The 137,990-nt window shown below is 41.6% G+C and overlaps 1 protein-coding gene across 1 annotated transcript; it reads left to right on the top strand.

Moving 5' to 3' along the window:
* Positions 1 to 16,672: 16,672 nt before the first annotated feature.
* Positions 16,673 to 86,058, top strand: LOC140212010 (secretory carrier-associated membrane protein 5). The gene is made up of 7 exons (XM_072282366.1): positions 16,673 to 16,850; positions 35,907 to 35,965; positions 38,411 to 38,530; positions 58,260 to 58,416; positions 60,663 to 60,764; positions 72,563 to 72,680; positions 80,818 to 86,058. The coding sequence occupies exons 2-7, from the start codon at positions 35,959 to 35,961 to the stop codon at positions 81,013 to 81,015; spliced, it is 702 nt and encodes a 233-aa protein (XP_072138467.1). The 5' UTR covers positions 16,673 to 16,850; positions 35,907 to 35,958; the 3' UTR covers positions 81,016 to 86,058.
* The last annotated feature ends 51,932 nt before the right edge of the window (positions 86,059 to 137,990 follow it).

Raw genomic sequence — 137,990 nt, 5'->3', positions numbered from 1 at the left:
GGAGGAGGAGGACGCATGGGAGTCGTAAGAGGGCTCCATGAGTACGGTGCAGTCATCAGTAGAAGCCCCTTGTGGTGAAGTGACTGGAGCCAGCTTCACTCGGGAAGTAGTAAAGGGGGTCACCGCAGGAGAGGTTCCTCCATGTGAAGGGACTAGCAGAGAGGGCCCGTCCCTGAAGGGACAGACTGCACAACGGCTTGTGGGAGGCGAGATGTGTATTATAACTGTGGGGAAGAGGGACACTTCAGGCAGGAATGTAAACGGCAGGGGGCCCCTCAGAGAGCGAGTCCACGGGTGTCCCAGCAGGGAGAGGGGTCGGGAAACCTAGAGAAGACCCAGTGAGGGAAAAGCCTGGAGTCTCTGGGAAAGTGCGTTCCCAGCAATGTGCCACGGGACCCCCAGGAGGCAAAGACCCTATCCCAGAAGGATTGGTGGGACCCCGATCCAGCGTGTCGATTCGGATAGAGGGAATATATGCAAAAGCCATACTCGACACTGGCTCGCAGGTCACGTTACTGTACCATTCATTCTACGATCAGTATTTGCAGCATTTACCTTTGACAACCTTTAGTGCACTGGAAATTTGGGGTATCAGCTCTGGTGATTACCGTACGACGGTTATTTGTCAGTGAAGCTGGAGTTCTCGGAGGCTGAGGTGGGAGTGTCTGCAGTTCATGAGGCCTTGGTGCTGGTTTGCCTGGACCCAGTTGAGACTGGGGGTATGTCCATTCTGGTGAGACCAACACCCCTATTGTACGGAGGCTCCTGGGGGCCTGCAAGGAGCAGGCAGATGAGCACTTTTTGGAGAACCTGTCGGTGCACCCAGTGTTTCAAGCTGCTTTTAAGGAAGTGTGTCGCTGCACTGGGCTGGACATGGAACTTAAAAGAGGAATGGTGTGGTGTGCCCAGTCGAAGCCCAGGGTGGTACAACCCGGGGAAGTAGCGAGAATGATGGGGACCCCAGATTCCCCGGGGTGAAGCCCTTTTAGTGGATGCCCCGGAAGATCTCGAGGGGGAATTGAGATTTCAGGCTGGAGTGCTGGGTGCTACAGGCACACAGGATGGTGGTAATCGTCAGGAACACTACGGAAAGGGAGGTCACCTTTAAACGAGGTATGCCCTTGGCACATTTGAACCTGGTAACAGTGATGCATGGTGCCCCAGTGAGGCTCGCTGGGGGAGAGCTATTGGAAAACAGGGATAAGTTGACTGCTGAGGCTTTTAACTTTGGGGCCTCACCTGTGCCAGAGTGTTGGAAGCAGAGGCTGGTGGAGAAGATGTTGACGCTGAAAGATGTTTTCTTCCTTGACGAGTTTGATGTGGGTTGTTCCAGGAACACTTGCCACACCATCCAGGTGATTAAGGACACCCCGTTTCAAGAGAGGTCGCGCTGACTGGCCCCTGCCAACGTGGAAGACGTGCGGCAGCATTTGTGTAAGTTGAAAGAAGCCCAAAGGAGTCCCAAAGCCCTTATGCGTCCCCAATAGTGGTGGCCCTGGAAAAAAATGGAAAGATTCGTATGTGTCTGGATTACAGGACCCTGAACAGGCACACCGTCCCTGACCAGTATACGGTCCCAAAGTGTTGAAGACGCGCTGGCCTGTCTAAGTGGGGCGAAGTGGTTCAGCGTACTGGACCTGAGGAGTGGATATTGCCAGATCCTGATGAGTGAGGCCGATAAAGAGAAGATGGCAGTCATATGCCATCTGGGATTTTTCCAGATCGAAAAGATGCCTCAGGGCATATCAGGAGCCCCTGCCATCTTTCAGAGGGTCATGGAGAAGACAGTGGGGGATATGAATTTGCTCGAAGTGCTGGTATACTTGGATGACCTGACACTAGAATACTACAGCACAGTACAGGCCCTTTGGCCCTTGATGTTGTGCCGACCCACATATTCCTTAAAAAAAAGTACTAAACCCACACTACCCCGTAACCCTCTATTTTCCTTTCATCCATGTGCCTGTCCAAGAGGCTCTTAAATACCCCTAATGTTTTAGCCTCCACCACCATCCCTGGCAAGTTATTCCAGGCACTCACAACCCTCTGTATAAAAAACTTACCCCTGATGTCTCCCTTAAACTTCCCTCCCTTAATTTTGTACATATGCCCTCTGGTGTTTTCCATTCATGCCCTGGGAAACAGGTACTGACTATCCACCCTATCTATGCCTCTCATAATCTTGTAGACCTCTATCAAGTACCCTCTCATCCTTCTAAACTCTAAAGAGAAAAGTACCAGCTCTGCTAAGCTTGCCTCATAAGACTTGTTTTTCAATCCAGGCAACATCCTGGTAAATCTCCTCTGCACCCTCTCCATAGTTTCCACATCCTTCCTATAATGAGGTGACCAGAACTGAACACAATACTCTAAGTGTGGTCTCACCAGAGATTTGTAGAGTTGCAACATGACCTCTCTACTTTTGAACTCAATCCCCCTATTAATGAAGCCTAGCATCCCATAGGCCTTAACTATCCTATCAACCTGTACAGAGACCTTGAGGGATGTATGGATTTGAACCCCAAGGTCCCTCTGTTCATCCATACTCTTAAGTAACTGACCATTAACCCTGTACTCAGCCTTCTGGTTTGTCCTTCCAAAATGCATCACCTCATACATATCCGGATTGAACTCCATCTGCCACTTTTCTGCCCAACTCTGCATCCTGTCTATATCCTCTTGTAACCTTTGACAACCTACAGGTCCATCCACAACTCCTCCAATCGTCTGCAAACTTACTCACCCATCCTTCCGCCTCTTCATCTAGGTCATTTATAAAAATCACAAACAAGCAGGGGTCCCAGGACAGATCTTTGCCGCACTCCACTAGTCACTGACCTCCAAGCGGAATAGTTTTCTTCCACTACTACCCTCTGTTTTCTTCCTTTAAGCCAATTTTTATCCAAATAGGCAAGGTTCCACTGATGCCATGCCTCAAGACTTTCTGGATGAGTCTCTCGTGGGGGACCTTGTCAAATGCCTTGCTAAAATCCACGTAGACCACATCTACCGCCCTACCTTCATCAATTTCTTTTGTTACCTCTTCAAGAAACTCAATTAGGCTCGTGAGGCACGACCTTCCCTTCACAAAGCCATGTTGACTATCCTTGAGTAGACTGTATTTCTCTAAGTGCTCGTAGATCTTATTCTTAAGAATCCTTTCCAATAGTTTGCAGACCACTGACGTAAAACTCACCGGTCTATAGTTCCTAGGAATCTCCCTATTACCTTTTTTAAACAAGGGAACTACATTTGTCATTCTCCAATCCTCTGGCACCTCCCCTGCAGCCAAAGAGGATTCAAAGATCATAGCTACTGCTCCACCAATCTCTACTCTCACTTCCCACAGCAACCTGGGGTATATCACGTCCGGCCCTGGGGACTTATCAATCTCGATGTTTTTAAGAAGATCCAACACTTCTTCTTCCTTAATCTCCACATTGTCCAGCACACAGGCCTGTTCTATTTCCACCTCACCCTGATCAAGGTCCTTTTCACTTGTGAATACTGAAGCAAAGTATTCATTTAGGACCTCCCCAACCTCTTCTGCCTCCAGGCACATGTGGCCTTCTTTATCCTTTAGCGGCCCCACCTTCATTCTTGTCATCCTTCTGTTCTTCACATACACATAGAACGCCTTGGGGTTCTCCTTAATCTTTCTCATGCCCCCTTCGAGCTCTCCTAAATCCTTTCTTAAGCTCCTTCCTGGCTATCCTATATTTCTCATGAGCCCCTCATGCTTCCTGCTTCTTATATCTAACATATGCTTCTTTCTTCCTCTTGACGAGTTGCCTCACGTGTTTCGTCAGCCACGGTTCCCTTTTCCTACCATTTTTTCCTTGTCTCAGTGGGACAAACCTATCCTGAACCCAGCACAAGTGGTCCCTAAACTTCCTCCACATTACTTCTGTGCTTTCACCCTTGAACATCTGTTTCCAATTCACTCTTGCTAGTTCCTGCCTCATCCCTTCATAGTTAGCCCTTCCCCAGTTAAGCACTTTCCTATTTTGTCTGTTTTTATCCTTTTCCATAGCTATGCTGAAGCTAAGGGAGTTGTGGTCACTCTCACCAAAATGCTCCCCCACCAAGAACTCCGCCACCTGACCAGGTTCATTACCCAGAACTAGATCCAGTATGGCCTCTCCTCTCGTCGGCCAGTCCACATACTGTGTCAGGAATCCTTCTTGAACACACTTGACAAATTCAGCCCCATCTATCCCCCTTGCAGTCAGGAGCTGCCAGTCGCCCATAACTACAACACTGTATTTCCTGCACCATTCTAAAATCTGCCTGCTTATCTGCTCCTCGGTGTCCCGAGGGCTATTTGGGGGCCTATAGACTACTCCCAGCACAGTGATTGATCCCTTTCTATTTCTGACTTCCACCCACACTGACTCAGTGGACACTCCCTCTGCAGTGTCCTCCCTTTCTAGAGCCGTGATACTATCCCTGACCAATAATGCTATCCTCCCATCCTATTCCTTTTAAAACACCTAAACCCCGGTACCTGCATCTGATCGTATACCTGATAGTATCAATACCTGACAGTATTTGGATTCACCTTGGAAGAACATGAAGCGAGGTTAACGAAGGTGCTGAACTGACTGAAGGATGAAGGATTAAAACTTTCTTTGGACAAATGTCAGTTCTGCCAGATGTCTGCTAGCTATGTTGGACGCATAATTTCGCAGATTGGAGGAGTGACTGACCCGGCTAATATAGAAGCAGTGACCACTTGGCTGAGGCCCAGACTGTGAATGCTCTGCGCTCGTTCTTGGGGTTCTGTGGATACTACCGGAGATTCGTGAAGGGCTACGCCAAGGTGAGTCACCCCTTGAACCAGCTTCTGCGTGGCTACCCTCCCCTAGGACAGCAAGGGAAAGGGAGGACAGGACAGGAGGTTGAAGAATATCTGAACCCGTCAGAGCCCTTCGGACAGAGGTGGGATGACAACTGTGAGGAGACTTTTCAGTTGCTGAAAGAGATGCTAACTCAGGCTCCAGTGCTGGCTTTCTCGGACCCCCAATTGCCCTATGTGCTACACACCGATGCCAGCCGTGAGGGATTAAGGGCCATTCTATATCAGGATCAGGGCTCCGGGCTGAAAGCAGTAGCACTTGTCAGCCAGAGTTTGTCGCCCTTGGAGAGAAACTATCCCGCCCACAAGTTGGAGTTCCTGGCGTTGAAATGGGCGGTGGCGGATAAGCTGAGTGACTATCTCTACGGGGCCAAGTTTAAGGTGAGGACAGACAACAACCCACTCACCTACATCCTGACCTTGGCAAAACTGGATGGTACAGGCTATTGGTGGCTGGCAGCCTTGTCTGTACATGATTTTAGCCTGAAGTACCGGCCAGGGAGCTGGAATGTCGATGTGGATGCTCTGTCCCGATGGAGGCATGAGGAACTGGAGAGGGACGAGGAGTGGGAGGGTGTTCCTGCATCCGGGGTGAAGGCCATGTGTCAGTTTGCTATCACCGTGCAGGCCGAGAAAAAGGAGAGGCCAGATCACGCAGTGGACCCATTGGGGGCTTCTGATGATGCCCTACCGCTAGTTTACTGTGCCCTGACTGCTCTGAAGACCACACAGCTGCCGGAGTTAAGCCCTGGGGAAATGGCCACTGCTCAGCGAGATGACCCGGGCATTGGCCCTGTCTGGCACGCAGTTGAAGAGGGGGAAAAGGCAAAACACGTTTCAGTGTCTCTGTTACTGACAGAATGGCTTCGGTTGAGGTTGAAGAACCAAATTTTATACCAGGTAATATCACCCCCCGGACTGACCTTGGTGTTGGAAGCCGGTCCTGCCTGAGAAGTATCAGAAGGTTGTGTTAAAGTCACTCCATGATGACTCTGGACACCTGGGGGTGGAAAAGACCTATGGATTGCTCAAGGACCGGTTTTACTGGCCCCAAATGAGGACGGAGGTCATAGAGTACTACAAGTCTTGCATTTGTTGCATACGCCGAAAGACGCTGCCTGAGCAGGCTGCTCCTTTGTCACACTTGCAGAGTGCGGGGCCTTTGGACCTGGTGTGTATGGATTACCTGGCCATAGAACCCGATGCCAGCAACACAGTGAATGTCTTAGTCATCACGGAACACTACACCAGGTATGCTCAAGCTTTTCCTACCAAGGATAAGAGGGCGACTACAGTGGCGAAAGTGCTATGGGAGAAGTACTTTGTGTATTATGGCCTTCCTTGGCGGATAAGTGACCAGGGACGGGACTTTGAGAGTAAGCTCATCCATGAGTTACTGGGCACGCTGGGGATTGAGAAATTGAGGACCACGCTCCATCATCCGCAGGGCGATCCCCAGCCGGAGAGGTTTAATCGGATGCTGCTAGACATGCTCGGGACTCTGGAGATCAGCAAAAAGAACAGATGTAGTCGACATATTGGGCATCTGGTTCATTGTTACAATTGTACACGCAACGAAGCTACTGGATACTCGCTCTATTATCTTATGTTTGGGCGCGAGGCAAGGTTGCCCATTGACCTCTGTTTTGGGACTGATGCGGGTGAGGTATCGCCGAAGCTTTACTTGAAGTATGTGTCTGATATGAGCAAAGAGCTGAAAAGGGCTTATGAGTTGGCTGGCGAGGCAGCCACCAGGCAGAATCAGGGAAATAAGAGGAGGTATGACCAGAAAGTAAAGTTCTCTCAACTCCAACCAGGAGACCGAGTCCTCATAAGGAATCTGGGATTACCCGGAAAGCACAAGTTAGCTGATCACTGGGCAGCCATGCCCTATGTGGTGGAGAGTCAGATGCCAAACTTACCAGTCTTCCAGGCGCGGCCCGAGGATGGAAAGGGGCCTGTCAAGATTCTCCATCCCAATCACCTGTTGCCCATGGGGCAAGATGTACAGGTAGAGCGGGAGCCTGACGCGGCGGCTGCACCTAGTACAAGGACTTTGCGTACCCGCGGAGCGACAGAAAAGCTCACCCCAGAACAGACAGGCCTGGGCCCCCCCCCGCAGGGGATACTGATTCAGATGATGATGATTTGGACGATTGGTACCCGCTGCCGTTCGCTGATGCCCCCGTGATGGAGGAAGAGACTCTTGGCCCTTCCCCCACTGGATTAGACGGGGTAAAGGGGGTTAGTGATGGGCAGTCAGTGGTACCACAGGGCGCTGAAGGAGAGGATGTGGGGCCTGAATGAGAGCCAGATGGTTCCGGGGTGCAGAGGGGCTTGAGTGACAACTCGCGGGAGGGTTCGCCACGTTGCTCCCAAGGGTCCCCTGTATTGTCTGAGGTGGAAGAGTTAGAAGAGGAGGTACGCAGGTCTCAGAGAAGTAGAAACTCCCCAGAGAGGTTGGCCTATGTAGCACCTGGGGAACAGGGTGTGGTCTCCACTGTTTTGGGGAGCTATGTCACTGCTTTCCGCACTTGGATTGGGCTTTGTGTCTTGCAGGAAGGAACGGCAAATTATTTGAACGTCATGAGGGCATGACTAAATTCGGTGGGGGGAGAATGTAGGGTTCTCAGTAATACTCATTGTAATGTTAATTGTTAAGGCTGACAAATGGCTTCTCTGTACTGTTAACTGCTGAGTAAGGGGTTCACTGTAGCAGCATGTTTGGGTTAAAATTAGTGATAACGGGGATTGTATTCATTTGCTAGCCAATGGAAGTCATGTTATTCTATCTGTATGTGCAGGAACCGAGGGAGAAGTGCAGGCTTTTGGTGGAGGAGAAGAGAAGAGGTCGGATGTGAATCGAGCGCTCTGGTAGATCACCAGGAGTGATCCCAGCTGAGAGTCGATGGAGTTCGAAGGAGATCGAGGAGAGGAATGGATACCAAATTTTGTGAGCTCCAATGAATTATTTGTGCACAGAACTGAAAAAATTTATTGATTTGGCGCCTTTATTTTATTTGTTTCTACTAACCCATCACCGAGAATGAATTATAAAGTGTAATCATTTACCTGCCTATTGTGTACCATCTGATATTTTATGTCGCGGGCTTGTACCTGGGTGCAATCACACAGTATCCACACCAATGCGATTACAGAGTTGGCGGGGTCAATGACAGTTTACCCTAGATGAACGGGAGTCAAGTGGGGCATAGTCACTATATTAGCATATGATAGACATGTTTTTACACTATGGGGGTGATGGAAAGTATATTGTGCTGAAAAGAGGTGTAGGCAAGTATTTTGGGGGGCGTTGGCAAATACGAAAGTGCTTTAGGGGGGTATTGGGCTAAAAAAAGGTAGGGAAACACTGACATATATGATCCAACTAGACAGTATTTAGTTATTGCTTTAGGGTGTGGTCACAATTGCTTTTGTGTCTTATATGTGTCCTATGCACTCTGGGGAGGGAACCTACTCATAATCATTCATTTAGGTTTGTCACTACTGTGAGGTAGGGTGAGTGAGTTTCTAATACCTGTAAAATGGTACCTCAGTAGCTTCAGGAGAAATGGGTATGAAAGTGTGGCAATAAAACTTTAGAGAATTCATGGACCCAACTTTGCTAAGAAATAGAGCAAGTTTTGTGAGCTACTTACACTTATCCTAAATATGAGTCTCCTAAATGTGCAAGTACTGAATGTATTAGTGTTCCCCTGACTCAAACTACAGTTGGATTCTATATGAAACACAACTCACGAGACTCTGTGGTATTTACATTCTCCAGAACCAGTGTTAGGTAACTCATTGTATTTGAATGATCCTTAAGACTTAATATTTTTATTTGAAATGCTGATATCCTTTGAAAGATGGGCGAGTTGAGGGTATAATTATGGCATACTTCAACAGTTTTCTTTATGAGGCATGTTCTAGTCTGTATGCACATGTGACCAAACTGCATTGTATGGGGCTTTGATACTATGTTGGGACTTGCTGAACAAACTTGGATACTTCTGTCCCGCAATTTCATCCTTCAGCATACAGATCAGGGTATAGATAGTGATAAATTTTCTGTAACTTTTAAGTCATTTAGTTTAGATTATGGCTCATCCCCTCCACCTTGTGATTATGGTTTGTAACTACATCCACGTACTCTGATATTAAAATGATCTGCTTTTGAAAATCAAATAAAATGCAGATGCTGGAAATTTGAAATAAAAATATAAATGAAACAGCGTCTGCTGAAAGAGAACCAAAGTTTACATTTCAGGTCAAAGTTCCTTTGTCAGATCTAGGTGAAACAAAAGTTGGGAATAGCTCCAACTTCAACAGAGAGTTCAATGTTTAGCAGATCACTGTGGAAGTCTCTGGGCTTTTAATTGATCTTGGTCTTTAACCTATACTCTGAGGTGGCTTATAATGGCAACAAATGGCATTGACCATTTGATTGGAGAAATGCTAAAATGATTTCACATTTTCTTCTTAGGATATTAAGGACAATTGACATTGACTATTGCCTGAAGACATTAAGGCAGAAAGGAGAATCTTATCCATCTGGCAAAACTCAGGTGTGGGGTGATGTAAGTTGTCGATGTTGGGTCCAGTTGGGTTTCTTGTTGGCTAGTTTGGTAAGACTCAACTGTTTTGGAGAGGGAAACAGCTAAGACCTCAACATGTTGTTCGCACAACTGCCATTGAGAAGGGGTAAAGGAGCCTTGGGTCCCACACCACCAGGGACAGTCATTGCCCTTCAACTGTCAGGCTCCTGAACCAGCATGGATAACTTCACGCACCACAACACTGAACTGATTCCACAACTGATGGAAACAACAGGAATTCTGCAGATGCTGGAAATTCAGGCAACACACAAAAAAGTTGCTGGTGAACGCAGCAGGCCAGGCAGCACCTCTAAGAAGAGGTGCAGTCGACGTTTCAGGCCGAGACCCTTCGTCAGGACTAACTGAAGGAAGAGTGAGTAAGGGATTTGAAAGTTGGAGGGGGAGGGGGAGATCCAAAATGTTAGGAGAAGACAGGAGGGGGAGGGATGGAGCCAAGAGCTGGACAGGTGATAGGCAAAAGGGATACGAGAGGATCGTGGGACAGGAGGTCCAGGAAGAAAGACAAGGGGGGGGGATCCAGAGTATGGGCAAGGGGTATATTCAGAGGGACAGAGAGAGAAAAAGGAGCGTGAGAGAAAGAATGTGTGTATAAAAATAAGTAACAGATGGGGTACGAGGGGGAGGTGGGACATTAGCGGAAGTTAGAGAAGTCGATGTTCATGCCATCAGGTTGGAGGCTACCCAGATGGAATATAAGGTGTTGTTCCTCCAACCTGAGTGTGGCTTCATCTTTACAGTAGAGGAGGCCGTGGATAGACATGTCAGAATGGGAATGGGATGTGGAATTAAAATGTGTGGCCACTGGGAGATCCTGCTTTCTCTGGCGGACAGAGCGTAGGTGTTCAGCAAAGCGGTCTCCCAGTCTGCGTCGGGTCTCGCCAATATATAAAAGGCCACATGGGGAGCACCGGACGCAGTATATCACCCCAGCCAACTCACAGGTGAAGTGTTGCCTCACCTGGAAGAACTGTTTGGGGCCCTGAATGGTGGTAAGGGAGGAAGTGTAAGGGCATGTGTAGCACTTGTTCCACTTACATGGATAAGTGCCAGGAGGGAGATCAGTTGGGAGGGATGGGGGGGACGAATGGACAAGGGAGTCGCGTAGGGAGCGATCCCTGCGGAATCGTAGACTCCAGAACAGAGTAGGCTTGGAGTGGGGTGAGGAGTCGACGAAGCCCAGGGGAAAACGTTGAAGGACCAATGGAAGGGAAACTGTGAGATCCAACAATGTGCACATTAGACTGTTTCCTTCAATCATTTGGTTCGTCAAAAAACCAGCACAATCCCTAATCGTTATTATTTAGCAACAATATGATCACATTGATCAATTTACAGTAAATAGGCTTTTATAATTTTCTTGTAAAACTTGTGTATATGTTTAATTTGTGATTGTGTTGTAAATGCTACTTATGAGATGCTATGTGTCTGTGATGCTGCTGCAACTAAGTTTCTCATTGCCCCTGTGCATACTTGTACAGCTGCATATGACAATAAACTTGACTTTGACTGTTATTCTGTCTGTTGATCAGAAACGTTTAGAAGAAAGAAAAACATTTATATTTTTCTAATTGAGAAATATTGATAAAATATAAGACTTTCTGTAATTTACTTCCTTTGTTTCATGCATTGTTCAGGATCTGGACCTCACTGGTGAGGAAAACGTTTATTATTCAGGCCTAATTACTCATGACCCATGTTCTTGAACCACTACAGTCTTTCTGGAGAAGGTGCTCCCATATTTCTGTTGAAAGGGAGTTTCTGGATTTAGATGCAATAACAATGAAGAACTGGGGCTATAGTTCCAAATTGGGGTAGTGTGTGAAATGGGGAGAAACTGCAGGGGACTAAAGTTCTCCTTATCTTTCTTGGTGACAGATCATGAGTTTATGAGGTGATGTCAAAGTAACCAAGGCAAGTAACTGCAGTGAATTTTGTTTAAGGTGCACAGTTCAACCACATGTTTTGGGTGAGGGAGTTGTATTGTAGTGAACTGGAGGAGAAGATGGCAGCGCGACGCAGCCGTTCTGAATGATATCGTATGTGTTAACTAGGGGGCCGTACACAATCCTGATTTGATGGAGACAGCCGTGAGAAGCACGGAGGAACATCTGAAGAAACTTCTGAAATGCCCGCTTCGCTGCCGCTGTTACTGTGCAATCGAGAATCTCCAGAGGGAAAGACCCCAAATCCTCGGCTTTGCCTATTGCCCGTTGCCGGGGCTGGGGTCCAAGCGCTCGGCAGAGATGGTGCTCGGTGCTCAGTGTCGGAGAGCTGGTCGGAGGCTTGGAGTTTTTCGGATGGACTCGGAGTCGGACTGTGGTCGGATGCTTCCAGGATGCTGCATCGGCAAGTTTGTGGCACTGGAGGTTCACAGTCTGCGTGAGATGATGGGACTTTCAAAAGACTTTGAGACTTTTTACCGTGCCCATGGTCTGTCTTTATCAAATTACGGTATTGCTTTGCACTGTTGTAACTATATGTTATAATTATGTGGTTTTTGTCAGTTTTTCAGTCAGTTTGTCATGTGTTTCTGTGATATCACTCTGGAGAAACATTGTATCATTTCTTAATGCATGCATTATTAAATGACAATAAAAGAGGACTGTGTGTCCTCATACTCTAATCTAATCTAATCTAATCTAACTGACTGCTGATCAAATGGCCTTTTTTAGTTTTGAGTGGTGCTGAGCTTCTTGAGAGTTGGTAGATTTGCATTCATCCAGGTAAGAGGAAAATATCCCATCACATTCCTAACTTCTACCTTGTAGGTGGCTGAATGTCTTTGGAATGTCAAGGCATGAGTCACCTGCCACATATCCAGCTTGGTCTTTCAGCTGTGCTATTTATATGGTTAGTAAATAAGTTCCTGGTCAAAGTATGTAGATGGTGGAGAAATTAGAAATAGTAAATTTAATGTTGAGGGTGCGTCATTAGATTCTTCCTTGCTATAGATGTTCATTGCCTGTCACTTCTTTGCCGTGAATGAAGTTGTGAATGAAATTGAACATTGTACATTTTAATTTTATAATGGAAGGAAAGTCAGTGATGAAGCAGTTAAAGACTAGGACACTGCACTTTCTGTGGTGAAGTCCTAAGGATGGAATGATTGTGCAAGGAATGAATCTAGCCATTGACCTGTTTTATACTGGATGCTCACTGACTTAAACTACATGAACTCTTTCATCTCACACTTGGTCCAATGTTGCTTTAATGTCAAAGGTATGTTCATTTCCCAGCAGGCAGTTTATTTACACATTTCATACCACCTTCATTCTATGTACCTGCACAAAAGAGCACACCTGGTGGAGTGTGATGAGTCATGGAGAGAGGTTGGACAAGTCAGGACTTGGTTGGTGTGTAGAAGACTGAGGGGCAGCAAACAGAGAGGAGGTAGAGTAGTTTGTAAAGTGGGGCAAGCGCAACAACTTGAGTCTCAACCTGGACAAGAGTAAAGAGACGATTGGGGACTTAAGAGATGAAAGCTAACTCACTCCTCTCACTGTACATTAATTGCTCCTCTATGGAGAGAGCTGGAGCACCAAATATCTGGGTGTGCATGTAACAGCCAATCTCACCTGGTCCCTCAACACCAGTTAAGAAAGCACAGCAGCATCTCCACCTCCTGAGAAAATTGAGGCAAGCAGGGCTCCACCCCCTTAACACCATTCTAACCCATTTTTACGGAAGCACTAATGAGAGTGTCCTAATGTCCTGATCCACTGCATCACCATCTGGTACAGGAATTGCAAGGTATCCAACCACAAGTCCCTACAAAGGGGGAAACACTGGGGTCTCGCTTCTGCCCATCTGAGATATTTATCAGGAGTGCTGCATACATGGGGCCCTTAGCATTGTCAAGAATCCCTCCTGTCCACCCCACAATCTCTTTGACTTATTACCAAAAGGCAGCGCACACTGTAGCATTAGGAAAAGGATGGGAAGCAGCTTCTTCCCCCAGGCCATAAGATGACTAAACTACCATCACCCAGGTTTCATCATTTATAAAGTGCCAAAACTGTTATAGTGTTTACTTTTTAAATTTGAGTCATAAATGCACTGATGCTAAATGTTATTACTTATTAATTTTTTTGCTGTAACATTACTGTATGTGTTGTGCATGAGTCATATGTACTGTGTTTTGCACCTTGGTCTAGAGAAATGTTATTTCATTTGGCTGTACACATGTTGAACAGCAATAAACATGAACTTGAATTTATTGAGGTGTATAAAATCATGAGAGATTTAAATAGAATGAATACACACATGATTTTTATCCCCCTGGGAAAATGGAATTAAAACCTGGAGGACACAAGTTTAATGTGAGAAGGGACCTGAGAGGTAACTCCATACAGAGGGTGGTGCATTCCTAATGAATAGACCTCAGATAGTCAGGATGTACAATCACTCCTCCCTCCACATCATCTTTAACACAGGTGTCCCCACAGGACTGCGTGCTGAGCCAATTGCTGTACACGCTGCTCACACATGGCTGCATGGCCAAACACCTGAGCAATCACATCATCAAGTTTGCCAATGACATGACAGTGGTGGGAGTCATCACCAACAACAATGAAACGGCCTACAGAGAGGAGATGGAAGAGCTCAAAACCTGGTGCCAGGCAAATAGCCTCTTCCACAATGTCAACAAGATAAAGGAGGTGGTTTTTGACTTCAAGAGAACTCGCACAACTCACATCCCTCTTTATATCGGTGACACAGCCAATGGAAACTGCAAGTAGTTTCAAACTCCTGGGAGTGCACACCACACAAAACATCTCATAGTCCCAGAACACATCCTACATGATCAGGTAAGCTCACAGATATCTCTATTTTTTTGAGGAGGATGAAGAGAGCTGGACTTTACTCAACTATAGAACATAGAATAGTACAGCACAGTACAGGCCATTCAGCCCACAATGTTGTGCCGACCCTCAAACCCTGCCTCCCATAAAATACTCACAGCATTCTGCAGATGTGCAGTAGACAGCATCCTAACAAGCTGCATCACTGCTTGGTAAGGAAACTGCACTGCAGCGGATAGGAAATCTCTACAATGAGCAGCCAAAACTACCCAATGGATCACTGGCACCAGTCTACCCACCATCAAAGATATATTGTGTTGAAAAAAGAACCAGTAACATCATGAAGGATCCCACCCACCTTGCTGATGGACTGTTTGTCTCACTCCCACTAGGCTGTGTAGCATCCATACCAAAACTACCAAACTCAAAAACTGTTACCTTCCCCAAGCAGTAAGGCTGCTTAACATGTCTACCCACTAACTCCACCACTACTTTATTATTTCCTATCAGTTACCTCATGTACAGCCTACTGTCAACTTTGTGGACGTACAATCAATCTATCTTATTATTTATATTTATTTTGTTTTATTGTTATTGTGTTCTTTATCATTTATGCTTCTTTTGTGTTGCATCAGGTTGGAAGTAACAATTAGTCTGTTCTGCTTTACACTTGCAGACATCCCACCTCTCCTGGAAGTTCCGGGAGTCTCCTGCATCTCAGTAGTGGCTCCCTGACGCCCGGAAATTATATACAATATCCCGCAAATAGATTTTTTTTTGAGAAAGAGAGGGAGAGGGAGAGCAAACATCCTGATTTGGTCTGTCTTCGTGCTAAGAGTGGTCCCCAACCATCGGGCTACGAGAAAACGATATGATTTGGCGATGTGAGTCAGCTGCACCTTTCCTCATTCCCTATCACGCACTGTTGAGCTTGAACGCACGCGAAGTCATTACGCACGCGTCATCTATGTCAACATGGGAAGAAGATTAACTCCTCGAGCTTGCAAATGACAGTGAGCTGAGAAGTATGTTTGACATAACAATTCTGCCGGCATTCTGGATCAAAGTCAAGGCTAAATATCCTGAGATAGCCATGAAAGCACTGAAAACGTTGCTTCCATTTCCAACATGTCTCTGCAATGAAAACTAAATTGCGGAATAATCTGGACATAAGGAACCCCCTTCGAGTATCGCTGTCTCCCATCACCCTTCGATGGCATCGTCTTGTTGCAGGGAAACAAGCCCAGGGTTCCCCACTGATTCAGCGATATTGGTGTGTGTTGCAATGATTTTACATGTTCATACGGTGAAAGTATGCGCTGTGTGTTTAATAACCAAATGTTACTCAAAACGTTATGATGCAATTGACATCACCTATATTCCGGTCGTGATTAACACCCCCGCCCCCAGTCGACCGGTCCGCAAGAATATTGTCAATATTAAACCGGTCTGCGTTGCAAAAAATGTTGGGGACCCCTTCCAAGTAGACCTTTCAGTTTTCTCTGTGGGCGGGCTTTACAGTCGACTCAAAAATAATGACAGTGCTGCTCGCTGCACTGTTTGCAATGGTGACTTTTCTATTGCCCATGGTGGGTTAAAATGTAAAAGACATATTGAGGTGAGTTTAGCAGGTGTCATTCGTTCATTATCGTAGCTAACGTTATTTAAACTAGCTGGCTGGCTGCTAAGGAGCTACGCTATTGATGTCCTACGTGATGAGACCAAACTCCACGTAGACTTACTTAAAATTGTAATAGAATAAACATGATAATATAAGTACATATTTTAATGTCACATTTTTGGCATATACCCAACTTGGTTTACAGATTAGACAAAATCACTAAACAAAGTATTACATACACCCTTGGAGGTCGACGGGGGGGGCGGGGGTGCTACCACCCTGAAATGAGTTTTTGCAGGGTGGGATGTCTGCACTTGTGTTCAGGAAATTAAGTTAAACTATTTTGAATCTTGAATATATGGATATAGCTGTCAGACAAGAGGTTGAGGCAGATACAATAACAAAATTAAAGAGGCAAGGGGTGGGTACATGGATGGGAAAGGTTTAGAGTGATATGGCTAAATGGGAGTAGCTTAGAGGGGCATATTGGTTGGTATGGTAACCCTGACTTGCCTCATACTTTTCCCCAGCTGCACATTTCTCAAAGGGGGCAACTTTATAAGTTTCCTTGTTGGCTTGACTGGTATGGGCAACGTGCGACAGCCTCCTTAGAGTTCAGAGATGCCTTCCTACCTGGCCAAGTGATTATCCCGGTGGAGAGAGCTGCGGTTACCACGGTGACCGATGAGTGACTGGTACTGATGCTGGCAGATCTCGCGGGAGGAGTAGGGAAGGTGCCTTTGTTCTCGCGAGAGTTGCCGGCCGGAAAAGGGGCCGCCGCTGGAAAAGACGCCTCCGTACAAGTCGGGCGCCGAGTGAGGCAGCGGGGCGGCCCGCGGTAGAAGAGACCGGATTAATAAGGAAGGTTAGGATGAAATAGCACAGCTCGGGGGCTGCGTTTCTTTTTCGCTTCCGCCTCTCCCGAAACACCTACAAGCAGCAGCTTTACGGTAAGGTGGAGCCCCGTGATTGGGTCTGGCTAGCAACCGGCCTAGCAACCGGCACTGCAGGGAAGGTGCAGAAGTCCTATTGAGGGAAAGGACGTTATGCAATGCTGGCAAGCTGTATAGGACGACCAGGATAACCTTGCATTAACGCAGATTCGTATCACCGATACGCACTAGGAGAGATTGAAATCAGATTTTTAAAAAAAAATCACAGCATTTAATGGTTGATGTGCACGAGTACAGATGTCAATCAATTTTATGCAATGTAGTTGAGGCCCAGTAGTTTTATTTCATTTAAAATAAATTAGAAGGTAAATATTATTGCAAATCAACAATGTGCTGTATAGTGGTTGGAACTGTGGGGATTTATTGTATTGGAAATCACAACACTGGAGAGTAAATTCAGTAGATTTTACATTAATATGGGTAGAAGCCACATTAGCTTAAAGCAGATGACTGATAAGTGATAAATTATGAAATATAAAGCATTTCCTTGAAAGTTATTACTATCAATGTGGGTGCAGATTAATTATATACAATATACAAGATTGGAATATGTAAATATACTGAGAATTAACATTGCATTTGAGTATACAAAAATATTGGGTTATACCAGGGATTTATTTTAATGGTAGCTTCGCTTGGTTTCAGTCTTAACAGAAGAAGGCATTGATAGAGCATTCATTCACATTTTGGTGTTGTAAATTGTCATATAACTGCATATATTTTTTCAGATGCAAAATTGCATATTTTAACTAAGGTCAAGCTGGCATTTAAATCTGAGGTGCTTGGAGCCCTGTGAAGCTCTAACATCATGATGTCATCTCAATCAGATGATTGATTTTTTTTTAACTGTAGCCTGTTATTCAGTGCTAGCTAGACTAACTGTTTTCTCCAGCTGATCTTGGTAAAATGTATTGACAATTCATAGCAGTTCATGCAAAGCACCTAAAGAAAGCAAAAGTTAGTAGTTATTGATTAATGCTACTTTTCTCTCTGCAAAGTGGCTGACCTATATTTTTTCCAGTAGCTTCTTCAATAAAGAGATGTAGTTAAAATTTTTGCTGAATAGGATAACATCGAATATGATCAGAATATTTTTGCGTTGTGATTTCCTAGTTGTATATTTCAAGTATATTGACTGCAATTTCTACAGCTTCAGTTCTCAGCTTGCTGAATTGGGAGAGTGGGATTGGTCATTAATGTACAACTGTGGCTCATCAGAGTGCCATTAGAATTCTGTAGGTTTTCCAGCTTGCTGGTTGCCTTTTGTTTCTTGTGCCTGAGTTGCAAGCAGGAAAAGCTTTTTTTTGTGTTAAAACTATGCACAGCATCCCTTGTTCTGCAGCAGCAATCTCTCTTTCTGATCAATTAGCAGTGCAATGTATAGGAACGCAAATTTCATGCTTGAAGTTAAAATGTATCTTTGGTTTCATGCTGCATGCTGGAGCAAATCATTACTGGTGCAGTTTGTACTTGCAGTGTTAACATGAGAATATGTCCATAAATAGCTAACCTGATAACTATAATACAGCCAACTACTTTGTGAATTATTAATTTGTTGCATGTAATGCAGGCTATTTAATTCCCAAATAATCTCTAGCGTTGTCCATGCTGAATGAAAAGAAGTACTTGTCATAGACAATACAGGGTTTGTCCACTATGATGTGGAGGAAGGGTGCAATTAGAAATTCTTTGTCTTGAATTTGTTTTGGTTGTAAGCTAAAGAAATGTTTGCTTTCTTCACAAATGTCATCAACAGGTAACAGCATGGAATGGCTTTGTTCAGTGCAGTTACTTTTGTCCACTGCACTTTTTTCTCTCTTCCCCTCCCCCCAGAAATAATTTGCCAAACATTCAATTTATCTTTTTAGAATTTAGCTTTACAGTCTGACCTTGTGAGTTGACTGGATTGATCCCACAATTCTAATGGACTTGCTTTTCAAGGGAGTCCATTTAGTACTTAATTATTATTACTATTATTTGTTTTTGTATTTGCAGAGTTTGTCTTTTGCACACTGGTTATTTGTCCATCTTTGCAATTCTTCTTTGATTCTGTTGTGTTTCTTTGTATCTACTGTGAATGCCTGCAGGAAAATTAATCTCAGGGTAGTATATGGTGACATGTACGTTCTTTGATAATAAATTTACTTTAAGCTTGATGAATGATCCTTGTATTGCTTCTGTTCACTGTGATAAGTACAGTAAATTACATTGAAAGCCACTGTTTGTACACACAGACCCTCATGAATTGAATTTTATTTTTCATTTTATCCTAAGCAACGATAGGGTCATGTATTGGACTGAACTGCAACTTATAAAACTTATGAATGGGGAAAGCATCAGAAGCAGCTCATATGAAATATGAAGTCATAATACTGATGTTTTAATATTAGTCATAACAGAAATAAGTTATCTCCCCCCTCTTTTTCCATTCCCCGTTCTGGTTCCTCTCTTCTCACCCACCCATCACTTCCTTAAGGTGCCCTTCCGCCTTCCCTTTCTTCCATATCCACTGTCCTTGCCTATTGGATTCCTTCTTTCACCTATCACCTCCCAGCTTCTCACTTCATGCTCCCCTCCATTTCCCCCTATCTGGCTTCACCTATCAGCTTGTACTCCTCCTCCTCCCCACCCACCACCTTATTCTAGCTTCTGCCCCTTTGTTTTCTAGTCCTGATGAAGGGTCTCGGCACAAAACATTAAGTATTTATTCCGTTCCATGGATGCTGCTTGACTTTTGACTTCTTCAGCATTTTGTCCATGGCTCAAGATTTCTAGCATCTGCAGAATCTCTTGAATTTTAAATGTTCTTTTGACAATGATTTGGTGAATCTGGAAAGCATTTGCCTGCTTTTGTCCAAGCTTTTCTTCATAAAGGTAGTCTGATTCTTTGGATATCTGAGAATTACAATATGGGGCACTGCTTCTGCAAAGTTTTTTCAGCACCTCTGAATGATCCATATTAGTTTTCATTTCAAGGTCATTCTGCAGTTAAGTGGATGTAGTTACCACTGGCACAAGGGACTTTTTGACTTATAACATCTACTTGATATGTTTGTGAGTGGCTTCTGAAGCAAATTACATTTAATACTAAAATGAAAACAGAAAATTCTGGGAAAACACAGCAGGTCAGGCCCCATCTGTGAGAAGTGTAAGAGTTGATGCCTAAGGTCGAAGGCACTTCACTGATTTTAATTCTTTTGATCATTGCTATATTTATTTTGAGTGTTGTGTTGTGCTTGATTACAGTTGAATCAGCCAATCCCTGGATTTGGTAAATCTGAGTGCAGGTTTGGATGTGCTGCCATCTTGCCTGCATTTTATCTCTGACTTCTGCATATCTGTGTGTGTTCAGAAAGACGAGCTGACCCACAAGAAGGATTTTGTCAGTAGCTCCCTACAAAACTGCTGGCTAGGGATAAATAAGAGGTTTGGGGTCCATAAAATGACAATCATTTCTAGATTTTAACTTTGAACTTGGTGAATGTGCTTAACCAACCCACCCTGCCAATATCCCCTCCGCATTATTGCTTATGGGCATTCCAAGAGCTCAAGAAGCAACCAATTACAAATTCTGTAATTCTTTTTGATGTGCAGCATCTAATTATATACAAAATAGCTGTGTTTTTGGCCGCATTGTGTTGACCATCTGCTCATTGTAACTGCCTGATTCTTGCAGCCACAGGCCCAGGCTGTTCTCTGGAACACAAGCTCTGGTAGCACGTCAAGAGCCAGCATGTCGTGTGGAATTTTTAATTTTCTCAAAACAGACAAAATATTTCTTATCTTTCATAACACCAGTCAAACGCATGATTATGTTCTAACTTTTCGTACTAGAGCATAAGAATGATATTAAATCAACCCAAGCCTGCGTTTTTGCCGGATTTTTTTGTGCTGGACTTCAGTTGTACCATTATTATCTGATTTTTATTCCCTCCTGAATCATATTTGCTCTTTGCAGGTGGTTCTGATATCAGTCCATCACTATTTAGTATTTACTTTATCTGAGTATTTAATGATTTGTATCAACCAGTGCATTTGAGTTGGGTTGGGGCATGTGACTTGCTGCAAATTGTTTATTATACTGGAAACATGCATCTAAAGAAGAGGGGAAACAGAAACACCAACAATTTCATGTGATATTTGTAGTGTAATTTCTCAGGAATACTGAAATCCAACTTAGCCATTTACAATGATATGGTCAACAGACTTTCAGTGTATGTGGCTTTCAATATATTTAGTGATTCAGATCAAGTGGAATCCTATTTTCTGCAGAACTCGTACAGCACAAAGTGAGCATTGAAGTGTATAGTAGAAAATATTGCATCGTGGCCGTTGACTGGGTAAGTCTATTGTCTCAATTGGGTTTATCACTGAAATATCGTATGTCATCAAATTACTTGTTTTGTGGTGGCAGTACAGTGCAAGATACTGGGCACGTGGCCAATTGCTTAAGGCATTCGACTAGCAACCTGAAGGTCGTGAGTTCGAGCCCCAGTCGAGGCGGCATGTTGTGTCCTTGAGCAAGGCACTTAACCATACAGTGCTCTGCGACGACACTGGTGCCAAGCTGTATCGGCCCTTGCCCTTCCCTTGGACAACATCGGTGTCATGGAGAGGGGAGACTCACAGCATGGGCAACTGCCGGTCTTCCATACAACCTTGCCCAGGCCTGCACCCTGGAGACTGAAGACTTTCCAGGTGCAGATCCATGGTCTTGCAACACTAACAGATGCCTTAACAGTGCAAGACATTAAAAAGTAACTAGTAAATTACAAAAAAACAAATGTACCTGACTTTTCCTTTAATGTTCATGGACTGTACAGAAATCTGATCGCAGAGACCAAGAAACTAAAATTTTGAGTGTGCATCTTTAGGCTCTTGTACCTCCTCCCCAATGGTAGTAAAGGGAAGAGGACATGTCCTAGAAGGTGATGGTCCTTAATGATTGGTGCTGCCTTCTTGGTGCACTGCCTTTTGAAAATGTTCTTGATGGTGGGAAGGCTGTGTCCGTAATGGAGTTGGCTGAGTCTACAACTTTCTGCAGTGTCTTTCAATCCTGTGCTTTAGAACCACCATACCAGGTGTGATGTAACCAATCAGAATGCTATCCATGGTATAGCTGTAGAAATGTGTTAGTCTTTGTTGACGTACCAAATCTTAAACTCTAAATGAAGTATCATATTTTAGAATATTTAATCACTTCCCAAGGGAGAATGTTTTAATATTTGCTCTGTCAACCCATTGTTCAGAATGCCCATGTTATTAGACCCACATCTATACCTCCTTCCCTCAACTTTGTATTTTCTATGTAATCTTTGCAGAATGTCACATTATTGATAATGTTTGAAGGTGAAATTCTGCCACATCTCAGCGCTTTTAAAATTAATTGTTTAGCATTTTAGATACTGTTTACATCTCCACAACCTATAAATTAAATTTTCCAGGATTGTTGTGAATGTAAACTTTAAATACAGATGTTCTGTTGTAAGGTGTTTTCTGGGCTCACCAACAACACACACACAACTTGGGGATATCTTCAGGTTATCACCATGGTGCTATTATCTATTCTAAAACTGTGATATAAAATTACCTACTTAGTGACCAAAGGATTTGGCAAGATTATCAGTCAGCAATTACTTAATTTTCTAATTTGCAGATGTAAATTTAAAAATAATTTAGTGCAAGTTAAAAACTTGCAGTCATGCCAACACGTAAGTAACGTTTGTGTGAAGCTAAGCATATGAATATAACCAAAAATACGCTTTACGAATTTTCAAAATCTAAGTACAAAAAATATAAAATTAATTTGGTAATTATGTATAATGTTATTCAAAATCAATTATAAATAGAATTCCTGTAATCACTAGTTCATGTTCTCTGCACAACCCAATAGGACAGATTTTCAAAGCAATGCACATAAAATGCTGGAGGAACTCAGTCAGACAGCATCTATGGAAATGAATAAACAGTTGACATTTCGGGTAAGGTCTCTTCATCAGCACTGGAAAGGTGGGGGGGAAGATGCTAGAACAAAAGGTAAGGGGGTTGAAGGAGAACAAGCTAGAAGGTGATGGGTGAATCTGGGTGGGTGGGGGAGAGGATGAAGTAAGAAGCTAGGAGGTGAGGTGGAAAAGATGAGGGTTGGAGAAGGAATCTTGATAGGAGAGGGGACCATTGGAGAAAGGGAGGGCAGCAAGGGGGAAATGATAGGCAGGTGAGGAGAAGAGGTAAGAGGCCAGAATTGGGAATTGAAGAAGGGGAAAGGTGGGGGAAATAATTACCAGAGGTTGTGGAAATTGATGTTCATGCCATCAGATTGAAGACTATCTTGACAGAACATGAGGTATTGCTCCTCCAACCTGAGTGGCCTCCTTGTGACAGAAGAGGAGGCCATGGACCAGGGTAGGAATTAAAATGGTTGGCTAGCAGGAAGTCCTTTTTACGGATGGAGCGGAGGTGCTCAACGAAGTGGATAGATTTCCATATGTTCATTTAAATTGTATTTTCTTGTATAAATACACGTTTCATCTTGCTGTGGTAACTAAAAGCAAAGTTTAATTTAGGTGCTTTGAGATGCATGTGTTTACAGTTTGCATAAAGTACTTTGAGGTAATAGATTTTCAATATTACCTACTGCTGCAGTGGTTTATTTAATTGTGAAATCTTGACTTTGTCTTTACACCAATGACTGATCATCACACTTTATTAATCTATTCTTTTAGAGGCTCCTACTTTTTCTTTAGGATTATGATCTAAACCTTCCCCTCAGATTAGAGCTATCCCAATGTGGTTATTTAGATTTCTAATGACATATAGTGGTCATTACTACACATAGGCTAGTCTTAACTATCTGCATTTTGTTTTGTTTTCTTTTACAAAAGATTCTTTTCACTTGGGTGCCCATGAAGTGGCTTTGTTTTAAATACGTAGCATAAGGTCTGTCCCAGTCCAAAAGAACTATTAAAGTCAATATTTTTGGCTCTTGGTCCATGGCCTTCAGGATTGTAGTATATCAAGTGTTCATGTAGGTACCTTTAAAAATGTGATGCTACTTTTGCTCTGCCTCCACCCTTTAAAATGCTGAACTATATATTAACGTCACCAGTCCAACTAACTTTCTCATCGCCATTCTAATCCTTTTATCTATCCTTCTATCCATCTTTTCCAGTAATTTTCTTGTGACCTATGTTAGGCACACTGGCCTGTAGTTGTTTGTTTTATTCTTTAACACACAAAGAATCAAGCACCATGTTGTAGCTAGTGAGTATTGAAAAAGACCACTTCATGAATTCTTGACCTCTTAATTAAGTTCTCACCTACAGTTGCAACAAAAAGATTGTGAACCCTCTGTCAATAACTGGTTTTCTACATTAATTACTCTTTAAAATTTGGTCTGATCTTCATGTAAGTCACTATAATAGACAAACACAATCAGCCTAAACTAATAATACAAACAATTGTATGTTTCATGTCTTTATTGAACACATTGTTTAATCATTCACAGTCCAGACTGGAAAAAGTATGTGACTCCTTGTATTTAATAACTGGTAGAACCTCCTTTAGCAGCAGTAACCTCCACCAAACGTTTCCTGTAGCTGCTGATCAGACTTGCACAATGGTGAAGAGGAATTTTAGATCATTCCTCCATAGAAAACTACTTCAGTTCCTCAATATTTCTGGGGTACCTTGCATGAACAGCCCTCTTCAGGTCATGCCACAGCATCTCAATCGCGTTAAGGCCTGAACTCTGACTTGGACATTCCATAACATTTTTTTAAACCATTCTGTTGATTTACTCTTGTGTTTCAGATCCTTGCCTTGTTGCATCATCCAACTCTATTAAGCTTCAGGTGACAGACCGCTACCGACATTCTCCTGTAAAATGGCTCGATACAATTTTGAATTTATTGTTACCTCAATGATTGCAAGTTGCCCTGGCTCTGAGGCAGCAAAGCAGCCCCAAACCATGATGCTCCTTCCACCACGCTTCACAGTTGGGATGAGGTTTTGGTGGAGCTGTGCAATGCCCTTTTTCCTCTAAGCATAGTGGTGTGCATTTCTACCAAAAAGTTCAACTTTTGTTTCACCTGTCCGCAGAACAATGTCCCAGATGGATTGTGGAACATTCAGGTGGTCTTTTTTAAACTTGAGACATGCAGCACTGTTATGTGTTTTTTTTTGGAGAGCAGTGGTATCCTTCCACGAACACCATTCTTGTTCTGTGTTTTTCTTAAAGTAGACACACGAACAGAAACTTTAGCAAGTTGTAGATTTCTGCAGGTCTTTTGCTGTCACCTTTGGGTTCTTTTTCACCACCTTCAACATTGCATCTGAGATGAGCTCGGGCCCAGAGAACTCACCGGCGTTTCTGCATAGAATTGATGTATGGCTTCCTTCTTGCGTAATACAGTTTCAAGTTGCATTTCTGGATGCAGCGACGGACTGTGTTGAGTGGACAGTGGTTTTTCGAAGCACTCCTGAGCCCAGGTGGCTATAATTGTCACAGTAGCATGATGGTTTCTTAGGCAGTGCCGCCTGAGGGCTTGAAGATCACACGCATTCAACAGTGGTTTCCAACCTTGCCCTTTACGCACTGAGATGTGTCTGAATTCTCTGAATCTTTTCACAATATTATGTACTGTAATGTTGAAAGATGTAAATTCTCTGCAATCTTGCGTTGAGAAATGTTCCTTTTGAACTGACTAACAATTCTCTCACAAATTTTGGCACAACGGGGTGAGCCATGACCCATCCTTGCTTGCAAAGACTGAGCCTTTGATGGATGCTACTTTTATACCCAGTCATGATACCTCACCTGCTACCAGATAGCCTGCTTAATGTGGAGCCTTCCAAACCGGTGTTACTTGAATACTCTGTGCACTTTTCAATCTTATTTTAACTCTGTCCCAACTTTTGTTGAGTGTGTTGCAGCCATCAAATTTTAAATTTGTGTATATTTACAAAATACAATTAAGTCGGTCAGTAGAACTATTGAAAATCTTTTCTTTGTACTTTTGTCAGTTAAGTAAAGGTTCATGTGAATTAACATATCACAGATTTGTGTTTTTATTGCATTTTGTAAAATATCCCAACTTTTCTGGAAATGGGTTTGTACTTTGTCCAGGTCTTTCTTTGTGCTGTTTGAAATTGGCCCTAACCACCCCCCCCACCCCCCACCGTTGAAGACCTTAACTCTACAACTAACCTTGTCTTTTTCCATTGACTACCTTGAACCTTACTGAACTAGTCACTTTTTCCAAACAGTTCCTCAACAGATACCTCTACGACTTGCCCATCTTCCTCCCGAAGATGAAGTAGAGTGCAGTTCCTTCTCTAATAGGACTCTACTTACAAGAGAAAATCTGCAAATGCTGGAAATCAAAGTAATATACACAAAATGCTGAAGGAGCTCAGCAGGCCAGGCAGTATCTGTGATAAAGAGAAGACAGTCGATATTTCGGGCCCAGACCCTTCACTAGCGAAATTGGATGTACGACAACTCTGACAGGGTTTGCGAGACATTACTTCCTACAAAGTGAAACCCAATAGCATGAATGGGAGCGATGCTTCACTACCAGATGAACTCAACGCCTTCTATGCCTGCTTTGAAAGGGCTAATATAACTACAGCTGTGAAGATACCTGCTGCACTTGGTGACCCTGTGATCTCTCTCTCAGACCTTTAAAGAGGGTGAACCCTCGCAGGGCGAAAGGTCCCAATGGAGTACCTGGTAAGGCTGTGAAAACTTGTGCCAACCAACTGGTGGGAGTATTCAAGGACATTTTCAACCTCACTGCTACGGGTGGAAGTTCCCACTTGCTTCAAAAAGGCAACAATTATATCAATGCCTAAGAAGAATAATGTGAGCTGCCTTGATGACTATTGCCTGGTAGCACTTACATGTACAGTGATGAAAAGCTTTGAAAGGTTGGTCATGACTAGACTGAACTCTTGACTTAGCAAGGACTTGGACCCATTGCAATTTGCCTATTGCCACAATAGGTCAGTGGCAGATGCAATCTCAATGGCTCTTCGCTTGGCCTTAGACCACCTGGACAATATGAACATCTGTGTCAGGATGCTGTTCACTGACTATAGCTCAGCATTTAACACCTATAATTGTGATTTGAGAAGTTACAGAACCTGGGCCTCTGTACCTCCCTCTGCAATTGGATCTTTGACTTCCTAACCGGAAGACCACAATCTGTGCAGATTGGTGATAATACCTTTTCCTCACTGACGATCAACACTGGTGCACCTCGGGTGTGTGCATGGCCCACTGCTCTGCTCCGTTATATACCCATGACTGTGTGGCTAGGCATAGCTCAACTACCATGTTGATGATGCAACAATTGTTGGTAGAGTCTCAGATGGTGATGAGAGGGCGTACAGGAGCAAGATACGCCACTAGTGGAGTGGTGTTGCAACAACACCCTTGCACTCATTGTCAGTGAGACGAAAGAGCTGATTGTGGACTTCAGGAAGAGTAAGATAAAGGAACACACCAATCCTCAGGGATCAGAAGTGGGGAGAGTGAGTAGTTTCAAGTTCTTGGATGTCAAGATCTCTCAGGACTTAACCTGGTCCAACATATTAATGCAGTTATAAAGAAGGCAAGGCAGTGATTATACTTCATCAGGAGTTTGAAGAGATTTGGTATGTCAACAAAAACACTCAGTTTTCTGTAGATGTACTGTGGAGAGCATTCTGACAGGCTGCATCATTGTCTGGTATGGGGTCGGGGGTGACTACTGCACAGGACCGAAAGAAGCTGCAGAGGGTTGTAAATTTAGTTGGCTCCATCTTGGGTACTAGCCTACAAAGTACCCAGGGCATCTTCAAGGAGCAGTGTCTCAGAGAGATAACGTCCATTATTAAGGACCTCCAGCACCCAGGGCATGTCCTTTTCTCACTGTTCCCATCAGGTGGGAAGTACAGAAACCTGCATCTTCTTCCCCACTGCCTTCTGATTCCTAAATGGACATTGAACAGGTGAAAACTACCTCACTTTTTTAGTATACATTATTTCTGGTATTTTGCACAATTTTAATCTATTCAATATATGCATACTGTAAATTGATTTACTTATATTTTTTCTTCTATACATAATATTGAACTGCTGCTGCTGTTAACAAATTTTACAACACATGCAGCGGTAATAAATCTGATTTTGATTATCTAAACCCCTTGCATTAAGATAATATCTATAAGCATTAGGGAAGTTAAAATTCCACAATACTGTGTTTTACTTCTTGCTGTGAATTGCCTCCATGTCTATTCGTCTAAATCACTATTGGAGAGCTTATAATATAATATCATTAAAGTGATTACTACTTTCTTATTTCTAAGTTCTACCCATATAACTTTAACTGATCCCTTCCAGACTTCCTCCCTGACTATGAATTAATGCTCACCCTGATCAACAGTGCAATGACTCCTCCCTTTTTGCACCTTCCTCCAGCACACCTGAAACTTTCATATGCTTGAGCTGTCAGACCTGCCCTTCCCTCAGTTGACATGTTGCGAGCATAGAGTTGGATTAGTCCTGCTTATTGTGGAGGGGTTGAAGCCAAGTTTGGATGCAGTACATACTTGATGAATGATGAATGGGCTTTAGACAAGGTAGGATTTTTTTTCCCGTGGGGTCTTCACGGTAGGAGTGAAGCAGAAATTTGAGGTTTGCAAAGCACTCATTGGACGATTGTTATCTGTAACAGAACTCCATTTATGTTTTGATTAAAGTATGAACTTATTGAAATATTTAGAAAATATTTCAAAAACCATTATTTTAAATTTGTTTTACATTAAATATTTCAACGTGGAACAGGAAGTACATATTCCTGCATTGGCATACGTATTCGCATAGCTCTTCAATGTGATGTTGTTTCATATATGTTTTGGAAAATACATTGTGTAGATTTGTTCTTGGTTACATTTATTCAATTTACTATTTGTCTACTAATCCACATACCAATGCAATCCTATTTTTTTCTTCTATCTGCACCTTAAAAAAAACCTGAAAATCATGACTGTTTCGTGGAATTTGCATTGCAGCTACTCAAATGAAAATAAGAGAAGGAAGCTGCACAAGTGGGGAAATTTAAATTATAAGGAAATGATGGAAATCCGCAGCATCTTTGGAAAGAGACAAATTTAACATTTTCAGGTGGAAGATCTCTTCCCCCCCACCTCCCCACTTCTACCCTGCCCTATGTCAAAACTCAAGATATAGTACATAAGATGTTGCTTTGCAATGTTAGGGACCCTTTATGAAGATCAAATTTAGTTCAATTCGAGTTTAATTGTCATTCAACCATACATGAACTCAGCCGAACAAGAAAATGTTACTCTGGGGCCAAGGTGCAAAACACAATCACACACAGCACAAAACACACATTACACGTATTGATGGTAAGAAAAAGGCACGCAATATCAAATCCAAACTCGAGCCATTCAACGCCACTTATCTGCAGATGACCACAATAGAGCTTGTCTTCTGCCAAGCAAACACGGGGCGGGGGGTGGTGGCAGGGGGAAGCCCAGATGTTGCACCAAGCTTCCCCCACCTCCCCAACTGGGTGGAGCACACTGGCCCCAATGCCTCTCTACTGCAGGTTATAAACAGGCAACACCAGAGCATAAACACAAAATCTGCAGATGCTGGGGTCAAAGCAACACTCACTACAAGCTGGAGGAACTCAGCAGGTTGGGCAGCATCCATGGAAACGATCAGTCAATGTTTCGGGCTGGAACCCTTTGTCAGGACTGAAGAGGGAAGGGGCAGAGGCCCTATAAAGAAGTGGGAGCAGGGTGGGAAGGAGAAGGCTGGAAGGTTCCAGGTGAAAAACCAGTAAGGGGAAAGATCAAGGGGTGGGGGAGTGGAAGCAGGGAAGGCATAGGCAGGAAAGGTGAAGAAGGAATAGGGGCAAGCACACTGGGTATTAGAAGGAGGTGGAACCATGAGGGAGGTGATAGGCAGCTGGAGGAGGGGGCAGAGTGAAACTGGGATGGGGGAAGAGAGGGGGAAGAAATTACCGGAAGTTGGGAAATTCAATGTTCATACCAAGTGGCTGGAGACTACCCAGATGGTATATGAGATGTTGCTCCTCCAACCTGAGTGTAGCCTCATCATAGCAGTAGAGGAGGCCATGTATGGACATAGCCGAATGGGAATGTGAAGCAGAGTTGAAGTGAGGCCCTGAGTCCATTGAATGCCGCAGAAATCTGGAGTTAGTTGCATTTAACCAATTTCCCCCAGGATCAATAAAGTATGATTATGACTACTATTGCTGTTCCTACTGTGAGGAAAATGGAAAGTCCTGAGCTGTGTATTTCATGTTAAGAATGGCAGATTTTCATAGTAACTGCCCCATGTTTGCTCATTTCTCTGCAGACATTTGTCAGCCCTAAAACAACTCTGCTTCACAGATCAGCTGCAGTGAAAAAGTGAGGGAAAAATACATTGGGTAATGCTATTGTATGTCTGTTCAGGTAGCTTCAGTGTGAAATTTGCAGCCTTGTGACCTCACAGCTTGAATGTGGGCCAATCATTGAAGTAGAGTTTAAGCTTAATGTGTGATGCACAAAATAAAAAAGCTTCAGATATTTTGACTATGGTGTGAATTCAATTGTAGGATGAAACCACTGAGATTGGAATTGATACCCTTAAATAGCTCTTCGTGGATTTCAGTATATCGTGCTCCTCATTTTATTCAAGAATATACACAATGGCCACTCTATTAAGTAAAGGAACGGAGCTCAGTGTGGTCTTCTGCTGTATCCTATTCGCTTCAAGATTCAACGTTATGTGTTCATAGATGCTCTTCAGCCAACCACTGTCGTAACACATGGTTACTTGAGTTACTGTTGCCTTCCTGTCAGTTTGAATCAATCTTCCCATTCTCTCTGACCTCATTAACAAGATACTTTCTCACACAGAACTGATGCTCACTGGATGTTGGTTGTTTTTCACACCATTCTCTGTAAATCAAAGAGACTGTTGTACATAGAAATGTTCTGAGATAAACTACCCTTTTTTTTGGCACCAATAATCAATCCACAGTCAAATTCACTTCGATCAATTTCTTCCTCATTCTGATATTTGGTCTGAACTGCAACGGAACCTCTTGACAACGTCTGTGCGCTTTGATGCATTGAGTTGCTGCTACATAATTGGCTGATTAGATCTTTGCATAAATAAGTTTGTGTACCTAATAAAATCTGTCTTTCTAATCATTTTGGAACACCAGTTTCAAGCATGAGGGAATCAAAAATGTTAAGCCAACAATGTCATTTCATATGCAGTGCCTTGAAAAAATGTTCAGCCCCTAACCCTTTGTTTACATAAATAAGGATTACATCCAGGGAATTTGATCAATTTAACTGAATTTTTATTTGTGAATCAGATGTTCCTTTTTCTCCCCCCCCCCACAGTAGAACCCAAAAACAGAGGAAAATGTAAAGCATGAAAAACTAAAAATTCAAGAACTGAAATGTCAGCAGTTCAAAAGTATTCACCGCCCTTTGATCAGTACTTAGTTGAACCACCTTTTACACAGCTAGTAGTCTTTTTGGATAAGACTCTATTAGATTTGCACCACCTGATGGAGCAAGATTTGCCCATTCCTCCTTGCAAAATGGCTTAAGCTATGCCAGGTTAGTTGGGAAGCAGCAGTGGACAACAATCTTCAGGACTTGATAGAGATGTTCGATTGGGTTAAGGTCAGGACTTAGACTGGGCCACTCAAGAACATCAATTTTCTTCGTTTGAAGCCAGTCCATTATTGTTCCGGCAGTGTGCTTTGAGTCACTGTCCTGCTGAAATACTAACTACCTCCCCAGTTTAAGCTTTCTGGCAGAGGGTAGAAGGTTTTTATCCAGGATCTCTATGTATTTAGCAGCATCCATCTTCTCATCAATCCTGGCCTGATTTCCAGTCACTGCTGCTGAAAAGCATTCCCATAGCATGATGCTACCTCTACCATACTTTGATAGGAATGGTATCACCTAGTTAATGCACAGTATTAGATTTATGCCACATGTTGAGGCCAGAAAGTTCTACTTTAGTCTCATCTGACCACAAGACCAACTTCCACATCTTTACAGCATCTTCTAAGTGAAACTTTGCAAAGTCTTTTTGAGCAAAGATATGCTTTTTGTGGCACGTGTAGAGATGAATATTTTCAGACTGCTGACATTTCAGTTTTTGAATGTTTAGTTTTTAATGCTTTACTATTTTCCTTGTCTTTTTTGGACACTCGTGAAAAGAAGAGCATGTGATTCACAAATAAAAATTCTCAGTTAAATTGATCATAATCCCTGGTTTTATGCCAACAAGGTGTTTGGGATGAATACTGTTACAAGGCACTGTATATATCTGTTGCATTATCAACTTCGGGCAGGGTCAGTTAATTCTTTGTCAACAAATGCTTTAAAAAGTGGTGCTTCAATTGATTTAATTTCTTGGTGCATTTTTTTTTTAGTAAGATCCCTTGATGTTGTTATTTCCTTGCCATTGCCTGTCTGGTACAATCATTCATGTTTATGAATGAAATGGGTTAAATCAGTACAACTGTTTTTGTTCACAGGGACAGCAACCCTCTTTTCAAAGAAAACTCTCGCCAAATAGTGTGCTTGATAATCAGACTAAGAATTATTTTCAAGGACTTTATTACACACAGATCAAGTTGCTTTGCCCCGCCCATAGAATCTACTAAGTAGGATAATCATGTTTTGCTAATTGTGACATGTTAGTACAAAGCCGTTGGGGTCTGTAAGTACTTATAAATGCTCACAAATGAGCAGATGGTAAATATAACCAGATTAATTGTATTTTGTGGTTTTGATTATTAACTACTATGCTTTTTTAAAAATCATGTATAGAATTGCATAGCAAGAAATCTTAATTCAGAAATAGATAAATAGCAGTATTTAAAGAGATTAGGATTAAGATTTAAACACAAGAAATTCTGCAGATGCTGGAAATCCAGAATAACACACAAAATAGGAACTCAACAGGTTAGGCAGCATCTCTGGAAAAGAATACAGTTGATGTTTTGGGACAAAACCTTTAACGTGGATGGGAAGGGATGGGGGAAGGAACCAGAATAAGGTGGGGAGAAGGGAAGGAGTAAAGCTTAGGTAGTGGATAAAGCCAGGTAAGGATGGGTGGGGGAGGGTGGAGTGAAGTGAGAAGCTAGGAGGTGATTGGTGCAAAAGGTAAAGTGCTAAAGAAATAGGAATCTGATTGGAGAGGAGGATTAAATCTGCTTTTATGCTTTGTTTTTTTTGCCAGTAGCAGAAGCAGGCTGCAAGGAAGGATTCTGAGGATGGAACAGAGGAAGTGATAGAGTGAAAGGCTGGGCAAGTGTAATTAGGGTTCAGGTCTTAATGGAAGTAACTGCTGATAGACTATGCCAAATACATTAAAACTGCAGTACAATAATCTGCTGTCTTTCCATTTGGAAATCCTAATTGTTGGGTGTTTGACTTGCCAGGAATTGTATGCCATTCTCCTTACAGAGTTACCAAGACCTTGGTTCCAGTGCTTCTTTTACGCTTGCCAGTTTCACTAGGAGTTTTACTGTTAAATCATAAATACAAAAAAACAACCGTGAGCTTCAGTGGCCACTAAACTGTCACCAACAAAGTTGATTGGGCTGGATTATTGGGAATTGTACAGTATTTTTTTTTGAAACATAGAATGTTCAGCACAAACGAGCTGTTTGGCCCATCTGGTCTGTTCCAGTATTTATAATGTGTCAACCAAAAATACCTGAGTATCAGTATGGTCATACCACTGTATTTTGCAAAGAAGCAAGAAGTGTAGATACAGGCCTTTTGTGCCTGCTACACTAATATACTTGTCTTCTAGAATTGTTATAAAGACACAGACTTGCAGTACCCCAAAGATTACTCATTCATCCGGTAATTCGACGTACCACAGGCTCGCTGTTTCTCCCTAATAAGGGAAAAAGAGGCGTCCCCATTTCACAGTGAGAGGGGAGACATAATAAACAACTTGCTGATATACAATGTTAAATGCCTACTGTGTCACTTTTTCCGAGCTCTATGCCCAGTGAGTGGCCCCAGAAAGGCTCTGGTCTCTGGACACACAGCCCACAGCAGCTAACCCGCTGCTTCTGATGTTCCGTGTTCTCCCACGATGCCTCAGTCAGGGGCACTGGCCTAGAATCAGCCCATCCCCAGAGCCACGAAAACCCGGCACCCTGAAGGCACGCTAGTCTTCCAGGACACGTCCTTGGGATATCAAAAAGTGGCTGGTCGTGAGGCCCTGAGAGCTGGTCCCATTCCCGCAAAGAACCAAAGGAGTAGATGTTCATGCCATCAGATTGGAGGTCATGGATAGACATATGAAAAATATGAAGTGGAATTAAAATGGGTGGCTACTGGGATTGGGAGATCCTGCTGCTTCTGGCAGACAGAGTGTAGGTGCCTGGCGAAGTTGTCTCCCAATCTTTGTCTGGTCTCTCTGATGTATAGAGGCCACACCAGGAGCACCAGACACAGTATATGACCCCAACAGATTCACTTGTGAAGTGTCACCTCACTTAGATGGACTATTTGGGGCCCTGAATGGTGGTGAGGGAGGAGGTATAGGGGCCATTTCCTACATCGCCCTCCCCTTTTTTGATCTCTGTCTCTATCTCTGGAGACAGCTTATCCATTGATGTCTATTATAAACCCACAGACTCTCTCAACTACCTGGACTATACCTCTTCCCTTGTGAAAACGCCATCCCCTTCTCTCAATTCCGCTGTCTCTGCCACATCTGCTCTCAGGGTGAGGCTTTTCATTCCAGAATGAAGGAGATGTCCTCCTCCTCCAAAGAAAGGGGTTTCCCTTCCTCCACCATCAATGCTGCCCCAACCACTTCTCTTCCATTTCACGCATGTCTGCTCCCACCTCATCCTCCTGCTACCCTACCAGGGGTAGGTTTCTTCGTCTTCACCTACCACTCCACCAGTCTCTGCATCCAGCACATAATTATCCATAACTTTTGCTATCTTCAACGGGATCCCACCACCAAGCACGTCTCGTCCCCCACCCCCCACGACTTTCTACTTTCCACTTTCCACAAGCATAGCTCCCTGCTTGACTCTCAAACAGTCCTTCCAGGTGAGGCGACACTTCACCTGTGAGTCTGTTTGGGTCATATACCGTGTCCGGTGCTCCTGGTGTGGCCTCCTGTACATTGGTGAGACTTGACGTAGATTGGAAGAGACTGCTTCCCAGAGCATCTATGTTCCGTCCACCAGAAGAAGCAGAATCTCTCAGTAGCCACCCATTTTAATTCCACTTCCTGTTTCCTTCCAATATGTCTATCTGTGGTCTCCTCTACTTGTCACAATGAGGCCACACTCAGGTTGGAGGAACAACACCTCGTATTCCATCTGGGTAGCCGCCAACCTGATGGCATGAACATCGATTTCTCGAACTTCTGATAATACTCCCCCTTCACCATTTCCCCATCCCCTTTTCCCTCTCTCACCTTATCTTCTTGCTTGCCCCTCGCCTTCCTCTGGTGCTTCTCCCACCCCCTTTTCTTTCTTCCATAGCCTGTCCTCTCCTATTAGATTTCCCCCTTCTCCAGTCCTGTATCTCTTTCGCCAATCAATTTCCCAGCTCTTTACTTCACCCCTGCCCCTCCCAGTTTCACCTATCACCTTGTTTCTCTCTCCTCTCCGCCCACCTTTTAACTCTACCCTTCATCTTTTTTTCTTCAGTCCTGCTGAAGGGTCTCAGCCTGAAATGTTGACTGTACTTTTTTTTTGTCCCCTGTAGATGTCGCCTGCCCTGTTGAGTTCTTCCAGCATTTTGTGTGTGTGTTGCTTGGATTTCCAGCATCTGCAGATTTTCTCTTGTTTGTAATTGTATTTTGGTACTGATTTGCAATAGTGAAATTTGAGTTAGAATGTTCATTTAACTAACTGTCATTTGCAGTGAAATGATTTGTGATAGTTAAATTTTATAATTCAACTGGAATTCTGATTTGGGACTTGTATTTTATAGCCCTTTTTTTTTGTTTTACAGGTTGGAACGTATAACCTACTTCAAAAGGCAAAGCACAGATACTATTTAAAGTATGGCAGGTATGGGTATATATTGTAAGTCATGTTCAAGTTGCTGAAAATAATCTACATTTCCTGGAAGCACAAAGGACTAAGTCATCATAAAGTAACATTTGATATAACTTGCATCTCACATTAAGTGCAAATTCTACACTCAGTGGCCACTTTATTAGGCACACCTCGTTAATGTGCTATTAATGTGATAGCAATTCGCTGCATAAAAGCATGTAGACATGGTCAAGAGGTTCAGCTGATGTTCAGACCAAACATCAGAATGGAGGAAGAAATGTGATCTAAGTGACTTTTGATTGTGGAATGACTGCTGCTGCCAGATGGGGTGGTTTGAGTGTATCAGAAACTGCTGATCTCCCGGGATTTTCACACTAGTCCCTAGAGTTTACTGAGAATACTAAATAAAAGCCATTGAGCAGTGGCTCTAAAGGAGAAAATGCCTTGTTAGAGAGAGGAGTTGGAGCAGAATGACCAGAGTGGTTCAAGCTGACAGGAAGACAACAGTAACTCAAATAACCACACATTACAACAGTAGTATGCAGAAGAGCATCTCTGAACACACAACACATCAAACCTTGAAGTGGATGAGCTACAGCAGCAGAAGACCACAGTGGGTTCCACTCCTGTACCTAATAAAGTGGCCACTGAGTTCATGTCGAATACTTCCTGTGAAGCTTAAACAAGTTTTTTTAAAAATCTATTTTCTCCTAGTTACTTGTTTCCTAAGCATAATTGAAATGTTTGTAAATTGTACTGCTTGTATTCAGTTGCAATCATGTGAGACCTTTGAACATTTCAATCTAATTTGCTCTTCTTTTTCCTGAACTACTGCTATCCCCAAGAGCCAGAAATTATGTTGATTACCCAGAGGGGAGTTGACTTTTAAATTGGTGACAGCACTTATTCTTTTGTTGCATTTTTTCTACATAGAATGAGCACTTCAAACAAAGCATTTCCTGGGAGTTTCCAGTTCTTCAGTGCTTAGTCAACAGAACTTGTCACTTAACTACATTGTACAAAACTCTTATCTATGTTTATTCATACAAAAGTATACTTAAAGTTTTTGGTTTAAAAACAAACCACATGAGATGCCGTGTGGTAACTTCTCTCCAGTGATCCCCTGTGTAAAAATATTCCTTTATATATTTTGGAATTAATTATCTACAGTACTGTACATTTGATTTCATTTTTAAAATGCTGAATGTGCTTAGTATATCATGCCAAGTAAGACTGGAATCAATATCCTGCATTCTTATTCCATGTTCACAATTGTATTTCTGCTTATGGACAATGCAGCACTAACCACAACTGCACTAAGGTCATGTAAGTTTGATGATATCCCACTTTTATCATTTGACCAGTTTTGAAAACATGTTGAAAGCAGCTTTGCAGGAAATGCTCTGTTCCTAGTGTGGCCAATAAACTTATGAACTCAAGTTATGTCATTGCTGTTCTAATTAATTTTATTTTCATCACTGTTCACCAATTGTACCACATATCTTATTTTCTGATATTTCTTCAGCTCTTCAAGGTACTGACAAAAATTTGATTTTCATTCTATTTTCAGTGTTCTGAAACATAATTATCAGTGCTTCTGCTCTATATCCCTGGCAAATGACATACTAAACACAAAAAATAACACATTGATTCCTTTAATTCAATTTATCTCACTACCCCTTCAGTGCTTCTTGTGTCAGCTTGAGGACCTGTCAAAAATATCTTGGTTCTCGATCTCGCAGAGTGTCAAACTTTATAGAATTGCAATATAGAAAAGTGACATCATACTTTCCTTGGGCTTGCTCACCTAATGATACTTGGTGTCCTCAAACAAATGATTTGCTGGGACTAATCTAATGATTTTGAGAGCCATTAGCAGATCTGATATATCCTTGTGCAGAGATGGCCCTTCTAATCAATGATTTTCCATGTTTTGTTCCTGTCATAATTCAGAGCAGTTGCACCATGATGTATATATTTAGTGGATGAATTAAAATAGTTGCTGGATAGTTGGATAGAGGAGGCACAAGACAAAACAGCTGAGATGAGCAAACAAGAAATTTCTCGGTTCATTTGAAATCACTGGAGCGGGGGGGCGGGGGTTAAAAGTGATATTAAAGATGAAATGAAGATTCTTCAACAGGGCTGAAAGAGAAAGGAAAATGGGACTAGCTCAGTTGGGCACATTACTTGGCATGGACAAGTTGGTGCAAAATGCTTGTTTCCATTCTTTATGCCTCAGAAAATATAATCCTATAAGAGTATGTATGATTGAGGAAATTCCCATGAAATCTTGATAGGACATGAAACATAATTTGAATGAGTAATAACCTGTTCTAAATGTGTTTTAACAGCTCAGCATAAGATCTACCTGATTATTAATGAATATCAAATATTTGAATTATTTTAGCCATATTTAATGTGATATTGAGATGAACTATGTTTTCTGTTTTCCAGAGAACAATTTTCCCCCTCTCCCAAAGTTCATTCCATTGAAGCCATGTTTTTACCAGGATTTTAATGAGATTCCAGATCAACATCGTGTCCTGGCAAAACGCATATATTATCTGTGGATGTGTGAGTACAGAAGCTATATCCCAGTTGAATTGAATGCACTCTAGATGTGCCGTGCACCTTGGTAACGTATCTCTAAACTTCCAAACATTGTTACAACTCCTTTAGTTCCACATGCATACTTGAAGTGGCATTGCTATTGGCTTTTGATATTTCAAAACTTATCAAATATCTTCACATAATTGATTCTAAATTATTTTTAGGTCTTTCAGTGTTAACTTTTACTGTTCTATGTTGAAGTTAAAATATACCTAACAGGCCATTTGGCTCAGTAGCATGTACTGAACCTTTTCAAATTCAAATCCAACAGATATAGAAGGAATCTAAATCTCTATATGGATTTGAATTTTCCTAGTCTAGGGAGTGCTTTTGGCTTCTGACTCAAAATAAGTGAGTTCCCAATTTAAAAAAAAAACTCCACACTCTAGTTAACATTGGTATTTATGAAAAAACATGGTAAGATCTGTGCATGTTTGGCAAATTATGTAATTAAGAGAATTGCTTTTGTGAAGTTCCCTCAACATCAAAATTGGAAGAGTTGATGCTAGCTACATGGGGAAACTGGAAACATTATTCTAATTGCTAGCTAGGTGTTTATAATTTCATTCAATACAATGTCTAATATATTCTGCAAAAAAAAAATCAATGAAGCTTTTCAGAGCATAATGTTAACAAGGGCTTTAAGTGTGATTTCATGGGATTTTTGAATACTGTCATATGTTGCCTGGACACCTTTGATGTGTGTTCACTAAGGAGGAGGATTTTGTAATAAGAAAATTCAGAGATGAGGATGACATTGTCTACTCATAGTGGTCACATCTAGGGTTTCTGGAAATTAGCAAATGGATAAATGGCCTGTTCACTAGTCTCATGGGTAGGATGTAAACTCTTGGCAGTGAGTTGCAATGGAAACGTTTCTGAGACCTCTGTCACATCACAGATTACCCATCCTTACTACTTGCCCAAAAATAAAATATTTAATTTCAGTCCAGTCATTTGCACACATACCTAATAAAGTAGCCAATATCTGTACAGTTGCTCATGAATGCAAGTATCTAGTCAACATGTCAAGTGGCAGCAACTCGATGCATGATAGCATGCAGACAACCCCAAGAGGTTCAGATGTGGTTCAGTCCAAATGTCAGAATGGGGTAGAAATGTAATCTAGGAGCCTTCGACAGTGGCGTGATTGTTGATGCCAGGCGGAGTGGTTTGAGTATCTCAGAAACTGCTGATCTCCTGGGATTTTCATGCACTACAGTCTCTAGAGTTTAAAGAGACTCCGGAACCTGGACCTTAGCACTCAGATCTGCAGCTGGATCTTCAACTTCCTCACAGACAGGACCCAGGCTGTAAAAATAGGGGACAAGCTCTCCTCTACAACCACTCTGAGCATCAGTGCCCCACAAGGCCGTGTACTCAGCCCCCTGCTGTACTCACTGTACACCCATGATTGTGTAGCCTAGTTTCTGTCAAACTCAAATATATAAGTTTGCTGATGACACAACAATTGTAGGCCGTATCTTGGGTAATGATGAATTTGAGTGCAGCGAGGAAATTAAGAACCTGGTGGCATGGTGCGAAGACAATAACCTATCACTCAACGTCAGCAAGACGAAGGAATTGGTTGTTGACTTTAGAAGGAGTAGCGGACCACACGATCCAATTTACATCGGTGGTGCACAATGGAACAGGTCAAAAGCTTTAAGTTCCTTGGGGTCAATATCACAAATGACCTGACTTGGTCCAACCAAGCAGAGTTCACTGCCAAGAAGGCCCACCAGCGCCTTTACTTCCTGAGAAAACTAAAGAAATTTGGCCTGGCCCCTAAAACCCTCACTAATTTTTATAGATGCACCGTAGAAAGCATTCTTCTAGGGTGCATCACAACCTGGTATGGAAGTTGTCCTGTCCAAGACCAAAAGAAGCTGCAGAAGATCGTGATCACGGCGCAGCAAGTCACACAAATCAATCTTCTGTCCTTGGACTCACTTTACACCGCACGCTGTCGGAGCAGTGCTGCCAGAATAATCAAGGACACGACCCAACCAGCCAACACACTTTTCATCCCTCTTCCCTCCGGGAGAAGTCTCAGGAGCTTGAAGACTTGTACGGCCAGATTTGGGAACAACTTCTTTCCAACTGTGATAAGACTGCTGAACGGATCCTGACTTGGATCTTGGCCATACCCTCCAAATATCCAGACCTGCCTCTTAGTTTTTTTGCACTACCTTACTTTCCATTTTTCAATTTTCTATTTATGATTTATAATTTAAATTTTTAATATTTACTAATTTTTTCTATTTTTAATATTTGTAATCCAGGGAGTGGGAAGAGAATCAAATATCGCTGTGATGATTGTACGTTCTAGTATCAATTGTTTGGCGACAATAATGTATAAGTATAAGAGAATGGTGTGAAAAACAAAAAAGTATTCACTGAGGGCAATTCTGTGGGTGAAAATGCCTTGGTAATGAGAGAACACAAAATATTCTGCAGATGCTGGGGTCAAAGCAACACTCACTACAAGCTGGAGGAACTCAGCAGGTCAGGCAGCATCTGCTTTCCCCTATTCCTTCTTCACCTTTCCTGCCTATCCCCTCCCTGCTTCCCCTCCCCCACCCCTTGATCTTTCCCCTTACTGGTTTTTCACCTGGAACCTTCCAACCTTCTCCTTCCCACCCTCCCCCCACCACCTTTATAGGGCCTCTGCCCCTTCCCTCTTCAGTCCTGATGAAGGGTTCCGGCCCGAAATATTGACTGATCGTTTCCACAGATGCTGCCTTCAGCTGAGTTCCTCCAGCTTGTGGTGAGTGTTGGTAATGAGAGAGGGTAGAGGAAAATGGCCTGACTGGTTCAAGCAGATAGGAAGAAGACAGTAACTCAAGTGACCATGCATTACAACAATGGTTTGCAGAAGAGCATTTCTGACCACACATCAAACCTTGAAGTGGATAGGCTATAGCAGCAGAAGACCAAACATGCACTAAGTGGCCACTTTATTGGGTACAGAAAGTACCTAATAAAGTGGCTATTCCATGTAAGTATAGCCCAAATTCTCTCTTATCTGTGTGTTTGGTGTTAGCCCCTCGAAGATCAATGGAAAATTTGTGTGTGTTCATTAAAGACAATCAAATAATCTGACAGCTGTAAGAGCCTGAATGCAAGATATTCTGCAGATGCTAGAAATCCAAAGCAACACATATGCAATGCTGGAGAAACTCAGCAGGTCCAACAGCATCTATGGACAAGAATAAACAGTCATTTTGGGTTGAGACCCTTCATCAGAACATGTTGAACGAAGGGTGTCAGCCCAAAATGTCAAGTGTTTATTCATCTCCGTAGATAATGCCTGACCTTTTTTGAGTTCCTCTGGCATTTTCTGTGAGGTAAAGAGCCTGGACAAGTTTCTCCTTTGCTTTAATGCCTAGTGTGTTTATAAGTTTTATATTTTTCTTAAAGTGGACAGGCATGCATTAATTTCATCATTTCTAGATGAACGAAAATTTATCATTTGTTTTACGAAGATTGTTTCCACAGAGCCTTTTTAGGGTGAACATGTTTTGTTTTAAATAAATTTACTGTGAGCAAATGTAAACACAGTGCATTTCAGTAATTCAGTGCAATATAATTTAGTAAACAGCCATAGAGATACCAAATAAAATAATCTAAACAGGAACTACAGTTTAATGTGCTGTCAGTCTGTACTTCCAGTTGTCTTTCTGCACGTGAGTTAAATCGGTGAATCAAATAACATTGTGGATTTTCTATGAAGCATCGAAATATGAAGCACAGGAGGAAGATGTTGATCCCATTGTAGTAATGTTAGCCAGAATCATCCCAATCCTCATTACCAGCCTCCAGTCAACAGCCCTGCTGGTCAAGCACCACTGGAATGTACCACTTCTACCATTCTTCCAGGTAGAGGTGCCTTGACTATTTCAACAACAGCATGGAAATGTATAACATTATTAGGTTAAAACCTTTATACATAGTAGCAGTGATGCATGTAAAATATTGCTTGTTCACTGGTTGATCCATGTTAAATTGACAATTTTCTCCAGTGAGCTCATGGGAGCTTGAATAATGAATGTGCATTTATGAATTTGATAGTTACTTCTCCAGGAAAACCAGGAAGCATATTTGTTGTAGCAAAGAATACAAACAGCAACACTGTCAATAATGAAGTATTCTGGTACAAGTGATAGGGATTGAGAAGGAAACTTTTGGCTAGGGAGCAAGGTGAACTGTGCTGCTCTTTTTGCAGGGACACTTGGTAGTTCATATCCATTTGGGAGTATTGGCTGAAATTTAGCAACTTCAACAATGCTCTCCACTACATGGACGTGCGCCCAAGTTTTGTGCAAAAAAAAAAAAATCAGAATCCAGTTTATCAATGACATACATCGTTGATTTTTTTTGTAGTACAGTGCCGTATCTCGGAATGCATAACCAGCATTGTTGTGGCAAGCTATGGCAGAATGTGAAATACTTCTAAGTTCATTATTCCATTTGATGTCTTGCTTTACCTACATTAATTTGTTAGGATTGTGTGACTGCTAATTATGGTTTGACTGATGCAAGCAAAATAAACTTCTGGTTTCAGCATTATTATTCAGGTGCATTCCAGTCATTTTATCTCTGGATTCAAAAGTCAAAATATGACCCAAATCATTAAGTTCACATTTGTTTGTTAGTTATATATACTCAAAAAAGGTGCTGGGGGAACTCAGTGGGTCAGACAGCATCTGTAGAGGAAAATAGATATTTAACAATTTGGGTCAAGTCCAGGCGAAGGGTCTTGATGTCCATTTCAATCCACTGACACTGAGTTCCTCCAGCACCTCTTTCATGTTGCCTCAGATCCCAGCATCTGCAGACTCTTGTGTCTCTAGTTATATAGCATCTTAGTTAATGTAATAATTATGCTACGTTTGTTTTAAAATGGGATATAGCATGCAAAAGAGGGAAAGAATATGGAATAGTTATTCTAAACAAATTGGTCAATTACAATATTCTTTTCTATTAACTTGCCCATTAAATTTCTGATCCCTTTTAATTTCACGAGTCAAATTTCTGTTGGTTGGATTTAAAATGATAAGGGATTAATATAGATGGGTATTTGATGATTGACATGAACTGGCAAAGCTAAAGAGCCTGGTGTAAGTCTGTATCATAATAGAGAGAGAAGATTAATGAAAGCAATATATTATCTTTCAAAACATTAGATATTAAATATGGTTTATAGATGAGTTTTGATATTTGCCTTGAAGATCATAACTATGCTTACTACAAAATTTTGTTTTTAAATCAAGATTTTGCACTTTTTTTCACATCTCTCCCCTATCCTGACTGTTCAGTTTTTCCTTTTGTTGTCTAAATTAAGCTAATAAATTTTGCAGTTTTGCTTTCCTTTAGTGCTCTGTTGTGGAAAGAGAGCCACAGGCACAAAGCACTATTACATAAGATGTAATAAGAAATTGTCTTAATATTGCAAGGAGCTAGTGGGAGGGTTTGATTGGGAACTAGGTGTCTGGGGGAGAGGAAGGCGCCCTTAATAGAAATATTTTGATGGTGCTAATAATGCCGCAGTGGTTATCTTGTAGAAACAATCCTTAAAAATAGCAATAGACTGGTAAATTATCCTAAAGTTTAACCTGGTATTAGTGTCTGGGTATGCAATTACTGCTAATTACACAAACAGAAAATACCTGGGAGCTTCTGCCTTTTGTATCTTCCAGGTTTCAGTTCACTACCAACTAGAGAAGAATTAGATCTTCTATTCTTACAATCTAATGATTAATAAATATGATATAAAATACAGTACAGTTTAGAGTAGCAAGTATAAGCCAACTAATCTCGTCAGTATGTTGGGAAGTGGTCATTATGAATAATTATTAAATGATCAGGTAATTTCAAATAGTAAAAGCATGACCCAATTTGTTCTCAAATGATTTTCAAATGTTTCTGATGGATAGTAATTTTACTGTAAGAGTGATTAATGGAACAATTTACTTCTAATTTTCAACTGGTGTATTGCTTCTTTGTTAATGCATTCGTTGTCATTGTTAATTAACCGGGGAACATTCAGGATGTAAAATTGACCCTACAGCAGTAAAATGTTAAATTATGTGGACATTACCATCAATAATTAGAACAATTGAATGCAACTTATGAACATACTTCCAAAGATATTAAAACATTTATTAATACCATTAGTTTTGAACATTATGTCAAAGTACTTGCCTGTTAAAATATTATTTAAAATGCTTTTGTGCATGATTAAATTCTTTTTAGGCAGTCTTTCTCTGAATTATAACATGTTTTCAAAAAAAAAGATAATATTCACCTCTTGGTAACCCCTTCCTAGCCGACTTCATTTTGTATCACTGGCATCAAAAGAGATACTATTTTCCTTGTGAGAACTTATGCATGTTTTTTTTCTACATCACAATGTCAAAACATGCCAACATGAAATGTAATTCTGAAAGTATAATAAATTCACAAGTTTTACCAAATTTTAAAAATAGGAACCTTTAGTTAAATGGTGATACAATCGAGAAGGAATAGTTACATTGAATCACTGAGTCTGGGAGGAAAATTGAGAAGCTTTTATCAAAAGTTATAATGGGCAGAGACCATGTGGGAAGTTGGAGAATCACAAAATAACAGCTACTTAGTCCAAAATGTCCATGCTTGTTCTTTGAAAATTAGTTCCTCTCTGCCTTTCCTCAGACCTATATTAATTTTCCCTTTCATTATTTAACTAATTCCCTTAAGGTCTTTTTTTTTCTCTGTAGGATCTGTTTTATAACACCTTTCAGATTATGACAGGCTATGTTTTGAAAATAAATATCCTGATCTAGTTCTTCTGCAAGTTCAGAATCAGGTTTAATAAGACAGGCATATGTCATGAAATTTGTTGTTATGCGGCAGCAGTATGTGTCAATACATAATAAAAACTTAAGTTGCAGTAAAAAATGTATATATTAAAAATTAAGTAGTGCAAAAAGAGGGGAAAAAGTAGTGAGGTAGTGTTCATTCAGGAGTCTGATGGCAGAGATGAAAAACCTATTCCTGAATCGTTGAGTATTGGCCTTCAGGTTCCTTTACCTTGCCTTTGATGGTAGCAATGAGAAGAGGGCATGTCCTTTGTGATGGGGGTCCTTAATGATAGATGCCGTCTTTTTAACGCATTGATCCTGAAGATGATGATGCTAGGGAGGTTACTGCCCATGATGGAGCTAACTGAGTTTACAACTTTCTGCAGCTTATTTTGATCCTGTGCATTGCCCTACCCTCACCCCCTCTATACTAGACAGTAATGTAGCCAGTTAAAATGCTCTTCACAGTATATCTTAGAAATTTGTGAGTGCCTCTGGTGACATACCAAATCTCCTCAAGCTCCTAATGAAATATGGCAGCCGCTGTTGTACCACCTTTGTTACTGCATCGATATGGTTGGACCCAGGATAGATCCTCAAAGACGAACTTGAAATTGCTTACTTTTTCCACTTCTGATCCCTCTGAGAATTGGTGTGTGTTCTCTTGTCTTACTCTTTCTGAAGTCCACAATTGATTCTTCAATCTTGAGTGCAAGATTGTTACTGCAACACCACTCAACCAACTGATCTATCTCACTCCTGTATGCCTTCTCGACACCATCTGAAATTCAGCCAACAGTAGTTGTTTTGTCAGCAAATTCATAGTTGCCATTTGAGCTGTGTGTAGCCACACAGTCATGGGTGTAGAGAAAGTAGAGCAGTGGGCTAAGCACAGATCTTTGAGATGTGTCAGTGTTGATTAGCAGCGAGGTAGAGATGTTGTTTCCAATCTGCACAGACAGTGGTCTTCTGGTGAGGAAGTCAAGGATCCAGTTGCAGAAGTAAGTACAGAGACAAAAGTTTTGGAGCTTTTTGATCAGAGCTGTAGGAATGATAGTGTTAAACAATGCACTGTTGTCAATAAGCAGCAGCCTGATGCTTATTAGTATTGTCCAGGTGATCCAGAGCTGTGTGAAGAGCCAATGACCTATTGCAGCAATAGGCAAAATGCAGTGGTTCCATGTCCTTGCTTAGGCAGGAGTTAATTCTAGCCATGACCAACCTATCAAAGCACTTCACTGTAGATGTGAGTGTTACTGGACGATGGTTGTTAAGGCAGCTCGCCCTGCTGTTGGGCACTGGTATGATTGTTGCCCTTTTGAAGCATTTTTTATCATACTAACTACATATTGAAACACAAATCTTTGGAACAAGAATTTTGAAGTGTTGCTTTGGGGGGAAAATCAGGCAAAATTCTTTTCAGTTTTTTTTAAGAGCATTGTCTGGTTTGAAAATAGGGTGGCTGAGAATGAAAATATTGCCCTTCTGACAGAAAACTTGCCAATTGTAGAAACAGTGAAGAAGCCAATTCGCGATGAGGGTAATGTGCACAAAATAGTGGAGGAACTCAGCAGGTCTGGCAGCATTGAAGGTGAAGAATAATGGGCTAATGTTCTGAACTGAGATTCTTCAGGATTGGAAAGATAGGGGGAAGAACCAGAATAAAAAGGTGGGGAGATGGGAAGGAGTACAAGCTAGCAGGTGATAGGTGAAAATCTTTTTTTGTATTCACCATTCCAGTTCCCCTCTCACCACTTCGCTTCCCCTTACCTACCCATCCCCTCCCTCTGGTTTCCCCTTCGTCCTTTTCTTCATTAGTCCACTCTTATCTGCTGTCAGGTTCCTTCAGCCCTTCACTCTTCTGCCTATCACTTCCCAGCTTCTCACTTTATCCTCCCTCTCCCTACCCATCTGCCTGCCCCTATCCTGTCTTCACCTATCACTGTCTAGCCTGTACTCCTTCTCCTCCCCCTAAATTCTTAATCTGGCTTACTTCCCCTTTCATTTTCAGTTCCGATGATCTGAAATGTCAGCTCTTTATTCCTCTCCATAAATGCTACCCGACCTGCTGAGTTCCTCCAGCATTGTCTGTGTTGTTCTGGATTTCCAGAATTTCAGAATCTCTAGTGCTATCAATGAGGATGCTGGATTTTATTTGTTATTGCAACCAAAGAAGGCCAAGTTGGCTTGTGCGCTATAAGATTAAGTGATTTCTCGAAGGAATGTGCTTCGGTATTCTTCTTGCCACCTTTACTCATAATGAGCCTGAAGAGAATTTCGATAAACAGACCAGGCTTCATGAACTGAAAAGCCTTTTTGTATTCTCCGTGGAACACAGCTGTGCACAAATTAGCTGCCAAGGTTCCCTATGTCACGATAGTTCAAAATTGCTATACGGTCTTGTATAAATGCAAGTTCATATATTCATGCTTAACTGTCACAGTTATGCACATAAAAATTTACGAGGATGTTGCCAGAACTTGAAGATCTGAGTTATAAGGAAAGACTATAGGTTAGGACTTTATTCCCTGAAACATAGGTGAGTGAGGTGAGATTTGATAAAGGTATACAAAGTGGTATCATGAGGGGTGAGCGTATCATACCAGGCATTCAGCCATTCTTGTCTGGCACTTGGTGTCGGGATTAACCGGGTCACGTTATGAATATTCTTGACTCGACCTTTGTATTTTTTTTTACAAGGCCGAGTGGCTAGCTCGACACTCGACCCGGCACAGATGGAAAGCGTGCTCGGGGGTGGCCCGACCTGGATTCGAACTCGGGAACCTTCGCTCCGGAGTCCGGCACTGAAGGGATCTCACTGCACCACCCGCCAGCCATGAGGGGTATAAACAGGGTTAATGCAGCAGGCTTTTTCCACCGAGGTTGGGTGAGAACAGAGCTAGAGTTTGTCGGTTAAGGGTGAAAGGTGAAATATTTAAGGAGTACCTGAGGGGGATCATCATCACCTAGAGGGTGGTGCAGGTATGGAATGAGCTACCAGCAGAAGTGGTGGATGCGGGTTTGATTGCAACATTTAAGAGAAACTTGGATAAGTGCCTAAATGGGAAGGGTATGGAGGGCTATGCAGGTTGATGGGACTAAACAGAATAATAGTTGGGCGTAGACTAGATGAACTGGAGGGCCTGTTTCTGTGCTGTAGTGTAGAAGAAAATTTGTTATAGTGAAATATATGAAAAAGCCTTTTAAGCTATTGTAGAATTTTGTTTTATAAAGGAAACCCCAAAAAGAAAATAAACAAGATGCAAGAGAACTTTGTGGAACGATTGCTATGCTTTATAATCAAAATGACTAATTTTGGAAAACTGGTATGTTTTTCCATATAACTGACCCCTTTGGAAAATATTAAGCTACCCTTTATGTATGAGTCTTTTTGGATGTGAACTGCTGTACATAAGCTATAAGTCCTATTAAATACCTTGAACCAAAATAAGTCTAATAGTCAAAAGTATTGCAGTTTATACCACAGATGTCTTTAAAGTAAACTCATTTCTTCTGGAGTGATGAAGTGTTAATAATCTTGTCCTCTTTTAAGCAAGAGGATAATAACTTGTAAATGCTGCTGCTTCCCATCAACACAGTTTGCTAACTTGTATGCCTGATGTAAAATGGAATTTTGATCTTTTGCTGTTAATTAAAGTATAGAAATTAACATTTTAAACACCCTATAGTCATGGAGTTCTACTGTATCCTGATGTTTTCAACATTGATTGAAGTACATCAGAAAGCAACTCTCCTTTTTCATTGCTTGCCTAGCTCTTTTGTATTGAGAAAGAAAATAATGCTTCCTAGTCATAGGTTGCACAGTGAAGAAACAGGTCCTTCAGCCCACTATGCCCATGTTGGGCTTTTGCACATCTCTATTAATGCTATTTATGTGTTTTTTTATATAGAAATATAGCACAGTAACAGGCCCTTCTGGCCCAGTGAGCCCAGCCCACCCAATTGCACCCATATGGCCAATTAACCTACTAACCTGCCCATCTTTGGAATGTGTGAAGAAATTGGAGCATTGGGAGGAAACAAAACAGAGTCGTGGGGAGAACATACAAATGCCTTACAGACAGCAGTGGGAATTGAATGTGGAAGCTGGTGCTGTAATGAGCATTGTGCTGTCATGCTACCATGCTGCTCTCATTTGCATGAAAGTCATATCCTTCTGTGCCTTGCCAACTTAAAAGTATCTCTTAAAGATGATATTTTTTTTCTGTCTGATTCCAATGCCACTTCTGGCAACATGTTCCAGATATCAACCACTAATTCTAAAAATATATTCCCCGCAGAGCCCCTTTAAATTTATACCCTCCCACTATAACAAACACAAAATCTGCAGATGCTGAAGTTCAAAGCAACATGCACCTAATGCTGGAGGAACTCAGCAATCCAGGTAGCATCTATGGAAAAGAGCAAACAGTCGAGTTTTCATGCCTAGACCCTTTATCAGGTCTTGAAAAAGATTATTGGTTGGAAACATGACTGTTTGTTCATTTTCATGGATGCTGCCCAGACTGCTGAATTCCTTCAGCATTTTGTGTGTGTGTTGCTTCCCTTTCCATTATTACACTTGCAGAAAATAACTGTGCTAGATTTTAGACTATTCACAACAAAATGTTGGAAAATGTGTCCCCATGTACTTTCAGGAGTATGAGCTAAAGCATTTGCACTGAACATCACATTGCTAATGTACTGCAAAATTAAAAGATGCTTGAGATTTTTTTAAGTTTTCAGAGAATGCGTGATGGTAAATAGCCCATCAATGCAATCTAGAAGTTGAATTTTCTTCAATTGAATGTAGCCTCAGTGTTATAATATTTCAGCTTGGGAATATTAGCTATGTTGCTGAAAAGTTAGAAACAGATTTTGAAGAAGGCTAGATTCCTCTTGCTGCCTTAATTTACCTGGAGGATGTTCCATTTTAAGTGGCTTTTTATTCATAATATTTAAGTCCTTTTGAAAGAATACAGGATGTCAGGATATTCCGTCTGGGTAGCCTCCAACCTGATGGCATGATCATTGACTTCTCAAACTTCCGCTAATGCCCCACCTTCCCCTCGTTCCCCATCCGTTATTTATTTATATACACACATTCTTTTTCTCTCTCTCCTTTTTCTCCCTCTGTCCCTCTCACTATACCCCTTGCCCATCCTCTGGGCTTCCTCCCCTCCCCCTTTTCTTTCTCCCTAGACCTCCTGTCCCATGATCCTCTCATTATCCCTTTTGCCAATCAACTGTCCAGCTCTTGGCTCCATCCCTCCCCCTCCTGTCTTCTCCTATCATTTCTGACCTCCCTTTCCCCCTCCCACTTTCAAATCTCTTACTAGCTCTTCTTTCAGTTAGTCCTGACGAAGGGTCTCGGCCGGAAACGTGGACTGTACCTCTTCCTAGAGATGCTGCCTGGCCTGCTGTGTTCACCGACAACTTTTATGTGTGTTGCTAGGATGTCTTTGTGTATATTACCACTAGATGGCAGCATTTCAACATTTTCAGGAGCACTGCAAACCACTATCCATGGTTTGCAATAGCTGTGTTATTTTATTTATTTAGTGATGCAGTGCAGAGTAGGTCCTTCCAGCCTTTTCAGCTATGCCGCCCCAGCAAACCCCAAAAAACCTGACTTAACCCAAGACAATTTGCAATGACCAATTAACCTACCCGATTTGTCTTTGGACTGTGGGAGGAATCTGGAGGACCCAGAGGAAACCCACACATTCCACAGAGAGGACATACAAACTACCTGCAGATCTCTGAACTTTGGAACTTGTCAAGCTGTAATAGCATCACGCCAACTGATTCAAGTCAAAACTCTGCTTTAAATATCAATACCTTGATTTTCAGCTGTCTTAACTGTCAATATTACTTCTAATTTTATAAATGTTGTTTAAACTATAATTTATTATAAACAGTATATACTGTACCTTGAAAAAGTATTCAACCCACAACTCTTTGTTCACAAGTATTACAACTAGGGATTTTGATCAATTTAACTGAGAATTTAACTTGTGAATCACATGCTCCTTTTTCACAGTAGAACCCAAAAAACAGGGAAAATTGTAAAGCATGAAAACTGAAAATTCAGTAACTAAATGTCAGTTCAAAAGCATTCACCCCCCCACCCCCCTTTCCTCAGTACTTAGTTGAACCACCTCTCACAGCTATTACAGGCAGTAGTCTTTTTAGATAAGTCTCTATTAGCTTTGAAGTAAGATTCACCTATTCCCCCTTGAAAAATTGTTCAAGCTGTGCCAGGTTAGTTGGGCAGTGGCAGTGGACAGCAGTTTTAATCTTGCAAGAGATGTTCAGTCGGGTTAAGGTCAGGACTCTCACTGGGCCATTCAAGGACATCAGTTTTCTTCATTTAAAGCCACTCCATGGTGGTTCTGGCATTGTGCTTTGGGACATTGCCTTTCTAAAAGACGAACTCCGTCCCCAGTTTAAGCTTTCTGACAGAGGCTAGCAGGTTTTTAATCCAGGATCTCTCTTTTATTTAGCAGCATTCGTCTTCCCAATAATCCTGGCCTGATTTTCAATCCCTGTTGCTGAAAAGCATCCCTATAACATGATGTTACCACCACCATACTTTACATTAGGGATGCTGTTTCCTGGCTGATTGCATGGTATTAGATTTGCACTACATGTACCATTTAGTGTTGAGACCAAAAAGTTCCACTTTAGTTTTATCTGACCACATGACCTTTTACATCTTTATAGTATCTTCTAATGCTTTGCAGAGTCTTTATGAGCAGGGCTTCTTCTTTGCCACTCTTCCATAAATGCTGTTTGTGCAAAGTCTTGGAGATTGTGGAGCCATGAGCTTCATCCCCAGTTGCAGCCACTGATTTCTGCAGCTCACTCAGAATGACTGTTGGTGTCACAGTAGCCTCTCTTACAAGTGCCATTGTTCACGACTAAGTTTAGAGGGGCAACCTGATCTGGGCAGTGTGGCTGTGCTTTCATATTTTTTTCCACTTTTTCCTGATAGATTGCACTGAGCTGAGGTACATTCTGAGCTTTTGAGATGTACTTGTACCCTTCCCTATATTTGTGCTTTTCTATTATTTCTCTGACTTGACCTGAATGTTCTTTTGCCTTCATTTTGGTTTTGCCTGATGAAAATCTACTATACTGTTGGAACTTGGGGGGTATTTACAGTATTCTTATGAATTCATTGAGAGTAAGCGATCCTCCAATTTTCTACATCAACAAATTGGGTGAGTTGGTAAGGTAAGGTAATATACTACTTCTGAGGAAACCTAGCATAGTAATTAAAAGGGGATAAATACTCTTTCAGCCTCAGGATTTTGTTTTTTTAATTTTTAGTAAATTGTTGACAGGTTTTGGATTTTTTCTTTTCATTTGATATGATGCACAATGTTTTGTATATTAGCTAAAAAAAATCTTACTTCGATATATATTAAACTTAGAAAGTGAGACAGTGAAATGTGGAAATAGTTGTGGGGGCTGAATACTTTTTCAAGGCATTATATATTATAAACATTAATTTAATAAACAATATTTATTGCAGCCAAAGCATACCTTTTACCTTCTCCAACTAATCTTGCTGGCCTCATGTTCAGCCCCTGTCCTTTTCATTCCTTTTATTGCTGGTTTTGCCCTGAGCAGTTCAATCCCTACTGCCTTGAATTCTTGTGTAGGTTCCCTCCTCCACTCTTCCTCTCCACCACACATCCACTGCCACCTCCCAGTTAGAGCAAAACAAGGCTCAGGCTCAGAGTTCGTTATGCTGGCGATTTAAAATACAGCACAGCGGAGGCTAAATAATTGGAAGTATCTAGAGCAGCCTGCAAGTGGCAGTGTTGGATAGTTGAGTGGTTGAAAGGTATTGTATGCATCTGCACATACCAGTTAGTTTGAGATCAAAAGAGTGGTGAATACAGGATTATAAAAGCAGCAAGATTATGATGCAGATAGCTTAGATTTTGTCTACTTTCATGTCCTGAACAATGCACCGAGTGAATACAAATCCAGGCCCTTTGTGATGCACTGCATGGTTAGCCATCAACCTAAGGAAGCTGCTCATTTAATGTTGGCATTGATGTATTACTGATTTAATTAATTTCTCAGATCTTAGTGTATGTGTGGAGCTTAATTTAAGTGGGAGTGCAAAATTCATACTCTTCTCATGAGCCAATAAATAGGGATGATTATACATACTCTTTTCATAATTGCTTTCCCCCATCACTTGGTCGATTACTTGGTAATCTACAATCTACACAAATTACTGATATTTCTGTGCAAAATAATATTTAATATGGTTATTGAACAAACATTTCATGGGGATTAGATATTTCAGATTAATAATATGGAATTCATTGAATAGACTGTTATGAAGTATTGGACTGATTAAATGCAAAATTTATAAAAATGTTTTCACAAGCATATTTCTAATGATTCCTTTAAGGGTGTTGTAACAATGTTTACTGTGTTGTTGTGCCTGATGTGTTTAATCATACCGACTTGCTAACAAATAGTGTTACTGTTATGCATGGAGGTCAGCTGTTAAATCCTGCTTATTGTTTCAAATAATTCCAAGGAATTAATATTACCAGTGTAATTCCTTGAATTTTATTATAAGGAAATGGAACGGAAGTTCATCAGCTGACCCATGGAGCCAGTGTAATTTCTTGGGTGCAATCCCATTATTCCCAATCCTCCTTTTTCTTATTATATTATATCGCTCCTCTCTCACATACTCAGGGGCCCCACTTTGATTTTCAATAGAACAAAGTGATTCATCATTGCTCTGGTGAATGCCCTCTGCAGCATCCATGCTGGGTTTCTGTGACCTACAATGTGATATGCTTGGCCTCAGCAAGTTTCCAGGCTGATGATCCCAAGGGTTTCCTACAAGGCAGTTTCAATTGGAACTCTCACAAGGTTGACAGGGCATCTGATCCCTTGAACTAGTGAGTCCTCATTGTTGAGTCCATTACCAGAGGATGCAAGTTTAAAGTCAACACAATGGGAAGAATGGAGAGTTTGGGGAGTTGCTTTAAAGAATGCAATCATGATGACCTGTTGGTGAAAAGAAAACTCAGAGAATTTAAAATGAAAGTGTATTAATATTTTGGAGAAGAAAAATGTTTAAAAAGATATAACTTCGTTGTGAGTTCTTTCAAAGTTAACAATGGGTACAAAAAACACACAACTTTTGGTTCTGTGACATCTTGGGAAACTGATAAGCCACATTTCCAACAGGGTTGAGCACACCACTTGTAAACACCAACTTTACAAAATATCAGGCTAGTTTTTATTCTCTTGGGTAGAAATGCATGTGTTTTTTTTTAAAGAATTTCAACAAAGACCTCTAAACTGCAACACTATTCTTTAGTATGAAATCACTGTCATTCATAAAAGTGACTGGAAAAGTGTTGATATTCACAGCACGTGGGAAAACCACTGGCTTAAGAAATACACATAGCAGTTATGCCCTGCTAGAGTTGGGCATTTTAACATAATTTAAATCCTTAAAGTATCAATACGCTTTACCTGTATTCTTAACTATGCACTCTTCATTTCTTCAAGTGCAAGCTTCATTCAATGCTGTAAGTCTTATAAATGAGGATGAATAGGTAAATAAAATATATCATGGAAGCTGTGTTCTGGTTCTTGATCCCTGTGTGCCTGTGCTGAGTTTATAGTTTTTTTTACAATGACTGCTAGCTTTTTAAATAATCTCAATAATTATTTTAAATAACACAGGAAGGGATTGAGGTGGTTCGATTGGTAGGAATGAGCAACTCCTTCAAGAGCTTTAAATGCTGTTACAGATGTGTGCTTAATATTTACTAAAGTCCTAATGTGCCTAAAAGTTAAAATCACAGATTAGTAGTTTAACACCTGCTTTGTGGGTTGCTTAAAAATTGAATAATGTTATTTCATGAATTGCTTAAGCCATTATACATTGCATGGTTAGATACTTCACAAACAAAAGTTTGTATACATAGTCATAAAGTCATACAGTACTACAACAGGGGGAAAGGCCTCTCGGCCCATCTAATCTGTGCCAAACTATTATTCTGCCAAATCCCATCAACCTGCTCCCATAGCCCCCGATAACTTTTCCAATAACATACCCAAATTTCTTATGAGCTGTTGAGATCGAACCCACATCCACCGCTTCTGCTGGGTTCATTCCACACTCTCACCATCCTTTGAGTGAAGAACTTTCCTTTCATATTCGCCTTAAATTATTTCACCTTTCACCCTTAACCCATTACCTCTAGTTCTAGTCTCACCCAACCTCAGCGGAAGAGTCTTGGGCTGAAACATCAATTGTTTATTCATTTCCATAGAGACCGCCTGACCTGCTGGGTTCTTCTAGCATTTGTGTGTGTTACTCAATGGAAAAAACCTCCTTCCATCTACCCTATCGATCATTCACTCGTTATGTGCGTATGATGTGGGCCTATCATATACAAAATTATATAAAATCTCCCCTCATTCTCCTGCATTCTAGGGAATAGAGTCCTGATCTATTCAACCTTTCCATTTAACTCAAGGTTCTCAAGACCAGTCAACAGCCTTGTAAATGTTCTCTGTACTCTTTCAATCTTATTGATATCTGCCAAAACTGCACAAAATAATCCAAATTAGGCCTCGCTAGCATCTTGTACAACATCAACATAACATTCCAGCTCCTGTACTCATTAGTTTGATTTATGGAGACCAATATGCCAAAAGCTCTCTTTTATGACCCTTTCTGCCTGTGCAAAAATATCTCTTGCATTTATGTGGATTAAAGAGTGTGTTCCTTGTGGTATTTGTTCAGTACAAATAGCAATTTGAACTCTCTCATTGCATGTGGGCATCACTGGCAAGGCCAGAATTTAATACCAAACTGCAATCAGGGAAAACAACAATTGATATTATGGTGATAGACCAGTAGATGGCAGTCTACCAATATCTTCACAATCTGTACCAGGTAATCTGTGTCAAAATGATATTCCTAAATAAGATGGCATAGCTCCACTCTTACAATATTCACTGAGAAAAAGGAAGTAATTTCTCCACACTATTGTAGGAGTGTAGCCTAGCTTCCATCAGGGAAACCACATCCTGAATATGTAACCTACATTTAGTAATTTTAAATTCAAATAGACCTGCCTCCTCATTTATGTCTATGTTTGCCTCTCTTGATTTGGTGATAGAATTATAGAAGTTTACATCATAGAAAGGGACCTTTCACCCATCATGTTCATGCTATTTTGGCAGGGCTGGCTTCGTGACTCTCATCTTCAGGATGTGTCCCTTGGCTCCAGAGAGGTCTTTCACCTCTTTTAAGGGTCTTTGTTTTCTGCACCAGAACTCTTCTCTGATATAATGCTATAGTGTGTCCACAACTCTTTTAATGTAAAGCAAATTATCTGGGGAGCAATATCTATAGCTTTTGATACCATAGCTGCCCTTGGTATCACTCCTCTAGGATCTGTAGCATCTGTAGCATCGTTTCACTTGTAGGTATTAATAAGGAAGCATTGTACGATCGCTGCAGCAACTAATAAGTCAAACAATAAGAAGCTGTCAGACTTTCCATCTACATTTTAAGGAACATATTACACTTGAACAACAACGTTTCTGGAGACCATAAACTTGGGCACTGATCATTTGGACTCTTTGCCCTATTGTATTGTAAGGCTGACATAATTTCTAGTGTTCAAACGACAAATTGGCTTTACCCTGGGGATCCTTCTCTGTGTCTGGGCTATCTCCTATCTTGTGTCAATGACTTCCTAGTTATTGTTGGAGACAGCGTTCCACTGATTTAATATCAATTATAATGCTTGTGGCCATCTGGTACATTGTTTCTATGAACGTATTGTTACGTCGAAAGAATTGAGCAGTGTACCATAATCATGCAGAAAGTTGTAGGATGATCTGATTGGTCCACTTGTAGGTTCCTATGTTGCAATCATATTGCTGTTTCCATGGTCACTACACTTTTCCTTACTGTGATAAAGCCCAAAGTCAAGTTAAAGCATTGTTCTATGATCTTAGATTTCATATGGAGAAATCTTCAAATAATCAAAGTGCCACTCTCCAGGTTAACTTCATTGTGTGATTGCTTTTAAGCCATCATGTCATGATCAGCTAATGTTCTGGTTGATATACTGTAATATCTTGATACTCCTGTTCTCATATGTCAAATGGCAATTTGTCTCTCACAGAGATGCAGTAGTGAGACTGTAGTGTGTGAAAGGAGTTGTCACTTTTATGGAAGAGGTAGAGGGACTTGTTTAGTTGGCATAGTGTCAGCAATGGGTACAGTGGTGGAGATCCTAGGACCTTGAGTTGGTAAATGCAGTAGATGTTGTGCTCAACGTGTTGCCATATGTAGGTATCTTGTTTCATTTTAGAGAGGCAGCACAGTAACAGGAGCTTCTGGCTGAACGAGCCCATGCCACCCAATTACATCTGTGTGACCAATGAGCCTACTAACCTGCACATCTTTGGAACGTGGGAGGAAACCAGAGCACCCGGAAGAAACCCAAGTTGGTCACAAGGATAATGTATAAACACCTTACAGAAATTGGTAGGCTTAAACCTGGGTCACTGGTACTAAAATAGCATTAATCTAACCATAATATTACTGTGACACTCTTAGATATGTGGAGATCAGGTTGCAGTTACATGTACAATTGTTGACTAGTGTCAGAGCATTCCTGTTTTGTATAAATTGAGTTCTTGGGATTTGGTCATGTCTCTTGTTAACTGACTCACTCTAATACCCATGGAAATGCTGACCTCCATGTTAGTGTTGCCTGCGGCATGTGACTCATGGCTGTTGTGTGCTACTTGATGCTTTATTGCAGTGAACAGCATCACACTTGCAGTGAATCTGATTGGCTGCCTAGCTTGGTTGATTGGAGGAGGAGGAGCTGTCAACTTTGGACTGGCCTTTCTCTGGCTGATAATGTTCACACCATGCTCCTATGTTTGCTGGTTTAGACCAATCTACAAGGCCTTCAAGTAAGTATTCAAACATCATTCAATTTCCTCGGCTCCCTTCACATGGGTGAGAAGGTTCAAACATTTTATCATCAAATCATAAATTATTCGGGCTTTTTGGACCAGGCTGTCACATCTCCATTTGGAAGAACATCAAAAATAAATGCTTTTCATTTGGATGTTCTACCATTTCAAGTTTCTAATTATGCTCAAGTAAAGTTAAATTTTTGTCCTTTTCAACTAGTAGTTTGGTTTTCCGTTTTTTTTTCTTTTATAGTAATTGCAAATGTTTCCATTGTTTGTCCAAATTGCATCCAAGAACATCCAAGTAGCTGTTCACCACTTTAGTATAATGAATCCTGAAAATTGGTACCCTTGGGCTAAAATAGAACCATATTCATTTTCGACAAACCAGTTTTCTGAATGCTTTAGTTGAAGATTTTTGAGGAGGTTTAGAGCAAGACTTGCCACAACTGGTGAGTTTTCCTTGAAGAGTAGAAAGGATAGATTTGATTATTTTGTATGTACAAGACATGCAGGGGTATGAAGTGCTTTGCCAGAATTGGAACTCAAATCCAAATCTGTAATTTCATGTTTAAGAGTGGATCAATTTTTGAAGAAAGATTAGAAAAGTATAGGTGAACAGACTGGTCTTCCCCTGTTCTTTCCAGTCCTGTAGAAGGATTTTGGTCCAAAATGTTGACTGTTTATTCATTTCCATACATAATGCCTAATCTTCTGAGTTCCTGCAGCATTTTGTATGTGTTGAGACTGTGTAGCTTATTATTTTTAGTGCAGTGCAATGGGGAAACAACTGCCCTCAATGCTGTAAAAACCAATAGTTATGTAGGTTAGCAGCATCACAAATAAGAGATGACCTGTCTTCAGGAGTTTGCAGTGATATTCTCCCTGGGAAGCATCTGGGCAATTTGAAGATCGCAAGATTAATGAACTGCAGCATAAATTTCCAGTATTCAAAATCGCGAACTGAGACTTTGCACTTGGATCCACATGTAATTGTGCATGACTTAATATAGAAACAGAAATAGTTAAACTACTTAATTTGGGTATGAAACAGACTGTTATTTTGAGAGTTACCCACATGGAATGAATGGAGCCAGTGGAAAATAACCATATTACTCGCTTGACTAAATTAGTTTTCACTGTAATAAGTATTGAAGCTGCCTTGACTTTGGGGCTTCAAATGCATGTCTAGCCTTATTGCTTCATGGTACCATTTCCATTTTTATTTGGCCGAGGACATACAATTCTACCATAATTGAAACACATTTATCTTATCTCGGGTCATGCAGTGGGATTATTTCTTTGCTGGAAATTGTGTTTTGGAGATGCAGTTTGTTTGCCAGAATTGATGCTGATGGCACACTAACTCCAATGCCAAAAAATGCCAGATGTCCTCATCACAATGCAGACGTTCATTGCAAAAAAAAAGAATCAATATTTAAAATGTCTAAAGCCATTTTTTCCCTCACAAGCAGTGAGCAGTTTTAAACCCTGCTCTTTGCTTATTTTCCCCTAACACTGTCATCTCTATCCCAGACAATTCACTTAGTTCTCATTAGTTCTGCTGTTTGAGGGATTGTCATCATAGCTTTTGCAATATTCCCATCCCCATTACCCTTTTTTTCCCCTTCAGAAGTCAAACTGGAATACACACTACTCCATCTGAACTAGTTGCTGGTGTTTTTTTTTTTGTTCTGCTTTGAAAATGATCATTTTAATGTATATTTCAGAACCATGTTAGATCACTCTTAATTTGAAAAAAAATTGTGAGAAGGGCAATTTGCACTAAATCAACATGAACTCAGTTTCACCTCTAAGGAATACCATATTTTGAAAAAATACTCGATGTAAGGCTATTGGGTTTTGTTCTTACAATCGTTGCTTTTATCAGAAAAAAGACTTGGTAAATCTCTTTTCATGTTAAAAGTTTAATTGCCATTTTGCATTTATTATTTAACCAGTTCTGTTGTAGGGCATTTTAAAAGCAAACATTGAGGTGAACATTGACAGTGTACAGTTTGAATTTTGAACTGTATTTTTGCTCGGTTTTCGGCCATTCATGACGAGTGCTGTGAAATTTTGATTTTATTTCAAATGGGTATTTAAAGTTTTGTGCAGATCCTCTGAGGCAGCTATTTTATGTGGGTGGTGGGTGTATATGGAATGTTTTAATCGTAAGGTTGTTAACACTGGTAATTGCTCATTGTCTGAAAATGTCCTCTGTCATCTGTTCGCACTTTTAGGTCAGATAGTTCGTTCAATTTTATGGCATTCTTTTTTACATTCATGGCCCAACTGGTGATCAGCATTATTCAAGCAGTAGGAATTCCTGGCTGGGGAGTCTGGTAAGGATTACTTTTTTCATTCCATGTGGAACAGTAACGAATTGGTTATTGCTGCCATTCACTTGAAATTGTATTAAATGAGAAGTGGGATCAGTCAAAGGGGTCTATTCAGAGAGAAGCAACCAGTGATGTATAACTACAATGTCAAGCCCAACTTTTAATACACTAATGGTTTGAGGTTGCTATCCAGGTGGATTTTACTTTTATGTGACAAAGGATTTTGATTTACAGACTCCACTGTACATCTGTCTTTTTGATCCCACTCTTTGCAAGTTCCACTTCCAATACTGTTTTCAGAGTGAAAAGGCAGAGATAGAAGTCAGGTGAGAGGGTTCAGGGTGAACTTTCCCAAAGTTCCTGACAACATTTCAGGGAGTAGAGTTGCTGCCTCACAGCTCTGGTGATCTGCAGCAAACCAAAGGACATAAGAGACTGGAGCACCCAGTTAATAGGTGATTGACTGCCGTAAGTTGCCTCTAGTGTGGAAGTGATTGGTAGAATCTAGGGGAATGTTAGTGGGAATATGGGGAGAATAAAATGGGATATGTGCAACTGAGTGCTTGATGGACTACCTGGATTTGGTGAGCTGAAGGGATTAGTTCCTTGCTCTGACTCTAAATTCACCAATTTCTTAAAGTATTTCTACAGCAATGCTTATGCCAACCATATAGTACTCAACACCTTGGCTAATGAAGGAAGGCATTCCAACTGCCTTTATCAGATTACCCATCTACCAGATTCATAGAGCTATGGACTTGCACCCCGAGGCCTTGCTGTACATCAACACTCCTAAAATACGCACCATTTACTCGGGTATGCCCTACCAGAATTTGACTTCCTAAAATGCTTTACTTCCTGTTTGTCTGGATAAAATTTCGTCTGCCACCACTTTGCCCAAATTTCCAGCTGATTTCTGTCCCACAACTATCATCAGTTTTTGTGTTGTCTTAAAAACTTACTGGGCATACCAACCAGGTCAGATATTACAAACAACAAAGGCTACAACACTGATCCCTGCAATGCACCACTTGTTACATGTTTCTAGTCAGGAAAAACACATTTTGACCATTATCTTCTACCTCCTATCACCAAGTCGGTTTTGGATCCATCATGCTTCAGATTTCTTGTGCTTTAATCTTTCAGAACAGCCTACAATATGGCACCTTGTCAAATGACTGAAAGCCCACATAAACCACATCTACTGTTCTGCCTTCATTAATTGTGAATAAACTAGTGGTAAAATGCCAAACTGCAACCTCTGGGAGCTGATGAACCAGCTATGATCTATTTTGAGAATTTTTTTTGGTAGTTTCTGATGATTTGCAGTTTGCTAGAGGACTGTCCTAGAAGCTTTTGACGCCTGTTGCCATTGCTATCTTTTTGTCAATGTGGGAAGAATAAAGTATAATGTATGAAGAGTTATCGCTGTTCAATCTTCATATTCAGCGATAAAGGAAAAAAAGTCTGTAAATGCTGGAAATCTGAACTAAACTCAGCAAGCCAGAAACATCTGTGGAGAGAAACGTGAACATTTACTTTCCCAGATGCTGCTTGGTCTGCTGAATTTTTCCAGCATTTTATATTATTGTATACTACAAAGTGTTGGATTTTTAGCTTTTTGCCTTTTGGCGTTTGAAGGATGCATAAGCTGCAGTTATTGTGAACTTTTTACAATAGTCTAGGTTTTTTAAAAAAAACATGAGAAGTCTCAGCAGCATAACATTTCAAATTCATTAACTGTAAAGCATTTTGTTAAAGTATTTGACTCTAAATTTAATATCTTGGATCTAATGACAGCTGTATATTTAACCCACTGAAATTCAGCTGTATGAACAGCATTTTAATAATTAAATGCATTTAAATATTAATATTCGCTGCAAGTTAATTTGGCCTGTTTGATTTGTACTGCCTTCTGAAGGAATTAAATAATGTGCAGACTGCAGTAAATTTAATTTATATTAATAAGAAACTCTAAAAGGTATCATAACTCACAAGTACAACCTGGATTCTTTCAGAGTTTAGTATATTTATGTTAACATGATTGAGTTAATGTAGTGTATCACGATGCATAGATGTGCATTTAAGTTCATTTTAAAAAGAGTGGGAACAAACATGTATACATCAGAATTGTAATTCTTTCCAATTTCTTCCAAACAATTGCCAAGCATATTATTGGAAAAATAATCTCCAAGCAGCAAAATAGCATTACTGAGTGAGACGTCAAAAGTTCCGATATGTGAAACTCCTGGTACTGGGATGATCATTTGATGTGTATCATGTACTATATGATTGTAACTACTGAATCATTCACCTTATTTCCAATATTTTATATAGTGTTCCCTTGAGTATCAATGTTCTCTATCAGAAACGTTATTTAGGAAGACCTAGGGGGAGCTTTGGAGAGCACCATTGATATAATTTAAAGGCTTGTCTGATGTGAATGTGGTTTTCTTGATAGCAAAGTCATGCGTGTCATTATTTTGTTTGCACAGTAAAAAAACATACAGTGAGTCTTGCATCAGTTTTGAGATGCTTCCTTGAAAGTTGGTAAATATTGATTGAAGGTGCCTTTGTTAATTGTACATTGATTAGAACTCCAGTTTAAAACACAGGAGATTGACGAGAGAGAATGCTGGCTTCTGATATTACAGCCAATGAGGTACAGCTCCCTTTCCCATTTCGCCTTAATTTTTCGCCATCACAGTAAGATAGGGGTAATATCTCATGTTTATTTGACCCATTAACACGGTATGTGGTGAGGAGGCAGAAGAAAATTAGAATCATAAATTCCTGGTGGGTTCAATTTGCGCATAACACATCTCATTTCTAACCTAGCCAACATGGAACTGAAGGTGGTGAAAATCAGCTGAGACAAATGAGTTTTTGGATTCCTTTTGATCATACACCCTCATAGTATAACTGGAAAACTTCAGAATCAGAGTTTTAAAGTATACTTTGCAGATTTTTAGGGAAAAAAATCTTTGTAGGGCATCTATAATTCATGTTATGCTTGATCTAGCAAAAAAACTGTATTCCAACTTGTGAAGATAGATTTTTAACTTTATTTTTTGACAGTGTGACAAAAACATTGTTTGATTTGTTAACTGTGCATTAATGTTGGTGATCTGCAATGTTGTGCAATAAAATCTTGTGCCTTTTATATCCCCAATGAGTATACACAATTGCCAAGCAAGCATAGGTCTTCAATCCACTCTGTTTTTCTGCCAGCAAACATCAAAAAGATTTTTGATGGCCCAGTAATTGTCATACGGTTACTATGGAGATCTGCCAAACATCTGCTTTTCAAGCCATTTCTTTTGAGCGTGGAAAATGGGTCAAATGTGAAAGAAATATTAAAGAATGATTTGCATTTATAAAGCACCTTTCAAGACCTCTGAGATATCCCAAAGTACTTTATGGCCAAATAAGTACATTCTGAGATGTAGTTATTTTTCCGATGTACAAAGCATTGCAGGCAATCTTTGAAAAGCAAGATTCCAAAGTAAAATATAAAAATAGATTCTTTAAATAAGGTTGGCTTAAAAATAAATACTAGTTCTAATAATGGATTATCAACAGGGAGTCTGAAGACCGGCACTCAGTGATTCAGAATCAATTTCTCCTCTGCCACCAGAGAGGTCTGTGAACCCGGAGCACTATCTTGTTATTCTCTTTTTTTTTGCACTATTTATCTTTGTAATTTCTAGTCATTTTGCACTGTAATGAAACAAATTTGACATTTAAGTTAGTGAAAATAAATCTGACTCAGTTCTTCAGAGTAGTTCTTTGAAGCCTTGTATAATCACTTGGGACCAGATAAGATTTCAAATCTTCAATGTAAGGTGGAAGCAGTGATGGTGCAAAGGTCCCTAAGTTGATGCTGAAGCTTTTGATGCCCACAAACCTGACTCCAAGGCAAATATGTTATCAGCTGAGCAGTGGTGATGCTGCTGATGTATTTAAGAGATTCATCAATATTAGATTATGAGGACACTCAGTCCTCGTTTATTGTCATTTAGAAGTGCATGCATTAAGAAATGATACAATGTTCCTTCAGTATGATATCACAGAAACACAGGACAAACCGAGACTAAAACTGACAAAAACCACATAATTATAACATATAGTTACAACATAGAAACATAGAAAATAGGTGCAGGAGTAGGCCATTTGGCCCTTCGAGCCTGCACCGCCATTCAGTGTGATCATGGCTGATCATCCAACTCAGAACCCTCTACCTGCCTTCTTGCCATACCTCCTGATCCCTTTAGCCACAAGGGCCATATCTAACTCCCTCTTAAATATAGCCAATGAACTGGCCTCAACTGTTTCCTGTGGCAGAGTATTCCACAGATTTACCACTCTCTATGTGAAGAAGTTTTTCCTCATCTCGGTCCTAAAAGGCTTCCCCTTTATCCTTAAACTGTGACCCCTCGTTCTGGACTGCCCCAACATCAGGAGCAATCTTCCTGCATCTAGCCTGTCCAATCCCTTTAGAATTTTATACGTTGCAATAAGATCCCCCCTCAATCTTCTAAATTCCAGCGAGTATAAGCCTAGTTGATCCAGTCTTTCTTCATATGAAAGTCCTGCCATTCCAGGAATCAATCTGGTGAACCTTCCTTGTACTCCCTCTATGGCAGGAATGTCTTTCCTCAGATTAGGGGACCAAAACTGCACACAATACTCCAGGTGTGGTCTCACCAAGGCCTTGTACAACTGCAGTAGAACCTCCCTGCTCCTGTACTCGAATCCTCTTGCTATGAATGCCAGCATACCATTTGCCTTTTTCACCGTCTACTGTACCTACATGCCCACTTTCAATGACTGGTGTACAATGACACCCAGGTCTCGTTGCACCTCCCCTTTTCCTAATCGGCCACCATTCAGATAATAATCTGTTTTCCTGTTTTTGCCACCAAAGTGGATAACCTCACACTTATCCACATTAAATTGCATCTGCCATGAATTTGCCCACTCACCTAACCTATCCAAGTCACCCTGCATCCTCTTAGCATCCTCCTCACAGCTAACACTGCCGCCCAACTTCGTGTCATCCGCAAACTTGGAGATGCTGCATTTAATTCCCTCATCTAAGTCATTAATATATATTGTAAACAACTGGGGTCCCAGCACTGAGCCTTGCGGTACCCACTAGTCACTGCCTGCCATTCTGAAAAGGTCCCGTTTATTCCCACTCTTTGCTTCCTGTCTGCCAACCAATTCTCTATCCACATCAATACTATACCCCCAATACCGTGTGCTTTAAGTTTGCACACTAATTTCCTGTGTGGGACCTTGTCAAAAACCTTTTGAAAATCCAAATATACCACATCCACTGGTTCTCCCCTATCCACTCTACTAGTTACATCCTCAAAAAATTCTGAGATTCGTCAGACATGATTTTCCTTTCACAAATCCATGCTGACTTTGTCCGATGATTTCACCGCTTTCCAAATGTGTTGTTATCACATCTTTGATAACTGACTCTAGCATTTTCCCCACCACCGATATTAGGTTTACCGGTCTATAATTCCCCGGTTTCTCTCTCTCTCTCTCTCTCCTTTTTTTTAAAAGTGGGGTTACATTAGCCACCCTCTAATCCTCAGGAACTAATCCAGGATCTAAAGAATTTTGAAAAATTATCACTAATGCATCCACTATTTCTTGGGCTACTTCCATAAGCACTCTGGGATGCAGACCATCTGGCCCTGGGGATTTATCTGCCTTTAATCCCTTCAATTTACCTAACACCACTTCCCTACTAACATGTATTTCCCTCAGTTCCTCCATCTCACTAGACCCTCGGTCCTCTACTATTTCTGGAAGATTATTTATGTCCTCCTTAGTGAAGACCGAACCGAAGTAGTTATTCAATTGGTCTGCCATGTCCTTGTTCCCCATGATCAATTCACCTGTTTTTGACTGTAAGGGACCTACATTTGTCTTAACCAATCTTTTTTCTTTTCACATATCTATAAAAGCTTTTACAGTCAGTTTTTATGTTCCCTGCCAGCTTTCTCTCATAATCTTTTTTCTCTTTCCTAATTAAGCCCTTTGTCCTCCTCTGCTGGACTCTGAATTTCTCGCAGTCCTCAGGTGTGCTGCTTTTTCTGACTAATTCGTATGTTTCTTCTTTGGAATTGATACTATCCCTGATTTCTCTTGTCAGCCACGGGTGCACTACCTTCCCTGGTTTATTCTTTTGCCAAACTGGGATGAACAGTTGTTGGAGTTCACCCATGCGATCTTTAAATGCTTGCCATTGCATATCCATCGTCAACCCTTTAAGTATCATTTGCCAGTCTACCTTAGCTAATTCACGTCTCACACCTTCACAAAGTTACCCTTCTTTAAGTTCAGAACCTTTGCTTCTGAATTAACTATGTCACTGTCTATCTTAATGAAGAATTCCACCATATTATGGTCACTCTTACCCAAGGGGCCTCACACGACAAGATTGCTCTTTCCTCATTGCTCAATACCCAGTCCAGAATGGCCTGCTCTCTAGTTGGTTCCTCGACATGTTGGTTCAGAAAACCATCTCGCATACATTCCAAGAAATCTTCTTCCTCAGCACCCTTACCAATTTGATTCACCCAATCTATATGTAGATTGAAGTTGCCCATTATAACTGCTGTTCCTTTATTGCATACATTTCTAGTTTCCTGTTTAATGCCATCCCCAACCTCACTACTACTGTTAGGTGGCCTGTACACAACTCCCACCAGCGTTTTCTGCCCCTTAGTGTTATGCAGCTGTACCCATATCGATTCCACATCCTCCAGGCTAATGTCCTTCCTTTCTATTGCATTAATCGCCTCTCTAACCAGCAACGCTACCCCACCTCCGTTTCTTTCATGTCTATCCCTCCTGAATATTGAATATCCCTGAATGTTGAGCTCCCATCCTTGGTCACCCTGGAGCCATGTCTCTGCAATCCCAACTATATCATATTCATTAATAACTATCTGCACATTCAATTCATCCACCTTGTTACGAATGCTCCTTGCATTGACACACAAAGCCTTCTGGCTTGTTTTTACAACACTCTTAGCCCTTACATAATTATGTTGAAGAGTGGCCCTTTTTGATTTTTGCCCTGGATTTGCCTGCCAGCCACTTTTACTTTTCACCTTACTACTTTTTGCTTCTACCCTCATTTTGCACCCCTCTGTCTCTCTGCACTTGTTCCCATCCCCCTGCCACATTACTTTAAATCCTCCTGAACAACAGTAACAAACGCTCCCCCTAGGACATTGGTTCGAGTCCAGCCCAGGTGCAGACCGTCCTGTTTGTACTGGTCCCACCTCCTCTAGAACTGGTTCCAATGCCCCAGAAATTTGAATCCCTCCCCCTTGCACCATTCTTTAAGCCACGAATTCATCTGATATATCCTCCTATTTCTACTCTGACTAGCACGTGGCACTGGTAGTAATCCAGAGATTATTACCTTTGTGGTCCTACTTTTTAATTTATCTCCTAACTCCCTAAATTCACCTTGTAGGACCTCATCCCGTTTTTTACCTATATTGTTGGTACCTATGCGCACCACGACCACTAGCTGTTCATCCTCCCACTCCAGAATGTCCTGCAGCCGCTCAGAGTCATCCTTGACCTTTGCACCAGGGAGGCAACATGCCCTCCTGGATTCTTGTTTGCGGCCGCAGAAACACCTATCTATTCCCCTTAGAATCGAATCCCCAATCACTATAGCTCTCACACTCCTTTTCCTTCCCTCCTGTGCAGCAGAGCCACCCATGGTGCCTTGAACTCAGCTGCTGCTGCCTTCCCCTGATGAGGCATCTCCCCCAACAGTATCCAAAACAGTATATCTGTTTAGGAGGGAGATGACCTCAGGGGACTCCTGCACTACCTGCCTACTGCTATGCTGTCTAGTGGCCACCCATTCCCTTTCTGCTTGTGTAGCCTTTACCTGCGGTGTGGCCAACTCAACTGAACGTGCTATTCACTACTTTCTCAGCATCGCAGATGCTCCAATATGAATTCAATCGCAGCTCCAGCTGCTCAATGCGGTCTGCCAGAAGCTGCAGCTGGACATATTTCCTGCATACGTAGTCGTCAGGGACACTGGAAGTATCCCTGATTTCCCACATGCTGCAGGATGAACAAACCACGGGGCCGATCACAGCTGTCATGACCTACCCAATACGTTGCCTCAACTTTTGAAATGTGCAGGTGGAACGTTGTAGACTGCCTCGGGAGTGGTATGGGCCTCACTGGGAGCAAGCTCCTCCTCAGTCCCTCCTCACTTCAGCCAAAGCCCTTTCACTCTGCTACCACTCACTCCGCTGCCCGCTGGATAGGGAGGTCCTCTTTTTTAAACACTCGGCGCTCATCCGGCTGACGTCACGCGTCTGTGCAGTGGTGCCGCTCTTTCCTTCGGAGTTGTTAAGACAACTATTGCTACTGCCCTAGCTTACTTAATGAGCTACAGACTCGCTGCCTTCCTTGCTTCAAATAAAATACCGCTGCAGACCGTTCTCCTTTTAAAGGAACTTACCTGGCCTTACCTCACTTGGAGTGAAGCTTGTCCTCAACCCCTGCTCGCCGAAGCCTCTCGAGACAAAGCCTTCCTACTCCATCTCCCACCACTCTGCGCCTGGTACAACGTCGCCCGCTCCGTCAAACTGCTCTCTTTTAAATACCTCCGCTGCCTCACGGGCCGACTTACACACGCTTACGCAGTCCTGCCCCGTTCAACTGCCGAAGAAAATGACCGACTTCCACAAACTAACAGGAATTCTGCAGATGCTGGAAATTCAAGCAACACACATCAAAGTTGCTGGTGAACGCAGCAGGCCAGGCAGCATCTCTAGGAAGAGGTGCAGTCGACGTTTCAGCCCGAGACCCTTCGTCAGGACTAACTGAAGGAAGAGTGAGTAAGGGATTTGAAAGTTGGAGGGGGAGGGGGAGATCCAAAATGATAGGAGAAGACAGGAGGGGGAGGGATGGAGCCAAGAGCTGGACAGGGATTGGCAAAAGGGGATACGAGAGGATCATGGGACAGGAGGTCCGGGAAGAAAGACAAGGGGGGGGGGTGGACCCAGAGGATGGGCAAGAGGTATATTCAGAGGGACAGAGGGAGAAAAAGGAGAGTAAGAGGAAGAATGTGTGCATAAAAATAAGTAACAGATGGGGTACGAGGGGGAGGTGGGGCCTAGCGGAAGTTAGAGAAGTCGATGTTCATGCCATCAGGTTGGAGGCTACCGAGACGGAATATAAGGTGTTGTTCCTCCAACCTGAGTGTGGCTTCATCTTTACAGTAGAGGAGGCCGTGGATAGACATGTCAGAATGGGAATGGGATGTGGAATTAAAATGTGTGGCCACTGGGAGATCCTGCTTTCTCTGGCGGACAGAGCGTAGATGTTCAGCAAAGCGGTCTCCCAGTCTGCGTCGGGTCTCGCCAATATATAGAAGGCCACATCGGGAGCACCGGACGCAGTATATCACCCCAGTCGACTCACAGGTGAAGTGTTGCCTCATCTGTTACTTATTTTTATGCACACATTCTTTCTCTCACTCTCCTTTTTCTCCCTCTGTCCCTCTGAATATACCTCTTGCCCATCCTCTGGGTCCCCCCCCCCCCGTCTTTCTTCCCGGACCTCCTGTCCCATGATCCTCTCGTATCCCCTTTTGCCAATCACCTGTCCAGCTCTTGGCTCCATCCCTCCCCCTCCTGTCTTCTCCTATCATTTTGGATCTCCCCCTCCCCCTCCAACTTTCAAATCCCTTACTCACTCTTCCTTCAGTTAGTCCTGACGAAGGGTCTCGGCCTGAAACGTCGACTGCACCTCTTCCTAGAGATGCTGCCTGGCCTGCTGCGTTCACCAGCAACTTTGATGTGTGTTGCTTGACTTCCACAAACTGCTCTCTTTTAAATACTCCCGCTGCCTCAATACTCCTGCTGCCTTACTCAATACAGTGCAAAGTAATATCTTAATTTGATAAGAGCAGACCATGGGCACGGTAAGTCTCAAAGTCCCGATAGCCCCAACATCCCACGCAGACGGTAGAAGAGAGAAACTCTCCCTGCCATGATCCTCCAGCACCGCAAACTTGCCGATGCAGCATCCTGGAAGCATCCGACCACAGCCGACTCTGAGTCCGCCCAAAAACTTTGAGCCTCCGTCCAGCCCTCCGACATCGAGCACCATCTCTGCCAAGTGCTTCGACCCCGCCCCGGCCGCTGAGCAATAAGTAAAGCCGAGGACTCGGGGCCTTCCCCTCCGGAGATTTCGGATCACATGGTAGCAGCGACAGTGAAACAGGCATTTCAGAAGTTTCACCAGATGTTCCTCCGTGCTCTCACGTCTGCCTCCATCAAATCAGAATTGTGCACAGCACCCTACTTGACAGATAACAGATATGACAAATATCATTTGACAAATCCATCATTTTTTAAATTACTTTATGTGGTAGATTTTTTTAAAAAGAAATCAAACTGCATAAAAAGTGTGTACTTTATTCCTCATGAAAATGATGTTCTAAATAAATCCTTGGCTATATTCCAATCTGAGGGGAAGATTAAGTGAGCTGATTTTTGTCAAAAATGCAAGGCATAGTTTAATGTTAGAGAATATTGCTAGCAGCAAATAAATGACCTAACTTTTATTAGTGCAGCTGTTTCTGCTTACCAAATTTGCATGTTGTGAATTAAATCATATCGGTGTTACTCATTGCAAAAGCTCTAAAGCCTGTGTTCCATGAAGAATATTGTATCTGTTTTAATGTTCACCTGTTCATTAATAGCATCCTTGAGTATTGTTTTATTTTCTCTGCAGGAAGAATTGTCCAGTTTACACTACTTTCTATATAGGAATGATATAAAATTAATGTTTTTGATTCTGTGGGGTGGTTTGTTTTTTTTAAAGCTTTCATTTTATTTGACATTAAAAGCTGTAGCTTCTACTTTGATAGCAATTTTGATTTACATGTCATTGGTCTTGTTGTATTGAGGCCAATTCTGCCTCATTCAGCTGACTGAGGGAGTGACTAACATGGCCCATACCTGCGTATTCCACTGAAATGTGATCTGTAGCTCTCAGTACAGAGTGGGAAGTAAAAACTCCTGGATACAATCTGCTATCCCAGACCATACACCATTAATACAGGATATGTATCACCAAAGCTTGAAACCTGATGCACTATAGAAGAGGTCAGTTAGGCAAGAGAACTGATTAAATTAATCATTCAGTGGTTCTTTGGGTGTCTACTGTACCTAATAAAGTGGCCACTGAGTATGTTCGCGGTCTTATGCTGCTATAGCCCATCCACTTCAGAGATGATCTACACACCAATGTGTGGTTATTTAATTTCCTGTCAGTTTGAACCAGTCTGGCCATTCTCCTCTGGTCCCTCATTAACAAAAGTGTTTTCACCCACCAAACAGCCACTTACTGGATGTTTTGTTTTTCTGCACCATTCCCTGTAAACTACAGAGACTGTTTGTATAAAAATCCCAAGAAATCAGCATTTTTTTGAAATACTCAAACCACCCTGTCTGGAACCAACATTCATTCATGGTCAAAATCACTTGGACCACATTTTTTTCCCACTCTGATGTTTGGTCTGAATATCAACTAAACCTCTGTGATCATGCCTGCATGTTTTTAGACATTGAGTTGCTGCCATATGATTGACTGATTAGATATTTGTATTAATGAGCCGGTGTACCTGATGGCCACTGAGTGTATTTATCTTTGCTTGGGGTACTGTTATTAAAAATAATAATCACTCCATCACTGAAAGCTAATGTTTTGTTTTTTCCTGGCAGTGGCTGGATAGCAACCATTTCCTTCTTTGGGACAAATGTTGGCTCAGCGATTGTGATGCTGATTCCAACTATAATGTTTACAGCTGTAGCCGTGCTGTCTTTCATCGCACTGACCAAGGTAAAGCTTACTTGATTGGGCAGGAATATTGGCTTCTAGCTCCTCAGAACTAATGTGTTTGAAAAAAGGAATATTTTTAACAAACGCTGTTAGTAATATTGAATGGTTTCACTTCCTTTTCTATTTTTCTTATCACTCTTTCTTCATCCTTGTTGATTGTACTGAAATATACATTCTTTTTTGTAACATGGATATCTTCTATCTGACACCATATTTTACAATGGTAGACTATATCCTTGTGTTTAAACTGGGATTCTTATAACGTATAACATGCCACTACTTGCTTGTGACACATTCACATCCAATTTGAATTGCCAAATACAATATCCTATATGATACTTCACACTAGTGTATTAGGAGGAATGAGGAGGGATGCACGTGAAGGGAGTATTTTGGGTGTATCCTAGTCTGAGAGAGGGAGTGAGGGATTAATTTTGAACAGTACAATAGAAAATGTGAAATTTGAGTTTTTGTACATTCTTTTGAACTTTTGAAATTGCATCAGGTTTCTACAATTCTAAAGATGATCAACAAATGCCTACTTCCACAATAAATGTGCCATTGAAACATTTGATTTTAGGCAATATTAATAATGTGTTCTGGTACCCAATGGTGACATGGATCTTGAGGCAGAATAGTTGATGCACATGAGAGTAGCTTTGTCACCTACTTTGAAACATACATGAAATGTATTGTTTCCTTCAATGATCAACACAGTCTGAGAATGTGCTGGGGGTAGCCCACAAGTGTCACCATGCTTCCAGCACTGACATAGCATGCCTACAGCTGACCTGTACAGCTTTGCAATGTGGGAGGAAACTGGAGCATCTGGAGGAAACCCACACAGTCATGGGGAGAATGTACAAACTCCTTACAAACAGCAGCAGGAATTGAGCTACAATCGTTATGCTAACTGCCATGTTCCCATGGTCTCTCTATGTAGTAGGGTCAGGAAGATCTATGGTTATCGTAAAAGAAGTTTGCAAGGATAAGGATTTCTATTTTTGATTGGATGCAGGGAGCTGCAACTCCATCAGGATGGATGGTTGGGGAGGGTTTTGGATGATTGAGATTTAATGCATCTTAAATAAAGTACTACAAGGAGTGATTTTTGAGAACCAGTGTGGACTTCATTGAAACAATTCCAAATGGAGATAATAAAAGAATGGATGAGGTTTTCACTTGCCTCTTGATTATGGTTAGAAGGTTGGATATCTTGATAGTTGAGATAATAGAAATAGATTTAAATTGGCATTCTTTAATATTTGTTTGAAGAGGAAGCATAGATAATTTCTTCAGGGAATTGGCTGTGGAAAATGATTGAACATTACAATATAAATGTGCAAAGGTGAAGTAATGTAGCATGCAGAAATGTCAGTTGTCTAGAGGATATTATTTCAGCTCTTGCTTCCACAATCATTATCAACCACAGACCCAATTCTCCAGCCAGTAATCATTGTTGTAAAACAAAAAGTGTTTATAAAGTCAGAGGTGTAAGATATTAAAGCTAATTATTTAAGTGTTTTGCTTATTTTCTCAACCATTTAGCAGCTGTCAGATTCTCTGATCAGGAAATGCATCTTTTTCTATAAACTTCCTTACACGTACGAAGTTACATTTCAAGATTTTTAGCTGCAGGCTGTTTGTGTAGAGCTGTTTTGTGTTTGCTTTGGACTGTCACGTCGATCAAATGTCTGCTTCTGAAGCATTTGCTTTGAAGCTGGACGGCAATCTCTTAGCTGATTGAGTCAAAGGAGATCTGTGTAATCATGAAACTGGGTTCTGTTAACATTGAAGCAACACACAAAATGCTGGTGGAACGCAGCAGGCCAGGCAGCATCTTTTGGAAGAAGTACAGTTGACGTTTCGGGTCAAGACCCTTTGTTGACTGTACTTCTTCCTATAGATGCTGCCTGGCCTGCTGCGTTCCACTGGCATTTTGTGTGTGTTCCTTGAATTTCTAGCATCTGCAGGTTTTCTCGTGTTTCTGTTAACGTTGAATTTGTTATAAGGATATACTGCACAGAAATTGGCCCTTTGGCCCATGGAATCTGTACTATTATTAGCCCCTTACACTGATCCCATTATTCTTCCTGAAATGCTATCAACCTCCCTCAGAGTCTATGACTCGCCTACACAGTAAGAGCAGTTTACAGTGGCCAATTAAGAGTCACGATCATGAAGCACAGAAACAAAACTTCTAGTTCACTATATCCTTAAAATAACTATTACACTGTTTCATTTACCAGTACTTTTCTGTAGCCTTTTCTGCCTGTTGATGCAGGTGTACACTGGATACTACTAAAATGTTGTGAATACCTACCTCCACCAAACAGTTAGGTTGCATGTTTTAGAGTTCAACCATGCTCTGGGTGAAAAGTTCTTCTTTGAGTTTCCTCTAAACCACTTGCCCCTTACCCTTAACCTGTGCCCTCTGCTGTAAACTTCTACATGATGGAATAAACTCTACTGTCCACCATATCTATGCTTGTAAATTTTGTATTCCTTGATCTCCCTCCAGCCTCAGCTGCCTCAAAGACAAACCCAGCTTTTTCCATCTCTCCTCAAAAGTAAAACACTTCATTTTAGCAATGTCCTGGTAAATTTCTCCAGTGTGGTCACATCCTTCCTATAGTGTATCAGCCAGGTGTGTGCACATTTCCTAATCTTCCACCCTGCACTTGAATGGCAATGGGAGCACTGAGGAGGTGGGAGGATGTGGTGGAAAAGGCGGTGTGTCGCTGGAAGAATATGCGTGCTCCACAGAGAGAGCACTATAGGTCAGGAATGGACCTGGGTCACTGGAACTGAGAGACAGGTGCATGTTGAAATCTGCATTTTTGTAGGTCTTGCATGCCTTTTTTTATTTAGAAATACAGCATGGTAACAAGCTCTCCCAGCCCAAGAAGACTCTGCTGCCCAGTTACATCCATGTGACCAATTAACCTTTTAACCCATACAGCACTGAAATGTGGGAGGAAACCAGAGCACCCGGAAGAAACCCACGCGGTCACAGGGAGAGTGTAGAAAGTCCTTGCAGACAGTGGCAGAATTGAAGCTGGATGTTGTAATAGTGTTATACTAACCTCTACTCTACGATGTCACACCCACTTGTTTCTGCATTCTCCCGAAAATTTCTTTAATGAAGAGCTGCAGTTCAAACCCTTGACATTCAGTTTCTAATAGTTTGTGTGACTTTGGATAGCAATGGGGAGGGAAGTAAATGAGTGAGTCTAGTTTACATCTGTCTTCCAGGAACCTGTTTTTTTTAAATGTCTTCAAGGAAGTAACTAATTTTAATTTTTGTCACACTCTTTCAAAACCTTCCCATTGTTTATACTTTGTGGAAACAAAAAAAGTAGTTTAATTTCGTCAGGAACTTTTGCAATCCAGAGCTATTCATTGTGTATGATTAATTAGAATAATGGTTCATTGCAGAACACCTAATGAGTGCAGCTGTCACATTCTGGTGAATTCAATTAAGATATCATTACTTTTGTTGCCAGTGTAAACAAAAGTCATGTTCTCTAATTAATTTTCAGTTTAATGTCCACAATACTCTATGGCTGCATCTTTTCTATTCTTGGGCTCTTTGACATGAGAATTATGATGCTGTTTTCCAGCAATTAGTAAGCCATGGAATGTTTGATGTAAATAATTTCTTGTATCTTGCACTAAGCCCTTCAATGTAAAAAGATCATTTGAAGTTTACAGCAGAGATAAAGGTTAATACAGCTTGGAACAACATAGGTCAGTATTAGAGTGCTTTAGTTAGATCTACACATTACCAATATCAGGCTTCTGTATATTCAAGTCTTCAACAGAAATGGCAAAATATAAATGCAGTGCAGAAATTAAAAATAACTTATGAATTTAGTGTTGTTGAGGCACATTGGATTTGCTGAAATGTTGTACGATTCAGTTAATGAAAAAATACAAACCCACAATAATTGTTCCCTTTTCAGGATAAGAGATGGCTGTTTAAATAAAACCATTTGGGATTGATCCAGCCCTTCACTATAGACTCTTTACTAAATGTCAAACAGTGTTATAAGAGCTGCATTAAACAAATTGTGACCAACCTTAGGAACCACCTAAGGTTTCTTTCTGTGCTGCAACCTGTCTACATTCTGTGTCAAGTGCCTTGCCTAAACTTCCCTAAAATGGCCAGGATGTCTCCAAATGTTTAGCTCCATTTTGTCTGTTTTCTCTTGAAAAGGTATTGCACAATTCTAAATCATGGATTTGTTACAGCACTTCACTGCAGTATATTACTTTCATGGTGAAGGCAGTGAGTCAGTGCCATTTGTCTTATCCTGGCTCTCTGCAAATTATTTTCCCAAATGCACATACAATTCCTTTTGCAAAGTTTTCAGTTATTATTCATCCTAGATTATAACTATTCTCTAGGTAAATCTTCCAGAAAAAATCATGGTATTCCCCTGTAATCTTTTGCCCATAGTTTTAAATCTATGATTCCTAGTCTTTGAACCATCTGCTAAAGGGAAGAGCTTCCTGTCAATCCTCTCATGATGTTGTACATCTTTCAAGTCTCATTTTAGTTATGTTGTTTCCTCCAACTCCAAGCTTTGCCACTCTAAGCTTAAAGCTGAAATCTCTGGATCTGTTTTTGAAGCACTCTTTTCTGAACCTTTTATAGGCTGTTTGCATCATTATGAAGTGTGTGATCAGATGGTTTCGGTAGCTGAGCTGCAGTTAACCTGTGCTTAATACACAAAGAACACATCAACTCTACACAGTGAGGAAGCTAAGAACTCAATGTTATTCCAATGAGTTAATGGCATTTAAATTGGCTACCAGCTGAGTGCTAGTTTAAAATGCAACTTTTATTTGGACAGTACACTGCCTTTTGGTTTTATCACATTTGGGGAGAATTCTCTCTACATCACACATTGCAAATCTCGTGCTTCGAGTCGTGCTTTAACCCAACACTGTGTGCTCTCAAGCAGCAGGTACAGAGGAATGCTTCCAGTTCATGAACATAAAATAAAGATCCTTTCAAGTTACCCAAATGTTAATTTATTATCACTCATGCGTTTTGTAACAAATAGAAAATTACTTTTATTGTTTTTAGCTTTAATGTTATTATTTCAGTCAGTTAATTTATTAAAAAATGGATCTCTTGATTAAGATACCCCTGAGCTTCAGCTATCCATTCTAGACAAATAGTTCTTTTGAAAATTATCTGAAGATTCCCTGTACTGTGTTGCAACTATGCTTACTTATTTTAGTAGAGTATTAAAGCTAAGAGGTCTGTTGACAAGTATGCTGATAGAAGAAAGAACTTTTCATTTGGTTAGCATATCAGAGGGAGATTGAAAACTTGACTGAGTGGTGCCACAATAACCACCTCTCACTCAATGTCAGCAAGACCAAGGAACTGATCATTAACTTCAGGAGGAGAAACTAAGGTCCATGAGCCACTCCTCAAGAGAGAATCAAATGTGGAGAGGATCAGCAACTTTAAATTCCTCAGTGTGTTATCATTTGAGGATCTGTCCTGGACCCAGCAAGTAAGTGCAATTATTATGAAAAAGGCAAGGCATCGCCTCTACCTTTGAAGTTTGCAAAGATTTGGCATGACATCTAAAACTTTGACCAACTTCTGTAGATGTGTGGTGGAGAGTGTATTGACTGGTTGCATCACGGCTTGGTATGGAAACGCCAATGCCCTTGAATGGAAAATCCTACAAAAACAAATGGTCGATATGGCCCATTCCATCACAGGTAAAGCCCTCCCCACAACTGAGCACATATGCACAGAGCACTGTTGCAGGAAAAAAAGCATCCATCATCAAGGATTCCCACCACCTGACTATGCTTTCTTTTTGTGGCTGCCATCAGGAAGAAAGGACTGGTGCCTTCACCAGGTTTAAGTACAGTTATTACCCCTCAACCATCAGCTTTTGAACCAGTGGGGATAACTTCACTCACCATCACTGAACAACCTATGGACCTATCCCACAACATATGGACTCACTTTCAAGGACTCATCTTGTGTTCGCAATATTTATTGCTTGCTTATTTGTTTTTGCTTGTATTTGTGCAGTTTGTTGTCTTTTGCACAATGGTGTTTTTTCCATCCTGTTGTGTGTAGTCCTTCAATTATTTTTTTCTTGGATTTACTGAGTATGCCCACAAGAAAACTAATCTTAAAGTTGTATATGGTGACATATACCGTGGCATGCAAAAGTTTGGGCACCCCGGTCAAAATTTCTGTTACTGTGAATAGCTAAGTGAGTAAAAGATGACCTGATTTCCAAAAGGCATAAAGTTAAAGATGACACATTTCTTTAATATTTTAAGCAAGATTACTTTTTTATTTCAATCTTTTACAGTTTCAAAATAACAAAAAAAGGGGCCTGAGGCAAAAGTTTGGGCATCCTGCATGGTCAGTACTTAGTAACACCCCCTTTGACAGGTATCACAGCTTGTAAACGCTTTCTGTAGCCAGCTAGGAGTCTTTCAATTCTTGTTTCAGGCATTTTCACCCATTCTTCCTTGCAAAAGCCTTCTAGTTCTGTGAGATTCTTGGGCCATCTTGCATGCACTGCTCTTTGGAGATCTATCCACAGATTTTCGATGATGTTTAGGTCGGGGGACTGTGAGGGCCATGGCAAATCCTTCAGCTTGCACCTCTTGAGGTAGTCCATTGTGGATTTTGAGGTGTGTTTAGGATCATTATCCTGTTGTAGAAGCCATCCTCTTTTCACCTTAAACTTTTATACAGACGGTGTGATGTTTGCTTCCAGAATTTGCTGGTATTTAATTGAATTCATTCTTCCCTCTACCAGTGAAATGTTCCCCGTGCCGCTGGCTGCAACACAAGCCCAAAGCATGATTGATCCATCCTTGTGCTTAACAGTTGGAGAGGTGTTCTTTTCATGAAATTCTGCACCCTTTTTTCTCCAAACATACCTTTGCTCATTGCGGCGAAAAAGTTCTATTTTAACTTCATCAATCCACAGGACTTGTTTCCAAAATGCATCAGGCTTGTTTAGATGTCCCTTTGCAAACTTCTGATGCTGAATTTTGTGGTGACGATGCAGGAAAGGTTTTCTTCTGCTGACTCTTCCATTGAGGTTATGTTTGTGCAGGTGTCACTGCACAGTAGAACAGTGCTCCAGCGCTCCAGAGTCTGCTAAATCTTCCTGAGGGTCTTTTGCAGTCAAACGGGGGTTTTGATTTGCCTTTCTAGCATCCTACGAGCATCCTACGGTTTTCTTGGTCTTCCAGACCCCAACTTGACCTCCACCGTTCCTGTTAACTGCTGTTTCTTAATGACATTACAAATTAAGGAAACAGCTACCCGAAAACACTTTGCTATCTTCTTATCGCCTTTTCCTGCTTTGTGGGCATCATTCATTTTAATTTTCAGAGTGCTAGGCAGCTGCTTAGAGGAGCCCATGGCTGCTGATTGTTGGGACAAGGTTTGAGGAGTCAGGGTATTTATAAAGTTTTGAAATTTGCATCACCTGGCCTTTCCTAATGATGACTGTTCAACAAGCTAACAAGCTAATTAAGGTCTGAGACCTTGGTAAAAGTTATCTGAGAGCTCAAATCTCTTGGGATCCCCAAACTTTTGCATGGTGCTCCTTTCCTTTTTTCACTCTAAAATTGTACAAAACAAAAATAATACACTAATCTTGCTTAAAATGTTGAAAAGAGTGTTTCATCTTTAACTTTATGATTTTTTGGAGATCAGTTCATCTTCTACTCATTTAACTATTCACAGTAACAGAAATTTTGACTGGGGTGCCCAAACTTTTAGATGCCACTGTATAGTTTGATAATTTACTTTGAACTTTGAATTTCTATTCCATTCTAACCATTATTTCTGATCGTTGTTTTGGGATTGTTAGAAATTGGAAGTGGAAAAATATGTATTAGTAAATTGAACATTTGTGAGAAATTTCTTTAAAAGTGAGTGGAAAATGTGGGCTGATAAGACAGACAGCTGAAGCAAATAGAAAGATTTGTTAAAGGGGGAAATGAAATGGACTTTTCACAATCACAGGTTTTAATGATGAATTGTCTTTGTTGCAATTCAATTCAATTTCTTACCTGTCTCTCTTGTAAATAACTAATTTAAACTTGACATTGTTTCTGGTCCTAGGTGCACAATTATTATCGTGGCAGTGGAGGAAGTATGAGTAAAGCTCAAGAAGAATGGACTACTGGGGCATGGAAGAACCCACATGTGCAACAGGCAGCCCAGCAAGCAGCTGTTGGTGCAGTCCAAGGGTCCATGCAGAACCCACAGTACACAGGATACTCGGACACTCCCAACTATGCGTACAACAACCAGATGTAAGCTTCCTGCATTAATGCACCTTGTTGGTTTACAACGCATCCCCTGGATTCAGGATCAGGTGGAAAGTGCAACATGTTTTATTTTGTCAATATTGTTCAGAGATCAGGTGTTCAGAAAGCAGCTAATATTTGTGATGTACACTAGAAACAAGTCATGGTTACTGTAGAAAAATGTGCAAAATAGTTTTAAAAGATGTGATGTTATTGATATTGAAATTGTGATGATATAGGATCCTTCCAATTTAAAGATTTAAAGAAAAATCATGCACACAAATGTAATAAGGGTAGTCCAATAAAATGATCACCAGATTATTTCTGCAGACAAGTACAGTAAAATTCCTTGCCCACATAGCACTCCCAGTATTGATTACTTCTGCGGTATTTTAGATCAATGTTGTGATTACCCCAAGGCTCATTTGTAGAATGCAGATTATTAGCCAAAGTATGGAGATAGTGTATTGGCGCAAAATTTAAAAAACCTCAAATGATCCATTTGTCATCATAACTTGGTAGCTGTATCTAAAGTTCCACAAGGTTCTGTTCATTCTACATATGCAACAAAATGTTGCAAAGGAATCAAATTGTCCTTGGATTTCAGAACTAAACGTGTGCAGGAGTGTCTACCAGCAGTTTTATTGTCCAACTGTTTTTCAAATTCCACTGATCTTGCAGGATGTGAAGGTGCAGGTGTCAGTGGAAGTGACTGTCAAACTCCTCCACACATTTAGAGCTAGCAACTGAAAGTGAATTTCTCCCCCAAGTGCCTAACATATCCTAATTAGATACTTAAGTTCTAAATTTCTGGTAGAATCATTGTAAGTTAAGTAGAATACATTAATTTCAAATTTTGTATCAAATGAATAACAATGCGTAAAAATCCAATGCTGCTTTATATGATCTTACATTGTTGAGCTAACAGATCAGACAACGCAAAAGGAGAATAATTTGTTGCAATTTTTTATGCATTTTGCAGCATTTTATTGCTTAATATTTTAAGTTAAATAGTGCTGCTCATATCTGAAAGACTTAATTTATATTGCTGCCTAATTCATCAATTGCAAAGTCATTTTTTTAAACATTAATGTTGGTCTAACTTCTCAGGAACTTGGTTGGCAACTTAATTCGGTTTTGCCTTGCATGTAACTGAAGGCTGGACTAGGGGATCATAATTTGAAACTACCATTTTGCTTATTGTCACTTAATTTGTAACTGTACTGATTATGTTTAGCCTATGACCATTTTTACTCATGTTAACTAAAGCATCTTCATATAATCTTTGTAGAATTTCCCCAAAAAAAACAATTGGAATAAGAGATGAACAGCACATTTAGAGTCAATGTATTTATAGTAATGAATATTATTTCCATTCTTATTTTGGAGTTTTATACACCCTTAACTCCTTTCAAATGAGAAAGGCCATAGAAAGATATGCTATATATAGGGTAAGATGATGGGGTTGGGACTAATGGTCTAGGGCAGTAAACGTCATGCTTCTTATGTAGAGACTGAATCATAAATATCTAATTGGGTAAAGGTACCTTCTAGTAAAGTTGGATTTTACCTTATTTAATTTATTAAAAATACAATTGCACCTACCTGTATTAGAAACCAATTCATCATTAGAAAGTTCAGGGACTGAACTAAGTACAAACAGCAAGAAAATGTGGCATCCAAGACACAGGCAATGGTCAGTCAATACATCATTAAATTAATAAGGGAGAAAATGCAAGTGCTTATTAACTGCTTCAGGGAAGTTGCTGCAAAGTTCAAAGGTCTCTGTTAAGCCAATAAATTGAATCAGTCTGTGGTAGCATTTGGATAACAAATAGAAGACTGACTTGGAATCTATTATACAAAGGATGTGCTCCCATTTTTGCATTCTTACAGATTTCTAAATTTTGATCAGTATTATGAAGAGATTTTAATCTGCAGAGCTGCCATGGTGTTCAGATCAAAAGCAATCTGTACCTGGGAAGGACATAGTGAATTAATTTTGTACAGTAAATATAATCTGAGATAAGAAGGTTAATTTTTTTGAATTAAAGTATAGATGTACATAAGAATATTTAAACTGGTCAGTGACTATGGTGATTGTGGCTTCGTACAGTTGTATAAATTGTTGTAGGAGCATGAATTATAGTTAGCTATTCTGGTGTTCAAGATTAAATGCACACTTTGAATTTGTTATTTCTTGTTTTTACCCATGAACTACAGGAAAAGTGCATTGCGATTCAGACTTGCTTAATAGTATTTTGTTTGTACATAAACTCTCACCATGCGTTTAAGTTAATCACTGCCTTGGTCGGCTACTTTCCTTTCCAACTCAGAAAATTGTGGAATTGTTTATTTCAGAGCCATTAGATAATTCTGCATTTGTGATACTAGAAAATTATTAACTTTATTTTTACAGGACAAGCACTTTAGAATTTTGTCTTTGTAGAAGTGGGAATCATGATCATATAATATTTTGTGATGGAATACAACAGTTCTGTAGCACTTTAAAAGATTAACATTTCTCAGTTGTGTAGAATCATACAATGGTTAAATAAATTACCTCTGGTTCTGGCGTATGAACTGGGAACTCCTGCATGTTACCATAACAACATATGCAGCCACTATAGATTTAATTGTAGGATTGATTTTTGCATTGGGTGCATTTCATTAAATGTAAATAATTGAAGTAATTGGTGATTGTAAGATGTTCATTGTGAAAATTAGAATGAACCTCAATGATCACACTATTCTTACTACAGCTTGATTATGACACTTATTAAAAATTACCACCTTTTATTGTACTTCAGAATCTATATACTTTATTCCAACCTAAGCACAAAACATTATGCCATGGTAATTAAAAATTAAATGCACTTTTTCCTGTCATCTTTTAACCCCAGCACCCCATAGTTATATTGTGTTTCCTTTTGTATAATCTGAAAATGACAGGTGCTTACAAAGTACTTCCTTGGATGAAATATGCAGTCTAAAGCCATTTATTTATCACTAGGACCAATACTGTACCTTCCAGCATCTTAATATTCTGCAAGTAAACAGGAATTATTGCACAACTCAATGAACTGTATAGAGAAGCTATTATTTTTCTGTATTTTCAATAATTGTTTGCCCCTTGCATTTATAATCTGCTGGAAACTGCATATGGTTTTCTGCATTTAAAATAAAATAACCCAAATTGATGATGGAGGGTTTTGGTACAAGCTGCTGATGAGAGCAATTTCTCACCAGCTGAAGGATACCTGCAGTGAAAGAAATTTTCAATCAGCACTGTTTTTAAAAGGTGGTTAATTTCAGACACAGTGGGGTAAGATTTCCAATCTGTTGCTAGTTGGGGGAAAAATCATCAGCATATTAAGTTCTTTCTCCCCTTTCACAGAAACTCTTTTCAGAGTTTTACAGAATCCAAAATTTTCTTTCAGTATTTTTATTAATATTATATAAATTGCATCAATACAAATACAAAATTCATAAGGATACAAATAAGTAATATGAATTACACTACAGTTAAATCATAGTAATATGATCACAGTATCCCATATTCCAAATCAGTCATGTACAAAATTTTCCTACAAACGCATCTCAATACTACTGCACTGAAAATTTAGTCAAAATATGTTTTCTCCCATGCCATTCAAAAAATTGCTATCCTTTGAACATTAGCCGTACTTTAGGTAAATGTCAATTTTATTTCTTTCTGAATACATGACAGTTTACATTAGGAATTTTATAAAATATTATAGATCACAATTCTATTAAGCTTTATATACGAATAGCAGCAAAATTGTGTTTCTCGTTGTTTCTTCATTCCATTGCCCAGTTCTGTTTAAATGCATTATATACTTGCATTTTCTTCCTACACTCAGTACTTGTGCTTTCCCATGTGACCATCCAGTAACTCAGCAAACCCTTCAATTCTTTTTAAACTATTGGTTAATTAATTTATGTAAATTAATACTTAAACTTTAAAAAAGACAAAGTATTGTTTTGCATCAGGGATTCTAACACTCTACCAATAAAATTAACTACATTGAGAACCTTATAGCCTCATCTTCTAGTAGACCAGTTTGAATAACTTATTTGGATCCAGTCCTATCATTTAGATGAGATATATACACATTATGTACTTTTCCTCCTACATCCAGTACTTGTGCTTTCCCATATGCCCATCCAGTTTATTTTTTTGGTCATGAAACCCAGTTCCTTTTCTGAAGATGAACATTTCATCACAAATTTCAAAGCTGGATCCCTCTCTCCTCGTTTACTGCAGACCATAAACATGGTGGCATTTGCTGATTGAGATTTGTGTTCCATGGAAACCTGTGCTATAATAGAAATTAAATTGGGCTGAACCCAAGAACAGTTGTGTTCGAATAAACTAGCTAAGTGAAACAAAAAATGTAAGCATTGTATACAATAAAATTCATTGGGTTGCACTATCTAGCATTAGTAAATAACATTGGTCATTCAGCTATACTATTTCCATCATTCAAAAGTACTTGCAAACTTGTTTATTTTAATCTTGCTTTAATAGGACTTGTACTGAAGATTAGGAAAGTTATCTCTGACAACATTGTCTAGACTGTAAAACTAGAATTAATGTCCAGTATCTTGTAAATAATTATTTGAACCGTGTTGATAAAGTATTACTATGGGAATCTATAATGTGATTCTTTTGAGGTTAAATAATATATCACCTTAATAACCCTGATACTGTTGTTTTGGTTAAAACGGTCAACTACATCCATACTTCTAATAGTATTGTCTAACCCCGAAATTACACTTTCTGACTGCAGAGTGCAATCTGTTAACCAATTAAAAAGGGCAATTTTTCAAAGAAAAGGTTAATGTGTTTAATAACTACTGCATTGTTGCATACGCTACTTAGAAGGTAATTGTCTGCATTGTTTTCACTTTTTATGGTAATTCTTCAAAATGGAGTATCTATACCTTTCCAGTTGAGAAATGATATCGCTGTAATTCCAGTATGTCAATGTGTCAGTGTCATTGTGTAGAAATAAATGGTAAAACTTAGCCTGGTTATCATGTTTTGTCTTGAACTATCATTTCAAATTTTTACTTGCATCTTACCCTACACACATCTGCATATCTCTCATTTGCAGCAGGATTAATGCTGCTAATTATTGTGGCTAGCCTAACTAGGAATTACTTCCATCTTCAACCTGAAGCAAGTTACTGTAGTTCCTTTACCAAATATATTGTACTGTTTTAAATGATTCCTAGCCTAAGGCTGCATATTAAAAAATCTTCAGGACCACACATTCAGCTAGTAGGCAACTTGTCCAACAAGGCCAGAATCCATAGTCTGAGTCATACAGCACAGAAGCATTCCCTTTGCCTATCATGTTGATGCTAACCATTGTGTCTGGTGTAGCACCAGCAGCCCAGGTTCAATTCCCCCACTGTCTGTAAGGAGTTTTGTACATTCTCCCTGTAAATACAAGCGTTTCCTCTGTGTTCCGGTTCTCTACCACGTTCCCAAAGACATAGGGATTAGGTTAATTTGTCACATGGGAGTAATTGGACAAAGGCTCATCGGGGTAAAAGGGCCTGTTACTCTGCTGCATTTCTAATTTTAAAAAAATCAGAAGTATCTACTACAAATTATTAGTACTTTTCTGTGTTCTGTTTTGGCAATTCAAGTTCTGACAAAAAGTTTTCAATCTGAAAAATTAACTCTCCACAGAATCCAAATGCATATTTTCAAATGTCAGTGGTACTGAAACCTCAGCAACACTGAAGTTCTAAAACTATTGGTAAACATTTTGGAAATAGTCAGCCTGGTGAAGTATTCTATTGATGTCCATACTCGACATAAACAGCAAAATGCAACATGCCTAAGTAACTAGAAGGGAAATATTGCTCATGATGACAAATACTTTAATAAATCTATGGCTTCTGATGAAGCAGGTCAGTAGACCTGCTAACAGTTTCATGGTTCTAAAATATAACAGCTCCTTAATGTCCACTAGCTTTGCAATCTTGTCACATGATACTTAAGAGTTGCCATGTGGTGGGATTTGACAACCTCAACGGCAGTATTGGTAGCATAGTGGTTAGCGTAACACTATTATTGCACCAGTGACCTGGGTTCAATTCCTGTCGCTGTCTGTAAGGAGTTTTGTACATTCTCCCTGTGACTGCATGGGTTTCCTGTCACATTCCAATGACATACAGGTCAGTAGGTTAATTGGCCACATGAATGTAATTGGGTGGCACAGGCTTGTTGGGCGAGGAAGGTCTCCTACTGTGTTGTATCTCTAGGGGCAAAAAACAGCTTTACCTCATGTGAACCTGGAACCTGTACAGTATGACTTGCATGTATATTTGATTCTATTCTTCATCATAGGTCAGGCTGGAATCTGCATTGGCCTATTTATCTAATCATGGTGATTGAATGCAACATTACGAGTCTGCTTGGGTTTAGCTACCTAGTGCTAGCAAACGATGAATCAGAATCAGGTTTATCATCACCGGCATGTGACGTGAAATTTGTTAACTTAGCAGCAGCAGTTCAATGCAATACATAATCTAGCAGAGAGGGAGAAAATATAATATTAAATAAAATTAAACAATGAACAAATCCATTACATATTGAATAGATTATTTAAAAATGAGGAAAAAAACAGAAATACTGTATATTTTAAAAAAGTGAGGTAGTGTCCAAAGCTTCAAAGTCCATTCAGGAATCTGATGGCAGAGGGGAAGAAGCTGTTCCTCAATCACTGAGTGTGTGCCTTCAGGCTGCTTTATCTCCCACCTGATGGTAACAGTGAGAAAAGGGCATGCCCTGGGTGCTGGAGGTCTTTAATAATGGACGCTGCCTTTCTGAGACACCACTCCCTAAAGATGTCCTGGGTACTTTGTAGGCTAGTGCCCAAGATGGAGCTGACTAGATTTACAACCTTCTGCAGCTTCTTTCAGTCCTGTGCAGTAGCTCCTCTATACCAAACAGTGATGCAGCCTGTCAGAATGCTTTCCACGGTACAACTATAGAAGTTTTCGTATGTATTTGTTGACATGCTAAATCACTTCAAACGCCTAATAAAGTATAGCTGCTGTCTTGCCTTCTTTATGACTACATCAATGTGTTAGGACCAGGTTAGATCCTCACAGATCTTGACACACGGGAACTTGAAACTGCTCACTCTCTCCTGTTACCGCCTCTACTCTCCAGTATGAAAGATGAATGAGCATAGTTCAAAGTAAAAATTTGTTATCAAAGAACATGCGTCACCATATACAACCCTGAGTTTCATTTTCTTGCAGGTAATCACAGTAACTACAAGAAACAATAAAAATCAATGAAAGATCACACCCAACGGGACAAACAACCAATGTACAAAAAAACCCTGCAAATACAACAAGAAAGAGAAAAAATATAATAAATAAGCAATAAATATTGAGAACATGAGATGAGTCCCTGAAAGTGTGACTACAGGCTGTGGGAACAGTTCAATGAATGGGCGAGTAAAGTTGAGTCCCCTCCAGTTAAAGGGCTTGATGCCTGGGGGGTAATAACAGTTCCTGAACCTGGTGGTGTGAGTTCTGAGGCTCCTGTGCCTTCTTTCCTGATAGCAAAGTTGAAAAGAGTGTGACCTGGGTGTTGGAGAGCCCTGAGGATAGGTACTGTTTTCTTGTGACAGGGCTCTCTGTGTTGATGTGTTTAGTAGTGGGGTGAACTTCGGGCTGCAATGAACTGGGTCATATCTACTACGTTTTGTAGGTTTTTCCATACAAGGCCAATGGTGTTTCTATACCAGGCCATGATACCACCAGTCAATATGTTCTTCGCCACACATCTATATAACTTCATCAAAGTTCCAGATGACATGCTGAATCTTGCAAACTTCCAAGAAAGTACAGGCAAAATGTAATGAGCTGGATTAATCAGACCCAACAAATTGAGTGTTCAAGAGAGGTGATAATAAGCGTACAAGCACAGAAAAGTAACTTAATCCTAATTTATAATCATAAAATAAATAGCACAAATAAAACACAAAACGTCACATAGCAAGTCACAAAGCTTTCTGGACTCCTGATTCCTTCGCCGCTCAGCTATTGCTGTTGGGGTAATTCCAGCTTCTGACTTGCTCATGAAACTATTGCCTGGTCCTGGGCACAGATTGTGATTTCTGGCCCTGGTTGAAGGCCAAAGAGAATCCAAAAAGCAGCCCAATATAATCCACAAGCGCAGAAACACGCAGAGACAAACAAACTTTTTAATCCTACATTAACTCCACCTGTTTACAACAAATAACACATCGCGTGCCCATTAAGACAGTCGTCAGAAATCAATTAGACATTTCCTCGTTCGCTCATGTCTGGACACACAATATTCCTTGGGTTTTCAAAAGTACATTACGGCCTACACATTATAACATTAAGCCCTAAACCAGAGAGACATTTGTATTCTAATGATTACGTGATTATCTCAGCATTTAACAGACTTCACATGCTGCAAATTTCAGAAAGAGTTGAATTGTTTTTGACTTGACAAATATATCCGATATTCCACCCCTTGAATGTCTGACCAGGTTGGAGACACAGAATTCTTCCTTCTACTTTAACCAAAGAATATATATTAATGTTCCATGGATAATTAAAATAACATTATTACAATTGTTAAAATATGAAAAATTATACAGATCCAAGGATTAACCTCAACATTCCCATTAAAATATGCCCTCATCCCTAAGGGGGTGCTAGGTGTTAACAAGATCCCGTTGACAACTCAAATTGAATGAGTAAGATTTACAAATTTATGAACACTACATTGTGATCGGGGCGAACAAGAGTCAAATTACAATCAATTTGGCATTTGGTTCACAAAGAAAAAGTTGTATGAGGCCAGTCGCTTTAAGTGTACAACATTCCCTCACACTTACTGGCTTGCCATATTCCCAATTAGCACACATCACATAATGTACATCTTCTGAAACAATATCTTTGTCACAAATCACAAGGTTATCAGTGCTTGGTCAGGTCAACAGAAGTCCAACATCCAACAAAACACAAGACAAGCATTAAAACAGAACAAACCAATGCTGTGGCAGGAACTTGTAAAAACAAAAGGGGAGAGATAGTTAGAAATATTTTCTTCCTTTCTTAGTAGGTGTACCCTCATCTACATATACATGGGATGGGTCTGTCCTCATACCATCACCCGGTATGTACTTCCTTGTCTGTAGGCTACTATCTCACCCTCCAGTGGAGGGGAAGATGGGTATGTCACAAACACTTTACCCCTTTGCAAAACTGAATCAGCTCTTTATCAATGGGTTTAGTTGTGCCATGAGGAACAAAATGAATAGATTGTCCCGTCATTAACAAAAAGCGTACTTTCAAAGGGCAATTGTTCATACTATACAAAGCATGGAGAAGAGATGGGTAACCATTAGGATAAGGTATGGGCAGGAGTAAGTAAACAAATTTGCTGTTTTAATAGGCCAATCATTCATTCAATCAGACCACTGCCCTGAGGATAATAGGGGACATAGAAGACCCACCATACACCATTGGAAACAGCTCACTCTTCTACCCTGGAACCCAAAAAGTGCAAACCATTGTCAGATTGAATTTCAAGGGGACTGCTGTATACAGAAACAAGAAGCTCTAATCCCCAAAGAGCACTATCGTAGTTAGCTTTAACAGTAGGGATTGCCATCAAAAGACCAGATTAACTGTCTACAACAGTGAGGAGGTACTAGAATTGCTTCTGTAAAGTAAGGAGGCCGACATAATCTATTTGCCAAATCTGAGCAGGAGTACACCCACGGCAAATGGCAGTCAGGGGTTGTTTTGGAGGATAACAGTCCTTAATTACTAAACATAAACAATAATTCCCTACCATTGTACGAATTATTTCGGTGGGATGGAACAATCCTCTCTGCCGAGACCACTCCATGGTACCCTGTACCCCCAAATGACCAGAAGCCTTATGGGCCCACCGAGCTGAAGGCTAGACTTCACCGTGTTAACACAAGCAAGTTTGTCGGCAGTGTTGTTAAATATTGTCATCGGCGAACCAGCTTTCAAATGGGCATTGATGTGGTTAACTGTAATGGTAACATGGTGATCGGCCCCAAAAATCTTTCCGTAACTCCACTCCCCATAAGGGACACCCCACAAGCAGTACAAGATTGCCAGTTCCACCCGGGCAACCAGATAGCAAGTCCACTAGCAATGCCCACTAATCAGTATAAGAACACAAGAAATAGGAGCAGGAGTAGGCCATCTGGCATGTTGAGCCTGCTCCACCATGGCTGATCTGACCATGGACTCATCTCCACCTACCTGCCTTTTCCCCATAACCCTTAATTCCCCTACTATGCAAAACTCTATCCAACCTTGTGTTAACTATATTTACTGAGGTAGCCTTCACTACTTCACTGGGCAGAGCATTCCACAGATTCATCACTCTTTGGGAACAGCAGTTCCTCATCTCAGACCTACTCCCCAAATCTTGAGGATATGTCCCCTAGTTCTAGTCTCACCTACCAGTGGTGTAAGATCTCCTCTCATTCCAGCAAGTGTGGGGCTTCTTCCGTTTCATCCATAATGAATGTATGCACTGAAACAAGCTCTGCATATTAACTCAACCCACCAGGGCCTTCCTTCTTCAGAACTTGTTGAGTGAGAGAGTTAAGGGTAGCAGCCTCCCAATAATGATAACCATTCTCCCATATCACAGAACCATTGGTAAAACCAAGCAGGAGTCAGAAGATTAAAGGAAACATTCCATACAACAGGTGAGACTTTGGCCGGAATATGCTCAGGCGTGGGTGACATAACCTGAGGGGACTCAGTAACCAGTTCATGTATTTTACTAATTCTGTCTAGTACCTTTGAAGCTCTTTCAGTAATTACCATTTCCACTTGCCAATTGAACGCTATTGTGCACACCCTATCTTCTGTTGAGTGTGTTAGGGAACACCCATCCCATAAAGGGTCAGGGCAGAGAGAGGCAAGGGAATTCCCCTGTCTGTGTTTCCGCCTCCGCTAAAGCCCAGTAGTAAGCAAGAAGCTGTTACTCAAATGCAGTGAATCTGGTGGTTTCATCAGTAAGCTTTCAGAACCAGAAACCCAGAGGCATAGTCTTCCCTCCATAGTTTACCACAGGCTCCAGAGAGCCACGTCATCTTTAATACAAACTTGCAGTTCAAAGGGAAAGCCCTCTCGCCAAGGAGACTGGAGTAAGGCCTTGGCAACAGCCTCCTTTGCAGCCTCAAAAGCTGATCGTTGCTCAGGGCCCCATGCAAACTAAATTGCTTTCTCATCACAGCATACAGGGGTCAACAGAGCATGGTCAAAAGGGGTCTGTGGCACTGCCAGTATCCCAACAGGCCAACAAAGCATTAGGCTTCTCGTTTTGTTGGAGGGTGTGCTATGCCTAGGATCTTATTTCTGATCTTAGCGGGCATTATCCTGTTGCTCTTAATTCATTGACTTCCCAGAAAATGAACAGTCGTTGCTGGGGTTAATTGTCCATCCCCTCGATCACACGTGATCAGTCTAAGTATTAAGGGTTTTGGAAACCTCCTTTTCAGAGGATCTCCACAGTAGCACATTATCTATATAATGAGCTACTCTAATGCTGGGGATAGGACACATTCACACCAATCCCATGCCACCACACTGCGGCAAACAGTAGAACTATGGATATATCCCCGTGAAAGCCATGTAAAGGTGTACAATTGGGTGCACGTACCAAGGGAAAAGGGGACAGCCTCGGGGCCGTTAAAGATATGATTATTATAAATGGCAGATTGTGCGAGGTGTGAAATAGCCTTCAAAGGGGTTGTCCAGCGACGATGGGATGCATCCCAATCCAAAGCGGCAGAGTAGCAAGCACAGACAGCTTGCATGACCACTGCCCACAAGGATCAGTCAGCTCTGTCAGCCTGACCTCACAGCAATTCAGCCAGGACCATTAATGACACTCACTGAATCAGTTAATGCACATTAAAAAAAAACAGTTGGGAGGCCATTAAATCCTGGGCAAGGATTCTTCTAGTTGCTGCGCTAAATCCTGAAACTCATTGGTAGTATGGATGCCGTTGGAGCTTGATTTTGTTCATCAGCTCCACCTTACTGTTTAACTTTTATATGACAGAGCCTTGATTACCTTGGTTACATCCCCATCCGAATCTTCATCATCATACCGGATATCCCCGTTGGCTATGGCAACCTGTTTAGTTTCAGAACATTCTTGCCCCACCCGTGCAGTGTCACTTATTAGATTAGATTAGATTATGAGGACACTCAGTCCTCGTTTATTGTCATTTAGAAATGCATGCATTTAAAAAATAATACAATGTTCTTCCGGTATGATATCACAGAAACACAAGACAAACCAAGACTAAAACTGACAAAACCACATAATTATAACATATAGTTACAACAGTGCAAAGCAATACCGTAATTTGATAAGAGCAGACCATGAGCACAGTAAAAAAAAGTGTTCTGAGAACTCAGTGGCCAACTCGCACTGCAATCACTTGTTTTCCCTCAGAGAGCTCAGCTGTTTCAGTACTCAACTGCCACAATGCAGTCACAAAAATCCACCCCACCTGAGGCAGAAAATCCCTCTTAGAGGGACTGCATCCTGCTGAAGGGTCTCGCCCTGAAATGTTGACTGACTCTTTTCCATAGATGCTGTCTGGCCTGCTGAGTTCTTCAGGCATTGTGTGTGCATGTTGCTTAGAGAGGAAAGCTATATGCTTAAGGCATTGTGATACCATACGTGAAAGCTTAACATCAGGCAATTCTGCAAATACCTTCCCAAACATTTATGAGGACTCCATCTACTCAGATCATTAGCCAGCAATCCAAACCCTCAGAATTATACGTTCATCTGGGGACCTGATAAGTCTTGGGTATGGTATCGCGTGACTTTTTTGTTTATCTCCACATTCTCCCGAGACCTGCTTGCAGTGCCAAGGTGTAATGGACTGTTTAAATCAGGCCCAACATTTCGAGTGTCCAGGAGATGTGGTAATAAGCACAACAACATAATTTAGGCTTAATTTATTAACATAAAATAGAAAGCACAGATAAACCACACAAAATACCACATAGCAAGTCACAAAGACCTGGAGGCTCATGATTTCTTCACCACACAGCTGATGCTATCAGCGGATCTCCAAATCCAGACTAGCTCATGAAACTACCCTTTGGTCCTAGGCACCGATCGCGATTTCCGGCCCCGAATGAAGCCCAAAGAAAATCCAAAAGGCAGCCCAATATATCCATGGGCTTCATAAATGAAGAAACAAGCAGAGACAGTCAAACTCTTGGATCTTACATTAACTCAGCCTGTTTACAACAAACAACACATCATGTATCCATTTACACAATCCTCCTAAGGGTTTTCCTTTAATTAGGGTAACTTTTCTGCCCCAGGAGCAGCTTTTTAAGAATAAAATAGTTTTTTTTACAAAAACCAAGTACTCTAGTTTTAAAAGTTAGATATTATTAACTCTAAACTTCTTTCAGTTTGCTTCATAAATAATATTTCTTAATTTTTAAGTGAGTTAACAACTTGAATGTGCCAGAATTTCACTATTTTGGGCTTGTTCACTACCCAGACTCTAACTTTGTCTTCAAAATAAAGTAATAATAAATACTAAATTCATGAAACTTTTATTTTGTATTTTCTTACAAGAACTTATTGAATACATTTCAAATTTATGTGCGTTATTTATTACTGTATACAGTTCGTAAATTTTTTAAGACAAATGACCACTACCCCCAACACTTCTGTCATTACCTATGCTCAACACACTTTAGAGACCGATCAAGATTTTTTCAAACAACTCCTTATATATTTGCTGTAAAAAATAATGAGAAGTGACAAGGGAGCATGTGGCTGTTATGGCAGACGACTGATATTTTGATGATTTCCAGAAATGTAATTTGAAGATTTATACTTCCTGATCTGAGAATATGTTTATTGCAGGTTATTACCAAATGAGCTATTATTTGAGTGTTTTAACTGAGAAATAATAAACTGCACTTGATTTCTGTATATTTAAATTACTTTTACAGCTAGCTATCTAGTGCAAGACTTAACCAACTTTTTCTTCAAAAAGTGAGAAATGTCATTACCATCTCACATCTGACAGTGAATTTGTCAAGATGACCCCAAAACCTTCAGCAGACCGATCAAAAAAAAATAGACACACAATTAAAGACAACCCAGTGAAATATCAGCAGTACCTTGAAAGAATAAGAGAGAGACAAACAAAAAGGGAGACAGGAAAACTTCAGATCATCTCACAATTATCAGCTTGAAGAGAGACTGAAGACACAACAGTGCAGAGTCAAAGAACCAAAGGCTGCCAATAAGAAAAGATGCAGTGCTAAGTATTACAGCAGAGAATGCCTGCCCGGAATCTCTAGTAGGCCAGCAACAAGAGCAGAATGTCCTCCATCTTCCAGAGGCTTCACCCATGCACTAATGGAGACTACAAGAAGGTGCTTTAAATTTCGTGTTCCTTTTTCAGAGTTGTTGAGATTTCTGTGCATGCTTCATAAATCTTACTATAAAAATGTGTGTAGAGGGTTGAGTAAATGTTTTATCAGTATTTTTTAAAAAGTGTTCTCTCTTATGGACAGTTAAAAAATAATGATCCAGAACGAGGGGTCACAGTTTGAGGATAGAGGGGAAGCCTTTTAGGACCGAGATTAGGAAAAACTTCTTCACACAGAGGGTGGTGAATCTGTGGAATTCTCTGCCACAGGAAACAATTGAGGCCAATTCATTGGCTATATTTAAGAGGGAGTTAGATATGGCCCTTGTGGCTAAAGGGATCGGGGGTATGGAGGGAAGGCTGGTTCAGGGTTCTGAGTTGGATGATCAGCCATGAACATACTGAATGGCGGTGCAGGCTCGAAGGGCTGAATGGCCTACTCCTGTACCTATTTTCTATGTTTCTATGTTTCTATCTCTATAATCTGTTTGAAATTTGAATTACTGCTTATTCCAGAGTTGGAGGCAGATGTTTTGTAAGCATTATTGTTTTTTTTGAAAAAAGGCCAAACAATGCCTAATTTAGCTGGGCTGCCTACGTCATGCATCATGTGGATGTTTTTAAACAAAGTTCTCTAGCTGCCTGCCTTAAAAACTGTGATCTCCTATGAATTTTGATAAATAGTGCAGACTGTAAGGGCGTGATTTTAATTGTAAGTGTTGCTTCTTCTAGTTTTGTTTCGTCAGAGATAATGTTAAACTAAAACCATTGTTTGTCAATGTTGAAAGTATTGTTGTCATTACCATCACAATGCATATTTTGATGTGAAATAAAGTTTTGTTTCGTAATATTGGTCTGAACTCATTTGCTTTAATGCCAAGATCTGCATTCTCTGAAAAAGGGTTAAAATTCCAATAGTCTAATTAGTAAACAAGTGTTTTGTTGTTTAGCAGAGGAAAATATTGACAGCTTAAGGAAACTGTGCCTCAAAAATACATTCTGAAAATACTCATAAAAAAGGGGTTAAAATACAATTTTATTAATTTTTTATGAGTTTCTACATTAGAACAAAAAAACTCACAAACAAAAAGAAGACTTATACAGTACAAAACCAACGTGTCCAGGCAGCACCTAATTAATTAGCTTGTTTATTTCAGCTTTTTTCTTAAAGGTGTGCTGGGTGCGTCCCGGCCACCGCTGCACCCCTGCATTCTTCGCGGCAATGTATCAGTCCGCGGCCCGGAGGTTGGGGACCACTGCATTAAAGCCAACATATATAAGCAATAAGTCCGAATCTAGACGGACATTTTCATTTTAATGGTTATTCGTGGTTATCTCAGTCTTTAGCATACTTCACAGGCTGAGAGTTTCAAAACGAGTTATTATTTGACCTGACAGACATTCATTCATTGGTTTACAAAATCTAATATGCCACACAAAGCATTTTCATCTTTTTGATTAGCTCCTGCTTGGATATCTAGAACTAAAAATTTCTACCATGTCGTTAAATGTAGTGGCTTAATGCTGTGCATTAGCAAGCCATTAAAGACAATGAGTTATGAAATACAATTCTACTGGTATTCATGATAACGGTTGTTGTTTTAGCGTTGTATTGGTTTTTGGTTTATTATTGCCAATAAATGAATCTATACTAATCCAAATTACTGGCACTTTTCTGCTGTCTATTCTGTTTTGGCAATCCAATTTCTGACAAAAGGGTTTAATCTGAAAAATTAACTCTCTCCACAGAATCCAATTACATATTTTCAAATGGCAGTGGTACAGGGAAAATCTTTTGCAGGCCATTAATGCAGATAATTTCATCTCATCGAGGTAATACAACTGAAAAGCAATAAACTAATAGAACAAAATGCCACAGTTACAGGGGAAGTGCAGTGCAGGCAGAGAATAACAGCCGGTAGATTGTGAGATCAAGAGTCCGTTTTTATCAAATAATAGATCCATTCAGTGGCCATAACCGTGGGATAGAAGCTGTCCTTGAGCTTGGAAGTATGTAATTTCCGGCTTTCATAATCCTATGTTTGAGGGGATTTGGTGTGTCACCAAAGACCCTAGCAAATTTCTGAAGATGTACCATGGAGAGCATTCTGACTGGTTGCACCACCGTCTGGTATAGATGGTCCACTGCACAGGACTGGAAAAGCTGCAGAATCAGCCAGCTCCATAATGGGCACTAGCATCGAGGACATCTTCAAAAGGCAAAGCTTCAAAAATGTCGGCGTCCATCATTAAGGACCTCCATCGCCCAGGACATGCTCTCTTTTTATTACTACCATCAAGGAGGAGGTACAGGAGCCTGAAGGCACACATTCAATGATTCAGGAACAGCTTCTTCCTCTTTAATCAAACAATGAACCCATGAATGCTACCTCACTGTCTTTGCTCTCTTTCGACATGACTTATTTAATTTAATATTATCAATATATATTCTTACTGTAATTTATAGTATTTTTATGTATTGCATTGTAATGCTGCCATAAAGCAACAAATTTCAAGACATGTCAGTGCTACTAAACCTGACTCTGATTCAATGGTATAGGGAACCATTTGTCCATCAAATTTATATTGACTAAAAGCAGAAAATTCCCTTTGGTTCCATCTCGCCTGCAAATTCTCCCACAAGCGCCTACTCAATTCCTTCAGAAGCTGAAAAAGGGCACAAGAAAGGGCCCTGCTGTGTTTAAGGGAGCACAGGAGGCTGTGCTGACTCATCAGGATTTCGGCACAACAGGATGGTCCATTACTGGAGTTTCAGTGTATCTTCCGATCAATACTGTCTGGCTGGCACTCAATGAAATGCCTCTGGTGGAAGTACTCAGCAGGTCATAACTAGCAGCACAAGACGATTGGGTGGATAAGAAGGTGTACGGTATGCTGGTCTTCATTAGTCAGGGACTGACTTCCAGAGCTGCAAAGTAATATTGCAGATTTATAAAGCTAGTTAGACTGCACTTGGAATATTGTGTTCAGTGCTGGTTGCCTAATTACAGGAAGCAGGTGAAAGCTTTAGAGAGGGTGCAGAGGAGATTCAACAAATGCTGTCTGGATTAGCGAGCATGTTTTATGAGGACAGATTCACCGAGCTAGAGTTTTTCTCTTTGGAGAAAAGGAGAATGAGAGGCGACTTAATAGAGTTGTACAAGATGATGAGGCCATAGATCAAGTGGACAGCCAGAGATGTTTTCCCTGTGTGAAAATGTCTAATACAAGGGGCCATAACTTTAAGGTATTGAGAGGAAGGTAAGAGGAGAGAAATCAGAGGTAGGTTGTGTTTTTTTTTAAACACAGAGATTGGTAGGTATGTGACAGGGGTGGTGATAGAGCCAGATACACTAGAGAAATCTCGATATGTCCATGGATGAAAGGAAGATGAAGGTCTATGTGGGAGGAAAGGGTTAGATTGATCTTGGGTTGCACAACATCATGGACCAACAGTGCTGTTCTATTTTCATGTAGCATCTGAGCTATAGAAATTAATGTTCAAAGTTATTGGCTTTTCACCAACAATGGCTCATCAACCCAAAATGTTAAAGTTGTTTCTCTCCCGGCAAATGCTGCATGATTAAGAGAGTCAGCTGTCTGAACTAGTAATCAGCAGTCATCCTTTCCAGCTGCTGGTGACTAGTGGAGCAGTCAGTGTCGGGAAGCAACTTTTCACTCTATACATTAATGATCTAGATAAAGGCACTGATAGGATTGTTATACACACAAAATGTTGGATGAATTCAGCAGGTCAGGCAGCATCTAAGGAGATGAATAATCAGCTGATATTTTAGGCCAAGACCCTTCTCCAGGACTGGGACACACACTTAAACATAATGCCTTGGATTTCCAGCATCTGCAGAATTTCTTGTGTTTATCATGGCACTGTTGCCAAGTTTACAGATGTTTCCAAAATATGTAGAGAAACAAGTATAGTCACAAAGGCAGGATTCGGGAGTCCAAGTTCATTATTCGTGCATGTTTAATATGTAGATTGAGTTGGTAGTAAAGAAGACAAATGCAATTGTTAGCATTCATTTTGAAAGAACTAGAATATAAAACATTCTATACTGCTGAGAATGAATAAGTCATTGGTAAGACTGTATTTGGAATATTGTGAACAATTTTGGGTCCTGTACCTAAGGGAGGATGTGCTAGTCTTGGGCAAGGTTCAGAGGAGGTTCACAAAAAAGACCCCAGGAATGAAAGGCCTAACATATGAGAGGTGTGTGACATCTCTGGGCTATCTTCAGTAGAGTTCGTAAGAATTTATCAGCATGGGGGAGGTAAAGGTCAAGTCATTGGGTGTATTTAGGGCAGAGACTGGCGGGTTCTTGTTTGGCAAAGGAATTAATGTTTATTTGGGGTGTAAAACATCGGCTATGGTTGAACGGTGGAGCAGACCCAAATGGGTCAAATGGCCTAAATCTGCTCCTATATCTTCAGGTCTTATGGACTTGTGGACTGTGGGAGAATGTAGGTTGATTATCAGTCTGATATTTCAGCATCCAAATTACACCTACTGGTTTTAGTCCAATGAAATAAACTTGCTTGTCTTAATAAATTTTTTTTTTAAGTTCACTTAGTTTTCATCACACTGGGCAGCAAAGTGAGCAGCAAGTAGAATTATGTACACAAAGTGCTGGAGTAACTTAGCAAATCAGGCAGTGTCTATGGAAGGGAATAAGCACTCAATGTTTCTCCAGTATTTTGAGAGTGTTGCTCAAAGTGTCCAGCATCTGCCAAATCACCTGTGTGTTTACTATAGCAAGAAGGGCTGCTACCTTACAATACTGGGACCTGGTTTCATTCCTGACCCCAGTACTGTGTGTGTGGAGTTTGCAGCACCTTCTTGCGATTGCGTGGAGGTTCCCCTAGGTGTTGCTGTTCTCTCTTAGATCCCAAAGAGGTGCCTATTGGAAGGTTAACTAGAAATGTTAGATTGTCCCTATAGAGTAGACGTGTGTTAGATTCTGAGGTTGTCGAAGGGAATATGGGGAAAGTAAAACAGGATTAGTGTAAATGGATGCTGTCTCCTTGTTTTATGTCTAAAGAATGTAATCACCTAGAACACACGAGACTATATATGATTATTTGGATTATTTGGGTACCTCTGCTCGGGCCCCTGCAATTTCTGCACTTGTCTCCCATAGAGTCCAAGGGAACACTTTGTTAGGCCTTGGAAATTTATCCACTCTAATTTGCCTCAAGACAGCAACACTTCCTCCTCTATGACCTTCCATGTGTTGTATCATTTCTATAGGTTCTGTATCAATCTCCTGAATAAATACAGATGCTAAAAATCTATTTAAGATTTCCTCCACCCCCCATCTCTTTTAGCTGCAATCATGGATTACCATTCTGATCTTCCAGTTTTGTCCCTTGCAGTCGTTTTGCTCTTAACATTTCTGCAGAATCCGCCTTGTCTGCTAGGGCAACTTCATGCCTTCTATTCGCACTCCTGATTTCTTCACGTGTTCCTTGAATTTCTTATACTCCATAAGTACCTCATCTATTCCTATCTGCCTACACCTACTATGCAACTTCATTTTTTCTTAACGCGGGCTTCAATGTCTCTTGAAAACCAAGGGCCCTGAAACCTGTTATCTTTACCCTTTATTCTGACAAGCACATACAAGCTTTGTACTCTCAAAATTTCACTTTTGAAGGCCTCCCATTTACCAAGTATACCTTTGCTAGAAAATAGTCCACACTTGCCAGATCCTTTCTCGTACCATCAAAACTGGCATTTCTCCAGTTTAGAATCTCAACCCATGGAACAGACCTAACTTTTTGCATATTTACTTTGAAACTAATGGCAACTGTGATCACTAGATGTAAAGTGTTCCCCTACACAAACTTCTTTCACTTGCCATATCTCATTCCAAAATAGCAGATCAAGTATCGCAAACTCTTCCATTGGGACTTCTACTTACTGATTAAGAAAACTTTCCTGAACATATCTGACAAACTCTATCCCATCAAGTCCTTTTTCAGCTTGGAAGCCCCAGTCAATGTGTGGAAAGTTAAAATCACCTACTATAACAATCTGTTTTTCTTGCAACAGTTTGCGATCTCTCAACAAATTTGTTCTTCTAAATCCGTGGACTGTTGGGTGGTCTATAATATAGCCCCATTAACAATTCTTATTCCTCAGTTCTGCCCATAAAGCCTCAGCAGACAAGTGACATTTTCCTTGACTAGTAATGCCACCCCTTTTCCTTGAATCTCTTCTGCTCTGTTGGATCTAAAATAACAGAACCCAGCTGCCAGTCCTGCCCCTTCTGCAACCAAGTCTCACTAATAGCTGCAACATCGTAATTTCAGGTGTTGATCCATTCCCTGAGCTCACCTGTCTTTCCTACAACACTTGTATTGAAATATACACAGCTCAGGACATTAGTTGCACCATGTCCAACCATTTGATTCTTGACTTTGTCTGAGGTCTTAACAACATCTGCCTCCAAAACCTCTCCACTATCTGTTCTGGCACTCTGCTTTCCATCCTCCTGCATCTCTAATTTAAACCTCCCCGATGCAGCATTAACAAACCTTCCTGCTAGAATATTAGTGCAAACCCTCTCTTCTGTACAAATCCCATATTCCCTTGAAGAGAGCCCAGTGATCCAAAAATCTGATGCCCCCTCTCCTACACCAACTCCTTAGTCAGGTGTTAAGCGCTATAATCTTCCTATTTCTGGCCTCACTAGGAATCCTGTGATCCCAACCTTGGAGATCCTGCCCTTTAACTTAGCTCCTAACCCCCTGAAGTAACTTTGCAGAACCTTGTCACTCTTTCTACCTATTCATTGGTACCTACATGGACTACGACCTCCAGCTGCTCACCCTTCCACACAAGAACACTGGCGACTCGACCCGAGATGTCCTAGACACTGGTGCCCAGAGGCAACACACCAAACTGGAATCTCACTCTCATCCACAGAACCTCCTTTTCTGTTCTCCTTCCTACTGAATCCCCTGTCACCACAGCTCGCCTCTTTCACCCCCTTCCCTTCTGAGTCGCAGAGCCAGACACAGTGCCAGAGACCTGACTGCCATGACTCTCCTCTGCTACGTCACCACCCCCGACAGTATCCAAAATGGTACATCTGCTGTTGATGGGGTAGCTACAGGGGTACTCTGTATTGGCTGTTGAATCCCTTTCCCCTTCCTTACTGTCACCTAGTCTCCTGTGTCCTGCACAATGGGTGTAATTTCCTCTCTATTTGTCCTGTCTATCACCCTCTCAGCCTCCCAAATGATTTGGAGTTCGCCCAGTTCCGGTTCCAACACCTTAACACAGAGTGTTAAGAACTGCAGCTGGATATAACTTCTTGGGACACTGACGATGTCATAAAAGGAGCATTCAACTATCCTGCCTGGCATCCGTACTCTACAAACTGCTGGAATATAACTCTACGAACGGTGCAAATATAAGGAAGGAATACAATAAACAAACTGGGAACTGGTGGGGGGGGGGTTGCGGGGGAAGGATCTACCTACAGCTTTTCACCTTCACTCATTCTAGCCTCTCCTCACAGAACCCTGATGCAAAAGGCTGGAGGAACTCAATGTGTCAGACAGCATCTGCGGAGGCAAAGGGTACTTGGCGTTTTTAGTCGAGATACCTGATGCCAGGCTCTTGACCCAATAGATTCAACTACTTTTGCTTTCACAGATTATGTTTAACCCATTCAGTTCCTCCTGCATTGCTTGGGCATTTTATGAATGGAAAAAGAATAAATGTCATATTTGAACTGGATACACAGACATCTGCTTTTCTGAGGCTTTGAAGGTTTTTTGTAAATTGACTCACTTTTCACTAATGATCATTGTCTCCCCAGTTAATTCTTTCGCATTGACCACATGGCCTTTGAAGATAATTGGACGTGATTGTGGTCTTCCATCATTTTGTAACTGGAGTAAAATTGTGTGGTCTCATCGCAGCTCTTAAAATTCTATTAGCATCTTCTACAAATGCACTCAATTATCAAATTAAACACACTTTTACTCAATTCAATGATTCATCCCTTATAACACGGTGACACTCGTTTGAGAAGCAAACATGTTTTCTAATTTTCTAGTGAAGCTGCAGCAAACTTTGCCACAGAATTATAAGCTGGCTGTAGTACTGATGCAATTTCCAATTCAAATTGGTGCTGAATTCATATTGTAACTACAAGGAAAAATTCCATATACAATTTATGGAGGGTGTATTTATATTTTTCCAGATCACAAACTAAGTCTCTTCTTAAGATACAGGAGCAGAATTAGGCCATTCACCCCATAAAATCTGCTCCACCAATGGATCATGGTTAATTTATTTTTCCTCTCAACCCCATTTTCCTGCCTTGTCACTGTAACCTTTGACTCTTACTAATCAAGAACCCATCACCTCCACTTTCAGCATACCCAATGACGTTATATATACCACAAGAAATAGTAGCATAGCAGATAGCACAGTGCCGGTTGTAAAATTAGGGTTCAATTCCTACCATTATCATTAAGAGATTGTATGTTCTCCCTATGACCACATAGGTTTCCTTTGGACACTCTGGTTCCCCTACCTTCCAAAGATGTCTGGTTTGAGTTTGGGAGTTATGGGCTTGCTAATTTGGCACGTTAGCATGGCACCGTTAGCATGGAAACACTTGCGGGCTGCCCAGCAAAATCCTTGCTGATTTGATTTGATGCAAAACAATTCATTTCACCGTCTGTTTTGATGTACATATGATAAATAAAACTAATCTCTAATAGGAGCAGTAGTAGGTCACCATGCCCCTCAAGCCTACCATGCCATTCAACATGTGTATGGCTGATCTTTGCTGGTCTCAACTCCTCTTCTTTGCCAATTCCTTATAACCATCAGTGCCTCAATTTTTCAATTCTTTAATCTGTCCCCACCTTAAGTATATCAAAGATCTGGCCTCAAGCACCCCTGGAAGCAGAATATTCAGAGATTTGTCACCCTTCGTAAAACATTTCTATGCTCCTCATTTTTGAATGACCAGTTCCTTATTTTGTAGCAACATTCCCTTGTATGTGACTCTCTCACATGCCAATATCTACACTCACAAGATTGCTTGCAAGAATGGAAGCAAAGAGTTGTTGGTGTTTTGGCTCAAGACCTTGATGCAGGGTCTTAACTTGAAAGGTCAACCATATCTTTACCTTCACAGATGCTCCTGAACCCTTTGAGATCTTCTAGCAGACTTTGTTTGTTCTGTTTTCCAACATCTACGATCTGCAGGCTCTCTTCACCCCACCCTTAGGATCTCATATGTTTGGGAAAGGCCACCACAGATTCTTTCAAAATCCAAGGAAAACAAACCCAAATTGTCTAACCCCTCACAATATTATTGTTTAACCATTTCCATTTTCCTTATGTGATATGAGATCATAATAACTGGGAGTAGAAGTAGGCCTTTTGGCCCATTGAGTCCATTCCAATATTCCATCATGGCTAATATATTATCCCTCTCAATCCCATTCTCCCACCTTCTCCATGTAACCTTTGATGCATTAGAATCTATCAACTTATGCTGTAAATATACCCAATGACTTGGCCCCTACAGCCAGAAGTGCCAATGGATTCCACAGATTTACTATCCCCTAGTTTAAAAAATTCAAGCTTAACTCTGTTCTAAAGGGAATTCCTTCTATTCTGAGGTTGTGTCCTCTGGTCCTAGACATGTCCATTGTAGGAAACATCCTCTCCATATCCATTCTATCTAGGGCTTTCAATATTCAATAGGTTTCAATGAGATAACTCTCATTTTTCTAAACTCCAGTGTGTACAGGACCAGAGCTATCGCTGCTCCTCATTCATTAATCCTTTCATTCCTGGGATTATTCTTGTGATCCTCCTCTAGACCCTCTCCAATGCTAGCACATCTTTTCTTAGATAAGGGGCCAAAAACTGCTCACAATATTCCAAGTGAAGTCTGACCAATGCCTTACAAAGCTTCAGCATTGCATCCTTTCGTTTGCATTCTATTCCTCTCGAAGTGAATGCTAACATCGTATTTATCTTCCTTACCAGCGAATTGACCTGCAAGTTAACCTTTCGAGAATCTTACACGAGAACTTCCAAGTCCCTTTGCACCTCTTTTTTCTGAATTTTCTTCCCAGTTAGAAAAGTCTACTCCTTTATTCCTTTTACCATGTGCATGACCATACGCTTCCCAACACTATATTCTATCTGCCACTTTGAACATTATAGCCATAGAGTACCACAGCACTGAAACAGGCCTTCAGCCCATCTAGTGTGTGCTAAACTATTAATCTGCTTAGTCCCATCGACATGCACCTTGATTGTAGCCTTTTATACCCCTCCCACCCATGTGCCTCTCCCATCCTTCTTTGTTCATACTCCTAATCAGTCTATCTTTCTGTGGACTCCTTGCTTTGTCAACAATATCTGCCCTTCTACCCGTCTTCGTATCATCTGCAAACATGGCCACATAGCCATCAATTCTGTCACCCATCCATGAGAAGAACTAGTCCCAATACCAACTCCGGTGGGAGGAGAGAGAAGCAGTGCGCTGCGCGTGCGCAGCCCTCCGGTGAAAAATGATATTGTATCTGTTAAATAGGGGCCATGGACAATTCTGATTTGATGGAGATGGACGTGAAAGCACAGAGGAACATCTGGAAAAACTTCTGAAATGCTCATTCGCTGCTGTTGTTACTGCGTGGTAGGGAATCTTTTGGAGGGAAGGCCTCAAAATCCCTGGCTTTGCCTGCTTTTGGCGACCGAGAAGGAGGTCGAATCGTTTGGACAGAGATGGCACTCAGTACTCGGTGTCGGAGAGCTGATCAGAGCTCGACGTTTTCGGATGACTCAGAGTCGGACCGTGGTCAGGTATGGCAGGGAGAGTTTTTCTTCTTTCTCCCGTCTGTGTGAGATGTGAAACATTTGAGAGACTTTGAACTTTTACTGTGCTCATGGACTTCTTCATCAAGTTATGGTATTGTTGCACTGTTGTAACTATATGTTATAATTATGTGGTTTTGTTAGTTTTTTTCAGTCTTGGTCTGCCCTGTGTTTTGTGATATCACACTGAGGAAATATTGTATCATTTCTTAATGCATGCATTACTAAATGACAATAAAAGAGGACTGCGTGTCTTCATAATCTAATATGTCATGTGACTGGCAACACTGAATAAAGAATTCAGTCAGGTTTTATAAAAACAAACAAACGTTTATTAAACTCTGCTCAAAAATAGCGAAATGTATTTAAACGACTAACTTAACCGGAAGTTAACTGCTATACAACAACTCTGGAACAGTTCTTAAAAGGGTAAATGCAAAAACAGTTCTTAAAGTGGTAAATTCGAACACAGTTCTTCAAATGGTAAATTCGAAAGTCCAAGAGATTTATACAGTCAATTAGAATTAGGAGAGACTTTCCTGAAGTAAATAATTCCTCGAAGACGTGATGTTACTGCTGATCCCAGCTGGAACCTGCCTTGTCTGCAGGATTCACAATGATGGAAATAAAATGGTTTAAAGGAACTGACCTTTTCCTCTGGAGAATAGACACTGCGCAATCCTTCCTGCTTGTCATAAGGAGGTGGCTGGGAACGGACGCAAGTGCAAGACACAGACACTGAAGGACTAGGGACAGGACTAGGATACAGGCTGAGGGCAAGGACATGGACATGAAAACTGGGAACCCGGAACAGGACTGGACAAGAGAGCTAGGAGCCCGGGCTTGGAGTCCGAGCCAGAGACTGGACAAGGACCCAGTACCTGGGGCTTGCCTCTGGCTCGGACCCCAGAACTAGGCAAGGATGCGGCCTGGCAGGCAGGCAGGACAAGGCTGGAGTCTTCAGGCTTGAGGCTAGAGGCGAGGCTTGGCAGGAGGCAGGAGGCTGGAGTCTTCAGGCTTGAGGCTAGAGGCGAGGCTTGGCAGGAGGCAGGAGGCTGGAGTCTTCAGGCTTGAGGCTAGGCAGGCTCCTCCTGGGCATGGCACGGTACTCCTGGGGAGGGCGCGGATCACCACCCAACGGAGGCATGGAACAGGAAGGGACAGAACCAACCGCAGGTAATGGCAAGATGGCCTGGCTGACCCGACGGAGGCAAGGGACAGGAAGGGACAGAACCAACCGCAGGTAACGGCAAGACGGCCTGGCTGACCCGACGGAGGCAAGGGACAGGAAGGGACAGAACCAACCGCAGGTAACGGCAAGACGGCCTGACTTACCTGGGCGGAGGCAAGGGACAGGAAGGGAGCTAGGTACAGGGTGCTCCAGGACAAGACTGCAGGCGAGATGAGGCGAGAGTTACCAGCAGGACGAGACGAGAACTTCAGGTGAGGCGAGAGTTACTGGCAAGACAAGGCAAGGCTTCTGGCAAAGCAAGCCGAGACGAGAACTTCAGGTAAGGCGAGAGTTACTGGCAAGACAAGGCAGGGCTTCAGACGAGGAAACAGAAGGCAGAGGAAGGGATACAAGGAGTAAGGACAAGAACAATCCAGCAGCCACGTCCTGGTCTCTGAAGGTATTTATGCAGCCAGCCCCAACGAGCATCGGCTGAATCAATTAGAGCTCAACAAGAACAGAAACAGGGTAGACAGGAAAACCTGGAGTAAGGGTCGATGGACTGGACCGTGAACTGGAATACAGACTTCATGGACCGGACCATGTCACTGCTTTAGCAGAGGATATCTCAGATGCAGGTCACTTTTCCTTGAATGAAGATTCAATAAAGGTCGATCCCCTCCAAAACCGCCAAATGATATCAGCTTTACTCGACTCAGCGAATCCCTCTACTTTGGTAAGGTCTTCACTCTCAAATACTACTTACAATAGAAAGTAGAACTCCACTTTAAAATGAAACTGCGTCATAAGACGAATACGCAGCATAACGGAGTATCTGATGAATTAAATAACGAACTAAACTTAAAACTAACTGTGTCATCCCAGGGGTCTCCCTTTTACACCCGTGGTGATCATGTCATCACGTGATCTCACAGTGGCGGGAAAATTACATCGCCCCACCATCACATGATCATTACCTCATGCTCATAAGATACTCAATTACATCATGGTCATAAGACAGTCACAAGATATCCATGAGGTATGTAACAAATACCATTAGTCACCAGCAGCCAATCAGAAAGCCACCTTTGCCTGCTGCCAGTCAGCCAATCTAGCCATGCTAGTATCCTTCCCGTATTAACATGGGATCTTATCTTGTTTAGCAGCCTCACGTGCAGCACCTTCTCAAAGGCCTTCTGAAAATCCAAATAAACAACATCCAGTGATTCTCCTTTGTCTATCCTACCAGTTATTTCCTCAAAGAATTCCAATAGATTTGACAGGCAGGTTTTCCCCTCAAGGAAAACATGCTGACTTCAGCCTATTTTAATTATGTGCCTCCAAGTACATAAAACCTCATCCTTAATAATGGATGCCAAATTCTTCCCAACCACTGAAGATAGGCTAACTAGCCTATAATTTCCTTTCTTTTGCCTCCTTCCTTTCTTAAAGAGTAAAGTGACATTTGCAATTTTTCAGTTCTTCAGAACCATTCCAGAATCTAGTCCACAATCTCTTCAGCTATATCCCCCTTGACTATCATAATATTGCTCTTTTTCCACGCCTTTTCTATCTCCCGTTGTAATTTGTACCCCACATCCTGGCTAGTGTTCAAAGGCTTGTATATAACTTCCATCAGGGTCATTTTTACCCATGCTATTTTATAACTCTTCCCAGAAGGATTCTACATCATCTGATCCTTTGTCATCTCTTAAAAAGGATTTGATTTTGTTTTTTAACCAACAGAGCCACCTCAACCCCCCGCTTACCTGCTTGTCATTTTGATACAATACGTTTTCTTGAATGTCAAGTTCCTAAATATGATCTTTTCTCAGCCATGACTCAGTGATGCCTGCTATGTCAGACCTGCTAATCTCTAGTTGCACTACAAGATCATCTGCCTTTTTCTGTATACTGCATGCATTCAGATCTAACACTTTCTGTCCTGTATTCGTCACCCTTTTCAATTTTGCCCCCATGTCGCACTTCAACTCATTCCATTGACTGCAATTTTGCCCTATCATCTCCCTGTACTTCTTCACAGTCTCACTACACATTGCATCCACTTGTATACCAACTGCCCCATCCCCATCACTTCAGTTCTCATCCCCCTGCCAAATTAGTTTAAACCCTCCCCAACAGCTCTAGCAAACCTGCTTGCAAGGATATTGGTTCTCCTTGAATCCAGATGTAACTCATCCTTGTTGTACAGGTCATACATCCCCAAAAGAGGTCCTAATGATCTAGAAGTCTGACCTATCCCTCTCACCAATTCTTCAGCCACGCATTCATCTGCCAAATCATGATATTTTAATCCTCACTGGCATGTGGGAGAAGCAACAATCCAGAGATTACTACCCCTGAGGTCCTGCTTTTCAGCTTTCTACATACAACTCCTTATATTTTTCAGGACCTCATCCCTTTTCCTACCTATACCATTGATACCAATATGTACCATGACCTCCACTTTAGAATGCTGTAGACCCCATCTTTGATATCCCTCACCTGTCACCTTGGAGATAACATACCATCTGGGTGTCTCTTTCACATCCACAGAATCTCTTGTCTACTCCTCTAACTATGGAACTCCCCATCATTATTGCAGTCCTTCTTCTCCCCATTTCCCTTCTGAGCCACAGAGCCAGACTCAGTGCCAGAGACCCAATTGCTGTGGCTTCCCCCAGTATATGATCCCGCCCAAAAGTATCCAATGTGGAATACTTTTTATTGAGAGGAATGGCCATCAGTATAAGAAGATATATATACACACTCGAGCCACTGAGGGGCCAACAGAAGGTTAATATGATTGGATGATATGTTGAGCAGAGCAATCTTTCAATTTCATAACTACTCGAAAGTGGCCACACAGGTCGATGAGGTGGTTAAGAAGCCTTATGGAATGCCTGCTCTTACTAGTTGAGACAATGAGTTCAAAAGTCGAGAGGTTATGTTGCAACTTTATAAAACATTGGTTAGGCCACATCTGGAGTATTGTGTACAGTTCTGGTCACCCCAATATAGGAAGGATGTTGAGACTTAGTAAAGAGTACAGAAGAGGTTTACCAGGATGCTGCCTAGTTTAGAGAGCATGTGCTATCACGAGAGGCTGCATAAACTTGGGCTATCTTCTCTGGAGCACCAGAGGCTGAGGGGAGATCTGATAGAGGTTTACAAGATTATGAGAGGCATAGATAGAGTGGACAGAGTGTATCTGTTTCCCAGGGTTGAAATGTCTAACACCAGAGGGCACGCATTGAAGGTGAGAGGTGGAGGTAAAGGGTAACTTTACTACTCAGAGACTCACGGATTCCTGGAGTGTACTGCCTGGTATGGTGGTAGAGACAAATACATTGAGGCTTTTAAGAGATGTTTGGATCAGCACATGGATGTAAGGAAGGTAAAGGGAAATGGACATAGTGTAGATAGGAAGGATTAGTGTATTGGTGTTTTCTGATTTGCTTTTTAGCTGGTTCAGTACAACATTGTGGGCCAAATGCCCTGTTTCTGTGCTGTACTCTTCTATTTTCCATATACAGTATTTTCATACATGCACTTTGCACATGACAAAAACACAACATTGACTAATAAAACTGTGTACTTACCAATGCAGATGCACTAGCAAGACAGTAATTACATGGCGACAGGGTAGTGCTGTGGTTGTAACAATGTTTTACAGTGCCAGTGATTGGAAGATCGGGGCTCAATTTCCGCCACTGTCCGCAAGTACTGCCCATGATCACGTGAGATTCCTGTGGATGCGCCGGATTCCTCCCACACTCCAAAGCCATACAGGTTAGTAGGTCATGGGCACAAATGTTGGTGGCAGAAGCAAAGCAGCACTTGTGGGCTGCCCACAGCACATCCTTGGACTGTATCGGTTATTTATGCAAATGACGAATTTCACTGTGTTTCCAAATACATGAAGCTAAAGTTATATGATGGAGACTAATGAGTTCAAAATATATAGGACAAGCTAATATTTACTTAATATTTACTTCAATAAACAGAGAGCAATTGATTAAGTTGGGTACCGCTCAATTCCACAATAACACCATATCTTTCTGGACTAGAATAGAAAATCATGTGGAACAACAAATTGCATGACAACCTTCAGTCAGATTTCTAGTAATATGATTGGCAAACTATTGTAATCATTTTTAATTAACCTATATTAACTGCAACCATCAGAACATTTTGAAATCAATTCACAAAACTACATTACCTATTAAAATAACCAAATAATTGCAAACTATTACATTCCAATGCCAAGACAGCGCAAAATTATGTAGGGCATAAATACAAGCAGGCGGTTTTCACTGCGGTTGGGTGAGACTAGAACTAGAGATCATGGTTAAGGGTGAAAGGTGAAATGTTTGAGGGAAACATGAGAGGGAACCTCTTCACTCAGAGGGCGGTGAGAGTTTTGAATGAGCTCCAAGTGGAAGTGGTGGATGCAGATTTGATTTCAACATTTAAGAGAAGTCTGAATAAGTACATGGATGGGAGGGTTGCGGAGGGCTATGGTCCACGTGCAGGTCAATGGGACTAAGGAGAATAACAATTTGGCACAGACTAGATGGACTGAAGGGACTGTTTCTGTGCTGTACTACTCTATGACTATGATGAATAAAATTATTAAACTATTTAGTAGCTTTTGGAGCAGGGATATTAAAATATACAAGGACAAGCATAATAGTAACTGCATTATCTGTGGACACTGATTTAAAATGAGGACAGGTAAATTTTAGATGTTTATATTTCCTTTGATTTGAGGAAATTCAGTCAGTGTTGCCTCATAGATCAATCCTATTGCACTACCAGTTTTCCCTCTAAACTATTTTACTCAGGTTCCCATCATTTGTTTATGTATAGTTTTCATGAATTTTGTACTTTTTAATTTTGTTGTAAATGCCTGCGAGAAAATTAATCTCAATTCCGTATATGGCGACATACACTCAGTGGATACTTTATTAGCTACAGTAAGTGTATGTTCATCGTCTCCTGCTGCTGTAGCCCATCCACTTCATGGCTCAATATGGTGAGAGTTCAGAGAAGCTCTTCTGCACACCACTTGTTGTAGAGCATGGTTATTTCAGTTACTGTTGCCTTCCTGTCAGACCAGTCTGGTTATTCTCCTCTGAGCCCTCTTCACAGAACTACCACTCACTGGATCTTTTTTTGTTTTTCTCACCATTGAGCTTAGAAGTCGCCAGTGAGGAGCTTCTAAGAGGTCATCTGCAAAAAAGCCCTTAATTTCTTCCCTTTAAATGCCACTTCTTGTTTTCTTTTCAAGGTGGATGGGATACTGTCAGAGTCTGTGATCTATAGCTGCTCACAAACTGAGGATCTTTACGGCAGTGGTTCCTAGAGCTTACCGACCAGCCATATTTTTGATATCTCCAGAATGCGGCCAGGAAGACATGTGCCTTCTGGGTAAGGCCCTACAACAGAGAGAGCCAGAGAGAGACAGAGCGAGAGAGCCAGAGAGCCACACAGAGAGACACACACACACACACACACACACACACACACACACACACACACACACGCACACACACAGATTAACTTCTAGCCCACAATTTGCCTATAATAATTACTGTAGATTAGCACATTCCACAAAGCTTTAAAATGATTGCCTTAACTATGTTTGATACAAAGAAATACCAGATCCAGTGTAGCCTCGTATATTTGAATGACTCCAACCTACATTGTAAAATAAGGAGACACACAAAAGACTACAGATGCTGGAATCTGGACCACAAATGAAATATTGGAGGGACTTACTGGACCAGACCTGAACCACTAAATATGCATCTCCCTCCACAAATGCTGCCGTACCTGCTGAGTTCCTCCAACTTTTTTTTTGTTTGGTATGATTTCTTCCTTTATTTTAAAAAAGGAAGAAATTATAATTTTAATAAAAGTTCTAAGTAAGTTTTACTATCAAAGTATATACATGTTGCCATATACAACCTTGAGATCGTTCTCCTGCAGGCATATTCAGCAAATCTACAGAATAGTAACTATAACAGGATCAATGAAAGATCAACCAGAGTGCAGAAGACAACAAACTGTGCAAAGGCAAATATAAATAAATAGCAATAAATAACAAGAAAATGAAATAATAAGATAAAGAGTCCTTAAAGTTGGATCATTGATTGTGGGAACACCTCAATGGATGAGCAAGTGAGTGTGGTCATCCCCTTCATTCAAGATCCTGATGGTTGAGAGGAAGTAACTGTTCTTGAACCTGGTGGTATAAGTCCTGAGGCTTTTGTACCTTCTACCTGATTGCAGCAACGACAAAAGAGATGGCCTAGGTGGTGAGGATCTCTGATGATGGATGCTGCTTTCCTATGACAATGTTTTAAGCAGATGTGCTCAATGATTGGGAGGGTTTTACCTGTGATATACTGGGCCGAGTCCACTACATTTTGTAGGATTTTCCATTCAAAGTTTCCGTACCTGGCTGTGATGCACCCAGTCAATACACTCTCCACTGCACATCTATAGAAACCTGTCAAAGTTCTAGATGCCAAGCTCCTGCAGACTCCTAAGGAAGAAGAGGCGATGCTGTCTTTCTACGCAATTGCACTTATGTGCAGGGTTGGGATAAGTCCTCTGAAATGGAAAACCCATGAATTTACGGTTGCTGACTCTCTCCACCTATGATCTTCCAATGATTACTGGCTCATGGACTTCTGGTTTCCCCCTCCTGAAGCCTACCATCAGTTCTTTGGTCCTGCTGACATTGAGTGAAAGGTTATTGTTAATTACACCAGTTAGCCAGATCTTCAATCTCCCTCCTGTGTGCTGATTCATCACCACCTTTGATTTGGCCCACCAACACTGGTGTTATCAGCAAACTTGAATATGGTATTAGAGGGGTGCTTAGCGACACAGTCATAGGTGTAGAGCAGAGCACAGGGCTAAGCACACAGCTGCGTGGTATACCAGTGCTGATGGAGATCATGGAGGAGAAGTCATCACCAATCTAAACCGACTGGGGTCGACAAGTGAGGAAATCCAGGATTCAATTGCAGCAGGAGGTACTGAGGCCAAGGTCTAGGAGCTTATTGATTAGTTTTGAAAGCATGATGGTATTAAATGCTGAGCTGTTATTGATGAAAAGCATCCCAATTCTGATGGCATACTGAAAGCACATTTGCTGTCCAGATGTTCCAGGATTATGTTAAGAGGCAATGAGGTGGCATCTGCTGTGGACCTATTGCTCCGGTAGACAAATTGGAGCAGATCCAAGTCATCTCTCAGGCACGAGCTGATATGTTTCATCACTAGCCTCTCAAAACACATCACTGTAGATGTAAGTGCAAATGGGTGATAGTCATTGAGGTAGGTCACCACACTCTTCTTGGGCACTGATATAATGGAAGCCTGCTTGAAGCAGGTGGGTACAACACACTGCCAAAGCGAGAGCTTAAAGATCCCAGTGAACACACCAGCCAGTTGTTCAACATAAGTCTTTAACGCATGGTAATAATGATTTAAAAATAAAGGAAATTTAAAAAAAATGCATTGTGGCTGTTTATGCATGACCTTTGAGAACAATACAACAGGTTTTAGACCTCATGATCTGACAGAAGATGGCCAGATCTTTCTGAATGCAGTGTTCAGCTTGCACTCCCTCAGCCTACTTATTGATTGTAGTAGGCCAGACCTTCATGATGTCAGATGCTCTACAGCCTCAAGCTGCTATCACAGGCATTGCTGGTGGCCAAACACAAGATGCGAGCTAGCTTTAACACAATACGTCTCCAAACATCATTCTGCAGAAATGAGGTAGCAGTTCCAAGATGGTCAGTGACCCCATGAGAGTCTCTGCTGCTACTGCCAGCTACCCACTTCAATTTGACTTCCTATTCCCATTCCAACAAGTTGACCCATGGCCTCCTCTACTACCACAATGAAGTCACACTCAGGTTGGAGGAGTAACACCTCATCTTCAATCTGGGTAGCCTCTAACCTGATGGCATGAACATTGATCTTTAAACTTTTGGTAATTTCTCCACTCTTCCCCCTAATCCATTTTTCCATTCCCCATTCTGGTTTCCCCCTCACCCTTTCTCTTCTCCCCTGCCTATCACCCCCCTCCTTCTAGTGCCACTCTTCCATCCCTTTCTATGGAGGTTTACAAACCTCTCCTCTAAGATACCTTCTTCATCAGCCCTTTACATTTTCCACCCATCATCTTCCAGTTTGATACTTCATCCACCCTCCTCCCCCACTTATCCACTTTCCCCCTCAACCGGTCTCACCTATCAGTTGCCAAATTGTATTCCCTCCTCTCTCCCTCCCCCCAACACCTCCCTATGCCGGCTTCTTTCCTCTTCCTTTCTATTCCTGAAGAAGGGTCTTGGCCCAAAATGTCAATTGCTTATTCTCCATGGATGCTGCCTGACCTGCTGAATTTCTCCAGCATTTTGTGTGTGTTTCTTTAAGGGTTTTCTCTTTTCTCAAGCTCCATACAAAAATAAGCTGTGTTACAACGATACTACTCCGATCAGTACTTCACAGGAAACTTCTCAAAGCACCCACAGATGTGAAAATAACCCTAACAATTATACTCACAAACACAAGAGATTCTGCAGATGCTGGAAATCTTGAACAACACACATAAAATGTGGGGGTGGGGAGCAAATACTTAATGTTTTGGGCTAGGTCCTTCATTGACAACAGGGGTACACAACCTTTTTTTATGCCATAGACCTCTACCGTTAACAGAGAAGTCCATGGACCCCAGGTTGGGAACCCCTGATCTAGGGTCTCAGCTTGAAATGGCAACTATTTATTCCCTTCCATAGATGTAGCCAGAGTTGTTGAGCTCCCCCCACACTTGCCACTAGCACCTTTCCTTTTTGGTGGGGACTGGGGAGAACTGCTAAGGCTTTCTATATGCCAAAAATATGGGTGAAATCCCACTTCTACACAGTGGTGGTAATCAAAATATTTGTAAGCTCTGTAACAGAGTTTTGTCAACACACTTACAATTTTTGCTGTAAGATCCATTGCCCGAAACAATCAGCTTTTCAACTCAATGCAACAAATGAAGGCATTTTCTCGACTTTTGTTCAGTTCATTTAAAAAGAAGAATCAGTTGACTGGTCCCTTGAGGAGCTTGCCTGGTCACAACTGTCCAATTAGACCAATTATCACTGACAGTGACTCTCTGCTTCCCATTTATCTAGGCAATTAATAATCCAATTTACAACTTCATTGGTGATCCCCTGGGTTTTCAATTTGGACATGTCTGAAAGCCAACGTACACAACATGGAAAATCTAGTGCTTACAATTGCCTTTAAATACCTCCTTGGAGAATACTAGAGGCTTTGTTACTGCCCGCTGCCCTTAGACATTTGACAGTTTAAATCTATAGACCTCATTTGTAATTCACATTTCAATTTCTGCTTTTAATACACCCATGAAGCACATAAATAAAGTCGTACAGTGCGGTCACAGACTTTTCACTGCACCATGTCCATGGCAGCTGTTGTAGCGTGGGTGAAATCACCAGAGAGACAGAGTTACTGGTTGATACAAAGCAGCTTCTTTATTTGACACAACAAGGTACAGCAGGCATCGTACGGACGAAGACGCTTTCTGTAGAAAGGTCTGCTAGCCCAATGTGAGCTCGATATTTATATGCTAAACACAAAAGGCAATTGCTACTTAAAGTTATAGACAATGCTTCACACCTCCTGACTTCATCCTTTCCTTCCGACGCCAACATGTCTGGGTTGGTATCCACAGCCTTTAGGAATGCAAGTTTAATCCACAATACACTTATTTGTCATTTTATGTGCTAACATAGAAGACAATTAATATTTATAAAGTATAGATAATACTGACCTCAAAACTGCAGTATCTGGTCAAACTACGGCGCCAGAAGCATCTGGTATTCACACCTTTTTAGGAAGCGCATTGTTGTGAACTCAATCCACAGAACTTTGTCAAATAGAAGTCTGGTGGCCAGAGTCATTTAAGTGTAAAAGAATCATCTACCCAAAAACTCACTCTAACACCAGCCTTCTGTACTAACCCCATATCATGAAGAAACATTTTGAATTCAACTAATATAAATTTTCCTGTAAAATTAAAAAGATTGGCTTGATCAATAGTCAAAGTCAAAGAACATTTGTTATGAAACAAAATATGTTGCCATATGCCACCTTGAGATTCATTTTCTTGCAGGCATTTACAGTATCTAGGACATCTTCAATGAGCAATGCCTGAAAAAGATGGCCTCCAACATTAAGGACCCCCATCACCTAGGTCATGCCTTGTTCCCATTGCTACCATCAGGAAGGAGGTACAAGAGCCTGAAGACACACATTCAATGATTCAAAAACAGCTTCTTCCCCTCTGCCATCCAATTTCTGAATGGATATTGAACCCATGAACACTACCTCACTACTTTTTATTTTTATTTTTGGACTACTTATATAATTTAACTATTTTATATATCTATATATATATATGTATGTATGTATGTGTGTGTGTGTGTGTGTGTGTGTGTGTGTGTGTGTGTGTATGTGTATATATATACTGTAATTCACAGGTTTTCTCTATTATAATGTGTCGCATTGTACTGCTGCCACAAAGACAACAAAATTCATGACAAATGCTGGTGATATCAAACTTGATTCTGAAAATAAAGACATACAGTGGAATTCATGAACAACCTATGCATAAACAAACCCTGACCAAAAAAAAACAATGTGCAAAAGAAGACAAATTGTGCAAACAAAATAAATTGGTAAACTTTTGCCAGTGCTGCTTATTTGGTTCTGTCATTGGGAAATTGGGAGATGGAAATTTTTTTCTATATCCCTGGACCTGCCTGATATGGTTATAAAAATCAATCTTCTAATTTTTCAAAATATTGAAATCAAGTCAGGTTTTAAAGTACCTTCCTTGTTTTGAAGTAGCAAATCAACTCAGATTAGGCATGTCAATGTTGTTTTGCAATCTCATTTGCATTATTCTTCAAATTTATCTATCTTTTTTATTAAGCACCAGGCAAGCTAGCATTTACTAAACTATTTGCCCTGACTGTAATGACATATTGAGGTTTTTAAGAGTTGGGTCTGGATTCACTTAAAGGCATGGTTAGGGATTGTTCTGAAGTAATGAAATGACTTTATTTATTTGTTTGTTTGTTTGGAGATACAGAGCGGAACAGGCCCAATGCGCTACACTGCTCAGCAACCCACCTATTTAACCCTAAACTAATCACAGAACAATTTACAATAACCAATTCGTGTACCAACCATCTTTGAAAGGAAACCAGAGCACCCACAGGAAGTAAGTACAAACATCTTATAGAGGACTTTGGAATTGAACTCTGAACTCTGCCCCACCCCCAGCTGTGAAGTGTCAGACTAGCCACTAGGCCACCATGGCGTCCTCGTAGCAAGGCAGCAAATTGTGGATAGCAGATATCGATTAAGATGAAACCCTGTATTCAGGAAGTGACATATCGCAAACTCAAGAGATTCTGCAAAATCTTGAGCAACACACATAAAATGTTGGAGGAACTTGGCAAGCGAGGCAGCATCTATGGAGGGAAATAAACAATCAACATTTCAACCCTTCGACAGGACTAGAAAGGAAAAGGACAGAAACCAGAAGAAGAAGGTGGTGGAAGGCGAAGGAGTACAGGCTGGCAGATGATGAGTGAAATCAGGTGAGAAGAAAGGTGAGCAGGTTGGGGAAGGGGGGGATGAAGTAAGAAACTGAGAGGTGAAGAGATGAAGAGCTGAAGAAGGAATCTCATAGGAGAGAACAGTGGACCATGGAAGAAAGGGAAGGAGGAGAGGCACTAGAGGGTGGTGACAGGCAGGCGATGAGAAGAGAGGAGTGGGAGCATTGCCAGGATGGAGAATGGAGAAGGAGAGAAGGGGGAGTGGGGAGAAGTTGCCAGAAGTTAGAGAAATCAAAGTTCATGACATCAGGTTGGAGGCTACCTAGAAGTAATAAGAGGTATTTCTTCTCTTGCGTGTGACCTCATTGTGGAAGTAGAGGAGGCCATAGACCGACCTGTTTACAATATAACTTAAAATGATGCTTTGGAGTCATCAAAGCTGATAGGTGGACAGGGCACATTCTGATTATATACCGATGAATACGTGGAGGAAGACTATTAAGGAATGTTCATATTAACCAGCGGTTATTGACAAATTCAGGATGAGATCAGGGAAGGCATTAAGTGGCTATCTCCTGTGTTAACATATCATTAAAACTGGTTCACTGTCACTTAATTCAGTTCAGTTCAGAAGAGGTCTCTTTTGACACTTAATATTCTGGCTAGTCGCTTATTCATGGAGCAACACACAAAGTGCTGATGGAACTCAGAAGGTCAGGCAGCATCTATGAAGGAGAATAAACAGTCGATGTTGGGAGCCATGACCCTTCATCAAGACTGGTGAAGGGTCTGATTCAAGTTGTTTATTTTTATTCCTTTCTATAGATGCTGCCTGACCTGCTGAGTTCCTCCAGCATTTTGTGTGTTGCTCTGGATTTCCAGCATCTGCAGAATCTCTCATGTATATTCATGGAGCTTTCCCTCAATACCATAACAACAAAGTTCAAAGTAGATTTATTATCAAAGTACATATATGTCACAATAAACAAACCTGAGATTCATTTTCTTTCAGGCATACACAATAAATCCATAATCATCATCATTATCAGGTGCCATGCCCAGTTTGAGCTTTGACTGCCATGGCCCACACACTCCTGTTTCGGGTCAAGTGGATCAATTCATTGGTATTCATTTCCAATTCTCTGGCTGCTGTCTCCATCATCATTTGTCTTTGCCTTCCTTTTACTTTCTTCCCTTCAATCTTTCCCGTAATTACCGTGCGTTCTAACTCGTCTTTCCTAATCACATGTCCAATGAAGTTACGTTGCCTTTTCATGATCTCATATATTATTTCTCTTTTTGAGCTTGCTCTGTTCATGACATCAGGTCATTATGAATATCTACTTTAAAAACCATCCAAAACACTTGTGGACCTGGAAAAGTCCAGGTGATAGCACCAGAAATCAAATTGACTGTATTACTATAAACCAAAGATTTAGAAACTCAGTGACTCAATGCGAAACATATCCAGGTGCAGACTGTAATAGTGACCATAACACAATAATCTGTCACGTAAAAGTAAAACTTAAAAAACTAAAGAAGCAAAAAACCTGAACAATCCCTTGGCTACTCACAATTAATTAAAGAAGAAAACTTAAGACAAAAATTTACAATTGAAGTAAGGAATAGATTTGAAAGTCTAGAAATAGAATCTGTTGAAGATGATAGCAATCATGTAGAAATGAAGTTTAACTCTCTGAAGGATGCCTTGGTAGAATCAGCAAAGTCAGTGATGCCTAAAAAAGGAAAAAGCACAAAGAATAAATGGATGACAGATGAAATCAAAAATCTAATGGAAGAAAGGAGACTGAAGAAAGCAAATCCTATGAAATATAAGTTCTTAGATAAAAAAATTAAAAGCTTATATCAAAAAGCCAAAGAAGAATGGTTAAACCAGGAATGTGAACAACTAGAAAGAATCCCTATTATTGATCCAAAAAGCGTACATCAACAAATCAAGAAATCCATATTAGAATAAATTATAATAGAGGTAATTGTATAATAGAGGCAAATTTTAAGTGTCTGCAGTTTGTGCTCTGAAGCTTTCAGACTAGCTGTTGGCATTTAATCAAAAAGGTTCTGCTAGTTGGCTGGGCTAACATTGTAAACATCTGCATCTGCAAAGTTACCTGTCTACATTCAAAATGTTAAAGTAGGTGACAATAAGTCATCTCTTGTTGTCTCTGTGTTCAAAAAGGATGAAGCCTTGCCCCAGGAGTGAAGAACTAGATTCTCTTCCCAAGAGATGCTGTGTGAATAAAGACTAATGCACCTCCCAGTTATTGCTTCCGTGTACTTCAGTTTAGTCAGTCACAAAAGGCATATCAAACAACAGCAGGTTTACCTCACTGATGATTTAAATAATAATCACTGTTTTTAGCTGTTGCTAATAAAGTATTTTAAAATCAATTTATTACGGTAGGACACTGATAATTCAGCACCTTCAAGACAGATTTTAGTACACCAAGATTTCACCTTTTTAAGACCATAACATCATGACAGGAACAGAATTAGGCCATTTGGCTCAACAAGTCTACTCTGCCATTTCATCATGGCTGATCTATTCTCCCTCTGAGCCTCAATCTCCTGCCTTCTCTTCTTGATTAGTTCCTCTCTTCTGCCTCTGTAATGCCCTTTTCTCCTCTGTAATACTGATATACCTGATTTTAGCTTCTCCTTCTCAAATTATATCAGTCATATAATCAGTTTTTAAACCAGGCAAGTTTAAAGAGAATATGGGAAATAAAGCCTGTAGAGTTCAAAGGGAGCATGAGAAAGAAACCCCGATGTTTAAAACGAACACAAGAACAGGGTCCCCAATGAGCTTAAAAGGAGATTGGAAAAAAACATGAGAGAACTCTCTGATCTGCAGGCTGATTCCCAGCAATATACACAGAAAAAGACATCAAGAGCTGCTGGAAGATCTTCAACTCGGTGAAATATACCCTTTGGTCTGCGCTAAACTTGTTGCTCTTCCAGCACAGTGAGATGTCCTCAAGGGAATGCACATTCCAGGCTGCAGGAGTACGTGCTGAGAGATGCACTGACGCTCAGTGTAGCCACTGCTAGGTCCCTGTGGGGAAGGAACACAGTTGAGGCTCCTTTTACTATTGGACATTGAGGAGCAGAGTCAATGGGTCACTACAGGGGGCCACATGTGTTCAAATGGTGCTGAGAGAAAGAAGTGGTAAAACTACTGAAAATATTGGCCAAAGGACACCAAGACTGTAAAGGACTATAACTTTACTTTTTGTACATATATTGGATTATGAATACACTTTAATTTTTGAAATAAATATTCAACAAAAGTTTTGAAATAATTAACAAAACAGCGTGGGGTCAGATTCCCTGGTGAGCTGAATATTGAAATACTGGAATTTTTGAACACTGGGACATCAGATTGTCAGTTTTACTGTAATTGGAATTTACATTCTGCAAGATGGGACTTTAACTCAGATCTCTAGATTAATAGTCTGCAAACTTAACCTCTGCAGCACTTCTTCCTGTGTACTAGAAGCTGCCAGTGACACAATCCCAGGTCTAGCACCCCAAATAGACCCTTTAGTATGGTGGAGGATGGGGGAGAAGCAGCCATAATAAAAGTTTTCTTTCAAAAAGTGAACTTTATTAATAATAAAAAATATAAGAAGATACAGAGCAGATTTTTTTACATTTATGGTCAATAGATTCAGTAGTGTTACCTTTGTTTAATGGCGTTGGTCCATGGCATAATAAAGGTTGGGAACCTCTGCATTAGGGTAGAACACCTTTTCAATACTTGAAGGGCTTTCCGACCCAAATGAACCCCTCCACGTCCAGTCGCGGAAGGATCCTGGACTGTGGTATTTCACCACAGGGCCCTTGTATTGGCTGCACCGAGCTTTAGTACATCCCTCAGTATGCACTACAGCAGCTTAGAACACACTGGAAGGCCAACAAGTTTCAGGTCTTTCACTGAGTTGATGTTCTTCCAGCAGCACTTGGTGTCTGTCTCGATGTGTGTCCCTGGGAGCAGCCATTAGATCAAAGAGTCCCCTGTTATGCAGCTGCTGAGGATGAACCAAGGCCGACTAGGGGGAATGCCATACTAGATCTAGTATTAGGTAATGAACCGAGTCAGGTCACAGATCTCTCAGTGGGTGAGCATCTGGGGAGACAGTGACCACTGCTCCCTGGCCTTTAGCATTATCATGGAAAAGGATAGAATCAGAGAGGACAGGAAAATTTTTAATTGGGGAAGGGCAGATTATGAGGCTATAAGGCTAGAACTTCTGGGTGTGAATTGGGATGATGTTTTTGCAGGGAAATGTATTATGGACATGTGGTCGATGTTTAGGGATCTCCTGCAGGATGTTAGGGATAAATTTGTCCCGGTGAGGGAGATAAAGAATGGTAGGGTGAAGGAACCATGGGTGACAAGTGAGGTGGAAAATCCAGTCAGGTGGAAGAAGGCAGCATACATGAGGTTTAGGAAGCAAGGATGGGTCTATTGAGGAATATAGGGTAGCAAGAAAAGAGCCTAAGAAGGGGCTGAGAAGAGCAAGAAGGGGGCATGAGAAGGCCTTGGTGAGTAGGGTAAAGGAAAACCCCAAGGTATTCTTCAATTATGTGAAGAACTAAAGGATGACAGGAAAGAAGGTAGGACTGATTAGAGATAAAGGTGGGAAGATGTGCCTGGAGGCAGTGGAAGTCAGCGAGGTCTTCAATGAATACTTCTCTTCAGTATTCACCAATGAGAGGGAACTTGATGACAGTGAGGACAATATAAGTACGGTTGATGTTCTGGAGCATGTTGATATTAAGGGAGAGGAGGTGTTGCAGTTGTTAAAATACATTAGGACGTATAAGTCCCTGGAGCCTGACAGAATATTCCCCAGGCTGCTCCACGAGGCAAGGGAAGAGTTTGCTGAGCCTCTGGCTAAGATCTTTATGTCCTCGTTGTCTACGGGAATGGTACCGGAGGATTGGAGGGAGGTGAATGTTGTCCCCTTGTTCAAAAAAAGGTAGTAGGGATAGTCCGGGTAATTATAGACCAGTGAGCCTTATGTCTGTGGTGGGAAAGCTGTTGGAAAGAGATAAGATCTCTGGGCATTTAGAGAATCATGGTCTGATCAGCGACAGTCAGCATGGCTTTGTGAAGGGCAGATCGTGTCTAACAAGCCTGATAGAGTTCTTTGAGGAGGTAACCAGGTATATAGATGAGGGTAGGTGGATGTGATCTATATGGATTTTAGTAGGCATTTGACAAAGTTCCACATGGTAGGCTTATTCAGAAAGTCAGAAGGCATGGAATCCAGAGAAGTTTGGCCAGGTGGATTCAGAATTGGCTTGCCTGCAGAAGGCAGAGGGTCGTGGTAGAGGGAGTACATTCGGATTGGAGGGTTGTGACTAGTGGTGTTCCACAAGGATTGGTTCTGGGATCTGGGACCTCTACTGTTTGTGATTTTTATTAACGACCTAGATGTTGGGGTAGAAGGGTGGGTTGGCAAATTTGCAGATGACACAAAGGTTGGTGGTGTTGTAGATAGTGCAGACGATTGTCAAAGATGGCAGAGAGACATTGATAGGATGCAGAAGTGGGCTGAGAAGTGGCAGATGGAGTTCAACCCGGAGAAATGTGAGGTGATACACTTTGAAAGGACAAACTCCAAGGCAGAGTACAAAGGAAATGGCAGGATACTTGGTAGTGTGGAGGAACAGAGGGATCTGGGGGTACATGTCCACAGATTCCTATAAGTTGCCTCACAGGTAGATAGGGTAGTTAAGAAAGCTTATGGGTTGTTAGCTTTCATAAGTCAAGGGATAGAGTTTAAGAGTCACGAGGTAATGATGCAGCTCTATAAAACTCTGGTTAGGTCACACTTGGAGTACTGTGTCCAGTTCTGGTTGCCTCACTATAGGAAGGATGTGGAAGCATTGGAAAGGGTACAGAGGAGATTTACCAGGCTATTGCCTGGTTTAGAGAGTATGGATTATGATCAGAGATTAAGGGAGCTAGGGCTTTACTCTTTGGAGAGAAGGAGGATGTGAGGAGACATGATAGAGGTATACAAGATATTAAGAGGAATAGATAGAGTGGATAGCCAGCGCCTCTTCCCCAGAGCACCACAGCTCAATACAAGAGGACATGGCTTTAAGGTAAGGGGTGGGAAGTTCAAGGGGGATATTAGAGGAAGGTTTTTTACTCAGAGAGTGGTTGGTGCGTGGAATGCACTGCCTGAGTCAGTGGTGGAGGCGGATACACTAGTGAAATTTAAGAGCCAACTAGTCAGGTATATGGAGGAATTTAAGGTGGGGGGTTATATGGGAGGCAGGGTTTGAGGGTCGGCACAACATTGTAGGCCGAAAGGCCTGTACTGTGCTGTACTATTCTATGTTCTAAAAGGCCCCTTGCATCCTTTTCCACACCCTCTTAGCAAATCCACAGTCTGCAAAGAGGTCGGTGACCATCCCTTCCTCACCACAACTGTCGCTGAGGGTATTATCAAAACAGAAAGGATTGGACTGGGAGGAACCCTCTCACCACCAGCTAAGCGTGGTCTTGGTGCTTGTTGGTGAGTTTAGGCCACAAGGCACTCTGCCAGATGATTGTAAGCATTGATAAAGTAGTCATAATGCAAATAAGAACAAACAAAAGGAAATCTGCAGTTGCTGGAAATCCAAAACAACACACAAAAAATGCAAGAGGAACTCAGCAGGCCAGGCAGCATTTACAGAGAAAAGTGAGCAGTTGATGTTTCAGGTGAGACCCTTCATCAGGACTGGAGAAAGATGAGAAGTCAGAGTAAGAAGGTGGGGGGAGGAGAGGATCCTGCCTTCATAAACTTTTCAAAATTTAAAGTATAAACAGTAATCAATGTTGAGATTAAAAGAGCAACTGTATGTACAAATTGTATCGTCTGCGGAGCACAAGCTGCTGGCTCACAGCAGGAGGCTGCTTAAGAGACAGGACTTGAATCCTGACATGACCGCTAAGACATTCTGTGTACTAGCCAAACATGCACACAATGGAGCTATGTTAATTGTCCCATATCAGACCTCTCCAGCTAAAATAATTTGGCACCATTGTGACAGAGATCAAGGAAGATTCTTACTGGTTATTTGTCACTTAGCACATCAAACATGGCTGTGGGCGTACATGATCAATCAGCCAGTGACTGGGGTACTTGTGTATCAATGTCAACCCTCAGTTCACTATTTTTGAATGCTTTAAGGTTTCCGTCCCCCAAAGCTTTGTTGAGAAATACTTTGTTTCCACTAAAGTGCTCAACAATTACAATATGCTCCAATTGTAAATATGTATTTTGATGGAATCATTTGTCTACTGCCTAAATATTCAAAGTTCAAATTTATTATTAAAAGATGTGTATCATATAAAACTTTAAGATTCATCTTCTTGCGGGTAAAGCAAAGAAACACAATAGAATTCATTAAATCTAGACGGCCACATATCCAATTTGCAAAAGAGGACACATTGCTCAAGTAGTGAAAAAAGAGTAAACAAACACACATGGAACATGAACTGCTGAGTCTTTGAATGTGAGTTCAACACTGAGGTGAGTGAAGCTGCTTCAGGAGCCTGATAGCTGGATACCGGGCAACATCTGCTCCCGAACCTGGCAGCACGGGACCCAAGACTCCTGCACCTCCTACCTAACGGTATTTGTGAAAAGAGAGTGAGACTGGCAGCAACTGTAACTTGTAATCATAATTGGGCCATGCAGTAACATTGAGGTTAGTCTAATGCTGTTGAAACACCAGCAATCAGCAATAGGGGTTCAAATGCCGCCCCTGTAAGGAGTTTGCACATCCTCCCCATGACCACATGGGATTCTTCCAGGTTCTTTAGCTTCCTCCCACATTCCAAAGGCATATGGGTTAGGGTTAGTAAGTCATGGGCAGGCTATGTTGGTGCCTGAAACATGGTGACACTTACCCACTGCCTCCAGGACATAATCAGACTGAGTTGGTTGTGGTGCAAATGATGCATTTCACTGTATGTTTCAATATACATGTGACAAATAAAGCTTATCTACCTAGCTAGCTAGTTAGCTATTGGACTGTTATTCAATCACCTGTTGTTATCTTTGTTCTTGAAGAGTGTAAACATTTGCGGCACTTTGAGCTCAGGGAAAGTTCTACCTGAGAGATTCTTCCAGCAGATCTCCTTCTCAGTGTCCACTTTGTCATGCTAAACAAAAACCTTTTACATCGACAAAACCTTTCCCTCAATGTCAACAAAAGAGCTGGTCATTGTATTCAGGAAGGGGATGTTGCACATGCTCCTGTCTACATCAACAGTGCTGAGATTGAAAGGGTTGGACATCTAGGTGTGAACATCACCAATTGCCTCACCTGGTCCAACCATAACAATGTCTTGACCAAGAAAGCTCACCAACACCTCTACTTCCTCAGGAGGCTAAAGAAATTCATCATGTTCCCATCACCCTTACCAATGTTTATTAATGCTACATGGAAAGCTTTCTGTCCGATACATAACGGTTTGGTACGACAACTGCTTTGTACATGACTGCAAGAAGCTGCAGAGATTTGTAGGCACAGCTCAGCAGATCACAGGAACCAGACTCCCCTCTCTGGACTCTATACATCTCACTGCCTAGGTAAAGCAGCCAGCCTAATCAAAGACCTCACCCACCCCGGACATTCTGTCTTCTCCCATTGAGCAGAAGATACAAAAGTCTGAAAGTGCATAGCACCAGGCTCACGGACAGCTTCTCAGACATAAGATAGACTCCTGGCCTGACAATCTACCTCATTATGACCTTACACATCATCATTTACCTGCACTGCACTTTTTTTTGGGCAGCTTTTACACTTTATTCTGCATTGCTATTGTTTAACTTTATTCTAGATCAATACACCATGTAATGATTTGATCTGCTTAACCAATATGTAAAACAGGCTTTCACTGTACCTTAATACACATGACAATAATAATCCAATCACAACACAGCTTAGTCTTTGTGTGGCTCATTCAACGTTCAACAATGCTCAATTTTGTATGCATTTACTGAGATCATAGCTTGGGTAATTTTTCAATGTACTAATCCCTGACATAAATTTCTTCTGGGTTAGCTAAATATGAACAATAGTCCTCTCCTTAGAACTCAACTTGTATCAAAGGAAGATAGGATTCCTATGTTGAGTTTTGGAATTCATTTATTTTTGCTGCAGCTATTTGTCTCTTTGAAACAACAAATTTCAACACATGCACTGTTAGTGAAAAAAATAACTTGGTACTGATTCTGATTATGGTTAATATTCACAGTAAAGGACATTGTTTTGTTTATCTAATGACCTGATGAAGAGTCTTGGGCTGAAATGTTAACTCCCTGGATGCTGGCCTGCTGAGTTCCTCCAGTATTTTGTGTATGTTGTTCTGGATTTCCAGCATCTGCAGAATCGCTTATAGTTATGACAGTGACATTCTATTGCCTGTGTTTCCAACAACACATTTTATGGGGACTCCATGGGTTTTCAATTTATGCACTCTCAAAAAGAAAGTGTGTTGTCCCTGTTTATCCCACTCCCATCAGGGACAGGGCTGCATAGTATCCACACCGGAACCACCAGACTCAAAAACAGTTACTTTCCCCAAGCAGTAAGGCACAAATCCATGGTCTCATGAGACTAACGGATGCCTATATTTAAAGGCTGATCAACACCTTCACCCACTAAACTACCCCACCACCATTACTTTATCATTTATCTTAGAGTCACCTTATGTACAGACAGTCCTGCACCTAGCATTAAACTACGTACATACAATCAATGTAAATAAGATATCCCATCGTACGGGGTCTTTTTTTTTGTATAAGGCCATAAGACAAAGGAGCAAAAGCCAGCCATTCAGCCCATCAAATCTGCTCCGCCATTTTATCATAAGCTGATCCATTCTCCCATTTAGTCCCACTCCTCCGCCTTCTCACCATAACCTTTGATGCCCTGGCTACTCAGATACCTATCAATCTCTGCCTTAAATACACCCAATGACTTGGCCTCCACTGCTGCCTGTGGCAACAAATTCCATAGACTCACCACCCTCTGACTAAAAAAATTACTTCACATTTCTGTCCTGAATGGACGCCCTTCAATCCTTAAGTCATGCCCTCTCGTACTAGACTCCCCCATCATGGGAAACAACTTTGCCACATTCACTCTGTCCATGCCTTTCAACATTCGAAATGTTTCTATGAGGTCTCCCCTCATTCTTCTAAACTCCAAGGAATACAATCCAAGAGCGGACAAACGTTCCTCATATGTTAACCCTCTCATTCCCGGAATCATTCTAGTGAACCTCCTCTGTACCTTCTCCAATGTCAGCACATCCTTTCTTAAATAAGGAGACCAAAACTGCCCACAGTACTCCAAGTGAGGTCTCACCAGTGCCTTATAGAGCCTCAACATCACATCCCTGCTCCTATACTCTATTCCTCTAGAAATAAATGCCAACATTGCATTCGCCTTCTTCACTACCGACTCAACCTGGAGGTTAACTTTAAGGGTATCCTGTACGAAGACTCCCAAGTCCTGTTGCATCTCTGAACTTTGAATTCTTCCCCATTTAAATAATAGTCTGCCCGTTTATTTTTTCTGCCAAAGTGCATAACCATACACTTTCCAACATTGTACTTCATTTGCCACTTCTCTGCCCATTATTCCAATCTATCCAAGTCTCTCTGCAGACTCTCCGTTTCCTCAGCACTACCGGCCCCTCCACCTATCTTCGTATCGTCAGCAAACTTAGCCATGTTAAATTTAAAATGGCTTCTTTGTTATGTTATACTGGGGAATGCTTCTTTGTTATGTTAAATGCTGAGAAAGTCTCTAGCTAGACATTTGCTCGGGTTAATACAGATAGCAGGGTGCTATTAGCCAGTGGGTGATCATGTTATCATTTTTTTCTGGTGATAATGCTGTCTCATATGACTGGGAACGGGGTTTTTTGGCGGGGAGTCGGAGGAGAGACGGGGAAGACGGCGGACGTGCTAAAGGCTCCGGTCGATCACTCCGGGTGGTTCCGAGCCATGAGTCGACAGGATTCGGGTGGTTGTCAGGAATTTATTGAGCTCCAACGGTTGTGTACGAAGAACTTGGACTTTGATAAGTTTGGCGCTTTTTTTCCATTACTTCCTTTTCTGTATTGAATTTATATGAATTTCGTAGACTTAGTAATATCTATAAAGTGTGCTTGGTAAAACGTACTATGTGTGCTGGCTGATGACTGATGTTTGGGAATGATTCAGGCAGCAGTGGTGCAGCAACCGACTCCGTGGGAAGCGTTCAGGCAGGTGCTTGGCGGGATTTCCCCTCGATATATACGAGCCAATATAACTGAGCGTTACAAGTGGGGGCTTGTCCAGGATTTGGATTTTCGGTAAAGCTGTAATAGTTGTCGCGTTAAGTAGTGTGAAGATGGATCGAGATAAGATTGTAAGTTGGTGTGAATTAGAGAATGTACCAATGAATCATGCGTGCGTGCTAAGTGATGGTGATTACCCATACGATGGGTACCTGTCAGTGAGATTGGAATTCTCGGAGGGCGATGTGGGAGTGTCAGAAGCCCTTGAGACGCTGGTGTTGCTCTGTCCGGACCCGGTGGAAATTGGCGGCACTGCCCTGCTAGTGGGGACTAACTTCCCTCTGGTGCGATGGCTCTTGGGAGCCTGTAAGAAGAGGGCGGGGGAGAACTTTCTGGAGACCCTCTCGGTACACCCAGTGTTTCGAGCGGTGTATGAAGGAGTGGGTGACCCCTAGGGGCTGGATCCTGAGTGCAAATGAGGGATGGTGTGGTGCACTCAGGCAAGGCCTAAGGTGATATGGCCAGGGGAGGTGGCATTAGTGATGGGGACCCCCAGATTCCCCGGAGTACTGGCGGGCGAGGCCCTGATAGTAGACGCCCCAGACGACCTGGAAGGGGAGTCCCAGTTCCTGGCTGGGGCACTGGTGAGACCTGAATTGCAGAGGCCCTCAGCTGTATAGGCATGGCGGATGGGGGTGATTGTAAGGAACATAACGGAGAGGGAGATCACCTTTAAGCTCGGGATGCCCCTTGTGCACTTGTTCCCGGTTACGGTGATGCCTAGCGCCCCCGTGAGACCCATGGGAGGAAAACTATTGGAGAATGGGGGGCTGACCAAGGAGGCCTTTAATTTTAAAGACTCCCCTGTACCACCGGCGTATAAGAGCAGGCTGGTGGAGAAGATGCTGAAGCTAGGGGATGTCTTTTCTCAGGGCGAGCTGGATGTGGGATGTTCCAAGAGCACTCGGCACACTATCCGGGTGACAAATGACACCCTGTTTAGAGAACAGTCGAAGCGGCTGGCCCCAGCAGATGTGGAGGATGTGCGGCAGCACTTGTGGCTGTTGAAGGATGCAGGGATTATCGCGGAGTCCCAAAGCCCCTATGCGTCCCTCATAGTGGTGGCAAGGAAGAAAAATGGGAAGGTACGCATGTGCGTGGACTATAGGACCCTGAACCGGCGCACTGTTCCTGACCAATATACGGTCCCGAGGGTGGAAGATGCATTGGCCTGTTTAAGTGGGGCGCAGTGGTTTAGTGTATTGGATTTGCAGAGTGGGTATTACCAGATTCCGATGAGTGAGGCTGATAAAGAGAAGACGGCCTTTATCTTCCCCCTGGGAATTTTCCAGTTCAAACGAATGCTCCAAGGCATATCGGAGGCCCCAGCCACCTTCCAGAGGCTCATGGAGAGGACAGTGGAGGATATGAACCTGCTGGAGGTATTGGTGTACATGGACGACTTGATAGTGTTTGGATCTACCTTGGAGGAACATGAGGAGCGGCTGCTGAAGGAGGAAGGGTTAAAACTTTCCCTGGATAAATGTCAGTTCTGTAAGACGTCGGTCAGCTATGTCGGGCACATAATCTCGCAAAATGGAGTGGCCACTGATCCGGCTAAGATAGCCACTGTAACCACCTGGCCGAGACCCCAGAAGGTGAGTGCCTTACACTCGTTTTTGGGGTTTTGTGGGTATTACCGGCGATTCGTGAAAGGATATGTGAAAATGGGTCACCCATTGAACCAGCTGTTGTGTGGTTATCCACCTGTGGGGAGGAAGAGGAAGGGAGACCGGGGGCCGGAGGTAGGAGGATACTTGAACCCGCGGGAGCCTTTTGGATCGAGGTGGGATGTTCAATGTGAAGAGGCATTCCAATCTCTAAAAAGGGTGCTGACACAGGCCCTGGTATTGGCTTTTGCTGATCCCCGGAAGCCATATGTTCTACACACTGATGCTAGTCACTAGGGTCTGGGGGCTGTCCTGTACCAGGAACAGGGAAATGGATTGAGGCCAGTGGCGTTTGTCAGCCGGAGCTTGTCGCCATCTCAGAGAAACTATCCCACTCACAAGCTGGAGTTCTTGGCGTTGAAATGGGCAGTAGTGGACAAGTTGAGTGACTATCTATACGGGGCCCAGTTTGAGGTGAGAACTGACAGCAATCCCCTCACTTATATCCTGACCTCGGCAAAGCTGGACGCTACTGGGCACCGGTGGTCTGCGGCCTTGTCTGCCTATGAGTTCAGCCTGAAGTACCGGCTGGGGAGTCGGAACATCGATGCAGATGCTCTATCTCATCGGGCGCATGATGAGTCGGGCACGGCCGAGGAGTGGAAGAGTGTCCCTGCCCCGGGAGTGAAGGCCATGTGTCAATTTGTGAGTGACGGGGAAGCAGGAGCCCCGATGGGGCCGGATCGGGCAGTGGATCAACTGGGGGCTGACGATGACACGCTGCCCTCTGTTTACTGTAATGTGACTGCTCTGAGGAACAGGCAGCTGCTGGAGTTGAGCCCCAAGGAAGTGGGGCGGCTCAGCGTGATGACCCAAGCATTGGCACTATCTGGTACGCAGTTAGACAGGGTGATATGGCCCAGGTGGAGAAGGTGAAGCATGCCTCCGTTCCCCTACTACTAAAGGAGTGGCCTCGGTTGAAGCTGAAGAACCACATCCTGTACCGGGCCACGTCGCCTCCGGACCACCCCCGGCGCTGGCAGCTGCTCATGCCTGAGAAGTATCGGAAGACTGTGCTCCAGGCACTATATGATGATTCCAGGCACTTAGGGGTAGAAAAGACCTATGGATTAGTCAAGGACCGGTTTTACTGGCCCCAGATGAGGGGGAAGGTGGAAGAATACTGTAAGACCTGTAGCCGTTGTGTCAGGAGGAAGACCTTGCCTGCGCAGGCGGCTCCGTAGTCCCATCTGCAGAGTGCGGGACCCATGGACCTGGTGTGTATGGATTTCCTGTCTATTGAGCCAGACACCAGCAACACCGCCAATGTCTTGGTTCTCACGGATCACTATACTAGATATGCACAGGCTTTTCCTACTAAGGATCAGAAAGCGACTACAGTGGCGAAGGTGTTATGGGAGAAGTACTTTGTTCATTATAGCCTTCCCCGGTGGATCCATAGTGATCAGGGACGGGACTTCGAGAGCAGGCTTATCCATGAATTATTCGATATGCTTGGGGTCGAGAAATCCAGGACCACGCCCTATCACCCGCAGGGTGATCCTCAGCCCGAGAGGTTTAACCGGACCCTGCTGGACATGCTCGGCACTTTGGAGATTGGACAGAAGAGTAAGTGGAGTCGGCGCATTGCCCATTTGGTTCACTGTTACAATTGTACTCGCAATGATGCTATGGGGTACTCACCCTATTATCTGATGTTTGGACGGGAAGCGGGGTTGCCCATTGATCTGTGTTTTGGGACTGAAGCGGGTCAAATACCTTCGAAGCCATATCTGAAGTATGTGTCCGATATGAGGAAAGAGTTGAAAAGGGCGTACGAGTTGGCTGAGGTGGTGACCACCAAGCAGAATCAGCAGAATAAGAAGAGGTATGATCAGAAAGTAAAGTTCGTCCAGCTAGTCCTGACGAAGGGTCTCGGCCTGAAACGTTGACTGCACCTCTTCCTAGAGATGCTGCCTGGCCTGCTGCGTTCACCAGCAACTTTTATGTGTGTTGCTTGAATTTCCAGCATCTGCAGAATTCCTGTTGTTTTCGTCCAGCTATTGCCGGGAGACCAAGTCCTTATCCGGAATTTAGGACTACCGGGTAAGCACAAGTTGGCGGACCATTGGGCAGCCACCGCCCATGTGGTGGAGAGCCAGGTGCCGAATCTCCCTGTTTACCGGGTGAGACCCGAGGACGGGAAGGGGCCTGTCAAGGTACTCCATTGCCTCTGGGTCGAGAGGTGAAGATGGACTCAGAGCCCAAATGGGAGTTTATGGCTAGTACGAGGAATCTGCGAGGGCGCGGGGCAAGGGAAGAGCCTGCTGCGAAAGAGATGGGGCCGGCCCCCACCTCAAGAAGGGATATGTCATCGGAAGACGATGATTCGGACGTGAGGTACCTGTTTCTGTTCACTGATTCCCCAGTGCTGGGAGAAGAGGCCCCTGACCCCTCCCTAACTGGGTTAGGGGAGAGGAGGGAGGGTGTTGCAGAGCCGCCTGTAATACGGCTGGGATTGGGGGAGGAGAAGGTGGAGCCAGAACCTGAGGCAGAGGGCTCACAGGTGCCGAGGGGTCCCCGTGAGGGTGAGGGTCCGACAGGTAGGTCTGGGGTGTCACCTGGGGTGTCTGAACAGCAGAGGAAGTACAGAGGTCTCAGAGGAGTAGGCACCCCCTGGAGAGGTTGACTTATACAGTGCCGGGAGAACAAGGTGTGATCTCTATGTCACTGCTTTATGCACCTGGGTTGGGTTTTGTGTTTTGCAAGGAGCACTGGTGAACCCTGTTAACGTCATGAGGGCATGACTTTTATTTGGTGGGGGGAGAGTGTACGGGGTCTTTTTTTTTGTATATTAAATTTAAGATGGCTTCTTTGTTATGTTATATTCGGGAACGCTTCTATGTTATGTTAAATGCTGAGAAAGTATCTAGCTAGACATTTGCTTGGGTTAATACAGACAGCAGGGTGCTATTAGCCGATGGGTATTCATGTTATCATTTTTTTCTGGTGATAATGCTGTCTCATATGACTGGGAACGGGGGTTTTTGGCGGGGAGTCAGAGGAGAGACGGGGAGGACGGTGAACAGGGTTTTTGGCGGGGAGTCGGAGGAGAGACGGGGAGGACGGTGAACAGGGTTTTTGGCGGGGAGTCGGAGGAGAGACGGGGAGGACGGCGGACGTGCGAAAGGCTCCTGTCGATCACTCCGGGTGGTCCCGAGCCGTGAGTCGACAGGAACCGGGTGGTCGCCAGGAATTTATTGAGCTCCAACGGTTGTGTACGAAGAACTTGGACTTTGATAAGTCTGGCGCTTTTTTTTCCATTACTTCCTTTTCTGTATTGAATTTATATGAATTTCATAGACTTAGTAATATCTATAAAGTGTGCTTGGTGAAACGTACTGTGTGTCCTGGCTGATGATTGATGTTTGGGATTGATTTGGGCGGCAGTGGTGCAGCAACCAACTCCGTGGGAAGTGTTCAGGCAGGTGCTTGGCGGGATTTCCCCTTGACATATACGAGCCAATATAACTGAGCGTTACACTATGTATTTATATTTATTGTATTTTTAAATTATTGTGTTCTTTATCTTATTATGTTTTTTGGGCTGCATCGGATCTGGAGTAACAATTATTTTGTTCCTCTTTACATTTTTGTACTGGAAATGACATTAAACAATCTTGAATCTTGAATATTCATGATTGTCTTTAAATACCTCCTCGGAGACTGGGATAGGCAAGTCAGGAACTGTCTTTTGACCATCTTGAGTCTCAAATTATTTTTATGGTGTATTAACAAATGCACTGAAAAACTTCAGTAATCTGTTGTTCAGCTAGTCAGAGTAGTTGATAGTTTGTTACCTCACTTAATCCCAGCTACCAGTAGTTGGTTTATAGCCTGCAATGCCTTGGCAATGGAAGTACTGGTTCAGATGCTTCTTAACTGGGAGAGCACTTGCCTCCACCATTCCCCCAGGCAGTGTGCTACTCTCTGAGTGAAGAAATTCTCCCATAGATCCCCTCTCAACCTTCTTGTCCTCACTGTGATCCTATGCCCTCTGATCATAGACACCTGTGCCTTGGGTAAAAATTCCTGATCATCTGCACCTCAGGTTTGTATATCTCTGAAACTTCCTTTCAAGTAACACATTTACAATTCTGATGCACATCACTATTTCATGAAACCAGATGTCTATTTCCTTTAAACTCAACATTTTTGCTGCTGAAAGGTTCTTGATGTGTCTCCACTACAGAAACGACAGAAGAGTGGCACTCACTGACTGGGGTTCGATTCCCACCGCTGTCTGTTTGTTCTCCCCGTGACCATGTGGATTTCCTCCGGGTGCTCTGGTTTCCTCCCACGTTCCAAAAGATGTATGGTTAGAATTAGGGCTCGTGAATTTGTGAGCAAGCTATTTGTGGTGCTCAAAGCACAGTGCACTCGTGGGCTGCGCCCAGCGCATCCTCAGTTTTTGCCATTGAAGCAAAACAAGACAGTACACCGTATGTTTTTATGTACACGTGACAAATGCAGCTAATATTCATTTATTTATTTATTGAGATAAAGCACGGAATAGGCCCTTCTGACTTAGAGCCGCGCTGCCCAGCAGCCCACCAATTCAATTCTAGCCTAATCACAGGGTAATTTACAATGACCAATTAACCTACCAACCGGGATGTCTTTAGACTGTGGGAGGAAATGCACACGGTCACAGGTCACACAAACTCCTTACAGACCTATGCGGGAATTGAACCTGTGTCGCCGGTACTATAAAACATTGCACTAACCACTATGCTTTCTTTAAAAGCTGCTTTATGAGTTGGTGACACCTCCCCATGTCTGAGTTGCTGCTTTTACAGAAGTCTAACATATATTAACTTGTGTGACTGTGCAATCAGGAGAGTTAAATGGATCTTTACTAACCTCAGTAATCAAATACTAATAATCATTAATCAATTTGTTTATGTTTAGGACTGTGCTGTGGACTGATGAATGTGTCTCAGCACTTTAAACCAGCATCATCCCATCTCTTCGTCACATCTGCAGGTTCTTAAAATGAGATCGAACTAATTAAAAAGTAGCCTTAAAAGTGTGTTTTAATCACAGGAGTTTTTAATTGATTGCTCAGTCTAAATGGGAAATATTTATTTCAAGAGCTGGGCATAATCCTAGAGGATTCTTCTAATGAGGAATGGGTGAACTAGCATATGCAATGCATTGAGGTAGGAGAAATGAGGTAGGTGAGGGACTCCTAGTCACAAAATGTAGCCTAAGGGAAGAAACATTTAGTCGCTTAGGTCACCCATGAACCTGTCATTTATTGTATTACTTCAGATCCTGAGTAGAGTCATAAAGTAATGAAGCACTACAGCACAGACACAGGCTATTTGGCCCATTTAATCCATGGATCAATCTCTTACTAACTCTTCTTTCAGTTAGTCCTGATGAAGGGTCTCGGCCCGAAACGTCGACTGTACCTCTTCCAAGAGATGCTGCCTGGCCTGCTGCGTTCACCAGCAATTTTTATGTGTGTTGCTTGAAATTCCAGCATCTGCAGAATCCCTTGTGTTTGTGTAATCCATGGAGGCCTGGTTTTCTGCCTAGTTTTATCAGTAAAACCAAGGAATTGATTGTGGACTTCAGGAAGGGAAAATCGAGCTTAACACACACGAGTCCTCACTGGGGGAATCAGCAGTGGAAAGGTTGAGCATTTTCAAAGTCCTGAGTGTGATCATTTCTGAAGATCTATCCTGGGCTCCATTAGAG

This window comes from Mobula birostris, chromosome 18, assembly GCF_030028105.1.
Source record: "Mobula birostris isolate sMobBir1 chromosome 18, sMobBir1.hap1, whole genome shotgun sequence".
Lineage (NCBI taxonomy): Eukaryota > Metazoa > Chordata > Chondrichthyes > Myliobatiformes > Myliobatidae > Mobula > Mobula birostris.
This window is presented reverse-complemented; position numbering and strand designations above follow the sequence as displayed.

Excerpts from the sequence above, each read along its gene's own strand:
- LOC140212010 (XM_072282366.1), top strand. Across the intron at positions 60,765-72,562 it reads ATTCCTGGCTGGGGAGTCTG|TGGCTGGATAGCAACCATTT; the intron begins GTAAGGATTACT and ends TTTTCCTGGCAG. Across the intron at positions 72,681-80,817 it reads CTTTCATCGCACTGACCAAG|GTGCACAATTATTATCGTGG; the intron begins GTAAAGCTTACT and ends TTCTGGTCCTAG.